Source organism: Carcharhinus amblyrhynchos, unplaced genomic scaffold (genome assembly GCF_965287045.1).
Source record: "Carcharhinus amblyrhynchos unplaced genomic scaffold, sCarAmb.v2.hapA scaffold_611, whole genome shotgun sequence".
Taxonomy (NCBI): Eukaryota; Metazoa; Chordata; class Chondrichthyes; order Carcharhiniformes; family Carcharhinidae; genus Carcharhinus; species Carcharhinus amblyrhynchos.
In genome coordinates, this window is record NW_027650351.1 from 1 (window position 1) to 101,160 (window position 101,160).

General features: G+C 47.3%; 3 protein-coding genes across 5 annotated transcripts; 1 reads left to right on the forward strand and 2 right to left on the reverse strand.

Annotated features, from left to right (window-relative positions):
- Positions 1–19,173: 19,173 nt before the first annotated feature.
- Positions 19,174–38,303, forward strand: LOC145339695 (diacylglycerol kinase epsilon-like; the record flags this gene model as incomplete). The annotated part of the gene is given in 8 exon segments (XM_080184212.1): positions 19,174–19,222; positions 22,754–22,867; positions 24,075–24,087; positions 24,090–24,145; positions 25,000–25,069; positions 25,072–25,126; positions 36,444–36,555; positions 36,922–38,303. Coding segments are annotated over 8 exon segments (649 nt in total), but the record flags the coding sequence as incomplete, so codon positions are not given.
- Positions 38,304–39,147: 844 nt separating this feature from the next.
- On the reverse strand, positions 39,148–68,286 carry trim25 (tripartite motif containing 25). Of its 3 annotated transcripts, XM_080184207.1 has the most exons (10): positions 67,649–68,286; positions 63,130–63,225; positions 62,223–62,450; positions 61,543–61,717; positions 58,871–58,939; positions 58,109–58,177; positions 57,604–57,672; positions 42,853–42,915; positions 40,687–40,740; positions 39,148–40,436 (listed from the first exon to the last, which is right to left on the reverse strand). In XM_080184207.1, exons 1-10 carry the CDS (start codon positions 68,240–68,242, stop codon positions 39,913–39,915), a joined length of 1,941 nt encoding a protein of 646 aa, XP_080040333.1. In that variant the 5' UTR covers positions 68,243–68,286; the 3' UTR covers positions 39,148–39,912. The 3 variants fall into 3 exon arrangements, with proteins under 3 accessions (XP_080040333.1, XP_080040335.1, XP_080040334.1); XM_080184209.1 differs by lacking the exon at positions 58,109–58,177; XM_080184208.1 differs by lacking the exon at positions 57,604–57,672.
- Positions 68,287–70,152: 1,866 nt separating this feature from the next.
- Positions 70,153–96,300, reverse strand: scpep1 (serine carboxypeptidase 1). Its single transcript, XM_080184211.1, has 8 exons — positions 96,201–96,300; positions 95,937–95,974; positions 95,732–95,860; positions 95,443–95,536; positions 84,275–84,388; positions 83,748–83,885; positions 77,783–77,946; positions 70,153–70,314 (listed from the first exon to the last, which is right to left on the reverse strand). The coding sequence occupies exons 1-8, from the start codon at positions 96,298–96,300 to the stop codon at positions 70,252–70,254; spliced, it is 840 nt and encodes a 279-aa protein (XP_080040337.1). The 3' UTR covers positions 70,153–70,251.
- Between the last annotated feature and the right edge of the window lie 4,860 nt (positions 96,301–101,160).

Genomic DNA, 101,160 nt, shown 5'->3' on the forward strand with positions numbered 1-101,160 from the left:
CGCCCTCCTTCCTCCTCCTCCCCCCCCCCGCCCTCCTTCCTCCTCCTCCTCCCCCCGCCCTCCTTCCTCCTCCTCCTCCCCCCGCCCTCCTTCCTCCTCCTCCTCCCCCCGCCCTCCTTCCTCCTCCTCCTCCCCCCGCCCTCCTTCCTCCTCCTCCCCCCCCCGCCCTCCTTCCTCCTCCTCCCCCCCCCCGCCCTCCCTCCTCCTCCTCCCCCCCGCCCTCCTTCCTCCTCCTCCTCCCCCCCCGCCCTCCTTCCTCCTCCTCCCCCCCCGCCCTCCTTCCTCCTCCTCCTCCCCCCCCGCCCTCCTTCCTCCTCCTCTCCCCCCCGCCCTCCTTCCTCCTCCTCCTCCCCCCCGCCCTCCTTCCTCCTCCTCCTCCCCCCCCGCCCTCCTTCCTCCTCCTCCTCCCCCCCCGCCCTCCTTCCTCCTCCTCCCCCCCCCGCCCTCCTTCCTCCTCCTCCTCCCCCCCCGCCCTCCTTCCTCCCTCCTCCTCCCCCCCGCCCTCCTTCCTCCTCCTCCTCCCCCCCCGCCCTCCTTCCTCCTCCTCCCCCCCGCCCTCCTTCCTCCTCCTCCTCCCCCCCCGCCCTCCTTCCTCCTCCTCCTCCCCCCCCGCCCTCCTTCCTCCTCCTCCTCCCCCCCCGCCCTCCTTCCTCCTCCTCCTCCCCCCCGCCCTCCTTCCTCCTCCTCCTCCCCCCCCGCCCTCCTTCCTCCTCCTCCTCCCCCCCGCCCTCCTTCCTCCTCCTCCTCCCCCCCGCCCCTCCTTCCTCCTCCTCCTCCCCCCCCGCCCTCCTTCCTCCTCCTCCTCCCCCCCCGCCCTCCTTCCTCCTCCTCCCCCCCCCGCCCTCCTTCCTCCTCCTCCTCCCCCCCCGCCCTCCTTCCTCCTCCTCCTCCCCCCCGCCCTCCTTCCTCCTCCTCCTCCCCCCCGCCCTCCTTCCTCCTCCTCCTCCCCCCCCGCCCTCCTTCTTCCTCCTCCTCCCCCCCGCCCTCCTTCCTCCTCCTCCCCCCCCGCCCTCCTTCTTCCTCCTCCTCCCCCCCGCCCTCCTTCCTCCTCCTCCTCCCCCCCGCCCTCCTTCCTCCTCCTCCTCCCCCCCCCGCCCTCCTTCCTCCTCCTCCTCCCCCCCCGCCCTCCTTCCTCCTCCTCCTCCCCCCCCGCCCTCCTTCCTCCTCCTCCTCCCCCCCCGCCCTCCTTCCTCCTCCTCCTCCCCCCCCGCCCTCCTTCCTCCTCCTCCTCCCCCCCGCCCTCCTTCCTCCTCCTCCTCCCCCCCCCGCCCTCCTTCCTCCTCCTCCTCCCCCCCCGCCCTCCTTCCTCCTCCTCCTCCCCCCCGCCCTCCTTCCTCCTCCTCCTCCCCCCCCGCCCTCCTTCCTCCTCCTCCTCCCCCCCCCGCCCTCCTTCCTCCTCCTCCTCCCCCCCCGCCCTCCTTCCTCCTCCTCCTCCCCCCCCCGCCCTCCTTCCTCCTCCTCCCCCCCCCCGCCCTCCTTCCTCCTCCTCCCCCCCCCGCCCTCCTTCCTCCTCCTCCTCCCCCCCCGCCCTCCTTCCTCCTCCTCCTCCCCCCCCCGCCCTCCTTCCTCCTCCTCCTCCCCCCCCCCGCCCTCCTTCCTCCTCCTCCTCCCCCCCCCGCCCTCCTTCCTCCTCCTCCTCCCCCCCCCCGCCCTCCTTCCTCCTCCTCCTGACCCTTAGAGTTAGCCAGTCTAGGGGGGTGGATGTCACTTGCACCCCATTGACAATGGCACCCTCTCTCCCCTTTATGAGCCTCAGCGTCCGTAGCTCAGGGGCCAGCTCATTTACCCTGAGCTGGAGCTCCTCCAGCAACCTGCACTTACTGCAGACATGGTCACTGGGAAGGACCCTGGGGTCCACCAGTTCCCACGTCATACAGAAGGATACAGAGATGATTCAGTGTGATTTGGACAGGCTGAGTGTGTGGGTATCTGCATGGCAGGTGCAGTATAACGTGAATAAATGTGAGATCATCCACTTTGGTAACAATAATAGGAAGACATTATTATTTGAATGGGTGTAAATTGAGAGATGGGGATATTCAGCGAGACCTTGGAGTCCTCGTGTATCAGTCACTGAAAGTAAGCGTGCAGACACAGCAGGCAGTAAAGAAGGCAAATGGCTACAGACACTGAGGCTCATCAGGGGGAGAGAGGGTGCCCCTAGACTGGCTAAATCTAAGGGTCAGGGACAAAAGGGGGCTGCTGGGAGGAGGAGGAAGGGGGGTGAGGAGCGGAGGCCTCAGCCTCTTAATCTGCATAACAGGTTTGAGGTTCTTGCTTCCACTCTGGAAGAGGACGAGGCAGGTGAGGTTGGTGAGCAAACTGCACACGGTACAGTGATGCAGCAGGACATAGGCAAAGAGAAGGGGAAAAGGAACGTAGTAGTGATTGGAGATAGTGGGGTGAAGAGTATTGACACTGTCCTTTGTCACAATGACAAAGTGCACAGAAGGGTGTGTTGTCTGCCTGGTGCTCGGGTACAGGATGTCACAGCTGGGCTGCAGAGGAACCTGGAGTGGGAGGGTGAGAACCCGGTCGTTGTAGCACATGTGGGTGCCGGCGACGTAGGCAAAGTGCGGACTGAGGATCTGCGGAGGGAGTATGAGAAGCTGGGAATGGAATTAAAAAGTAGAACCGACAAGGTGGTCGTCTCTGGGCTACTGCCTGAACTGAGTGCAGACGGGCGTAGGGTTGACAGGATAAAGGAAGTGAATGGGTGGCTCAGGGATTGGTGTGGGAGGAATGGGTTCGAATTTATGGGGCATTGGCACCAGTATTGGGGTAGGTGGGACTTGTTCGGGCGGGATGGGGTTGGTCTGAATCGTGCTGGGACCAGAGTGTTGGCGAATCGAGTAAAGAGGACTGTAGACAGGGCTTTAAACTAATTGGGGGGGGGGAGGGTGCGAGGGTAGGTGACGCTACGAGGTCTAAAGTTAAGGATAGGGTACAGGTAAGGGAAGAGGCCGAGGATGTCCCAATTGGTGGCGTTACGGCAAATAGGGTCCAGGTGAAGGCTGGGATGAAAGCGCTTTATCTGAATGCACGAAGCATTCGGAATAAAGTGGATGAGCTGGTGGCGCAGATCGACACAAATGGATACGATCTGGTGGCCATTACAGAGACGTGGCTGCAAGGTGACAGGGACTGGGAGATGAATGTACAGGGCTATCAAGTGTTTAGGAAGGACAGGCAGGAGGAAAGAGGGGGTGGCGTAGCTCTGCTGATTAAGGATAGTATCAAGGTGGTAGCAAGGGATGATATCGGAGCCAAAGAGCAGAACGTGGAATCGTTGTGGGTGGAGATTAGGAACAGCAAAGGGAGGAAGACGCTGGTGGGTGTCGTCTATAGGCCCCCGAATAATGATCTGGAGGTGGGGCGGGCTGTTAACACGCAAATAAGTGCGGCGTGCAGGAATGGGACGGCAGTAGTTATGGGAGATTTCAATCTACATATTGATTGGTCGACCCATGTTGGACGAGGTGGGCTCGAGGAGGAGTTCTTGGAATGCTGCCGGGATAATTTCCTTGAACAGTGTGTGTTGGAGCCGACGAGGGAGCAAGCTATCTTGGATCTGGTGCTATGTAATGAGGCGGGTAGAATTAGGGACCTTGCAGTGAAGGATCCTCTTGGAGAGAGTGATCATTGTATGGTGGAGTTTCTGGTGCAGATGGAGGAGGAGAAAGTGGGTTCCCGGACGCGCGTCCTTTGTTTGAATAGAGGGGAGTATGGTAGGATGAGAGAAGAATTAGCGAATGTGGACTGGGGGAATGTGTTGGAAGGTAGGTCTGCTGAGGAGCAGTGGAGGATCTTTAAGGAGATCTTTCTTGGTGCTCAGCAGAAATTTATTCCGATGGTTAAAAAGGACAGTAGGAAGAGAGGTAATAAGCCGTGGATAACGAAGGAGGTGAAGGAAAGTGTTAAACTAAAAGCAGAGGAATTTAGAGTAGCTAAGAGCAGTGGGCGAGAAGAGGATTGGGAAAGGTTTAAATGTCAACAAAGATTGACAAAGAAGTTGATAAAGGAGGGTAGGAGAAGCTATGAGGCTGGGCTAGCACTTAATATAAAAAAGGATAGCAAGAGTTTTTATAAATATATAAAAAGGAAGAGGCTGGCTAGGGTGAACGTTGGTCCTTTAGAGGATGAGAAAGGGGAGCTAGTGGTAGGGGATGGGGATATGGCGAAGGTCTTGAATAACTTTTTTGTTTCTGTCTTCACGGAGGAGGACGTGAATAATTTGCCGGGTGTTAGCGATGGAAAGGTGGTAGGAATGGAGGGTCTTAATGACATTACTGTTACTAGAGAGGTGGTGCTCGACAGACTGGAGGGGCTGATTGTGGACAAGTCCCCAGGACCGGATGGAATGCATCCGAGGGTTCTGAAAGAAATGGCGGAGGTGATAGTGGATGCCTTGGTGGTTATTTTCCAGACGTCGCTGGATTCTGGGGAAGTGCCGGAAGATTGGAAAACGGCTAATGTTACGCCGTTGTTTAAGAAGGGTGCCAGGCAAAAGGCGGGGAATTATAGGCCGGTTAGTTTAACGTCTGTGGTAGGTAAAATGTTAGAATCTGTCATTAAGCAGGAAATTGCGAGGCATCTTGAAGGGAATTGCTTGATAGGGCGGACGCAACACGGTTTCATTAAAGGGAAGTCGTGTCTGACAAATTTACTGGAGTTCTATGAGGATGTGTCTAGGGCAGTGGATAGAGGAGAGCCGGTGGATGTGGTCTTTCTGGATTTTCAGAAGGCGTTTGACAAGGTACCTCACAAGAGGTTATTGCAGAAGGTCAGGGGACATGGAGTTGGGGGTAGGGTGTTAGCGTGGATAGAGGATTGGTTGTCAAATAGGAGGCAGAGAGTGGGGGTCAATGGGTGCTATTCGGATTGGCGGATGGTGACTAGTGGGGTGCCCCAGGGGTCAGTGCTGGGGCCTCAGCTATTTACCATTTATATAGATGATCTGGAGGAGGGAACCGAGTGCAGGGTGTCGAAATTTGCTGATGACACCAAGATTGGGGGAAGGGCAAATTGTGCGGAGGGTGTGGAGAGTCTGCAGAAGGATCTAGATAGGCTGGGCGAATGGGCCAGGAAATGGCAAATGGAATTTAATGTTGGCAAGTGTGAGGTGGTCCACTTTGGTAGGAAGAATGGTAGGAAGGACTATTACTTACGTGGCGAAAAACTGCAGCAGGCGACGGTGCAGAGGGACCTCGGGGTCCTTGTGCATGAGTCGCAAAAACCCAGCTTGCAGGTGCAGCAGGTGGTCAGGAAGGCGAATGGGATGCTGGCCTTCATAGCGAGGGGGATTGAATATAAAAGTAGGGAGGTCTTGCTGCAGCTGTATAGGGCATTGGTGAGGCCGCAGCTGGAGTACTGTGTGCAGTTTTGGGCGCCGCACCTGCGCAAGGATATTTTGGCCCTGGAGGGAGTGCAGAGGAGGTTTACTAGGCTGATACCGGAGTTGAGGGGATTGAGCTGTGAGGAGAGGCTGAATAAACTAGGCTTGTACTCGTTAGAGTTTAGAAGAATGAGGGGAGATCTCATTGAGACGTATAAGATGATGAATGGGATGGATAGGATAGAGGTGGAGAGACTCTTCCCGCTCAAAAAAGACAGTAGGACTAGGGGGCACAGCCTCAAGATAAAGGGGAGGCGGTTTAGAACGGAGTTGAGGAGGAACTTCTTCACTCAAAGGGTGGTGAATCTCTGGAATTCTCTGCCCGTTGAAGTGGTGGAGGCTGCCTCGCTAAATATTTTTAAGAAGCGGGTTGATGGGTTTTTGATAAGAGAGGGGATTAAGGGTTATGGGGAGAGGGCGGGAAAGTGGAACTGAGCCACAACAGATCAGCCATGATCTTATTGAATGGCGGGGCAGGCTCGAAGGGCTAGATGGCCTACTCCTGCTCCTATTTCTTATGTTCTTATGTATGTTGCCCTTCATAGCGAGAGGATTTGAGTATAGGGATAGGGATGTTTTGCTGCAATTGTACAGGGCGTTGGTGAGGCCACACCTGGAGTATTGTGTGCAGTTTTGGTCTCCTTATCTGAGGAAGGATGTCCTTGCTATAGAGGGAGTGCAGCGAGGGTTTACCAGGCTGATTCCTGGGATGGCAGGTCTGTCATATGAGGAGAGACTGAGTCGATTAGGATTATATTCACTGGAGTTTAGAAGAGTGAGAGGGATCTCATAGAATCTTATAAAATTCACACAGGATTAGACAGGGTAGATTCAGAAAGGAGGATCTTATAGAACTGAGATGAGGTGAAATTTCTTCACCCAGAGGGTGGTGAATGTGTGGAATTCACTCCCACAGAAAGTAGTTGAGGTCAAAACGTTGTCTGATTTCAAGAAGAAATTCGATATCACTCTTGGGGTTAAAGGGATTGAGGGATATAAGAGGAAGGGGGATCAGGATGTTGAATTCGATAATCAAAATGAATGGCAGAGTAGGCTTGAGGGGCCGAATGGCCTATTCCTGTTTCTAGTTTCTATGTACCTACGAGGGTGAGAAGCTGAGAGATTGCCAGCAACAAAGTGGGGGTGACCGAAAGGGAGTTGGTGCAAGATTGTGTTTGAGTGTGGCAGTTTTGGAGGATTTGGAAGAGCAGCTAGTTTAATAGTAGATGAGATGGGGCTGTGGGAGAGAGACAGTGCCCGTGATATTGTATGTGTGGCTGGCCTGTGTTTATCTACAATGGGGTGAGTGTTTCTGAGCTGCAGTACAGCTGTGTTTACAGAACTGGCATCTGTACGTGTCTGCTCGCAATTAAACTCTGAGCGCTGGAATCATTTCAGCTAGCATTTGCACTCCTCCCTAAACACATCTGAAAGGGAGTTGTAGTTGTTTGCACCCTCTCTTGTTCTGCCAAGACCACAAGGCAGCATGTGCAGCAGAGTTAAAAGGGAAAGGATAAAAAGCTGAGTTAAATCAGAACAGTTGAGGGGAAACTGAAGACAGATGAGGAGTAGATTCAGCTCTTGAGCCAAGATGGAATTGGAGTTTGTGTGAGGTGTGGCACTTGGAGGGAGGTGGTGGTTTAGGAAGCGGGGTCACTTTGCTGGTGTAAGTTACAAGGACCAGGCTGTGATTTCCACCTGTGACCTCGAGGTTGAAAGTTGATGTCTCAGCTCCTGGGGTTTGCTTTTTCCTCTGGTATTTAGAAACAGGTTATAGTGGAACTTGCAGCTTTCCAAAAATGCAAATTAATTGAAAAGAAAAATCCAAGAGAAAGGGCTTTTTGTGGGGTAAATACAATATTGATTGAATTTTCCTGATGGGACGGACACAGACTATTAGCAGAATAAGGGCACAGAATCATACAGCATAACTAGCCAGCCGGAGGGAGCACAGCTGTATTAAGTTTCAAGGGAGTAAGGTCAGATTGGATGGTTTCTACTTTAATGCCAGGAGTATTGCATGTTATATGGATGAGTTGAGGACAATGATTGACATGTGGAAGTGTCATATAGTAATCATCACAGAGACCTGTTTAAAGGAAGGACATGGTTGGCAGCTCAACATACTGGGATATAGAATCTTCAGGGGAGGAGGTAAGAGGAAGAGGAGAGTTGTCAGGGAGTTAGAAGGGCAAAAAGAGGTCATGAAATGTCCTTGGCAGACAGGACTAAGGAGAATCCCAAGGCATTTTGTTCATACATTATGAACAAGATGGTTGTCAGGGAAAAAATCGGACCTCTCAGGGACAAAGGAGGGGAATTATGCTTAGAGCCCAAGGAAGTAGGTGAGATCCTAAACGAATACTTTGCATCAGTATTCACAAAGGAGAGGGACGTGTTGACTGGGAGTCTCTGAGGGATGTGTTGACCCGTAGGAGAAAATCTCAATTACAAGAGAGGAAGGGTTTGGCTTTTTAGGGAACATTAAGACAGACAAATCCCCAGGGCCTGATGGCATCTATCCTAGACTGCTCAGGGAGACGAGATGAAATTGCTGGGCCTCTAACAGAAATCTTTGTCTCTTCACTGGACACAGGTGAGGTCCAGAGGATTGGTCCCGTTATTTAAGAAGGGTAGCAGGGATAACCCAGGTAATTATAGGCCGGTGAGCTTGATGTCCGTGGTAGGGAAATTGTTGGAGAGGATTCTTAGAGATAGGATGAATGCACATTTAGAATGGAATAATCTCATTAGCGATAGACAGCGTGGTTTTATAAGAGGAAGGTCATGCCTCACAAATTTGGTTGAGTTTTTTGAAGAGGTGACAAAAACAATTGATGAGGGAAGGGCCGTGAATGTCGTCTATATGGATTTTAGTAAAGCGTTTGACAAAGTCCCTCATGGCAGGTTGGTGCAAAAGGTTAAATCTCACAGGATAAAAGGAGAGCTAGCTAGATGGGTGGAGAACTGGCCTGGCCATAGAAGACAGAGGGTAGCAGTGGAAGGGTCTTTTTCCAGCTGGAGGCCTGTGTTCCGCAGGGCTCTGTACTGGAACCTCTGCTGTTTGTGATTTATATAAATGATTTGGAAGAAGGTGTAACTGGTCTGATCAGTAAGTTTGTGGATGACACAAAGATGGCTGGACTTGCGGATAGTGATGAACATTGTCAGAGAATACAGCAGGATATAGATAGACTGGAAAATTGGGCAGAGAAATGGCAGATGGAATTTAATCCAGATAAATGCGAAATGATGCATTTTGGTAGAACTAATATAGGGAGGAGCTGTACAATAAATGGTAGAACCATCAGGGGTATAGACACACAGAGGGACCGGGGTGTGCAAGTCCACAGATCCTTAAAAGTGGCATCACAGGTGGTGAAGAAGGCATATGGCATGCTTGCCTTTATAGGATGGGGCATAGAGTATAAAAGTTGGTGTATGATGTTGCCGTTACATAGAATGTTGGTTAGGCCACATTTGGAATACTGCGTCCAGTTCTGGTCACCACAGTACCAAAAGGATGTGGAGGCTTTGGAGAGAGTGCAGAGGAGGTTTACCAGGATGTTGCCTGGTAAACCTGGGTCTTAGCTATGAGGAGAGATTGAGTAAACTGGGGTTGTTCCCCCTGGAAAGACGGAGGATGAGGGGCGACCTAATAGAGGTATATAAAATTATGAAGGGTATAGATAGGGTGAACTGTGGGAAACTTTTTGTCAGGTCAGAGGTGACAAACACGAGGGGTCACAGGTTCAAGGTGAGGGGGGCGAGGTTTAACTCAGATGTCAGAGGGATGTATTTTACACAGAGGGTGGTGGGGGCCTGGAATGCACTGCCAAGCAAGGTGATAGAAGCGGACACACTGGGATTGTTCAAGACTTATTTGGATAGCCACATGAACAGACTGGGAATGGAGGGATACAAATGAATGGTCTAGTTGAGCACATGAGCAGTGCAGGCTTGGGGGGCTGAAGGGCCTGTTTCCTGTGCTGTATTGATCTTTGTTCTTGTTCATTTAGTTAAGGAGTCAGTTACTGCAGTAAGGAGAGATGATACTTTGGAGGGGGCATCAAATAAAGTTTTGTGGGTAGAGTTTAGGAATAAAAAAGTGCCAAGCACATTGTTAGGGGTTTATTATAGACCCTCAGAGAATCAAAGGGATGTTGAGGAGCAAATCTATGCTCAGATTGTGGAGGTGTGTAAAAACAATAACAATAGGATTATTATATTCGCTGATTTCAACTTTCCCAATGTCAGCTGGGATACACACAGTGTTAAGGGTTTGGATGGAGTAGATTTCTTGAAATGTGTACAGGAGAAATTTTTAGATCAATATGTGGAGAGTCCAACAAGGGCAGGAGCTGGGCTGGACCTGATTGTGGGGAATGAAGCTGGACAGGTGGTTGAGGTGGTGTTGGGGGAAGTTTTGGATTGGGGAGAGCTGGCTTTAGTAAAATAAGACAGGATCTAGCCGAGGTGGACTGGAAACTAGTGAAAAAATCTCCAGAAGAGCAGTGGGAGGCATTCAAAAATGAAATGGGTAGGGTGCAAGCCCAGCATGTTTCCACTTGGGTGATGGGAGTAAAAGACCAGAGAACCATGGGTGATCAGAGATATTCAAGATGCAATGAGAAGGAAAAGGAAGGCTTTTAAAAAGGGCAAAGGGAGCAAATCAGTGGAGGCATTAGCGAGATATAGAAAGTGCAGGGTGGAGCTTAAAGCAATTAGGAATGCAAAGAAGGGATATGAGAAAGGTCTGGCTGGTAAAAGTAAGGAAAATCCCAAGATATTCTATAAGTATATCAATGGGAAGAGGATAACAGGGAAAGTGTGGGGCCCATTAGGGACCAAAGGGGCAATCTGTGGGTGGAGCCAGAGGACATTAATAGAGTTTTGAATGAATACTTCACATCCGTCTTCACCCAGGAGAATGAGGATGATGAAATGGATTTCAGGGAGAGAGACTGTGAGGTTCTTGAGTAAATTGACATAGGGAAGGACAAGGTATTGGAGGTGTTGCAGCCTGAAAAGTGGATAAATCTCCAGGTCCGGATGGATAGTGTCCAAGGTTGTTGTGGGGGCAAGGGAGGAGATTGCAGGGGCTCTGACCCAAATTTTCCACTCTTTGTAGCCATGGGAGAGGTGCCAGATGACTGGAGAACAGTTAATGTGGTTCTGCTATTTAAGAAGGATTGTAGAGATAAACTGGGGAAACTATAGACCAGTGAGTCTCACGTCAGTGATAAAGAATATTAGAGAAAATTCTGAAGGAGAGCATTCCTGTCCACTTGAAGAGGCAAAGCTTAATCAGGGATAGTCAGCATGGCTTCATCAGAGGGAGGTCATGCCTAATAAATTTTATTGAATTTTTTGAGAAGGTGAGTAGATGAGGGTGGTGCAGCCAATGTAGTTGATATGGATTTCAGCAAAGCCTTTGACGAGGTCCCACATGGGAGACTTGTAAAGATGGTAAATTAGAGTTACAGTGGTTTAAGCATGGAAACAGGCCCTTTGGCCCAACTTGTCCATGCTGCCCTTATTTTGAATCACTAAGCTAGTCCCAATTGCCTACATTTGGCCCATATCCCTTAATACCCACCTTACCCATGTAACTACCTCAATGCTTTTTAAAAGACAGAATTGTACTTGCCCCTACTACTGCCTCTGGCAGCTTATTCCAGACACTCTCCACCCTCCGTGTGGAAAATATTGCCCTTGGCCCTTTTGGGGGGTAAATTTGTGAAGGTTATGCGGAGTGGTTTAAACTGATTCAGAGGGGGGGTGGGATCCTGAGTAGAGGGGGTGAAAGTGAGGGGGGCATAGATGGGGACTGCAATGCACGGCATTGTGGGGGTGGGGCGGAGCAGGGTTTGAAATGCGTATACTTTAATGCGAGGAGTATTCGCAATAAAGTGGATGAACTTGCAGCGTGGACCAGTACCTGGGACTTTGATGTTGTGGCCATTTCAGAGACTTGGATAGAGCAGGGTCAGGAATGGATGTTGCAGGTCCCGGGGTACAAATGCTTTAGTCGGAGTAGAGAAGGAGGTAGAAGGGGGGGTGGGGTAGCATTATTGGTCAAGGACTGTATCACAGTGTCAGAGAGGAACTTTGATGAGGACTTGTCTGTTGAGGTAGTATGGGCGGAGATTAGAAATAGGAGAGGAGAGGTCACCCTGTTGGGAGTCTTTTATAGACCTCCAAAAAGTTCTAGAGAGGTTGAGGAAAGGATTGCGGAGACGATCCTTGTTAGGAGTGAAAGTAATAGGGTAATTGTTATGGGGGACTTTAACTTTACTTATGTTGATTGGAATTGCTATAGCTCTAGCTCGTTAGAGGGGTCAGTTTTTGTTCAAAGTGTGCAGGAAGGTTTTTTGACTCAGTATGTAGATAGGCCGACTAGAGGTGAGGCTATATTGGATTTGGTGCTGGGTAATGAGCCAGACCAGGTGCTAGACTTGGAAATTGGTGTGCATTTTGGTGATAGTGACCACAATTCGGTTACGTTCACCTTAGTGATGGAAAGGGATAGGCATGAACCTCGGGTCAGTAGTTTCAGCTGGGGGAAGGGTAATTATGAGGCTATTAGGAGAGAATTAGGAAGCATTGGTTGGACTAGGAGATTACAGGGACTGGGAACGTCCGAGATGTGGAGATTTTTCAAGGAGCAGCTACTGCGGGTCTGTGATAGGTATATCCCTGTCAGGCAAGGAGGATTTGGTAGGCCCAGGGAACCGTGGTGCACTAAAAAAGTTGATTCGTTGGTTAGGAAGAAAAAGGAGGCTTATGTTTGGATGAGGCTTGAGGGCTCAGATAGTGCATTAGAAAGTTTTAGATTGGCTAGGAGGGAGTTGAAGAGGGAGTTAAGAAGGGCTAAAAGAGGACATGAGATGACTTTGGCTGATAGGATTAAGGAGAACCCTAAGGCGTTTTACAGGTATGTCAAGAACAGAAGGTTGGTTAGGGCAAGATTAGGGCCAGTTACAGACAGTAGAGGGAAGTTGTGTGTGGAACCGGAGGAGATTGGAGAGGCGTTGAACCAATATTTCTCTTCGGTGTTCACGCAAGGGGACATGAATGTAGCTGAGGAGGACACTGGGGTGCAGGGGTGTAAAATAGATAGTATTGCAGTTGATACGGGGGATGTGCTGGATATTTTAGAGGGTTTGAAAATAGATAAGTCCCCTGGTCCGGATGGGATTTACCCTAGGATTCTCTGGGAGGCAAGAGAGGTGATTGCGGAGCCTCTGGCTCTGATCTTCAGGTCGTCGTTGGTCTCTGGTATAGTACCGGAAGATTGGAGGACAGCAAATGTTGTCCCATTGTTTAAGAAGGGGAGAAGAGACTTCCCTGGGAATTATAGACCGGTGAGTCTTACTTCTGTGGTGGGTAAGGTTTTGGAAAGGATTATTAGAGACAGGATTTATAGTTACTTGGAGAGTAATGAATTGATTAGAGACAGTCAGCATGGTTTTGTAGCGGGTAGGTCGGGCCTTACTAACCTTATCGAGTTCTTTGAGAAAGTGACCAAAGAGGTGGATAGGGGTAAGGCAGTTGACGTGGTGTATATGGATTTTAGTAAGGCGTTTGATAAGGTTCACCATGGTAGGCTTCTGCAGAAAATGCAGATGTATGGGATTGGGGGTGATCTAAGTAATTGGATCAGGAATTGGCTAGCAGATAGGAGACAGAGGGTGGTGGTTGATGGTAAATATTCGTCATGGAGTTCGGTTACGAGTGGTGTGCCTCAGGGATCTGTTTTGGGGCCACTGCTGTTTGTAATTTTTATTAATGATCTGGATGAGGGTATAGTTGGGTGGATTAGTAAGTTTGCTGATGACACCAAAGTCGGAGGTGTGGTAGATTGTGAGGAAGAGTGTCATAGTTTGCAGGGTGACTTAGAAAGGTTGCAGAGCTGGGCCGCGAGGTGGCGGATGGAGTTTAATGTGGAGAAGTGTGAGGTAATTCATTTCGGTAGGAATAACAGATGTGTTGAGTATAGGGCTAACGGGAGGACTTTGAATAGTGTGGAGGAGCAGAGGGATCTAGGTGTATGTGTACATAGATCCCTGAAAGTTGGGAATCAAGTAGATAAGGTTGTTAAGAAGGCATACAGTGTCTTGGCGTTTATTGGTAGGGGGATTGAATTTAGGAGTCGCAGCGTCATGATGCAACTGTACACAACTCTGGTGCGGCCGCACTTGGAGTATTGTGTGCAGTTCTGGTCCCCACATTACAGGAAGGATGTAGAGGCTTTGGAGAGGGTACAGAGGAGGTTTACCAGGATGTTGCCTGGTATGGAGGGGAGATCCTATGAGGAGAGACTGAGAGATTTGGGGTTGTTTTTGCTGGAAAGAAGGCGGCTAAGAGGGGACCTTATTGAAACATATAAGATGATTAGAGGTTTAGACAGGGTAGATAGTGATAGCCTTTTTCCTAGGATGGAGAAAGCTAGCACGAGGGGGCATGACTTTAAATTAAGGGGGGGTAGTTATAGGACTGATGTCAGGGGTAGGTTCTTTACCCAGAGGGTGGTGAGGGACTGGAATGCCCTGCCAGCTGCAGTTGTAAATGCGCCTAGTTTGGGGGCGTTTAAGAGATCTGTGGATAGGTTTATGGACGAAATGGGATTGGTTTAGATTAGTGGGTTAGTGTTTTTTTTTTGAAAGCTGGTCGGCGCAACATCGTGGGCCGAAGGGCCTGTTCTGCGCTGTAATGTTCTATGTATCTCTCCCCTCTCGCCTTAAACCTATGCCCTCTAGTTTTAGACTCCCCTACCTTTGTGAAAAGGTATTGACTATCTCGCTGATCTGTGTCTCATTATTTTGTAGACCTCTATAAGATCACCCCCAAGCCCCCTACGCTCCAGCCTATCCAGCCTCTCCTTATAACTCAAATCATCAAGTCCCAGTAGCATCCTAGTAAATCTTTTCCACACTCTTTCTAGTTTAATAATAGCCTTTCTATAATAGGGTGACCAGAATTGCACACAGCATTCCAAGTGTGGCCTTACCAATGTCTTGTACATCTTCAACAAGACGTCTCAACTCTTGCATTCAATGTTCTAACCAATCAAACTATGCATTCTGAATACCTTCTTCACCACCCTGCCCACTTGTGACTCCACTTTCAAGGAGTTATGAACATGTACCCCTAGCTCTGTTTGTTCTATAACTCTCCCCAACGCCCTACCATTAACTGAGTAGGTCCTATCCTGATTCAATCAACCAAAAAGCATCACCCTACATTTAATCCAAGGGAGGCAGTGGAAGCAGATATGATAGTGACTTTTAAGGGGCGTCTTGACAAATACATGAATAGGATGAGAATAGGTTCACCGGCCTGTAGTTCCCTGGCTGTTCCCTGCAGCCCTTTTTAAACAAAGGCACAACATTTGCTGCCCTCCAAACTTCAAGCACCTCACCTGTGGCTGTCAATGATTCAAATATCTCTGCTGGGGACGTGCAATATCTGCCCTAGCCTCCCACAACATCCTGGAATACATTGCACCAGGTCCAGGGGATTTATCTACCTTGATGTGCTTTAAGACTTCCAGCACCACCACCTCTGTAATATAGAACATAGAACATTACAGCGCAGAACAGGCCCTTTGGCCCACGATGTTGCGCCGACCAGCTTTTAAAAAAAACAACACTAACCCACTAATCTAAACCAATCCCATTTCGTCCATAAACCTATCCACAGATCTCTTAAACGCCCCCAAACTAGGCGCATTTACAACTGCAGCTGGCAGGGCATTCCAGTCCCTCACCACCCTCTGGGTAAAGAACCTACCCCTGACATCAGTCCTATAACTACCCCCCCTTAATTTAAAGTCATGCCCCCTCGTGCTAGCTTTCTCCATCCTAGGAAAAAGGCTATCACTATCTACCCTGTCTAAACCTCTAATCATCTTATATGTTTCAATAAGGTCCCCTCTTAGCCGCCTTCTTTCCAGCGAAAACAACCCCAAATCTCTCAGTCTCTCCTCATAGGATCTCCCCTCCATACCAGGCAACATCCTGGTAAACCTCCTCTGCACCCTCTCCAAAGCCTCTGCATCCTTCCTGTAATGTGGGGACCAGAACTGCACACAATACTCCAAGTGCGGCCGCACCAGAGTTGTGTACAGTTGCATCATGACGCTGCGACTCCTAAATTCAATCCCCCTGCCAAGACACCGTATGCCTTCTTAACAACCTTATCTACTTGATTCCCAACTTTCAGGGATCTATGTACACATACACCTAGATCCCTCTGCTCCTCCACACTATTCAAAGTCCTCCCGTTAGCCCTATACTCAACACATCTGTTATTCCTACCGAAATGAATTACCTCACACTTCTCCACATTAAATTCCATCCGCCACCTCGCGGCCCAGCTCTGCAACCTTTCTAGAACAAAGAAAATGTAGAACAAAGAAAATTACAGCACAGGAACAGACCCTTTGGCCTTTCAAGCCTGCACCGACCATGTTGCCCGACTTAACTAAAGCCTCCTACCCTTCTGGAGATCAGGTCCCTCCATTCCCATCCTATTCACATCCTATTCATGTACTTGTCAAGACGCCCCTTAAAAGTCACTACCGTATCCGCTTCCACTACCTCCCCGGCAGTGAATTCCAGGCACCCGCTACTCTCTGTGTGAAAATAAAAATCTGCTTCATACGTCTCTTTTAAACCTTGCCCCTGACACCTTAAACCTACGTCCCCTCGTAATTGACTCTTCCACCCTGGGAAAAAGCTCCAGACTATCCCCTCTGTCCATGCCCCTCATAATCTTCTATCAGTTCTCCCCCAATCTCCGTTGCTCCTCTCCTCATAGCTAATGCCCCCCATACCAGGCAACATCCTGGTAAATCTTTTCTGTACACTCTCCAAAGCTTCCACATCCTTCTGGTAGTGTGGGTGACCAGAATTGAACACTATATTCCAAGTGCGGCCCAACTAAGGTTCTATAAAGCGTCAACATGACTTGCCAATTTTTAAACTCAGTGCCCTGGCCGATGAAGGCAAGCATGCCGTATGCCTTCTTGACTACCTTCTCCAGCTGCATTGCCACTTTCAGTGACCTATGTACCTGTACACCCAGAATCTTTTGCCCATCAATACTCTTAAGGGTTCTGCCATTTACTGTATATTTCCTATCTGTATTAAACCTTCCAAAATGCATTACCTCACATTTGTCCGGATTAAACTCCATCTCTCTGCCCAAGTCTCCAACTGATCTATATCCCGTTGTATCCTCTAATGGTCCTCATGACTATCTGCAAATCCACCAATCTTTGTGTCATCCGCGAATTTACTAATCAATTCAGTTACATTTTCTCCAAATCGTTTATATATATATATTACAAACAGCAAAGGTCCCAGCACTGATCCCTGAGGAACACCACTTGTCACAGCCCTCCATTCAGAAACACACCCTTCCACTGCTACTCTCTGTCTTCTTTGACCGAGCCAGTTTTGTATCCACCTTGCCAGCTCACCTCTGATCCCATGCGACTTCACCTTAGAACATAGAACACTACAGCACAAACAGGCCCTTCAGCCCACAAGTTGCGCTGATCATATCCCTACCTACCAGGCCTATCTATAACTTTCAATCCCATTAAATCCCCTGTACTCATCCAGAAGTCTCTTAAAAGACTTCAACGAGTTTGCCTCTACCACCACCGAAGGCAGCCGATTCCACTCACTCACCATCCTCTGGGGGAAAAACTTACCCCAGACATCTCTGTACCTACTCCCCACCACCTTAAACCTGTGTCCTCTCGTAGCAACCATTTCAGCCCTGGGAAATGCCTCTGAGAATCCACCCTACCTTTATCTCTTAACATCTTATAAACCTCTACCAGGTCGCCTCTCATCCTTCGTCTCTCCAGGGAGAAAAGACCTAGCTTCCTCAACCTATCCTTATAAGGCATGCCACCCAATCCAGGCAACATCCTTGTAAATCTCCTCTGTACCCTTTCAATAGCTTCCACATCCTCCTTGTTGTGAGGCAACCAGAACTGCGCACAGTACTCCAAGTGGGGTCTGACAAGGGTCTTCACTAGTCTGCCGTGAGGGACCTTGTCAAAGGCCTTACTGAAGTCCATGTAGACAACATCCACTGCCCTACCCTCATCAATCATCTTTGTCACTTCCTCAAAAAACTTGATCAAGTTCATGAGACATGACCTCCCCTTTACAAAACCATGTTGCCTCTCACTAATACATCCAGTTAATTCCAAGTGGGAGTAAATCCTGTCTCGAAGAATCCTCTCCAATAATTTCCCTACCACTGATGTCAGGCTCACTGGTCTGTAATTACCTGGATTATTCTTGCTACCCTTAAACAAAGAAACAGCATTGGCTATTTGCCAATTGTCTGGTACCTCCCCTGTAGCCAGTGAGGGTACAAAGATTTCAAGGCCCCAGCAATTTCCTCCCTTGCCTCTCTCAGTATTCTGGGGTATATCCCATCAGGCCCTGGGGAATTTTCTAAATTAATGTTTCTCGAGAACCCCAATACCACCACCTTTTTGATCTCAACATGGCTCAAACTATCTACACATCCTTTCCCAGACTCATCATCGACCAAGTCCTTCTCTTTGGTGAATACTGACACACAGTACTCATTTAATACCTTGCCCATTTCCTCTGGCTCCATACAGATTCCCTCCCTTGTCCTTGAGTGGGCCAACCCTCTCCCTGGCTACCCTGTTTCTTTTTATATATGTATAAAAAGCCTTGGGATTTTCCTTAATCCTGCTGGCCAATGCTTTTTCATGATTCCTTTTAGTCATTCTTACTCCTTGCTTAAGTTTCTTTCTACTTTCCTTGTGTTCCACGCTTGTTTTATTTCTCTCAGCCTTACTGGACCCATTCACCGAGTTCTCCACAGTCTCTGTACTCTGTTGATTTTTGTCTTTGGTTTCTTTGCCTTCCACTTTCCCCCTTACTGCCTTTTGTTTCTGCCCCCACTTCCTGCATTGGTTCCTAACACTTCCCCTAGGACATTGATTCTAATCCTACTGAGGTGCCGACTATCTGATTTGTATTGGTCCTACCTCCCCCAGAACCAATTCCAATGTCCCAGGAATTTGAATCCCTCCCTCTTGCATCATCCCTCAAGCCACGTATTCATCTTGGCTACCCTGGCATTCTTACTCTGACGAGCATGTGGCTCTGGGAGCAATCCTGAGATTACTACCCTTGAGTCCTACTTTTTAGTTTAACTCTTAACTCCTTAAATTCAACTGGTAAGACCTCACCCTGTTTTTCACCTATATCATTGGTACTTATATGTTCACTGTCTCCCTCCAGAACTACTTCACACAAAGGGTTGTGAATCTGTGGAATTCCCTGCCCAGTGAAGCAGTTGAGGCTACTTCACTGAATGTTTTAAGGCAAGGATAGATACATTTTTGAACAGTAAAGGAATTAAGGGTTATGGTGAGCGGGCGGGTAAGTGGAGCTCAGTCCACAAAAAGATCAGCCAAGGTCTTATTGAATAGCAGAGCAGGCTCGAGGGGCCAGATGGCCTACTCCTGCTGCTAGTTCTTATGCCCTGTAGCTGCTGAGACATCCTTGACCCTTGCACCAGGGACGGGATACAGAGTAATTTGATAAAGTGGTTTCAGAATTGGCTCAACTAGGAGACAGAGGGTGATGACAGAGGCTGCTTTAGTGACTGGAATGATGTGGAGAATGTGGCGTTGGACTGGGGTAAGCACAGTAAGAAATTGGTAGCAGAAGCCAGTGGTGCTGTATGATTCTATGATATTTCCACAGGTGGAGCGTCCGAGTGACAAAAGGATTTTACAGTTTCCACAGGCCCAAGGTAATGATTGTCAATGTAAACTCATTGTTACACACTGTACATAAACCTCCAGTGTACAGGAAAACCCTAGCATTCACCTCGCGGTCCCCAACCAAACTCCCAATTATAACTCATAGAAACATAAGAACTGGGAGCAGGAGTCGGCCATCTCGCCCTTCGAGCCTGCCCCGCCATTCAATAAGATCATGGCCGATCTGAAGTGGACCAGTTCCACTTTCCTGCTTTCTCCCAATAACCCTTAATTCCCCTGTCTACCAGAAACCTATCTACCCGTGACTTAAATATATTTAGCGAGGTAGCCTCCACCACTTCAATGAGCAGAGAATTCCAGAGACTCACCACCCTTTGAGTGAAGAAGTTCCTCCTCAACTCTGATCTAAACTGTACCACCCCCCCCCCCCCCCCCCCGCCCCTTATCTTGAAGCTGTGTCCTCTAGTCCTGCTACCCTTTCTAAGCGGGAAGAATCTCTCTACCTCTACCCTATCTATCCCCTTCATTATCTTATATGTCTCTATAAGATTCCCCCTCGGCCTTCTAAACTCCAACGAGTACAGACCCAGCCTATTTAACCTCTCTTCATAGGCTAACCCCGTCACCTCCAGTATCAGCTGAGTGAACCTTCTCTGCACTCCCTCCAAGGCCAATATATCCTTCCGCAAGTGCAGCAACCAAAACTGCACACAGTACTCCAGCTGCGGCCTCACCAGTGCCCTGTACAGTTGTAGCAAGACCTCCCTGCTTTTATATTCAATCCCCCTCTCTATAAAAGCCAACATCCCATTCGCCTTCTTGATCACCTGCTGCACCTGCAGACTGGGTTTTTGCGACTCATGCACAAGGACCCCCAGGTCCCTCTGCACCGTAGCATGCTGCAGCTTTTCGCCTTTTAAATAATAATCCCTTCTACTATTATTCCTGCCAATGTGGATAACCTCACACTTGCTAACATTATACTCCATCTGCCAGGTCCTTGCCCACTCGCTCAGCCTATCCAGATCCCTCTACAGACTTTCCACACCCTCCACGCAATTTGCTTTCCCACTCATCTTTGTGTCATCAGCAAATTTCATCACCCTACACCCAGCCCCCTCCTCCAGATCATCTATATAAATGGTAAATAGTTGAGGCCCCAGCATCGATCCCTGCGGCACTCCACTAGTCACCAACTGCCAACCAGAATAGCACCCATTGATACCAACTCTCTGCTTCCTATTAGACAGCCAATCCTCTATCCACGCTAACACCTTACCCCCAACTCCGTGCACCCTAACCTTCTGTAGCAACCTTTTATGAGGCACCTTATCACACATCTTTTGGAAATCTAAAAACACCACATCCACCGGTTCCCCTCTGTCTACCGCACTAGTCACATCCTCATAGAAATCCAATAAATTCATCAAACACAACGTCCCCTTAACGAATCCGTGCTGCGTCTGCTCGATCAAACCATTCTTCTCTAGGTGCCTCGCTATTTCTTCTTTGATGACGGATTCTAGCATTTTTCCAACTACAGGTGTTAAACTAACTGGCCTATAATTCCCTGCCTTTTGTCTGCTACCTTTTTTAAACAGCGGCGTAACATTAGCCGTTTTCCAATCTTCCGGCACTTCCCCGGAGTCCAGCGAATTTTGATAAATAATTACTAAGGCATCCGCTATCACCTCTGCCATTTCTTTCAGAATCCTGGGGTGCATTCCATCCGGTCCCGGGGACTTGTCCACCTTCAGTCCTGTTAGTCTATCAAGCACTACCTGTCTAGTGATAGTAATCGCATTTAGGCCCTCATCTCCTCCCATCCTTCTGTCTTTAATAACTGGCAAACTATTTGCATCCTCCTCCGTGAAGACCGAGGCAAAAAACTTCTTTAAAGCCTCAGCCATTTCCTCATCTCCCACCACTAAATCCCCCCTCTCATCCTCCAAGGGTCCAATGTTCACTCTAGCCAGCCTCCTCCTCTTTATATATTTGTAAAAACTTTTACTGTCATTTTTGATATTTAGAGCTAGTTTAGCTTCATAGTCTATCTTTTCTTTCTTTACCACCTTCTTAGTCATTCTTTGTTGATTTTTAAATCTTTCCCAATCTTCTAATCGCCCACTATTTTTAGCCACTCTGAACGCATCAGCTTTTAATTTAATATTCTCCTTTTATTTCCTTTGATAACCACGGCTGGTTATCCCTTCTCCTACAATCCTTCTTTACCATTGGAATATATTTCTGCTGAGTACCGAAAAAGATCTCCTTAAAAATCCTCCACTGTTCCTCAGCCGTCCTACCAACCAATCTACATTCGCCAATTCCGCTCTCATCCTATCGTACTCCCCTCTGTTCAGAGGACACAGGTTCGGGACCCTGCTTTCTTGTCCTCCACCTGCATCAAAAATTCGATCATACTATGATCACTCACCCCAAGAGGATCCCTCACAATAAGATCCCTAATTCTACCTGCCTTGTTACACAGTACCAAATCTAAGATAGCTCGCTCCCTTGTAGGCTCTGTTACATACTGTTCAAGGAAACTATCCCAACAGCGTTCTAAGAACTCTTCCTCAAGCCCACTGTGTCCAACTTGGGTCATCCAATCAATATGCAGATTAAAATTCTCCATAATTATCGCCAGTCGAACAGTACAGCACAGTACAGGCCCTTCGGCCCTCAATGTTGTGCCGAGCTTTGTCCAAATCTAAGATCAAGCTATCCCGCTCCCTATCATTCCGGTGTGCTCCATGTGCCTTTCCAATAACCACTTGAAAGTTCCTAAAGTGTCCGACTCCACTATCACAGCAGGCAGTGCATTCCACACCCAAACCACTCTGAGGGAAGAATCTACCTTGGACATCCCTCCTATATCTCCCACCATGAACCTTATAGTTATGCCCCCTAGAGGCAGCTACATCCACCTGAGGAATTAGTCTCTGAACATCCACTCTATCAATCCCTCTCATCATCTTATAAACCTCTATTAAGTCGCGTCTCATCATCCTCCACTCTAAAGAGAAAAGCCCCAGCTCCCTCAACCTTTCCTCATAAGACCTACCCTCCAAACCAGGCAGCATCCTGGTAAATCTCCTCTGCACTCTCTCCAATGCTTCCACATCCTTCTTACAGTGAGGTGACCAGAACTGAACACAATATTCCAAATGTAGTCTCACCAACGTCCGGTATAGTTGCAGTATAACCCCATGGCTCTTAAACTCAAACCCCCTGTTATTAAATGCTAACTCCTGCCCGCTTGCCTCCTCACCCTTCCCTAGAGCTGCTGACTCTCTGTCTCTACAAACGTCAATTCTCCCCTCTCCTTTGGTACAGATGGGGGCATGGGGTGGGGTCAGCGCCCCGTTGTTTGGGTTGGGCGGGGTGGTGGGTGTTGGGGCCACGTCATGGGGGGGATGGGTTCAGGCTGTATCAGGATGGGGGGTGGTGGTCGGGTGGGGGGTAAAGAGTATCGTGCTGGGGTAAGAGTGCATTGCGCTATCTGTGATTATATTCCTGTTCCATGTTTCCAATCTGTTTCCTTTCTGCCTCCCCAGATTTTCTCCATGAATAATTATTTCTCAGTTGGGCCGGATGCACTCATGGCTTTAAATTTCCATGAATGCCGGCAGCAAAGTCCTTTTCTGTTCTCCAATCGGATTATTAACAAGGTGAGTGTAAACCTTCAGTGGTGAGAGTCAGGACTTGCAACCATTGTGAAGCTGAGGTTGATTCCCTCTCTGAGTGCTAACACTGAACCCTCAGAGGAGTTCCTCGCCTCATGATCTGTTAGTGTGTGTGAGAAATAGTATGATCAACTCTTCAGCAACATTTTGTGGTTAAATCAATATAAGTCTGAGACACTCTTTGTAAAAGCAACAAGTAATACTTTATTAATCTAACTCAACTGTTAACATCCCCAATAAATTACCATTCTAATGGAAAACTGTTTAGATAAACACAATTTCCACTTATTAACAAAAAAAAATGGAATTTTGTAGTCACTCTCCAAATTACAGCCTGGTTTTATCTTCCAGAATCTTCTACGCCTTTGCTGATTTTTACTGTCTGGAATCTCTGGCTTCTTTTGGTACCCTTTTCTATTCCGATGAGGCTTTGAGCTAAAACCTACTCACTGTGGCAAAGATAGTTGCTATGTCTCTCTCGAGATAAGAGCTGGCTCTTATACCCCTGATGAAATACCAGCATTCCCACAATAGGGAAGATGCTGAAAAATCTCAGCCGGTCTGGAAGCATCTGTAAGGAGAGAAAAGAGCTGACGTTTTGAGTCCAGACGACCCATTGTCTATTGCTTTCATCCCCACAGTAGGATTGGTTTTCAAGTTACCAATACATCAAATTTAAATCTGATAGGCTGCTGTTGTTCAAATGCCTAGTTTAAATTGATTGGTTAAAACTCAGAAACAGCCTGTTATCTTGGCAACACTACTGCCTGGCCTCGCAATACAATGTTGTAAACACCAACTTCACAGTCCAAGCCTCTTCGTTGCTGCTAAGGCTCACGTTAAGTGTGTTGATGCTTTCCCAAAACCGGCAGTGTTCCACGCTGCTGCACCTGTACAGTGTAGAGGGAGCTTTACTCTGTATCTAACCCCGTGCTGTACCTGTCCAGGGGGTGTTTGATGGGGACAGTGTAGAGGGAGCTTTACTCTGTCCTGGGAACAGATGTCTAACAGCAGAGTATTGGGAAAGGGCAGTGTGTGCTGCCAGCTGTGTGATCTGATCATTGTCTTTAGGCAGTGGTGTGGGGAAGGAACATGAGACTCTCGACTCTCCAGTTGTCAGAAGGCTGTGGATATATTTTCCTGCACTGGAATTAATTCTGGAATTCTCATGTTGCTTTTCTCTGTTTAAAAGGCAGTTTATTTCTTCTAGGGACCAGAGACTGTTTAGTTCAAGCCTGCAAGGACCTGGATCAGAAGATTGAGGTGAGTCCCTCATTGGATGGCACTGTGGTACAGTGATTTAGCACTGCTGCCTCAATGCTAGGGACCTGGGTTTGATTCCCAGCTTGGGCCACTGTCTGTGCGGAATCTGCACGTTCTCCCCGTGTCTGCATGTGTTTCCTCTGGGTGCTCCGGTTTCCTCCCACAGTCCAAAGATGTCTAGATTGGTGGATTGACCATGCTAAATTGCCCCTAAATGTCCCAGGTTGTGGGGATAGGGCTGAAGTTGGCCTAGGTAGAGTGCTCTGTGAGTCAGTGCAGACTTGATGGGCTGAATGGCCTTCTCCTGTACTGCAGGGAGTGTATGGATTTTACTGTCTGCTGGGTCCTCTTGTCATGCAGCTCCTCATTGCAAAGCTGCCATTAATCATGAGGATGGGTTTGTGTCAGGTTCAATGATGTCGTGGGATTTGGTGTTGACAGAAGTGCGGGGGTATTAAACCAAGGCCTTGCTTGCTTCAGGTGAACGTGAACGATTCCCCAGCATTTCCAGCTGTTTCCGTGAATGACCCTGATCAAACAGCTGGTCTGCCCTTCGCAAGCTGTTTGTGGTATCTTGCTATGTACACTCTGGCTGCTGTGTTTCCAACAACAGTTTTGCTCCTCAAGTAAATACTTCATTGGCTGGATTGAATTTTTGACAGTGTAAATGGATGTGTAGAAATGTGAACGGATGTTTTTATTGTCAGGACGAGGACAGCATTGCTGAATTTTTTGCTCATTCACTTCCTGCAATCCCACTGGCCTGAGGAAGTTCCCCTTCGCCTCAGTGTGTGCTTCACATTGCTTCCTGCTGTCACTCTTCATCTTTCATTCTTTGCTCTTCCCCTTCACAGTTGGAGCTGGATGGGGAAAGAATCTCCTTGCCGAAGCTGGAGGGGATTATCGTTCTCAACATTGCTTACTGGGAGGGGGCTGCCGGCTGTGGGAAGGCACAGGGGACAAACCTTACCCCCCCGCCAGGTAAGATCCACACCAACCGGCTGAGGCACATATTACAAGCAGGACATTGCTATAAATCCATCCGTCACAGGCCTGGGGTCCAGTTGGGGCATGGAAGGAAGAGGCCCCTTTGAAATTGTACCCTGAGTGTATATGTAACAGTCGTGAGAGTATTATACCTCCAGGGGAGGGAGAGAGAGAGAGGGAGTCAGCACCTTTTGAGTGGGGGGGAGAGAGAGAGGGAGTCAGCACCTTTTGAGTGGGGGGAGAGAGAGAGGGAGTCAGCACCTTTTGAGTGGGGGGAGAAGAAGGGGAGTCAGCACCTTTAGGGGAGAGAGAGGGAGTCAGCACCTTTAGGGGAGAGAGAGGGAGTCAGCACCTTTAGGGGAGAGAGGAGGGAGTCAGCACCTTTAGGGGAGAGAGAGGGAGTCAGCACCTTTTAGGGGGAGAGAGGGAGTCAGCACCTTTAGGGGAGAGAGAGGGAGTCAGCACCTTTAGGGGAGAGAGAGGGAGTCAGCACCTTTAGGGGAGAGAGAGGGAGTCAGCACCTTTAGGGGAGAGAGAGAGAGGGAGTCAGCACCTTTAGGAGAGAGAGAGGGAGTCAGCACCTTTAGGAGAGAGAGAGAGAGGGAGTCAGCACCTTTAGGAGAGAGAGAGAGGGAGTCAGCACCTTTAGGAGAGAGAGAGAGAGGGAGTCAGCACCTTTAGGAGAGAGAGAGAGAGGGAGTCAGCACCTTTAGGAGAGAGAGAGAGAGGGAGTCAGCACCTTTAGGAGAGAGAGAGAGAGGGAGTCAGCACCTTTAGGAGAGAGAGAGAGAGAGGGAGTCAGCACCTTTGAGGGGGAGCGAGGGAGGTTCTTTTACCCTGAGTCTGTTCTGACTGTGGGTGGTGGACGATGTTGATTGCCTTTGTTTGAACAAAGCTGGGAGTTATTGGTTATTAGATAAACAGCTGGATGGAAAGAGCAAATCTGGGCATTGAATTGGTAATTTTAATATCACTGATAGAAACTGCTACAAATAGTGCAGTATTGCAGTGTGTGTAACAGGAAGGAGAAAGAGGTCAGAGAAGTTCAGTTTATGTATTAGTGTCACAAGCAGGTTTACATTAACACTGCAGTGAAGTTACTGTGAAAATCCCCTAATCGTCACACTCTGCCTGTTTGGGTACACTGAGGGAGAACTTAGCACTGCATCTAACCAGCACGCCCTTCAGACTGGGAGGGAACCGGAGCACCCGGAGGAAACCCACACAGACACGGGGAGAAAATGCAAACTCCACACAGACAGCAACCCAAGCCTGGAATTGAACCCAGGTCCCTGGAGCTGTGAGGCAGCAGTGCTAACTGCTGTGCTGTCCTGATGCACAATAAAAGATTGAGTATGTGGATATTAAGGAGGAGGATGTGTTAGAACTTCTGAATTCTATCAAGATAGATAAGTCGCCGGGACCAGATGGGATGTACCCCAGGATACTGTGGGAGGCAAGGGAAGTGATTGCAGAGCCCCTGGCAATGATCTTTGCGTCGTCAATGGAGACGGGAGAGGTTCCAGAAGATTGGAGGATTGCGGATGTAGTTCCTATTTTCAAGAAAGGGAACAGAGATAGCCCGGGAAATTACCGACCGGTGAGTCTGACCTCAGTGGTTGGTAAGCTGATGGAGAGGCTTCTGAGGGACAAGATTTACGAGCATTTGGAGAGGTTTGACATGATCAGGAATAGTCAGCATGGATTTGTCAAGGGCAGGTCGTGCCTTACGAGCCTAGTTGAGTTCTTCGATAATGTGACTGAACACATTGACGAAGGAAGTGCCGTGGACGTGGTGTACATGGACTTCAGCAAGGCGTTTGATAAGGTCCCCCATGCAAGACTTCTTGAGAAGGTGAGAGGGCATGGGAACAAGGGCCTTTGGCCTTGTGGATCCAGAACTGGCTTGCCTGCAGAAGGCAGAGAGTGGTTGTGGATGGGTCTTTTTCTGAATGGAGGTCAGTCACCAGTGGAGTGCCCCAGGGATCTGTTCTAGGACCCTTGCTGTTTGTCATTTTCATAAATGACCTGGATGAGGAAGTGGAGGGATGGGTAAGTAAGTTCGCTGATGACACGAAGGTCGGTGGTGTTGTGGATGGTCTGGAAGGATGGCAAAAGTTGCAGCAGGACATAAATAGGATGCAGGACTAGGCGGAGAAGTGGCAGATGGACTTCAACGCGGATAAATGTGTAGTCGTCCATTTTGGCAGAACCAACGGGATGAACGAGTACACTATCAAGGGCAGGACTCTTAGTAGTGTTGAAGAGCAGAAGGATCTTGGGGTCCGGGTCCACAGGACTCTTAAATCGGCCTCGCAGGTGGAGGATGTGGTCAAGAAGGCGTATGGTGTACTGGCCTTCATTAATCGAGGGATTGAGTTTAGGAGTCGGGAGGTAATGCTGCAACTTTATAAGACCCTTGTCAGGCCTCATTTGGAGTACTGGGCGCAGTTCTGGTCGCCTCACTATAGGAAAGACGTAGAAGCTATTGAAAGGGTACAGAGGAGATTTACAAGGATGTTGCCTGGACTGGGAGGCATGCCTTATGAAGATAGGTTGAGGGAGCTGGGACTCTTTTCCCTGGAGAGACGAAGGTTGAGAGGCGACCTGACAGAGGTTTATAAAATGTTGAGAGGAATAGATAGGGTGGATTCTCAGAGGCTATTTCCCCGGGTTGTAATGGTCGCTACGAGAGGACACAGATTTAAGGTGCGGGGAGGAAAGTACAGAAGTGATGTTAGGGGTAAGTTTTTCACTGAGGGTGGTGAGTGAATGGAATCGGCTGCCGTCAGTGGTGGTGGAGGCGAACTCGCTGGGGTCTTTTAAAAGACTTCTGGATGAGTATATGGGGTTTAATGGGATTGAGGGTTATAGGTAGGTCTATAGATTGGTAGGTGTTGATGTGATTGGCGCAACTCGTGGGCCGAAGGGCCTGTTTGTGCTGCAGTGTTCTATGTTCTAAATGGGTTGAGGCAGTGTGTTTACAGATCACGGTTGTGATCTCAGCAGCCTTTGCACTAAAGTCTTCCTGATCCATCAGAGGGAAATGAGAGAATGACCTCTCAACCGAACGAGTCTGTCAAAATGAGAAAATGATGCTTCTTCGAGACTAATAGAACATAGAACACTACAGCACAAACAGGCCCTTCGGCCCACGAGTTGCGCCGATCACATCAACACCTACCAATCCATAGACCTATCTATAACCCCCAATCCCATTAAACCCCATATACTCATCCAGAAGTCTTTTAAAAGACCCCAGCGAGTTCGCCTCCACCACCACTGACGGCAGCCGATTCCATTCACTCACCACCCTCAGTGAAAAACTTACCCCTAACATCACTTCTGTACTTGCCTCCCCGCACCTTAAATCTGTGTCCTCTCGTAGCGACCATTTCAACCCGGGGAAATAGCCTCTGAGAATCCACCCTATCTATTCCTCTCAACATTTTATAAACCTCTATCAGGTCGCCTCTCAACCTTCGTCTCTCCAGGGAGAAGAGTCCCAGCTCCCTCAACCTATCTTCATAAGGCATGCCTCCCAGTCCAGGCAACATCCTTGTAAATCTCCTCTGTACCCTTTCAATAGCTTCTACATCTTTCCTATAGTGAGGCGACCAGAACCAGACTAATCCAACCCCGTTCCCAGCTGACGATGCCACAGGCAAAGCGGCAAATACATAGGTGCTGGAATGTGAAATACTGGATCAGGGATGAAGGGGATTGGAATGTGTAAACTGTAGCGGTGCTGGATGTGATAGTAATCTAAATGCGATTACTGTCACTAGAGAGGTAGTGCTTGATAGACTAATGGGACTGAAGGTGGACAAGTCCCCAGGACCGGATGGAATGCATCCCAGCGTTCTGAAAGAAATGGCAGAGGTGACAGTGGATGCCTTAGTAATTATTTATCAAAATTCGCTGGACTCCGGGGAAGTGCCGGAAGATTGGAAAACGGCTAATGTTACGCCACTGTTTAAAAAAGGTAGCAGACAAAAGGCAGGGAATTATAGGCCGGTTAGTTTAACATCTGTAGTTGGAAAAATGCTACAATCTGTCATCAAAGAAGAAATAGCAAGGCACCTAGAAAAGAATGAACATAAGAAATAGGAGCAGGAGTAGGCCATCTAGCCCCTCGAGCCTCCCCCACCATTCAATAAGATCATGGCTGATCCGTCGTAGCTCAGTTCCACATTCCCGCCCTCTCCCCATAACCCTTAATCCCCTCGCCTATCAAAAACCCATCAACCCGCGTCTTAAAAATATTGAGCGAGGCAGCCTCCACCACCTCAACGGGCAGAGAATTCCAGAGATTCACCACCCTTTGAGTGAGGAAGTACCACCTCAACTCCTTCCTAAACCACCCCCCCTTTATCTTGAGACTGTGCCCCCTAGTCCTACTGTCCTTTCTGAGCGGGAAGAGCCTCTCCACCTCTATCCTATCCATCCCATTCAACATCTTATACGTCTCAATGAGATCACCCCTCATTCTTCTAAACTCTAACGAGTACAAGACTAGTTTATTCAGCCCCTCCTCATAGCTCAACCCCCTCAACTCCGGCATCAGCCTAGTAAACCTCCTCTGCACTCCCTCCAAGGCCAAAATATCCTTGCGTAAGTGCGGCGACCAAAACTGCACACACTACTCCCAGCTGCGGCCTCACCAGTGCCCTATACAGCCGCAGCAAGACCTCCCTACTTTTATATTCAATCCCCCTCGCTATGAAATAGATGGTGAGTGCCTTTCACACTTAGACACGTTTTATGTCCCGAAACATGGATATCCTGTCCCCAGCTTCATTAGTCACACACGGACAGGGAACCACAGCCACAAGCATAGGGCTACAATCACAAGTCTGTATCAAAGGATTACATAATAAACTCCAAAAATATTAAAACATAATACTCTCTTCACAGCAGGTACAGTAAATAATTAAGAAGGCTAATGGAATGCTATATTTTACAATGAGAGGAATTAAACATAAAAGTAAGGATGTTATGTTTCAGCTATATAGGACATCGATGAGACCACATCTTGAATAGTGTGCAGTTTTTGCCTCAAGTAAGGATGTAAATGCATTGGAGGCAATTTAGAGGAAGTTTACTAGATTGATACCTGTTCTCGTCTCTTTATTTAAGGAAGGATGTAAACACATAGGAGGTGGCTCAAAGGAGGTTTACGAGTTTGATACTTGGAATGATTATCTTGTGAAGAAAGGTTGGACAGACTGGGCTTGTTTCCATTGGGATTTAGAAGAGTGAGGGGTGACTTTAAAAGAATGAAATTTAAAAGCTTCTGGACAGTCTAGACAAACTGGATATGCAAAGTATGTTTCCTTCTTGTGAGCAAGTACAGAACAGGAGGCACTGTTTTAAAATTAGGGGTCACCCTTTTAAGACAGAAATGGGGAGAACATCTTTCTCTCAGACAGTTGTGCAACTTTGAAACCTTCTGCCTCAGAAGATGGTGGAGGTGGAGTCTTGTTAAGACAGAGGTAGATTCTTATTGGGCAAGGAAATCAAAGGAATGTGGAGTTCAAAACACCAAACCGATCAGCCATCAGTCTTATCGAATGGCTTCCAAGTGATCTACTCTAAAATCAATGACAAGACTTTTGCACTTATTTCTTGATTCAACAAGATGGTTTAGTGTTGTCCTTATTAATTCTCTTAGCTTACACACACCACATGTTACTATTAAGTTAGGATGTTTTACGTGGGTTATGGTAGTGTACACAAATTCAACTTCCGCCACGACTGTTACTGAAACAATTTAAATTTAATTTACAAGCATTCATAGAACTACAACTGGTTCATTAATACCTTTCAGGAAAGAGAATCTATCATTTTCATGTTCTGGCCAAAAACTAATTGCAATCTCCCACTACGTGTGACTCAACATCTTCTGAATCAAGACTAGAAAGGAAATCGGTTGTAGAACTAATCACGATTGGACAAAATCTGCCAGAATGATTAGGATTGACAATAAATGCAGCATTGCCAACACTGCTCAAAACCTGCACACTTAAAAAGACTGCTTAGTTATCTACTCTCACGCCTATGCTGCTCCAATCAACCTCTAGGAAGTACACAGCTTCCCAAAATGACCTCTGCACCCCACCCTGCTTCCTTATGTGTAAAATCAAAGTTAATTTTGTGAATTCCTTGGATGCAGTAACAATCATCCATTTTCCTTCATTGATCCCAAGGCACAAATATTTGTCCTGCCAACACAGCAGACAACCACACCCACTTGTCTTTCTGGAGGACTAAAGGCTTTGAAATGTCCTTATAAGTGCTCTTTTGTTTGCGCTTCCTTTCCAATATGGCTATTGACAGAAACTTTGGTATGAAGCGAAAGCAATCTTAATCCAGTTTTCTGTTTACAGGAAATACAACATCTTAATTTTTACAAAATAAAACTTCTGGCAGGTTCAATTCACCGGATGTAGTTCAAGGATTTCATAGAACACTACAGCACAAACAGGCCCTTCGGCCCACTAGTTGCGCCAATCCCTTCTATACCTACTAAGCCATAGACCCCTCTATAACCCCCAGTACCATTAGATCCCATATACTCATCCAGAAGTCTTTTAAAAGACCCCAGCGAGTTCGCCTCCACCACCACCAACGGCAGCCGATTCCATTCACTCACCACCCTCTGAGTGAAAAACTTACCCCTAACATCTCCTCTGTAGTTGCTTCCCCGCACCTTAAATCTGTGTCCTCTCGTAGCGACCATTTCAGCCCTGGGAAATAGCCTCTAAGAATCCACCCTATCTATTCCTGTCAACATCTTATAAACCTCTATCAGGTAGCCTCTCAACCTTCGTTTCTCCAGAGAGAAGAGACCAAGCTCCCTCAACCTATCTTCATAAGGCATGCCTCCCAATCCAGGCAACATCCTTGTAAATCTCCTCTGTACCCTTTCAATAGCTTCCACGTCCTTCCTATAGTGAGGCAACCAGAACTGCGCACAGTACTCCAAGTGGGGTCTGACAAGGGTCTTATAAAGCTGCAGCATTACCTCCCGACTCCTAAACTCAATCCCTCGATTAATGAAGGCCAGTACACCATACGCCTTCTTGACCACATCCTCCACCTGCGAGGCCAATTTAAGAGTCCTGTGGACCTGGACCCCAGCATTTTTCATCGTTGAAAAAGACTCCTGAGCCCCCAGTATTGTTTGAAATAAGTAATGAGGGACAATTTTATTGAACACTGTTAAACCCATTGTTTCAATGCCAGAAGCTGGAATGCTGGAAGCTTCTACTAGCAACTGGAATGTATTCTGTACAGATTGACAGGCTTCAAGCTCTGTTCTGTTGAACACCATCAAGTTTTCTTTAAGGTGGTCATAGAAATTTCCATCCAGAGCCATCATCATGTTTATGGATGGTTTGATCAAGCAGACGCAGCATGGATTCGTTAAGGGGAAGTTGTGTTTAACGAATTTATTGGATTTCTGAGGATGTGACTAGTGCGGTAGACAGAGGGGAACCGGTGGATATGGTATTTTTAGATTTCCAAAAGGCGTTTGATAAGGTGCCTCATAAAAGGTTGCTACAGAAGGTTAGGGTGCACAGAGTTGGGGGTAAGGTGTTAGCGTGGATAGAGGATTGGCTGTCTAATAGGAAGCAGAGAGTTGGTATCAATGGGTGCTATTCTGGTTGGCAGTTGGTGACTAGTGGAGTGCCCCAGGGATCGGTGCTGGGGCCTCAACTATTTACCATTTATATAGATGATCTGGAGGAGGGGGCTGGGTGTAGGGTGACGAAGTTTGCTGATGACACGAAGATGAGTGGAAAAGCAAATTGCGTGGAGGGTGTGGAAAGTCTGCAGAGGGATCTGGATAGGCTGAGCAAGTGGGCGAGGACCTGGCAGCTGGAATACAATGTTAGCAAGTGTGAGGTTATCCACTTTGGCAGAAATAATAATAGAAGGGATTATTATTTAAAAGGTAAAAAGCTGCAGCATGCTACGGTACAGAGGGACCTGGGGGTCCTTGTGCACGAGCCACAAAAACCCAGTCTGCAGGTGCAGCAGGTGATCAGGAACGCAAATGGAATGTTGGCCTTTATAGCGAGGGGGATAGAATATAAAAGTAGGGAGGTCTTGCTGCAACTGTACAGGGTAATGGTGAGGCCGCAGCTGGAGTACTGTGTGCAGTTTTGGTCGCTGCACTTGCACAAGGATATATTGGCCTTGGAGGGAGTGCAGAGGAGGTTCACTAGGCTGATACCAGAGATGAGGGGGTTGGCCTATGAAGAGAGACTAAATAGACTAGGTCTGTACTCGTTGGAGTTTAGAGGGATGAGGGGGGATCTTATAGAGACGTAGAAGATAATGAAGGGGATGGATAGGGTAGAGAGATTCTCCCTGCTTAGAAAGGACAGCAGGACTAGAGGGCACTGCCTCAAAATAAGGGGGGGAGCAGTTTAGATCGGAGTTGAGGAAGAACTTTGTCACTCAAAGGGTGATGAATCTCTGGAATTCTCTGCTCATTGAAGTGGTGGAGGCTACCTTGCTGAATATATTTAAGTCATGGGTAGATAGGTTTTTGATAGACAGGGGATTAAGGGTTATGGGGAGAAAGCGGGAAAGTGGAACTGATCCACTTCAGATCAGCCATGATCTTGTTGAATGGCAGGGCAGGCTCGAAGGGCTAGATGGCCGACTCCTGCTCCTATTTCTTATGTTTTTATGTTCTTAAGTGAATCAGCATTTTAACTGGCCATAAGCAAGAAATATACCCAGAGCTTAATCCAATAGCATCAATGAACAGTGGGTGAGAATGTTGGGTCTAGTGGCCATAATATAATGAGTTTAAGATCTAATTCAAAGCAAGAGCGCACGCAGATTGTAGTTGAGGCATTTTTGTAAAGCTGAAAATTGAACTAACACAGAGATGGACAAAGACTGATCAATGACAGATTTTAACAGATTGTAAAATTGCAGAATAAACACTATAAAAGAGACAACTTGAAATTTCAATCATGGGTAAATATAGGAGATAAATCAAAATCAGCAGGTGCTGCAAGAGGAACAATACAGATATCAAAAGAAAGTAAATATCATTGTTAGAGGAGCAATAGAGATAGCAAGAAGGGAGCACAAAGAATTATTGTTAACCAATATTCTCTAGTACAGAGAGCTGGAATTTGGGGATGAGGGGAGTGAGTTAGCACCAAATTGGTTTAAAAAAAAATCCTAATAATTGATTTGGAGTCTGGTTAACAATGTGTGCTGTGGCAGAGTTTAGCTCTGACTGGTACCACACCCTCAATCTCCATACAGCCTGACTCTCATTGAAACTTTTTCAGTTGTAAATTGTTGGTTTAATGACATGACAGATATGAATTCCTTCACCCTCAAAGCCCAGCAGTGAACTTTACCCATTACCATGGCAACCAGCTCCTGTTAACCCTGTCAATTCTGCTCATGCATTTCCTCCAGTTTCCCATTTATGACCTGGTGTTGTGGGGGGGAATGTGGGCTGTAATGGGGGGGAGGGGGGGAGAAGTGGGCTGTAATGAGCTGGGGGCGGGGTGGTGTCCTGGTCAGGATGAGGGGTGTTCCTGTCTCTGGGACACTCCTGGATTATGGCACACTCTGGGTCACATGACTGGGGTTTTGTTTCCTGAATTGTTCCGGCTGAGAATGTAAATGTTTTACTTCCTGCAGACTCCCCGGTGAAACACTGTACTGCGTATACACAGCTCCCCCCCCACCCCCCCAGTCTGTGCAGACTCCCCGGTGAAACACTGCACTGCGTATACACAGCTCCCCCCCCAGTCTGTGCAGACTCCCCGGTGAAACACTGCACTGCGTATACACAGCTCCCCCCCCCAGTCTGTGCAGACTCCCCGGTGAAACACTGCACTGCGTATACACAGCTCCCCCCCCAGTCTGTGCAGACTCCCCGGTGAAACACTGCACTGCGTATACACAGCTCCCCCCCCCAGTCTGTGCAGACTCCCTGGTGAAACACTGCACTGCGTATACACAGCTCCCCCCCCAGTCTGTGCAGACTCCCCGGTGAAACACTGCACTGCGTATACACAGCTCCCCCCCCCAGTCTGTGCAGACTCCCCGGTGAAACACTGCACTGCGTATACACAGCTCCCCCCCCCCGCAGTCTGTGCAGACTCCCCGGTGAAACACTGCACTGCGTATACACAGCTCTCCCCCAGTCTGTGCAGACTCCCCGGTGAAACACTGTACTGCGTATACACAGCTCTCCCCCAGTCTGTGCAGACTCCCCGGTGAAACACTGCACTGCGTATACACAGCTCCCCCCCCCAGTCTGTGCAGACTCCCCGGTGAAACACTGCACTGCGTATACACAGCTCTCCCCCAGTCTGTGCAGACTCCCCGGTGAAACACTGCACTGCGTATACACAGCTCTCCCCCAGTCTGTGCAGACTCCCCGGTGAAACACTGTACTGCGTATACGCAGCTCGCTCCCAGTCTGTGCAGACTTCCCGGTGAAACACTGCACTGCGTATACACAGCTCGCTCCCAGTCTGTGCAGACTTCCTGGTGAAACACTGCACTGCGTATACACAGCTCACTCCCTGTCTGTGCAGACTCTCTGGTGAAACGCTGTACTGCGTATACACAGCTCACTCCCTGTCTGTGCAGACTCTCTGGTGAAACGCTGTACTGCATATATACAGCTCGCTCCCAGTCTTTGCAGACTTCCTGGTGAAACACTGTACTGCATATACGCAGCTCACTCCCGGTCTGCGCAGACTGCCTGGTGAAAGGCTGTACGGAGTATCTGCATCCCAGTCTGAGCAGACACTGACAAAATGCTTCCCGGTTTGTACAGACAGATTAAGCGTTGTCCTGTGTAACAGAGACGGTGGTGTGTTTGGGAGTGTGGACAGTGATGTGTAATGGATAGTGATGGAAATACTCAGCAGGTCAGGCAAGAAGTGTGGAGAGAGAAACAGACTTAATGTTTCAGATCAAAGACCTTTCATCAGAACCAACCTGTCCTTATACCTTGATTTTGATCAAATAGTTTATAATTGAACAGCAAGATCTGGGATACTTGGAGAAACAGGCTGGTTGCTGGTTTTGGGGATTTGGCTGACTGGGGCAGTGTCAGTGACAACATTAGAAAAATGACATTGTGATTTCCAAACCAAAGCATTGACGTTCAATTTTGTCAATGGTATTGACGTACAATTCTTTGAAATGTCGATGTTCAGGAGGATGTTGCCTTGATTCCGTATATTTTGAGTTTTCAGTGTTCTGCGTCAGTTTACTCTCGGATGCATAAAGTGAATGTTTTACATTGCAGCCACAACGATGGTCTGCTGGAGGTGGTTGGTGTTTATGGCTCATTCCATTGTGCTCAAATCCATGTGAAACTGGCCAATCCGGTACGTCTGGGCCAGGCACACACAGTCAGAGTAAGTACCTGCCCCTCAGAGCGGGGCAAAATAACCCAAAATCCCTCCACCTGAGAACTGACTCCGAACCCGGAATCATAGGGTATGGGGAGAGATTGGTGGGAGGGGGGGTGGTGTCCAGCTGGTGTGGGGAGAGATAGGGGTTTCACTGTCTGGGCGATCCAAGATGCAGGGAGATTGGGGGGCCAGGGTGTCTCTGTTTCGGCGATTTGTGTGTCTTTGGGTGTTTGTGATGTTTGGCTTGGCACAAATTTCTGAGGGGATTGAAGGGGAGGTGGGGCAGGGCATTGGGGGTGAGGCAGGTTTTTGGGGGCTGTGTTTTGGGTGTCTCTGCAGTTGATTCCCTGTTTTCCCTCTTTCCTGCAGATTATCCTGAAGAACGCTGTGATGCCGATGCAGGTGGATGGAGAGCCCTGGATTCAGGGTCCCTGTGCTGTTGTGATCACACAAAAAACCCAAGCACTGATGATATCTGCACCCAACGAGCAGCTGGAGGAGGATGTCCCACCAGTGACTGAGCCTGAGGAGGATAGAGAGGGAAGTTAAGGATGGTGTGGGTGGGCTGTATATCCTTACAAGCTGCTTTGCTGGTAAGGTCTCTGTTGGAACTGAAGAAGGTGCGCTTCCCCAGAATGCGTTGCCCTTCATTCCTTCAGAGCTGGATCCCGATTCCTGTGTGTCTGACATTGGAGATTGGGATGGGGAGGATGCTGGAGTCATCGCAGAGCGATTTGCTCAGCTCTTTCAGTAACTGATTCAATACTCCCCCAGTCCCAATGCGTTTCACTGATAGGATACTCCCTGTGTAATTATTGAGAAGAGGGACCAATAGGCTCAGAGTCACAGACAGACTGCCTCGTCCGTGAGCCACTTTCTAGAATCTGTGCTCTTGGTTTGCCCGTATAGAAGGTGTGACATCACCATTCCAGCTCTAACAATCCAAATTCTGAGTCTCTCCCCACTCCTGATCAACATCTGATTCAGATATGAACCCCAACTCACCCCAGTAACCAGACACTGTCTGGCAGTAAGACAAGGTGACACAGAAAAGAGGATCTGGACATTCAGTAGGAATGAGAAATCAGCATGGGTTGGGGCTGTGGCACCTTGTTGGAGCACTATAGAGGGAGCTTTACTCTGTATCTAACCCCGTGCTGTACCTGTCCTGGGAGTGTTTGATGGGGATGGTGTCAACAGAGCTTTACTCTGTATCTGTTCTGTCCTATCATTGTTTTTATTGGGTGCTGGTGCTGTCAGTATGAGGTATATTATCTCAGAATACACCATTTACCCAAAGCAGAGTGCAGTTCCTCTGCTGCCTCCTAGGCTCCTCTTGCACCTTGCCCTGGTTATTCTCTGGGGAGCTGTGCAGTTGGCTGCTCTGATGTTCAGATTCCCCGACTCTCATTCTGATTTTGAAGTCTTAGTTTGGGCCTTTTTGTTGGTGTGTATTTTTTTGTTTATTTCTGGTCTTGCTGTATTTGCACTGGTTTTGGACCTTGTCGAGTCTTTACACTGTGGCAGTTTTACTGTGGCTGTTATTATTGGAATCTGTGTTGCACTGCTAATTGCTGAGGGCCTCAGAGTTGCAGGTCAACACTGACTGGCTGAAGAAGGGGTACCAAGGACAACAATTTACATGAATGTAGCACCTTGAATGTGTAGTACAAGGTCCCAAGCTGCTTTACAGGAGCGTTTAGTATGTGACCCCCGTGAGGAGATGAACAGGAGCTTGTCGGGAACATTGTGACTGGCTTGTCGGGAACATTGTGACTGGGTAGAATCTGTATAGGAGCTTTCATAGAAAAACACAACTGAGAGGTGGGCTCCAGCTGATAGCCTGTCTACCCCAGAAGGGAGACAGATTGGGATTACATCCCATGCTCAATTATCCCCAGTCCCTGACGCACTGAGCTTCCCTCAGAATCAGAAACTGGTGTTGCTCCCTACCCAAATCCTGTCTCACTCCGAGTGGGAAAATTGTTTACATGTGTCACACTGTTAACTTCCCTGCTCCTGGGAAATCTGACACTGAGTTTTCTCATTGTGTGTGGTCTAATTTAACATTGCTTATTTGTGGTCAAACTTTGTGACATAATAATGTGAAATAAATTTAGGGAAGGTCTTTGGAGTGTTTATGTGTCCTGGATAAATAAAATGCTTACTGTGTATGAGAAGTACCACAAACAATGGGTGGGTACCAAAGTAACACAGGCACAGCGTATCAGCAGACTTGATGGGCTGAACGGCCTAATTCTGCTTCTATAATCAACCTGAATCTTTAATATCATGTACTCTTCCCCCCTGTACCGCCCCAACCAAGTCCTGCAACAAGAGTCAATCCTTCACTATATGGTTTCCTTTGACAGAATTCACTAACCATTTCAAGAAATCCTTTGTTTCAGTCAAACCCAATATTTGGGTTGAGGGGAAGTAGTTTTTAAGGACAGCGCAGTGGTTAGCACTACTGCCTCAAGTGCCAAGCTTGACATGACCACAAATGTGAGGTAATGCATTTTGCAAGGTCAAATACAGACTGGAAATATACAGGAAATAATGGAAGTGTTGCAATGAGAACAAAAAAACAGGAAATAAGATTAAGTGGATTATATTTTTAAAAATTACAAGTTCAGAATTGAGTGCCCATGTTACTGACAGTAATCTGATCAAGGTGCTGGTGTGACTCTGCCCAGGAACAACTGTACCCACAGTGAGCATGGTCAACAACACCAGCAAGCAGAGCATTCAGAGACTGACAGAGTAAAACTCCAGAGTGTCAAACTGCTGTAGGCAGTTTAACTAGTGGCAACTGTCATCAGGCACTATAGTTACAAATAAACTGCAGAAAAAGCCCATTTAGCATAACTAATCCATGTTGGTGTTTATACCACATTTGATCCTCTTGCATTTTTTGCTAAATTTACCATCATAATCCTCAATTCCCCTCTTCATTCTCACCTAGTTTAAATATTTCAAAACCAATCACTTCAGCCAATCCCCATGGCAGTGAGTCCCACATTCTCCCCACTCTGAAATTTCTCCTAAATTCCCCATTGGATTTCTTGGTGACTATGTCTCTATGGTGACTTGGTCTCTAGTTCTGCTTTTCCCCACAGGAGGAAACATTCTCCCCATATCCACTTTATCCAGGCCTCCATTTTAAATCTATTTGGTCCATAACAAGGCAGCAGAATCAATTTTTTAAATCCTATTAAAGATAATTCATACATTAACCTTGAATTTAGAACAAAGAACAAAAACAGCCTGGGAAACAGGCCCTTTGGCCCAACTGGAAGATTTCCCTGAATATGTTTTTAAAGCCAAATCCAGAACTTGATTGGGTAAAATTCATCTGGATTACTGGACCAGAGTTAGTTTGGCATCTTTGGAACTCAGCCAGAAAGCTGGGAACACTCTGCTCTGAAACTCTGTTTTGTAGCTAATTAGCAGCATTGGGACATTAGAAACCGAATAAAAGGACACAAGTCCCACAGCAAAGTCCAGGAAAACCCCCACCACCTTGGGCAGCTGCACATTCAGAACCAGCTCCCGGTCTTCATGCCAGGCTGAGAGCTTCCGGCCAAAACCCTCCACACACCAGCTGAGCGCATTCCTGCCAAGACGGCTCCGAGATCCCTTCCTATCCACTCCAACACAGGCAATCCCAATTGCCCAGAAACTGCCACCATCATTGCTCACTTCCCAATAATGGCGACCATTAGTGAAACTCTGCAGGGCCAGCACTTGGGAACAGTTGAAAAATCTCTCGGGTTGATCAGGGTAGGACTGCGGCTGCTCTGCCAAACTCAGGACAGTGAAGCGATCATTTATAAGCAGCTTCTTGTGGGCTGTCCGAAGGTCATAAGTAATCTTGGAGTTATCTGCACAACACAGAAAAAATTGTTACTCAACAGCAGAGGCACAAAACAGCCGCAGCAGCACACGCCCCAGCACCCACAGGCCACGCCGTGCGCATCCACCACACTGACATCACAAACACTTCATAACTCTTCCATTGACCAGAATCTGAATGTTAAGTTGGCAACGGCAAGGCTGTTAACAAAGTGGTTGAAGTAGGCTGGGCCAGGGGTGGGGAAGAAGAGAGGAGGTGATGTTCCTCGTTATACTCACACTGCATTAACTCGGCTCTACTTGGCACGAGGGACTGGGCGGACGGAGGCAGTCCTGTGAGACAAACACACAAATTAAACTCGTTACAACTCTGGGAAGTGGATTGATTAATATGTTCCTCAAACTTTAAAACCGGGCAATTGGACATTAATTCACTGGAATAAAAGCAAATTACTGCGAATGCTAGAATCTGAAACCAAAAGAGAAAATGCTGGAAAATGTCAGATGATCTTTCGCAATGGACAAAGGGTCATCTGGGCTCAAAACATCAGCTCTTTTCTCTCCTCACAGATACTGCCAGACCTGCTGAGATTTTCCAGCATTTTCAACTTTTGGACATTAATTCATTTGTTGTTAGTGCTTTTCCCAAACACCCCAATCAGCTCCTAGGCAGTCTGTAAGCTGTCAATAATCACAGCAATGTTTGGAATCGTGAGCTAAATTGCAAATTAATCCACTCTTGGCAGTGGCACACCACTGGGGGGGGGGGGGGCGGGGGGGGCATGCGAGCGTGGAAGGAGCAGTGCACTACCGGGGGTGGGGGGGGGGAGGGGGAAGGGAGTGCTGCACTGCCAGAGGTACTATACTGCTGATGCCTGGACCAGTATTTATCTCTAACTTCACTCCGTTTTTGAGATGTTATCTCATTAACACATGATGAGGGCGGCACAGTAGCACTGTGTTTAGCACCACTGCTTCACAGCTCCAGGGACTTGGGGTTTGATTGCCAGCTTGGGTCACTGTCTGTGTGGAGTTTGCACATCCTTCTCATGTCTGCGTGGGTTTCCTCCCACAGTCCAAAGATGTGCAGGTTAGGTTGTTTGGCCATGTTAAAAATTGCCCCTTAGTGTCCCGTGATGTGTAGGTTAGAGGGATTAGTGGGCGGATATTGGGTTAGGGCCTGGGTGGGATTGTGGTCGGTACAGACTCGATGGGCTGAACTGCCTCTTTCTGCATTGTAGGGTTTCTATGACATCACTGACTGAAGCCTACTTAAATTCCACATTGACAACATTTCAAAAATGCTTTACATTCTGGCAGATGTGAGAAGTAAACAAATGCAGTTGTCTTCATTCGGAGAGCAGCCCTGACAGAACTTACACTTCAACAGGCACAGGAACTTCAAACCCATTAACGATCGGGCTGTAGCCTGCCTCATCTGATAGATGCCCCCACAGTGCCACCGACCCTCTGACGGCGCGGCGCTCCCTCGCCACCGACCCTCTGACGGCGCGGCGCCCCCACAGTGCCACCGACCCTCTGACAGCATGGCGCTCCCTCGCCACTGACCCTCTGACGGCGCGGCGCTCCCTCGCCACCGACCCTCTGACGGCGCGGCGCTCCCTCGCCACCGACCCTCTGACGGCGCGGCGCTCCCTCAGCATCATACTGTCATCCAAATTATTTTCTCTGCATTCTGAAGTTTAATTTGAACTTTATGGAAGTGAATCTGGAGAGATCGTTAACTGTCAGGTGATCCATGTTCTTTATTCAAGCTTGGTGAAAGAAGAACGGGAGATCAGAGGGGTGTGGGGGCTACATCACAGTGTTACAGTGAGGGGTGTGGGGGCTACATCACAGTGTTACAGTGAGGGGGTGTGGGGGCTACATCACAGTGTTACAGTGAGGGGGTGTGGGGGCTACATCACAGTGTTACAGTGAGGGGTGTGGGGCTACATCACAGTGTTACAGTGAGGGGGTGTGGGGGCTACATCACAGTGTTACAGTGAGGGGTGTGGGTTATATCACAGTGTTACAGTGAGGGGTGTGGGGTATATCAGTGTTACAGTGAGGGGTGTGGGGTATATCACAGTTACAGTGAGGGGGTGTGGGGTATATCACTGTTACAGTGAGGGGTGTGGGGGCTACATCACAGTGTTACAGTGAGGGGTGTGGGGTATATCACAGTGTTACAGTGAGGGGTGTGGGGTATATCAGAGTGTTACAGTGAGGGGTGTGGGATATATCACAGTGTTACAGTGAGGGGTGTGGGGTATATCAGAGTGTTACAGTGAGGGGTGTGGGGTATATCACAGTGTTACAGTGAGGGGTGTGGGGTATATCACAGTGTTACAGTGAGGGGTGTGGGGTATATCACAGTGTTACAGTGAGGGGTGTGGGGTATATCACAGTGTTACAGTGAGGGGTGTGGGGTATATCACTTACTTGGACCTCCATATGGAGATGGCAGTTGGTTTTGACTGGGTGATGGTTTAGGCTTGGCTTTCTCTGTAAAGGGAGGAGAAAGTATTGATATTAATAGAGATATCATGTCAAAACTTTTCACCTTGTATTTACACGAGAATGCCAAATTTGAAATACTAACAGCAATTTATCTTCCAGAAGAGTCCGACTGATTTCTCTATGGCAACGCCTTGGCCAAACAGTAGGAAGAATAGGCTTCCCGAACCCCTGGGTACCCGTACAAAAGGCTGAAGGTTTCAACATATTCCTTCTATTTTCAGAAGGCAGGACTGTGTGTATGAATTGTGTCACTTTTAGGAAATATAAATTATCCACATTACTGCCTTGACAATTATCTGAAATTGGCTGCTGGTGTTGCAGTTGGTGCATTCAGGATTGTTCAACAAGTGGTGCCCAATAATGGAATCACCATTAACAACAGACACTCAGTTTTAGTTTCTGTAATGCAGCTGGTTGCGCGCAGTCTGTACCCTGCCGATTAGAAACAACCAAAGAAACATTCTGTTTGATTTGACCAGTCAACTGTTGGGCATTTAGACTATACAAATCTGGCATTGCCCCAAAGTAGAGGCATTGGTGGGCTTTCTTAACTATAACATTGGCATGGGGGGACCAGGACAGGTCGTTGGTGATCTGGACACATAGAAACTTGAAGCTCTCGACCCTTTCTACTTTGTCCCCATTGGTGTAGACAGGGACATGTTCTCTTTTACGTTTCCTGAAGTTGATGACAGTCTCCTTCATTTTGTTGGCATTGAGGACGAGATTATTGTTGCTGCGCCAGATTCTCTATCTCATTCCTGAACTGTGTCATCATTGTTTGAGATTTGACCCACTACAGTGGTGTTGTCAGCAAACCTGAAAATCAGGTTGAAGTGGAATTTGGCCACAGTCATAGATGTACAAGGAGTATAGTGGGGCACCGGTGCTGAGAATGATTGTGGAGGCGTTTTCTTTATCCATTCGTGGGACGTGGGAATCGCTGGCTGGCCAGCATTTATTGCCTATCCCTAGTTGCACCTGAACCGAGTGTCTTGCCAAGTCATGTTAGAGAGCAGTTGAAAGTCAACCACGTTGCTGTGGGTCTGGAGTTACATGTAGGCTAGACTGGGTAAGGACGGCAGATTTTCTTGCCTAAAGAACGTTAGTGAACCAGATGGGTTTTTCTGACAATTGACAATGGTTTCATGGTCAAAGAACAAAAACAGCCCGGGAAACAGGCCCTTCGGCCCAACAAGCCCGCACTGCCATCTCAACACCACCAGTCCACCTCTCTACCCATGACCCCTATCTAATGTTTTATGGCCATCCAGATTGAGGGAAACTGATTTAGGGACAATTTATTCCTGCCAATCAGCCTAACAGCACATCTTTGGGGTGTGGGAGGAAACCGGAGCACCCGGAGAAAACCCACGCAAGCACGGGGAGAATGCGCAAACTCCCACAGACACCGGCCCAAATCCATGTGTCTGCACAGCAATCAGCGACAGTCAGAGCTGTCGTCTTGCCCAGTATCTGGTCCAGTTTAGGCACACACTAACGACATGAAGCACTAGGCCAATCTCAAACAACCAAGAGCAGCCCCAGTACGACCCATCGCGTGTATGCCCCTCGTTGGACACGAGGTGGACCGACTTAAAACCTGTGAATGAAAAGAGAAAAACGTTATTATCATACTATACCCATTTACATTACCAGGGACGCCCCGATGCTAATGACCCTTATTTAAAAGGATCTCCTATATCCACCCATCTCTAACCCAGTCATGTGCCTGTCTAAGTTACTCTTAAAGGACTCTAGCGTGTTTGCCTCCACCACCTTACTTGGCAGAGCATTCCATACCCCTACTACCCTCTGTGTGAAAAACCTCCCTCTAATATCTGTGTTGTACCTCTCCCCCCTCACCTTAAAGTCCATGGCCCCTTGTCCTACGTGTCTCTATTATAGGAAATAGCTTACCTCTGTTTACTCTATCTATACCCTTCATAATCTTATATACCTCTATTAGATCCCCCCTCAGTCGGCGTCTTTCAAGGGAAAAGAGCCCCAATTTCTTCAATCTTTCCTCATACCCCAGTCCTTCCATACCAGGCAATATCCTGGTAAACCTCCTCTGCACTCTGTCCAGAGTCTCCACGTCCTTCCGGTAGTAAGGTGACCAGAACTGGACGCAGTACTCTAAATGCAGCCTAACCAACGTTCTGTACAACTGCAACATTAGACTCCAGCTCTTATACTCTATACCCCTTCCTATAAAGGCTAACATATCATAGGCTTTCTTCACCACACTCTCCACTTGCACTGCCACCTTCAAAGACTTGTGCACTTGCAGCCCCAGGTCTCGCTGCAACTCTATACTCCTTACGGGCTTACCCTTTATCATATAACTTCCCCCTACATTATTCCGGCCAAAATGCATCACCTCACATTTATCCGGATTAAACTCCATTTGCCACGTATCTGCCCAATCAACCAGCCTATCAATATCCCGTTGTATTGCCAGACACTGCTCCTCACTGCCTGCCAATCCAGCCATCTTGGTGTCATCAGCAAATTTGCTGGTCACACCACCTACTCCCTCTTCCAAATCATTTATATACACTACAAAGAGAAGAGGTCCCAGTACCGAGCCCTGCGGCACACCACTAGTGACAGACCTCCAGCTAGAAAAGGACCCCTCCACTACTACTCTGACTCCTCTTTGCAAGCCAGTTCTCTACCCATCTAGATACCTGACCACATATCCCATGGTCATCTGTAGATTAATTCCAGATTTTTTCTTACTGAATTCAAATTCCACCATCTGCTGCAGCAGGATTTGAACCTGCGTCCCCAGAACATTAGCTGAGTTTCTGGATTACCAGTCTAGCGATAATATCGCTAGGCCAGAGTCCCAGCAACCCCTGACTGCAGTACTGAGAGTCAGGAATACTCAGGTCCAGTCACAGAGGAAGGAGTGAGCCCCTGGCCGTGGAGTTTGGAGATGAGTTTTGTGGGAATACTGGTGTTGAAGGCTGAGCTGTAGTCAATAAATAGGAGTCTGACATAGGTGTCTTTGTTATCTAGGTGTCCTAGGGTTGAGTGCAGGGCCAGGGAGATGCTAATTTCAATCGCTTAAGCAAATTCAATCTCCTTATCCAGGGATATTTTGGTTCTTGCCAGCAACTTTTTCTGAACATTCAAAATTCATATCACTTTCACCAAGTGAAGATGGGTAAAGGCAATAAGAGTGCAAAAAGGAGAAAACACAACAGAAACACAATGCTGCGAGACATGGCACAATACAAAATGTATGAGAGACAAGGGCAGAATACAGCTTAGCTAATTAGTAACATGACCATGGAGAAGAACCATTAGTACGGTCTACATAGCTTCAGACAAACTGCATAGTGGCCTACGTAACAGGTTAGGCAGATGAAAACCAGACACAGAAGCCTCAGAATATCACAGAAACTCGATAAAGACAACGTGCTGGCACAGCGGTTAGCACTGCTGCCTCTAGCACCAGGAACCTGGGTTTGATTCCCGGCTTGGGTCATTCATTGTGCGGGATCTGCACGTTCTCTCTGTACCTGTGTGGGTTTCCTCCCACAATCCAAAAGATGTGGTGATTAGGTGTATGGCCATACTAAATTCTCCCTCAGTGTACGCGAACAGGCGGCGGAGTGAGGCGACTAGGTGATTTTCACAGTAACTTTATTGCAGTGTTAATGTAAGCTTACTTGTGACTAATAAATAAACTTCAAACAGACATTCTGATAAAATCACAGTAATAGGGTAAATAGAAAGGGTCGAGAGCTTCAAGTTTTTAGGTGTCCAGATCACCAACAACCTTCCTGGTCCCCCCACGCCGACACTATAGTTAAGAAAGCCCCACCATGCCTCTACTTTCTCAAAGGACTAAGGAAATTTAGCATGTCCACTACGACTCTCACCAATTTTTACAGATGCCCCATAGAAGACTATAAGGCATAGGAGCAGAATTAGGCCAGTCGGCCCATCAGCTTTGTTCCGCCATTCAATCATGGCTGATATTTTCCTCATCCCCATTCTCTTGCCTTTTCCCCATAATCCCTGATCCCCTTACTAATCAAGAACCTATCTATTTCTGTCTTAAAGACACTCAATGACCTGGCCTCCACAGCCTTCTGCAGCAAAGAGTTCCACAGATCACTACTCTCTGGCTGAAGAAATTCCTCATCTCTGGTTTAAAGAATTGTCCCCTCAGCTTGAGGTTGTGCCTCTGGTTCTCGTTTTTCCTACTAGTGGAAACATCCTCTCCATATCCACTCTTTCCAGGGCCTCACAGTATCCTGTAAGTTTCAATAAGATCCCCCCCCCTCATCCTTCTAAACTCCTTTTTGGTTCTTTCTGGTTGTATCACAGCTTGGTATGGGCTCCTGCTCTGACCAAGATCGCAAGAAACCACAAAAGGAATGAACGTAGCCCAGTCCATCACGCAAACCAGCCTCCTATCCATTGACACTATCTACACTATCCACTGCCTCGGCAAAGCAGCCGGCATAATTAAGGACCCCACGCACCCCGGACATTTTCTCTTCCACCTTCTTCCATCAGGAAAAAGGTACAAAAGTCTAAGGTCACGTACCAACTGAGTCAAGAACAGCTTCTTCCCTGCTGCTGTCAGACTTTTGAATGGACCTATCTCACATTAAGTTGATATTTCTACACACCCTAGCTATGTCTGTAACACTACATTCTGCACGCTCTCGTGTCCTTCTCTATGAAAGGTATGCTTTGTTTGTATAGCGCTCAAGAAACAATACTTTACACTGTATGTTAATATATGTGACAATAATAAATCAAAAAACCACTAAGAGAAGAGATCCACGACCTGAATTTGTAATAGGGAAAAGGGGGAAGACTGACATTTGACTGATTAAAATAAAAGCAAATTACTGCGGATGCTGGAATTTGAAACCAAAAGAGAAAATGCTGGAAAATCTCAGCAGGTCTGGCAGCATCTGTAAGGAGAAAAGCTGATGTTTGGAGTCCAGATGATCTTTTGCCTGATGCTTAGTATATTCTGACATCAGCACTGCATTAACTCAGTGTACGGTGAATTATATATTGGATGGAATTCACCCAAAAAATTCAAAGTGCTGAATTTGCATAAAAACGGTTTTTCTGAGCAGGATTTTCAAAATGACTCTCGTGCCGTGCACTGCAGAGTGCCCCAGCGGAATCATGCTGAAAATCTGAGGACAGGGGGCTAATGCTGAGCGCCGCCTCATCAATTATAGAACCATAGAAAATTACAGCTCAGAAACAGGCCTTTTGGCCCTTCTTGTCTGTGCCGAACCATTTTTTGCCTAGTCCCACTGACCTGCACTTGGACCATATCCCTCCACACCCCCCTCATCCATGTACCTGTCCAAGTTTTTCTTAAATGTTAAAAGTGACCCCGCATTTACCGCTTTATCCGGCAGCTCATTCCACACTCCCACCACTCTCTGCGTGAAGAAGCCCCCCCTAATATTCCCTTTAAACTTTTCTCCTTTCACCCTTAACCCATGCCCTCTGGTTTTTTTCTCCCCTAGCCTCAGTGGAAAAAGCCTGCTTGTATTCACTCTATCTATACCCATCAAAATCTTATACACCTCTATCAAATCTCCCCTCATTCCTCTACGCTCCAGGGAATAAAGTGCTAACCTGTTCAATCTCTCTGTAACTCAGCTTCTCAAGTCCCAGCAACATCCTTGTGAACTTTCTCTGCACTCTTTCAACCTTATTTACATCCTTCCTGTAACTAGGTGACCAAAACTGTACACAATACTCTAAATTCAGCCTCACCAATGCCTTATATAACCTCACCATAACACTCCAACTTTTATACTCAATACTCCGATTTATAAAGGCCAATGTACCAAAACCACTCTTTACGACCCTATCCACCTGTGACGTCACTTTTAGGGAATTCTGTACCTGTATTCCCAGATCCGTCTGTTCAACTGCACTCTTCAGAGTCCTACCATTTAGCCTGTATGTTCTACTTTGGTTTGTCCTTCCAAAGTGCAATACCTCACACTTGTCTGCATTAAATTCCATTTGCCATTTTTCAGCCCATTTTTCTAGTTGGTCCAAATCCCTCTGCAAACTTTGAAAACCTTCCTCACTGTCCACTACACCTCCAATCTTTGTATCATCAGCAAATTTGCTGATCCAATTTACCACATTATCATCCAGATCATTGATATAGATGACAAACAAAATGGACCCAACACCGATCCCTGAGGCACTCCACTAGTCACAGGCCTCCACTCAGAGAAGCAATCCTCCACAACCACACTCTGGCTTCTTCCATTGAGCCAATGTCTAATCCAATTTACCATCTCCCCATGTATACCTAGTGACTGAACCTTCCTAACTAATCTCCCATGAGGGACCTTATCAAAGGCCTTGCTGAAATCCAGGTAGACAACATCCACCACCTTCCCTTCATCCACTTTCCTGGTAACCTCCTCGAAAAACTCTAATAGATTGGTCAAACATGACCTACCACGCACAAAGCCATGTTGACTCTCCCTAATAAGTCCCTGTCTATCCAAATATTTGTAGATCCTATCCCTTACCACACCTTCCAATAACTTGCCAGCCACCGTCAAACTTACTGGCCTGTGATTTCCCGGATTTCTTTTGGAACCTTTTTTAAGCAACGGAACAAAATGAGCCACCCTCCAATCATCCAGCACCTCCCCCGTGAATACTGACATTTTAAATATGTCTGCCAGGGCCCCTGCAAGTTCAACACTAGCCTCCCTCAAGGTCTGTGGGAATACCCTGTCCGGTCCTGGGGATTTATCTACTCTGATTTGCCTCAAGACAGCCAGCACCTCCTCCCCTTTAATCTGTAAAGGTTCCATGACCTCCCTACCTGTTTGCCCAATTTCCGTAGACTCCATGCCCGTTTCTTAGTAGTGCTGATCAGCAGAGAGATCTCGGGGTACATGTGCATAGCTCCCTGAAAATTGGCACCCAGGTTAATAAGGTTGTTAGCTTTTATTGGTAGAGGGATTGAATTTCGGAGCCGTGAGGTCATGTTACAACTGTACAAAACTCTGGTGCGGCCGCACTTAGAGTATTGCGTACAGTTCTGGTCGCCGCATTATAAGAAAGATGTGGAGGCATTGGAAAGGGTGCAGAGGAGGTTTACCAGGATGTTGCCTGGTATGGTGGGAAGGTCTTATGAGGAAAGGCTGAGGGACTTGGTTGTTTTCATTGGAGAGAAGAAGGTTACGAGGTGACCTAATTGAGGCATACAAGATGATCAAAGGATTGGATAGGGTGGACAGTGAGAGCCTTTTAGGCTCTCACTGGCTCAAGAAAAAAAAACTACAACTACCGGTAAGCGTCCCTAGTGACGACTTCCGGTTTCTAACTAATTTAAAAAAAACCGCCGAAAAACTCGCGACTTAAACTAGAAATAAACAGTTAAACAAAATTAACAGAAAAATGCACCTTTTTTGCTGCCTCTTCACACGCCCAAAAATCGCTGCCTCTGGATACTGCTCCTCAGGAACAATGAGGTAAAAGGCTCCTATAAATTAGCGCAGAGAGGATACCCGATCCCCTACACTGGTAGAGAATCCCACCCTCCCACCTCCTCTAACCTAAATTATAAGTGTGGGAAAGTTTTTTTTCTGCTGGTAATTGTTTCAGGGATGGCAGTTCAGGCAGTGTGCTGCATCTCCTGTGGGATGTATGTGGTGAGGGACTCCAGTAGTGTTTCAGGGGATTTTACTTGTAAGAAGTGTGTTAGATTGAAGCTTCTGGAGGAGCGTGTAAAGGAGCTGGAGGTGGAATTAGAGGAACTCCGCATAATTCGGGAGGCAGAGGTGGACATTGATAGGAGTTATAAGGAGATAGTCACTCCTAGAAATCAGTCTTGGGTCACTGCCAAGAGGAGGGGAAAGAAGCAAGTGGGGGGACAATCCCCTGGGGCTGTTCCCCTCCAAAATAGGTTTTCGGTCCTGGAGGCTACAGTTGAGGAGGAATCAACTGGGGATAGCCAAAGGGAGCAGGTCTCTGGGGGTGAGCCTAGTGTGAAAGCTCAGGTGGTTAGGGGATGCAAAAGATTGGGCCTCGTGATTGGGGACTCCACAGTTAAGGGGACGGATAGGAGAGTCGGTAGTAATGGTAGGGACTCAGGGCTGGTGTGTTGCCTACCAGGGGCTGGGGTCCGGGATGTATCAGAGAGGATATTCAAGACTCTTAGGGGAGAGGGAGATCAACCCCAAGTTATAATTCATGTGGGGACACATGACATAGGGAGGCTAAGGGAAGGGGATATTAAGCAGAGATTCATGGAGTTGGGGTGGAAACTAAAGGCCAAGTCAGACAGAGTGGTTATCTCTGGACTCTTGCCTGTGCCACAGGATAGTTTAGAGAGGAATAGAGAGAGGGAAAGTTTGAACTTGTGGCTGAGGGGATGGTGCAGGAGGGAGGGGTTCAAGTACTTGAGCAATTGGGGCTCATTCTGGGGAAGGTGGGACCTCTATAAGAGTGATGGTTTACACCTGAACCAGAGGGGAACAAATATCCTGGGGGGTAAATTTGTGAAGGCTATGCGGGGTGGTTTAAACTGATTCAGAGGGGGGGTGGGATCCTGAGTAGAGGGGGTGAAAGTGAGGGGGGCATAGATGGGGACTGCAATGCACGGCATTGTGGGGGTGGGGCGGAGCAGGGTTTGAAATGCGTATACTTTAATGCGAGGAGTATTCGCAATAAAGTGGATGAACTTGCAGCGTGGATCAGTACCTGGGACTTTGATGTTGTGGCCATTTCAGAGACATGGATAGAGCAGGGTCAGGAATGGATGTTGCAGGTCCCGGGGTACAAATGCTTTAGTCGGAGTAGAGAAGGAGGTAGAAGGGGGAGTGGGGTAGCATTATTGGTCAAGGACTGTATCACAGTGTCAGAGAGGAAGTTTGATGAGGACTTGTCTGTTGAGGTAGTATGGGCAGAGATTAGAAATAGAAGAGGAGAGGTCACCCTGCTGGGAGTCTTTTATAGACCACCAAAAAGTTCTAGAGAGGTTGAGGAAAGGATTGCGGAGACGATCCTGGTTAGGAGTGAAAGTAATAGGGTAATTGTTATGGGGGACTTTAACTTTACTAATATTGATTGGAATTGCTATAGCTCTAGCGCGTTAGAGGGATCAGTTTTTGTTCAAAGTGTGCAGGAAGGTTTTTTGACTCAGTATGTAGATAGGCCAACTAGAGGTGAGGCTATATTGGATTTGGTGCTGGGTAATGAGCCAGACCAGGTGCTAGACTTGGAAGTTGGTGTGCATTTTGGTGATAGTGACCACAATTCGGTTACGTTCACCTTAGTGATGGAAAGGGATAGGCATGAACCTCGGGTCAGTAGTTTTAGCTGGGGGAAGGGTAATTATGAGGCTATTAGGAGAGAATTAGGAAGCATAGGTTGGACTAGGAGATTACAGGGACTGGGAACGTCCGAAATGTGGAGTTTTTTCAAGGAGCAGCTACTGCGGGTCTGTGATAGGTATGTCCCTGTCAGGCAAGGAGGATTTGGTAGGGCTAGGGAACCGTGGTGCACTAAAAAAGTTGATTCGTTGGTTAGGAAGAAAAAGGAGGCTTATGTTCGGATGAGGCTTGAAGGCTCAGGTAGTGCATTAGAAAGCTTTAGATTGGCTAGGAGGGAGTTGAAGAGGGAGTTAAGAAGGGCTAAAAGAGGACATGAGATGACTTTGGCTGATAGGATTAAGGAGAATCCTAAGGCGTTCTATAGGTATGTCAAGAACAGAAGGTTGGTTAGGGCAAGATTAGGGCCAGTTACAGACAGTAGAGGGAAGTTGTGTGTGGAACCGGAAGAGATTGGAGAGGCATTGAACCAATATTTCTCTTCGGTGTTCACGCAGGGGGACATGAATGTAGCTGAGGAGGACACTGGGGTGCAGGGGTGTAAAATAGAAAGTATTGCAGTTGATACCGGGGATGTGCTGGATATTCTAGAGGGCTTGAAAATAGATAAGTCCCCTGGTCCGGATGGGATTTACCCTAGGATTCTCTGGGAGGCTAGAGAGGTGATTGCAGAGCCTCTGGCTCTGATCTTCAGGTCATCGTTGGTCTCTGGTATAGTACCGGAAGATTGGAGGACAGCGAATGTTGTCCCATTGTTTAAGAAGGGGAACAGAGACTTCCCCGGGAATTATAGACTGGTGAGTCTTACTTCTGTTGTGGGCAAGGTTTTAGAAAGAATTATTAGGGATAGGATTTATAGTTATTTGGAGAGTAATGAATTGATTAGAGACAGTCAGCATGGTTTTGTAGCAGGTAGGTCGTGCCTTACTAACCTTATTGAGTTCTTTGAGAAAGTGACCAAAGAGGTGGATAGGGGTAAGGCAGTTGACATGGTATATATGGATTTTAGTAAGGCGTTTGATAAGGTTCACCATGGTAGGCTTCTGCAGAAAATGCAGATGTATGGGATTGGGGGTAATCTAGGTACTTGGATCAGGAATTGGCTAGCAGATAGGAGACAGAGGGTGGTGGTTGATGGTAAATATTCGTCATGGAGTTCGGTTACGAGTGGTGTGCCTCAGGGATCTGTTTTGGGGCCACTGCTGTTTGTAATTTTTATTAATGATCTGGATGAGGGTATAGTTGGGTGGATTAGTAAGTTTGCTGATGACACCAAAGTCGGAGGTGTGGTAGATTGTGAGGAAGGGTGTCATAGTTTGCAGGGTGACTTAGACAGGTTGCAGAGCTGGGCCGCGAGGTGGTGGATGGAGTTTAATGCGGAGAAGTGTGAGGTAATTCATTTCGGTAGGAGTAACAGATGTGTTGAGTATAGGGCTAACGGGAGGACTTTGAATAGTGTGGAGGAGCAGAGGGATCTAGGTGTATGTGTACATTGATCCCTGAAAGTTGGGAATCAAGTAGATAAGGTTGTTAAGAAGGCATATGGTGTCTTGGCGTTTATTGGTAGGGGGATTGAATTTAGGAGTCGCAGCGTTATGTTGCAACTGTACACAACTCTGGTGCGGTCGCACTTGGAGTACTGTGTGCAGTTCTGGTCCCCACATTACAGGAAGGACGTCGAGGCTTTGGAGAGGGTGCAGAGGAGGTTTACCAGGATGTTGCCTGGTATGGAGGGGAGGTCCTATGAGGAGAGACTGAGGGATTTGGGGTTGTTTTCGCTGGAAAGAAGGAGGCTAAGAGGGGATCTTATTGAAACGTATAAGATGATTAGAGGTTTAGATAGGGTGGATAGTGATAGCCTTTTTCCTCAGATGGAGAAAGCTAGCACGAGGGGGCATGGCTTTAAATTAAGGGGGGGTAGTTATAGGATGGATGTCAGGGGTAGGTTCTTTACCCAGAGGGTGGTGAGGGATTGGAATGCCCTGCCTGCTGCAGTTGTAAATGCACCTAGTTTGGGGGCATTTAAGAGATCTGTGGATAGGTTTATGGACGAAAAGGGATTGGTTTAGATTAGTGGGTCAGTGTTTTTTTTTAAAAAACTGGTCGGTGCAACATCGTGGGCCGAAGGGCCTGTTCTGCGCTGTAATGTTCTATGTTCTATGGTGATGGCTAACACAAGGGGACATAGCTTTAAATTAAGGGGTGGTAATTATAGGACGGATGTCAGAGGTAGGTTCTTTACTCAGAGGGTAGTAAGGGCGTGGAATGCCCTGCCTGCAGCAGTTGCGGACTCACCAACTTTAAGGGCGTTCAAATGGTCAGTGGATAGGCATATGGATAACATTGGAATAGTTTAGGTTAGAGGGTCATTAGATTGGTTCCACTGGTCGGCGCAACATCGAGGGCCGAAGTGCCTGTACTGCGCTGTAATGTTCTATATTTCCTCAGTAAACATGGATGCAAAAAACCCATTTAGAATCTCCCCCATCTCTTTTGGTTCCATACACAGTCTACCACTCTGGTCTTCAAGAGGACCAATTTTATCCCTCACTATCCTTTTGCTCCTAACATTCCCACAGAAGCTCTTTGGATTTTCCTTCACTGTGTCTGCCAAAGTAACCTCATGCTTTCTTTTAGCCCTCCTGATTTCCATCTTAAGTAGCTTCTTGCATTTTTTATACTCGAGCATCTGAGCTGTTCCTTGCTGGTTGTGCATTTCATACAATTCTCTCTTCCTCTTAACTAGCGTTACAATCTCCCTCGAGAACCAAGATTCCTCATTCCTACTTACTTTGTCTTTAATCCTGACAGGAACATACAAACTCTGCACTCTCAAAATTTCTTCTTTGAAGGCCTCCCACTTTCCATTTATATCCTTACCAGAGAACCAGGCCTTCATTCTAGGAGGCCTTGCCCCCGATAGGCTTCACCCCTTTGGCACTGCCCAATAGCTGATGGGCAGTGCCAAAGGGCCAGGTTGGCACTGCCTAGAGGGCAATCCCCTTACCCACGACCTCCTGGGGGGGATCTCCATGGCCTCCCTTAAGTTAGTAAGATATCTAATAGTGACTCTTGCATTGAATCGGACTCGAGTCAGTCTGCTGATTTCTGTTGGTGCAGACTCGATGGGCCAACAGCTTCCTTCTGCACCGTAAGATTCTATGAACAGTTGGGGTCCCTGCCGAACCCCACTAGTCACTGACTGCTAATCAGGAAAAGATCCAATGGTTCCAACTCTTTGCTTCCTATCTGCTAACCAGCTTTCTATCCATCTCAAGACATTACCTGCAATCCCATGTGCTTTAACTTTACACAGTAGTCTGTGAGAACAAAGAATAATACAGGAACAGGCCCTTCGGCCCTCCAAGCCTGCACCAATCATCTGTTCGTATCCCTTTATTTCCAGTCTGTTCATGTGGCTATTTAGATAAGTATTAAATGATCCCAGCAGGTCTGCCTCAGCCACCTTGCTTGGTCGTGCATGCCAGACCCCCACCGCCCTCTGTGTAAAATACATCCCCGCATATCTGTATTGAACCTTGCCCCCGCCTCACCTTGAACTTGTGACCCTTGTGTTTATCATTTCTGACCTGGGAAAAAGTTTCCCACTGTTCACCCCATCAATGCCCGTCATAATTTTATAAACTTCTATTAGGTCGCCCCTCAACCTCAGTCTTTCCAAGGAGACCAACCCTAATTTACTCAATCTCTCCTCATAGCTAAGACCCTCCATACCAGGCAACATCCTGGTAAACCTTTCCTGTACTCTCTTCAAAGCCTCCACATCCTTCTGGTAGTGTGGCGACCAGAACTGGACACAGTACTCCAAATGTAGCCTAACCAATGTTCTATAAAACTGCAACATCGTACGCCAACTTTTATACTCTATGCCCCATCCTATAAAGGCAAGCATGCCATATGCCTTCTTCACCACCTTCTCCACCTGTGCTGCCATCTTCAAGGATCTGTGGACCTGCACACCCAGGTCCCTCTGTGTGTCTATACTCCTGATGGTTCTGCCATTTATTGTATAGCTCCCCACTACATTAGATCTATGAAAATGCATCACTTTGCATTTATCTGGATTAAATTCCATCTGCCATTTTTCCGCTCAATTTTCCAGCCTATTTATATCCTGCTGTATTCTCTGAATGCTCATCACCATCCGCAACTGCAGCAATCTCTGTGTCGTCCACAAACTTACTGATCAGACCAGCTACATCATCTTCCAAATCATTTATATAAATCACAAACAGCAGACGTTCCAGAACAGAGCCCTGCGGAACACAGACCTCCAGCCGGAAAAAGACCCCTCCACTGCTACCCTCTATGGCCAAGCCAGTTCTCCACCCATCTAGCTAGCTCACCTTTTATCCCGTGAGATTTAGCCTTTTGCACCAGCCTGCCATGAGGGACCTTATCAAATGTTTTACTAAAATCCATATAGATGACATCCACGGCCCTTACTGCGTCAAACGTTTCTGTCACCACCTCAAAAAACTCAACCAAATTTGTGAGACATGACCTCCCTCTTACAAAACCATGCTATCGCTAATCAGACTATTTTGTTCTAAATGTGTATAGATCCTATCTCTAAGAATCTTCTCCAACAATTTCCCTTCCATGGAAGTCAAGCTCACCGACCTATAATTACTTGGGTTATCCTTGCTACCCTTCTTAAATAACGGGACCACATTCACTATCCTCCAATCCTCTGGGAGCTCACCTGTGTCCAGTGAAGAAACAAAGAATTTCTGTTAGAGACCTGTTCAAAGCCTTCTAAAAGTCTAAATAAACCACATCCACTGGTTCTCCTTGATGAGCTCTACTAGTTACATCCTCAAAGAATTCCAATAGATTCATCAAGTATGATTTCCCTTTTGTAAATCCATGCTGACTTTGATTATCCCACTGCCTTCCAAACGCTGAGTTATGAAATCCTTGATAATGGACTCGAGCAACTTCCCCAGTACCAACGTTAGGCTCACTGCTCTATAGTTCCCTGTTTTCTACCTCCCTGTTTGAATAACCGCCTACATTAGCTACCCTCCAATCTGTAGGAACCAGTCCAGAGTCAAAAGAACGGCCACCAACGCATCTACCATTTTCAGGGCCAGAGTGTCACAGCGAGGGGCGTGGGGTACGTCACAGCGAGGGGCGTGGGGTACGTCACAGCGAGGGGCGTGGGGTACGTCACAGCGAGGGGCGTGGGGTACGTCACAGCGAGGGGCGTGGGGTACGTCACAGCGAGGGGCGTGGGGTATATCAGAGTGTTACAGTGAGGGGTGCGGGGTGCGTCACTTACTTGGATCCTGCTGATCATCTGTGGCTGTTTTTTGTGTTGGATTGGGTGACGGTTTAGATTTGTTTCTGTCTGTGGAGAAAAGGAGAAAGTATTAAAGTTGGGAACGGACAGGGATGGATCACGCTGCATCAGTTCCTCAGCCAGCCCTCACTCACCCAGGCTGCCTCTCCTTCCTTCCCATTCTCTCATGATGCATCCCTCTCTAAGGGGTTAGCGGACAGCGATCAGGAGCTGGAACCCTCTGATTTCCCCTCTCCCTAACCCAGGGATCACTGGGCAGTGATCAGGGGCAGGAACTCTGGCTGATTTCCCCCCTCTTACCAACCTAGGGGTCACTGAGGCTTACTGACCACTGACTGAGCTGGACACTGTCAGGTTTCAGAACCTTTGGTGCTGGATGTTTACATCAACATGGGGTAGGGGCTAGACCACAACAACCCTGAGCAGGGGGAAACTAAGGCACATGCTGTCCCTGTCCCAGTGAACCTTCGCTCCACTCACTCACTCTTTTGAGCTCGCTTTCCTTCAGGACAGTCAGCTGTTTGCGGTGGCTCCGTCTGATCTGGGGTGCAGCCTGTGGAATATATCAGAATAAGCACAATCATGTTACAGACGTTATCATCACTGAATCTCCCACCAACATCATCCTGAAGGCTCTCATTCGCCAGGAACCGAAGCGGACAAGCCATATTAATACTGCAGCGGCAAGGGCAGCTCAAAACCAGAGAATTCGGTGAGAAATGACTCTCCTCCCGACTCCCCAAAACCTGCCCACCATCTACAAGACACAAGTCAGCAGTGTGATGGAATTACCCCCCACTTCCTGGATGGGCGCAGCTTCAACAACACTCAACACCAACCAGGACAAAGTAGCCCGTTGATTGCTACAATTCACAAACATTCACTCCCACCACCATCATATTAGAGTGTGGCAGCGAGGGGCCGCGGGGTACGGCACGGCGAGGGGCCGCGCCACAGCGAGGGGTGTGGGGTACGTCACAGCGTCACAGTGAGGGGTGTGGGGTACGTCACAGCATCACAGCGAGGGGTGTGGGGTATATCAGAGTGTTACAGCGAGGGGTGTGGGGTACGTCACAGCATCACAGCGAGGGGTGTGGGGTACGTCACAGCATCACAGCGAGGGGTGTGGGGTACGTCACAGCGTCACAGTGAGGGGTGTGGGGTACGTCACAGCATCACAGCAAGGGGTGTGGGGTATATCAGAGTGTTACAGTGAGGGGTGTGGGGTGCGGGGTGCGTCACTTACTTGGATCCTGCTGATCATCTGTGGCTGTTTTTTGTGTTGGATTGGGTGACGGTTTAGATTTGTTTCTGTCTGTGGAGAAAAGGAGAAAGTATTAAAGTTGGGAACGGACAGGGATGGATCACGCTGCATCAGTTCCTCAGCCAGCCCTCACTCACCCAGGCTGCCTCTCCTTCCTTCCCATTCTCTCGCCATCCTCAGTCCCAGGCAGGAACACAGAGCAGTGATGAGCAGGATTCCTGGCTGATTTCCTCTCTCTTTGTAATAGGCTATAAACGTAATGGTGTGCCTCAGGGATCTGTGTTGGGACCGCAATTGTTTACGATTTACACAGATGATTTGGAGTTGGGGATCAAGTGTAGTGTGTCAAAATTCACAGATGACACTAAGATGGGTGGAAGAGCAAAGTGTGCAGGGGATGCTGAAAGTCTGTAAAGGGATATAGATAGTCTAAGTGAGTGGGCGAGGGTCTGGCAGATGGGGTACAATGTTGGTAAATGTGAGGTCATCCATTTTGGTAGGAAAACAGCAAAATGGACAATTATTTCAATGGTAAAAAATCGCAGCATGCTGCTGTGCAGAGGGACCTGGGTGTCCTTGTGCAGGAATCTCAAGGAGTTGGTTTGCAGCGGGTAATTAAGAAGGCAAATCGAATTTTGTCCTTCATTGCTAGAGGGATGGAGTTTAAAAACAGCGAGGTTATGTTGTAGCTGTGTAAGGTGCTGGTGAGGCCACACCTGGAGTACTGTGTACAGTTTTGGTCTCCTTACTTGAGAAAGGATATACTGGCACTGGAGGGGGTACAGAGGAGATTCACTAGGTTGATTCTGGAGTTGAGAGGATTGGCTTATGAGGAGAGACTGAGTAGACTGGGGCTATACTCATTGGAATTCAGAAGAATGAGGGGAGATTTTATGGAAAAGTATAAGATTACGAAGGGAAGTTGTTTCCACTGGTGGGTGAAACTAGAACTAGGGGGCATGGCCTCAGAATAAGGGGGAGCAGATTTAGGACTGAGTTGAGGAGGAACTTCTTCACACAAAGGGTTGTGAATCTGTGGAATTCCCTGCCCAGTGAAGCAGTTGAGGCTCCCTCATTGAATGTTTTTAAGGCAAGGATAGATACATTTTTGAACAGTAAAGAAATTAAGGGTTATGGTGAGCGGGTGGGTAAGTGGAGCTGAGTCCACAAAAAGATCAGCCATGATCTTATTGAATGGTGGAGCAGGCTTGAGGGGCCAAATGGCCGACTCCTGCTCCTAGTTCTTATGTTTTCATGGTCACTGTATCACAGTTCTTACCCACCCAAACACCATCGCATACAGAGTGATGTGCTATTGTCAGGATCAGAGTGAAGGTACTTAAACACTCGAACTCAGAGCAGGTGGTGGCCATTCAGCCCCTCGAGCCTACTCTGCCATTTAATACCATCATGGCTGATCTCATCTCAGTCTCAACTTTACTTTCCTGCCCGTTCACACAGCGTTTCAAACCCCATTATCAGTCTGTCCACCGCACCCTTAAATTTATTCAAAGTCCGGCATGCACCCTGCGCTGGGGTAGTGAATTCACAGACTCACCACCCTTTGAGAGAAGTATTCGAGTCCCTACAGTGCAGGGGGCCATTCAGACTCTCCAAAAGAGCATCCCACCCAGGCCCTATTGCCACAACCTTGCGTATTTTCATCACTAATCCACCTAACCTATACATCTTGAGACACTAAGGGGCAATTTAGTATGGCCAATCCACCTAACCTGCACATCTTTGGACAGTGGGAGGAAACCCGTGTAGGGAATGTGCAAACTCCACACAGTCACCCAAGGCCAGAATTCAACCTGGATCCCTGGCGCTGTGAAGTAGTGCTAACCACTGTGCCACCATGAATAATTTCTTATCTCTTTTAAATCTGCCACCCTTTATCCTAAAACTATGATGTCTTGTTCTAGATTGTCCACAAAGGAAACATTCTCTCCATGTCTACTTTGTCAATCCCCCTTATCATTTTGTAAACCTCAATTAGATCTCCTCTCATCCTTCTAAACTCTAGGGAGTGTAGACCTAAACTGCCCAATCTTTCATAAGACAAACTCTCATCTCTGAAATCAGTCTCAATTCCTATGAACCATCTCCAATGCAAATACATCCTCCTCAAGTAAAGGTAACAAAACTGTGTACAATATTCTAAGTGCGGTTTCACTAGCACCTGTACCAGCTTTGTACAGGAGCAGCAACACTTCACTGCTTTTATAATCTATTTCTTTAGCGATAAATGCCAAGATTCCATTTGCCTTCCTTATTACCTGCTGTACCAACATACTGGTTTTCTGCAATTCACACACAAGAACACCCAGATCCCTCTGCACCAAAGCACTCCGACGTTTCTGTCCATTTCAATAATTTGCCTTTGTATTTTTCCTACCAAAATGGATAACCTCACACTCATCCTCGTTAAACTCCATCTGGAAAGTTTTGTCCTATTCACTGAATCTATGCTGTATCAGAATCTGGATTTCACTGGCTAAGGCAGAAGCAGGGAGTTGGAAAAGCATTTACACAGCAAAGGGCAAAGGCCAGGGAGAAGCTGAGGCAAGAACACAACAGGCCAAAGCATCCTCCTCCAGTTCTCAAACTCTGATATGATTCTATCTAATTGGGGAGGGGGTGTTTCTGCTCACCGGCCTGCTCCAGTTGCCGCACTCTCTGCTGCAGTGAACACTTCACCAGCTGCACCAGCGCCTGTTTTAGAGAAACCACCTCTTTCTCAACCAGCTCCACCTTCCTGCCATTGACCTCTATTGGTTTAGGGGGCCTGTTTGTGTTCAATGAGATTACAGGAAGCTCAGAAATGTTCTGAAAACAAAACAGCAGTGTCAGTTTGGAAATCAGGAAGACCCTCCCCCCCACCCCCCACAGACAACTCCCCTCTCCCAGCCAGCCCCAGAACCCCTCCCCCAACACAGACTGGCCCCTTTCCAGCCATTTCCCACACCCTCCCAGCATCTCCCCTGTGCGTAGACAGGGCCTCACACCCACCACACGCACGCAGGGCCCCCCGCTCCCCCCCCGCCACTCCTGCACGCAGACAGCTCCCCCCCCACCCCCTGACATGCAGACAGGGCCCCTCCCCTCCACCCCCCACAGGCAAACAGGGCCCCACACCCCCCACAGACTTACAGCTCACATTTAGACAACCAAGCTGATTGGGAATCAGTTTGAAAAATTTGTAGAAGATGCTACTTCATCAAGGCAGCCAGACTGTTACTTAAAGCCAATGTTTCAGCTCCTTTAGATGAAGCTAGTGTTGTCCTCAAATTGGCAGCAGCATCAGCACAATCCCAGCCTGAGACAAACATACCTTCCAGAACACCATACTTCCAGTGTTGGCCAGCGCAGAGTCCACCTGCTCTTTGTATTGCTTCAGCTGTGTGAGCTGGGTGCCAAGCCTCTCCAGTACCCCGGCAATCTGACCAGTTGCTTTGCTCTCTTCCTCTTCAATCATCTTGACTGCAATTTTCTCCTCTGCCTCAATCAGGGATTTCATCTCAGCAAATTCACTGGACAGTTTCTGTTTCACCGAGGAGTCCTGGGTAACGGATATCCATCTTTAGTGTTTCATCACCAGTTTCACTTGGAATCAGCAAAACAACTCAGACCCAAAACCACAACACTCCCTGCCACCCACCCCGATCTGGGCTGGGAACCAACACACATACTCCACCAAGCCTCTAAAACTGACTCTGACCCCCAGTGCCAGTCCCTCTCCTCTCCCTCGGTGTACCCCCGACCCCCAGTGCCACCCCTCCTCCATCCCCCTTTCCCCAGAACCCCCAGTGTTCCCCCAACACTGACCCTGACCCCCAGTGCCATCCCCCTTTCCCCAGAACCCCCAGTGTTCTCCCAACACTGACCCTGACCCCCAGTGCCATTCCCCCTTAACCCAGAACCCCCAGTGTGCCCCCAACGCTGACCCTGACCCCCAGTGCCATTTCCCCTTAACCCAGAACCCCCGGTGTGCTCCCAACACTGACCCTGACCCCCAGTGCTGTACCCCCTCAACCCCTCCCCCAGTCCCCGGTGCCTTTCCCCATTCCAGCCCCCCTCAAGAACTCTGGACTCCAACCCCTAGTGCATTCCCTCCCCTCCCCCTGAACCCCGGTGTGCCCCCAACACTGACTTCGACCCCCAGTATTGTCATGTCCACATCCGACACTGACCCCAGTGTTGGCCTGACCGCATTATCTGGTGCACAGTGGAACCCTCACCATAAGGTGCTGTTTCTGATACTCAACCAGTTCCAGGTGATGCTGCATCTGGATCATTTGGAACTGCACGTTCTTCTGCTGCGTCTTCAGTTCTTCCTGGAGAAGATTATTTCTGATCAGAACTATTGCTTTGTTTCAAAGTTACTCTTACAATACAGGCACCAGAAGTTCTCTCCAGTCAGGGAGAAGCCTTACCAGAATGATGCAGAGGTTATATTAGGAGAAGTGGTTGCATCAACAGGCTTTGTATCACCTGGAATGTGGAAAAGTCAGATGGACAGAAAAGTGACAAATGGAATTCAATAGTGAGGTGTGAGAAATGTTTCTGGGGAGGACAAACCACACAAAGGATTATATTACAAATAGAAAGATAGTGAAAACATTGAGGGGAATAAACAATGTGAGCTGTTTGTGTGTATCTAATCCCAAAAGGTAGCAGGACTGGACAGAAGATGATTTAACATTAGTTAGGTTGTGAGTTTACTATCAAATAAATTGGTTGGACTTAAACCTGGTGTTGTCAGACATCTTACAGTGTTTACCCCAGTCCAATGCCGGCATCGCCACATCAGGACATGGAAACCAGCAGACGTATAAATGGTCAGCCATGGTCTGGGATAGGGTCGAAGGGCTGAATGGCTTCCTCCTGTTCCAATGAATCATGCAGCTAATTGCTGACTCTGACATTCTGCCAAATAACCTTTTCTGAGCAACGGGTCATCCTGAACTCACCAATAATCGACCTTTAGAGATTGAAAATGAGGCTCTAGTAGATGTTAAATTTAGGTTGAGTTATTGAATGAGATATGGAAAGTCTGGAGAATAAAGTTGCGTGCGAGAATTGACTGGTACAGCCTGATAATAACACATTGATCAAACACAGCTTATCAAAGGGTAGATATTCACAACTTTGTCCAATTGCAGCAATTAGAACCATTGAACATTGGCAACAGTTAAAGAGACCACCCAGTCCATCAGATCTATATGCTTTCACAAAGAGCCCCTTAGCCTAACCTGACCCTGCAGGTTACACCACATCAGGGTGAGACGTCACTGCTCCAGTCTCTCCCAACCAGTAAACCAATGAGCTCAGGTTCCTACCACACTGGCCAAAAAACACTTAATTTCCCTGATTATTCTGCCTGATATTGTGGCTCCAGCTCTGGTTTTTAGTATTAGTCCTTCCTATCCACGCTCTCTTTGTCCGTCGGTTAAATCCTCCCACACATCCTCGGCTTCTTCTGCGCCAAAGAAACAAACATAGCCTATCCAACCTTTCTTTATTGGAAAAATTCTCCATTCCAGGAAACACCTTTATATCCTCTCCTGGTGCAGTGACAGGACGCAATGGTGTAGTGATATTGTCACTAGGCTAGTATTCCAGAGACACAAGGTAATACTCTGGGGACCTGGGTTCAAATCCCACCATGACAGATGGTGAAATTAGAATTTGATAAAAATCTGGAATTAAGAACCTACTAATGACCATGAAACCATTGTCAATTTGTGGAAAAACCCATCTGGTTCACTAATGTCCTTTAGGGAAGGAAATCTGCCATTCTTATGTGACAATGTGGAGATGCCAGCATTAGACTGGGATAAAACAGAAAGAAATCCCACAACACCAGCTTAACGCCCAGCTGGTGTTGTGAGATTTTGTTCTTACGTGACTCCAAAGCCACAGCAACGTGGTTGACTCTGAGTTGCCCTCAGATGGGTAATCAAGTGCTAGCCCAGCCAGTGACACCCACATCCCAAGAATGAATAATAAAAATCATTCATATAACGTGGCCAGAACTGAATACAGCACTCCAGCTGTGATCTAACTGGGGGTTTATACAGTTCCAATATGACCTCCCACAAGGGTAGGAGCTAAGGAATTAGCAGGAATAGTGGGAAAACAATTTTTAAAAAGCTGTCATGATGGGCTAAAAAGCATTCCTCCAGTGCCAATCTGTAATTCTCATTCCTCTCAGTGTTTCCATGCTGTAAACCTCTATGACTCACCAGAATGATTGGGAGTGGGATGGTTTGATCTTGGGTTCGGACATAGTTCGGCACAGCATCAACAGCTAAAGGGCCTGTACTGTGCTATGTTCTATGATTCTAAAGGTAGCTGTTTTTATACTGGTTCCAGTCATCACATCGAACAGAGTATCCCATCACATGGTGGACAGGATTTGGGGACTTAAGATTCCAAACCTCTGACCTGCTTGGTAGCGTGTTCATATGGCTGGCCCAGTTCAGTCAATGGTATCCCCCAGGCTTTTAATAGAAGGGGATTCAGTGATGGTAATGTCACTGAAGGTCAAGGTAAGTGATGGTTCGACTCATTGCCTGACATTCTGTGAATACATAGAATCCTTACAGTGCAGAAGGAGGCCATTCAGCCCATCAATTCTGCACCAACACTCCCACCCAGGCCCAATCCTTGTAACTCCAAGTTATCTCCCTGACACTAAGGGGAAATCCCACCCAAACGTGTTCCCCATAATGCCAAGTATTTACCCTGCTAACCCCCTAATCTACACATCTTGGAACACTAAGGAGCAATTTATCATGGCCAACCAACCTAACCCACACATCTTTGAAGTGTGGGAGGAAACCGAAGCACCCGGAGGAAACCCACACAGAGAACATGCAAACTCCACACAGGCAGTGACCTGAAACAGGAATCGAACCCAGGTCCCTGGTGATGTGAGGCAGCAGTGCTAACCGCTGTGCCACCCATGGCGTGAATGTTACTTGCCAATCCAAGCTGGATATTCTCCAAGTCTTGCTGCATTTGGACGTAGGTTCAGTATACGAAAACGGTGCAATCATCAGCGAACATCCCCACATCTGACTTTGTGAAGCAGCAGCTGCCACGAGACTTCATGGGGTCCAGAGTCAATGTTGAGGACTCCCAGGCAACTTCCACCTGACTATATCCCAGTGTGTCTCCCACCACCTCTGCGAGGGGGAAAGGGGCGAAGAGGACAAGAGGCAAGGGGAATGGAGATGGTGATAGTCATAGGAAGTCAGATGTTTACAGCATCAGCCCAACTTGTCCATGCCGCCATGGTATGTGGGACACTACCTGTAAGGAATGATTTTAATGTGTCCAGTTTCATTCCTTTTGTAATTATTGAATACAACCGAATATTTCACTTGGCATTTCAGAGAGCATTTAAAAGTTAATCACATTGCTGTGAGCTGTAGGCCAGGTAAGACTGCAGATTTTTTTCCCTAAAAGACATTTGTTTGATTTTTTAATAACAATTGACAATTGTTTCATGGCAATCATTAAACTTTTTTAATTCCAGGGATTGAGTTTAATTTACGCAATTTTACATTTGAACTTGGGTCCCAGAGAATTACCCTGGGTCTCTGGAACACTACGATACCACCCTGCCACCTCTTGCAGGGACAGCACCCCTGAATTGGGGGGCATTCCTCTGCACAGTGGTTAAATTAGAAACTTCTCCATAATATCACTGTTAACGTGTCCCATAAAATTAACACTGACCCACTGTCCCTTATCAAACAGTACAGCTGCGGCTAGTTTCGTTTCCTGTGCTTTAGAAACTCAGGCGAATGTTTATCTGGTTGACAGCAGCCGCCCAGAACAGCAGCAGGAAGCAGGCAGTGTGCCAGCAGTATTCCTCCAAACAGCAAATCACGGACTTCCCTGTCACCATGTTAACCAGAGTCAAAGAATACAGCACAGGAACAGGCCCTTCAGCCCTGCACCGATCATGTGTTCCTAACTAGACCATCCGTTTGTATTCTTCTATTCCCAGTCTGTTCATGTGGCTATCTAGATAAGTCTCAAATGATCCTGGAGTTTCTGCTTCAACCACCTTGCTTGGTAGTGCATTCCAGGCCCCCACCACCCTCTATGTAAAATACATTCCCGCGTATCTGTATTGAACCTTGCCCTACCCACCTCCCCGCCACCTTACCTTGAACCTGTGACCACTCACGTTTGTCATTTCTGACCTGGAAAAAAGTTTCCCCACTGTTCACCTTACCTATACCCTTCATAATTTTATAGATTTCTATTAGATCACCTTTCAACCTCCATCTTTCCAGGGGGAACAACCCCAGTTTACTCAATCTCACCTCATAGCTAATATCCTCCATACCAGGCAATATCCTGGTAAACCTTTTCTGCGCTCTCGCTAAAGCCTCCACATCCTTCTGGTAATGTGGTGACCAGAACTGGACACAGTATTCCAAATACGGCCTAACCAACGTTCTATATAACCACAACATCATACACCAACTTTTATACGCTATGCCCCATCCTATAAAGGCAAGCATGCCATAATGCCTTCTTCACCACCTGCGTTGCCACCTTTAAGGACCCTGTGTGTGTCTATACTCCTGACGGTTCTGCCATTTATTGTATAGCTCCCCCCTACATTAGATCCACCAAAATGCATCACTTCGCAGTCAACCCAACCTCAGCCCCACACACTGACTCACACAGCAACGGGGGCGGGGTGCCAACCCTGAGCCCCCCCTCCTCTCTTACCTCCTCCCGGGCCCGGGCCTCCTCCAGGCTCTGGGTGTTGCAGCCTCGGTGCTCCAGTAGGCAGGCGGCGCAAATGCAGGCTCGGTGAGGGCGGCAGTAAAAGTCGAGCAGGCCGCCGTGCTGCGGGCAGCGGCGCTGGGCCAGGTCAGGCAGCGGGGGGCTGAGGCTGTGCGAGCGGAAGGCCGGGCTCTCCAGGTGCGGCTCCAAGTGCCGCGGGCAGAAGGAGGCCAGGCAGGTGAGGCAAGTGCGGGAGGCCGAGGCCCCGGCCCCGGGCGGACAGGCATCGCAGGGCACGGAGAGCGGGGCGGCAGGCGACTCCGGGGAGGGCGGCTTGGCCAGGCCGCGCTCCAGCTCCTCCACCACGGCGCACAGCACCCGGTTAGGCTGCAACTCGGGCCGCTCCGGGAAATGGGTCCGGCATTGCGGGCAGCTGAAGCCCAGGAGGCGGCGCCGATCCCCGGCCCAGGCCTCCGTCAGGCAGTCCCGGCAGAAATTGTGTCCGCACGGCGCCGTCACCGGCTCCCGGAACAGCTCCAGGCAAATGGCACAGGTCAGCTCGGCCTCCAAACGCGTCGCCTCCACCGCGCCCGCCATCGGAACTGAGGGGAAAGGGAGAGGCAGCCCAGTCCCCGGAAGGAGAGCCCCGCCCCCGGGGAGAGGCAGCCCAGTCCCCGGAAGAGAGCCCCGCCCCCGGGGGAGAGGCAGCCCAGTCCCCGGAAGAGAGCCCCGCCCCCGGGGGAGAGGCAGCCCCGCCCCCGGGGAGAGGCAGCCCAGTCCCCGGAAGAGAGCCCCGCCCCCGGGGGAGAGGCAGCCCAGTCCCCGGAAGAGAGCCCCGCCCCCGGGGGAGAGGCAGCCCCGCCCCCGGGGAGAGGCAGCCCAGTCCCCGGAAGAGAGCCCCGCCCCCGGGAGAGAGGCAGCCCAGTCCCCGGAAGGAGAGCCCCGCCCCCGGGGGAGAGGCAGCCCCGCCCCCGGGGGAGAGGCAGCCCAGCCCCCGGGAGAGGCAGCCCAGTCCCCGGAAGAGAGCCCCGCCCCCGGGGGAGAGGCCGCCCAGCCCCCGGGAGAGCCAGCCCCGCCCCCGGGAGAGCCAGCCCCGCCCCCGGAAGGAGAGAGCCCCGCCCCCGGGGGAGAGGCAGCCCCGCCCCCGGGTGGATAGAGCCCCGCCCCCGGGGGAGAGGCAGCCCAGTCCCCGGAAGGAGAGAACCCCGCCCCCGGAAGGAGAGAACCCCGCCCCGCGGGGAGAGGCAGCCCCAGTCCGTGGGGGAGAGCCCCGCCCCCGCCAGGGAGTTCCCCGAGCATGCGCAGTGTGGAAAGGTAGGAACCTCCCCTCCGGAGGCATTTCTAACGGGGAGGGGAGGGTGTAATTCAGTGGGGGGGGAAACTGAGGAAACACTAACTCCCCCAACTTACCCCCATTCCTCCTCCCCACTCTCCCCTCATATCCCCCCCCCACCAGCACTGTGAGTATGGGGGCTGTATGTTAGTGAGTGGGGTTATTTAGCCTGCAGTGTTTGACACAGTAATGAATGCACTGCAGCCCCCTCCTCCCTGGATAAACTCCAGCCAGGCCCGCAGTGATGCCAGTGCTTCCCTGGATCCATCTCCAAGACCGTGCCAGACTGAGGTGACTTCTTGCAAGCTGCACCCCACAAACCTTCCGATTCTACCTTCAACTCTTGTTCTGTGCAAACCTTCTCTCGTTTCCTTCTCTATGAATGGTATGCTTTGTTTGTATAGTGTGCAAAAAACAATACTTTTCACTGTATGTAGAAAAAGCATTACAGCTGCAGGTAGACAAGAAACTGGGTTGCAGAACTCAGACCTTTTAAGAATTAACTTGGGACCACAGGGAATATTTGATTTGGAAACGCAGGAGTATTCCTGAACGCTGAATGGTGGCTCATTCATACCACAACCATGGATAAAACAAGTCATGTGGACATGCCAGTGTTGGACTGGTGTAAACACAGTAAGAAGTCTCACAACACCAGCTTAAAATCCAACAAGTTTATTTGATAGTAAACTCACAAGCTTTCGGGGTTTGCCCCTTTGTCAGGTGAGTGGAGAGTTCTGGTCACAAACAGAGCATAAAAAGGCACACACAGTTCACAGAATACTGATTAGAATGTGAATTTTTACAGCTAAAACAGATACAGAGATAAATCAGAGTGAATTTTAATAGTGAAAGGAAAATTCTGACACTTGATTATTGTCCATGTTCTTTGCACTGCACTGCAGCAACAGAAGCTGGTTTTAATACAGTGCAGTTCTTGATCATTCCGCAGTCTGAGTGGTCTATCCCTGAGTAACCCCAGCTCCAATCTGCATGTGGAGATGCCTGGGGTAGGCATAGTGAGAAGTCTCATAACACCAGGTTAAAGTCCAACAGGTTTACTTGGAGTCACGAGCTTTTGGAGCACTGCTCCATCATCAGGTGAGTCACTCAATCATTCATTCACTCATCTGATAAAGGAGTAGAGCTCTGAAAGCTCATGATTCAACATATACTTGTTGGACTCTAATCTGGTGCTGTGAGACTGCTTACTGAGCTCCAATCTTGAAGAGTGATTTCACAAACCAATTCCAACATGGACAGCATTCATACGTTACACCTGACTGGTCACCTTCTGTAACAGTTTCAGTGCCATCTCTCCCTGGTCAGATGGAATCTGGAAGCAAAGATACAACAATCATTCAACAGAATCCCTACAACCCAGATGGCCTTTTGGTTTTTTGAGTCTGCATAGACAACAATCCCATCCAGACCCTATCCCTGTAACCCCATATATTTAGCCTGTAAATCCTCCTGACAGGAAAGGGCAATTTAGCATGGCCAATCCTCCTAACCCGCATATCTTTGTGTGGAGAAATTGCAAACACCAACAATCAGCCAAGGCTGGAATCAAACACAGGTTCCTGGCGCGCCAACCAAAGAGTTAATCCTCAGCACAACTTTTATACCATGCAAATATATAGAGCCCCTAATAATAGCTACACTATAAGACAACATGTACAGAAGAAATAACAGGGGCTTGCAAAAATCATGGTTGATTTTCCCAACTGACACAGGCAATTCAGTACAATGTTTAAGAACAGTGTATTCTCAGGCCAATTAGGGAGTAGGCTATTGTGATGATACTGTGCCTTTAAGAAATGTATTTTAATCATGTTTCTTTGCAGGATGTTTTAGCAGTCCCTGACATCTTTATTGGAGCCATTTTGTCTGCAGCTGGTGCCCTCACTGAAGCAATGTAATTGATACAACATTTGTTTTAATCTGAACTAATGCAGTGTTCTGTTGTCTTAGCGTTCCCTGGGGATGCAGAGAACAGTTTGATTGTGATGATTGACAGGTCAAGTCATATGACTGGGGACAGCCAATGGTGGTACGGTGATTAGCTCTGCTGCTTCACAGCATCAGGGACCCAGGTTCGATTCCCAAATTGAGTCACTGTCTGTGTGGAGTTTACACATTCTCCCTGTGTCTGCGTGGGTTTCCTCTGGGTGCTCTGGTTTCTTCCACATTCTGAAAAACATGCTGATTAGGTGCATTGACCCAAACAGGTGCAGACTGGGGCGACTAAGGGAATTTCACAGTAGCTTCAATGTAATGTTAATGTAAGCCTTAATTGTGACTAAAAAAATTAAACTTAGGTTTAGGCTAATTTCACAAAACACCTTGGAGTTTCTGTCTGGGCCTTAACATGATTCCAAACCTGGTAATGTACACTGATGACCTTATAGAAATGACAGAAGCAGGAGGAGGCCATTTGGCCCCTTCAGCCTGCTCTGCCATTCATTATGATCATAGCTGATCGTCCAACTCAATCACCTAATCCGCTTTCTCCCCATAACCTTTGACCCTTTAATTGTAAAGGAACCTCCAAGCAACAGTGATCACAACTTCATAGAAGTTACTTTAGTTCCCTCATCCAAATCACTATAATGAATCCTTGCTGTACCCCACTAGTCACTGCCTGCCACTTGAAAACAGACCAATTTTATCCTACTTATTGTTTCCTGTCAGCTGTCCCATCCCCAATTCCATACACTTTAATTTTACACACTAATCTCTCATGTAGGACTTTGTCAGGAGCCTTCTAAAAGTCACCCTAAACCACATCCACTAGTTGACATCAGGCTTAGTGGTCTATAGTTCCCCGTTTTATCTCTACCTCTCTTTTTAATTCTACTAGTTATATCCTCGAAGAATTCCAGCAGATTTGTCAAGCTTGATTTCCCTTTCATAAATCCACGCTGACTCTGTCTGATCCTGCCACTGCTTTCTAAATGCTCCGCTATAAAGTCCTTGATAATAAATTCGAGAATTTTCCTCACTACCAACATCAGGCTTAGTGGTCTATAGTTCCCCGTTTTATTGCTACCTCCTTTTTTAAATAATGCAGTTACATTAGCTACCCTCCAATCTGTAGGAAATGTTCCACGGTCTGTAGAATCTTGGATGACGACCACCAATACATCCACTATTTCTTGGGCCATTTTTTTAAGTACTCTTGGGACGTAGATTATAAGGCCCTGGGGATCAGTTGGCAGTCTCGTTGAGAAAGAACCACTGGGGATGAGTGACCCAGTTAGGTGCTGTGGCTATGCTAAATTCTCCCTCAGTGTACCCGAACAGGTGCCAGAGCGTGGCAACGAGGGGATTTTCACAGTACTTCATTGCAGTGTTAATGTAAGCCTACTTGTGACTAATAAACAAACTTTACAGAACGTGATAGAATTCTTTGACAAGATGGATAGTGACGTAGTTGATTCTGAGACCAGCGTCCTGAATCACAGTAAAGGTAACTATGATGATATGAGGCATGAATTGACCATTATGGGACTGGGAAACATTACTGAACTGAAAGACAGTGGACAGGCAATGGTAGGCATTTAAAGAACGAAAAGGTGAACTTCAGAAGTTGTTTATTCCTGTTTGGCGCAAGAGTGGAAAGGGAATTGTGGCCAAACCATGGATTACATGGGAAAATAGAGATAGTATCAGATTCAAGGAAGAAACATACAAAATGGCAAGAAAAAGCAATAGGCCTGAGGATTGGGAGCAGTTTAAAATCCAGCAAAGACGGAATTGATTACAAGGAGGAATATAGAGTATGAAAGTAAGCTTGCAGAGAACGTAAAAGCTATAAAAATTTTTAGTCAGTTATGTAAAAAGAAAAAGATTGACAAAAACAAATGTCGGCCCCTTACAATCAGAAATGGGAGAATTTATAACGGGGAATAAAGAAACGGCTGAGGAATTAAATCTGTCCTTTGCTTCAGGCTTCACAAAGACATGAATTATGTACCAGGAGTGCTGAGAGAAAGATGTTTTAGTGAGGAGCTGAGGGAAATCAGCATTAGGAGAGAAATGGTTTTGGGGAAATTGATGGGATTGAAGGTGGATAAATCTCCAGGTCCGGATAATCTTCATCCCAGAGAACTGAAGGAAGTGACCCTGGAAATAGTAGATCCATTGGTGGTTATTTTCCAAAATCGTCTGGACTCTAGACTGGTTCCTATAGATTGAAGGTAGCCAATCAGAATCATAGAACCCTACAGTGCAGAAAGAGGCCCTTCGGCCCATCGAGTCTGCACCGAACACAATCCCACCCAGGCCCTATCCCCACATCCCTACATATTATACCCACTAATCCCTCTAACCTACACATCCCTAGACACTAAGGGGCAGTTTCTTAGCATGGCCAATCAACCTAACCCGCACATCTTTGGATGGTGGGAGGAAACTGGAGTGCCCGGAAGAAACCCATGCAGACACGAGGAGAATGTGCAAACTCCACACAAACAGCGACCCATGCCAGGGATCGAACCCAGGACCCTGGAGCTGTGAAGCAACAGTGCTAACCGCTGTGCTACTGTGCTCCCTGCCATCAAAGAAGGGAGGTAGAGAGAAGACAGGGAACTATAGAGCAGTGAGCCTAAAGTCAGGACTGGGGAAGTTGCTAGAGTCCATTATCAAGGATTTCATAACTCGGCATTTGGAAGGTGGTGGGATAATCAGCCACAGTCAGCACAGATTTACACAAGGGAAATCATGTTTGACAAATCTATTGGAATTCTTTGAGCATATAACTATTGGAGTTGATCTGATTTATTGTTGTCACATGAATTAGTATACAGTGAAAAGTATTGTTTCTTTTGCGCTACACAGAAAGTATACCATACATTGAGAAGGAAAAGAGAGGGTACAGAATGTGGTGTTACAGTCATAGCTGTAGTATAGAGAAAGATTAATTTATTACGAGGTAGGTCCATTCAAATGTCAGTACTGCAGAAGTCCATTATTAAGGATTTCATAACTCAGCATTTGGAAGGCACTGGTATAATCAAAGTCAACACGGATTTACAAAAGTGAAATTATGCTTGACAAATCTATTGGATTTCTTTGAAGATGTAATTAGTGGAGTTGACCAAAGAGAACTGATGGATGTGGTTTATTTAGACTTTCAGAAGGCTTCTGATAAGGTCTCAGATATGTAAAGTTAAAATGCATGGGGTTGTGAGCAGTGTCTCGAGATGGATAGAAAGCAAACAGTTAGTATTAATGGGTCTTTTTCTGACTGGGGTAATGTGTGAGCTAATGCAGTTTGGTAGGAAGAATAGAGATGTAGATTATTTTCTAAATGGGGAGAGAATTCAGAAATCAGAAGCACAAAGAGACTTGGGGGCCTAGTTTAGGATTCTCTTAAGGTTAACGTGCAGATTCAGTTGGTAGTTAGGAAAGCAAATGCAATGTTAGCATTCATTTCGAGAGGGCTAGAATACAAGAGCAAGGACGTACTGCTGATGCTTTATAAGACTCTGGTCAGACCACATTTGGAGTATTGTGAGCAATTTTCGGCCCCTATCTTAGAAAGGATGTGCTGGTCTTGGAGAGGGTCCAGATGAGGTTCACGAAAACAATCATGGGAATGAAAGGCTTGACGTATGAGGAGTATTTGAGGATCTGGGTCTGTACTCGATGGAGTTTAAGGAGGAGGGGGGAATCTCAATGAAACTTAGAATACTGAAAGGCCTGGAAAGAGTGGCACAGTAAGAAGTCTCACAACACCTGGTTAAAGTCCAACAGGTTTATTTGGTAACACGAGCTTTCGGAGTGCTGCTCCTTCATCAGGTGAGTCCACATCATGGACAAACTGGAAGTGGGGAAGATGTTTCCATTAACAGGAGAGACCAGGATTTGAAGGCACAGCCTCAGAGTAAAGGGACGACCCTTTAGAACCGAGATGAGGAGGAATTTTTCAGCCAGAAGTGAATCTGTGGAATTCATAGCCAAGGAAGGCTGGAGAGGCCAGGTCGTTCAGTGTATTTAAGATAGAGATAGTTAGGTTCTTGATTGGTAAGGAGATCAAAGGTTTGGGGGGAGGGAAAAGGCAGGAGAAAGGAATTGAAGAACTTATCAGCCATGATTGAATGGTGGAGCAGACCTGATGGACGAACGGCTTAATTCTGCTCCTATATCTTATGGTACCACAGACATCCCAACTGTTCATATTATATATTCAATGATTTGGAAGAGGGAACTGAATGTATTATCTCCAAATTTGCAGATGATACAAAGTTGGGTGGGAGGGCGAGCTGTGAGGATACAGAGATGCTTCAGTGTGATTTGGACAGGCTACAATATAATGTAGATAAATGAGAGGTTATCCACTTTGGTAGCAATAATTGGCAGATTATTATCTGAATGGGTGTAAATTGATATTGTGTACAGTTTTGATGTCCTTATCTGAGGAAGGATGTCCTTGCTATAGAGGGAGCACAGCGAAGGTTTACCAGGCTGATTCCTGGGATGGCAGGTCTGTCATATGAGGAGAGACTGAGTCGATCAGGATTATATTCACTGGAGTTTAGAAGAGTGAGAGGGAATCTCATAAAAATGTATAAAGTTCTCACAGATTAGACAGGATGCGGTGTATACGGATTTTAGCAAAGCGTTTGATAAGGTTCCCCATGGTAGGCTAATGCAGAAAATGCAGATGCATGAGATTGAGGGTGATTTAGCAGTTTGGATCAGGAATTGGCTAGCTGATAGAAGACAGAGGGTGGTGGTTGATAGGAAATATTCAACCTGGAGTTCAGTTACAAGTGGTGTACCTCAAGGATCTGTTTTGGGGCCACTGCTGTTTGTCATTTTTATAAATGACCTGGATGAGGGTGTAGAAGGATGGATTAGTAAATTTGCTGACGACACCAAAGTTGGAGGAGTTGTAGACAGTGAGGATGGATGTTACAGTTTGCAGAGGGACATAGATAAGCTGCAGAGCTGGGCTGAGAGGTGGCAGATGGAGTTTAATACGGAAAAGTGTGAGGTGATTCACTTTGGTAAGAGTAACAGGAGTAAGAATATAGGGCTAATGGAAGGACTCTTAGTAGTGTTGACGAGCAGAGGGATCTCAGGGTACATGTGCATAGCTCCCTGAAAGTTGGCACCCAGGTCGATAAGGTTGTTAAGAAGGCGTATGGTGTGTTAGCTTTTATTGGTAGAGGGATTGAATTTCGGAGCCACGAGGTCATGTTACAACTGTACAAAACTCTGGTGCAGCCGCACTTGGAGTATTGCGTACAGTTCTGGTCGCCGCATTATAGGAAAGGTGTGGAGGCATTGGAAAGGGTGCAGAGGAGGTTTACCAGGATGTTGCCTGGTATGGTGGGAAGGTCTTATGAGGAAAGGCTGAGGGATGTGAGGTTATTTTCATTAGCGAGAAGAAGGTTACGAGGTGACCTAATTGAGGCATACAAGATGATCAAAGGATTGGATAGGGTGGACAGTGAGAGCCTTTTACCTCGGATGGTGATGGCTAACACAAGGGGACATAGCTTTAAATTAAGGGGTGGTAGTTATAGGACGGATGTCAGAGGTAGGTTCTTTACTCAGAGGGTAGTAAGGGCGTGGAATGCCCTGCCTGCAGCAGTTGTGGACTTGCCAACTTTAAGGGCGTTCAAATGGTCAGTGGATAGGCATATGGATAACATTGGAATAGTTTAGGTTAGAGGGTCATTAGATTGGTTCCACTGGTCAGCGCAACATCGAGGGCCGAAGGGCCTGTACTGCGCTGGAATGTTCTATGTTCTAATTCAGAAAGAATGTTCCCAATCGTGGGAGAGTCCAGAACTAGGGGTCAGAGTTTGAGGATAAAGGGGTAATCCTTTTAGAACTGAGGTGAGGAGAAATTTCTTCACCCAGAGGGTGGTAAATGTGTGGAATTCACTCCCACAGAAAGTAGTTGAGGCCAAAACGTTGTCTAATTGGGGCTAAAGAGTTCAGGGGATATGGGGGATGTGTGGGGGGGAGTCAGGATATTGAATTCGATGATCAGTTATGAATAGCGTAGCAGGCTGGAATGGCCAAATGGCCTCCTCCTATTTCTAGTTTCTATGTTTCCATATGTTAATTAATATTTCAAAGTTGGAGAGTTTAAAAATTCAGTGCATTAAAGTATATTTTAAAATTCAGCACTGTAAAGGGGGCTTTTCCAGAATGTATGATACACAGGGTACTTGAGAGAAGGCAGGTTTGCACAGAAATTAGAATAGAGGCACAGGCCATTGACACAGTGTTAGCGTTTATCCTCTACCAGAGGATCCCATTCCCATGACCCCCTATGGCAGTCATGCCTTAGTTGGAACCTGAGTCACAAGGTTGTGGGTTCAAGTCCCAATCCAGGACTTGAGCACAAACATCTAGGCAGACGCCTCAATGCAGTACTGAGGAGTGCCACACTGCTGAAGGTGCTGCCTTTCAGATGGGAATTTAAAGCAAGATTCTCTCTGCCCCCGCAGATGGATGTAAAGGATCCCCAGGCAACATTCGGGGTGTTCTCTCCATTGTCATGACCAACATTACTAAAACAGATAAGCTGGTGAGCTGCACATTGCTGTTAGTGGGAGCTTGCTACGCACAAGCTGGTAAACAATGTTTCCTACATTACAATAGAGACAGCACTTTATATTTCATTACCTGTAAAACACTGGAACATCCTGTGGTCAGGAAATGTGCTATATAATGAAAATCCTCCTCCTTTCTGTTCCTGAATCCTTTACCTCCGAGCTACTGGATCTGGGATGCTTACCCTGCCTCTGAGACTATCAGGAAGTTGAGAAATGACTCACCATATGCCCAGCCTTCAGGATCCAATAGAATGCAAAGTTCTGGTAGTGTTTGTAGAAGGCAGCAGTGACTGTGGGTTTGGATGGGGTATACACCGGTGTCCATCGCAGACTGAAGAATGCAGACAGTCCTTGCCATTTCAGCTTCTTAACCCACATTTCTTGTCCTAGATTACGGAATGAGAGAAAACAGGTTATAAAAACTTTGATCAAATGATCTTTTTGCCTTTTCTCTTCCAGTGGAAACAGTCCCAGTTTCTCTCCATCATGATCTAAGTGCAGTTTCCATCCTGGTGAATTCACACTTTCCTTTCTACAATGGGTCCATGCAGCCACTAACCACTGTTAGTCTTGAACCTCACAATTCAATTGACCTTTCCAGGATTCATCTCCCTGCACATCTGCAGGTAATCCTGCATTTTGTCTCCCAAATTTCTCTCTCTCCATTACACACTCACTCCTCCCCATTTAGAACATAGAACATAGAACACTACAGCACAAACAGGCCCTTCGGCCCACGAGTTTCTGTAACCAGTTCCAGTTCTGCAACTGTGAAAACTCTGCACTGCTCCAATTCTAGCCTCTTACAAAAGAGCCTTAGAAAGAGGAGGAGGAGGAGACCATTCAGCCCAACGAGCCTGCTTTCCCATTCAATACCGTACAGTGCTGGCTTCCCAAACATTCACAAGGACCTGCAACAAACAATACTTTATTCCATGCTTGTGCTCCACCCACATTCAAAGGAACTGCCCCACTTCCCTCACATGAACCATTTTGTAGCCACGTCACCACTCGGTCTACATCATCCCGGTTTAAGTTGGGAAAACTGATGGTCCGTGATGTAATAGTGTGCAAAACATTAACTGTGTAACATATAACATACTGATTGGACAGGCTAATAATCCCCAACTATTTATATATGGTGTGAGACACATTAAAGATGCTGCAGCTGGTGCAGAGCCCATCACGTCTCCTTTACTCTTTTATCCTGTTGTGCAAAGATGAGATTTGAAGGTCAGTTGCAGACCAAGTGATGATGTGACCTTGGAACCCAGTGTTCAGTTTGATCATACGCCCTGATCATAAGGTTATGCCAAGTGGTCGTGCAGTTTTCTCAGGCTGGTGTCCTTGGTGCGGATGATCTGGAGTGTTCCCGTGTACTCAGCGGGTGCAGGACTCACTGCAGAGGCCCCTGGAGGAAGTTGTATGCCCACTGGTGTAGGTGGCCTGTGTTATAGTCCAGCTGACTGGAGTGAATCTGTTGGTACCAGTTCCAATACCTGTAGGAGATGACAGTGATTGTGTACAGTGGGCACTGTGAGGCTACCATGTAACTGTTCAGCTGTAGGGCATGGCTGTGTACCACCATTAACTTGTCATGGTTGCATACAGTCTGGACTCTGACCATTTGATCAGTGTTAGAGAGCCAGGTCTACAGGCATTTTGAGGTAGGGAATCCTCGATGGCTTGGAATTTTGAGGCCCTGGTCAAGGAGGAGGCACATGACATGCATAAGCAGCTGGGAACAAATGGATTCCTTGAAGAGTATCGAGGATGTCAGAGTAGAGTTAAGAGAAAAATCAGGAAGGCAAAAAGGGGACATGAGATTGTTTCAGCAGATAAGGCAAAGGAGAATCCAAAGAGCTTCCACAAATACATAAAGAGCAAAACAGTAACAAGGGAGAGTAGAACCTCTGAAGGATCAACAAGTCATCTATGTGTGGTCCACGACAGGTGAGATCCTAAATGAATATTTCTTATCAGTATTTACTGTTGAGAAAAGCATGGATGTTAGGGAACTTGGGGAAATAAATGTCTTGAGGAGTGTACATATAACAGAGGGGGGGGTGCTGGAAGTCTTAAAGCACATCAAGGTAGATAAATCCCTGGGACCTGATGAAGTGTATCCCAGGAATTTGTGGGAGGCTAGGGAGGAAATTGCGGGTCCCCTAGCCGAGATATTTGAACCATCGATAGTCACGGGTGAGGTGCCTGAAGAATGGAGGGCAGGAAATGTTGTGCCTTTGTTTAAAAAGGGCTGCCGGGAAAAGCCTGGGAACTACAGGCCAGTGAGCCTCACATCTGAAGTAGGTAAGCTGTTAGAAGCTATTCTGAGAGACAGGGTCTACAGGCATTTAGAGATACAAGGAGAACTGATTAGGGACAGTCAGCCTGGCTTTGTGAATGGAAAATCATGTCTCATGAATCTGACTGAGTTTTTTGAAGGGGTGACCGAGAAGGTAGATGAGGACAGTACAGGTGATGTTGTTTACATGGACTTTAGCAAGGCCTTTGACAAGGTACCGCACGATAGGTCGTTGCATAAGGTTAAATCTCACGGGATCCAGGGTGAGGTATCTAAATGGATATTAAATTGGCTTCTTGACAGAAGACCGAGGGTGGTTGTAGAGGGTTGTTTTTCAAACTGGAGGCCTGTGACCAGCGGTGTGCCTCAGGGATCAGTGCTGGGTCCACTGTTATTTGTCATTTGCGTTAACAATTTGAATGAGGATTTAAGAGGCACGATTAGTAAGTTTGCAGATGACACCACAATTGGTGGCATAGTGCATAATGAAGAACGTTATCTCGGATTGCAAAGGGATCTTGATCAATTGGGCCAGTGAGCTGATGAATGGAAGATGGAGTTTAATTTAGACAAATGTGAGGTGATGCATTCTGGTTGATCAAACCAGGGCAGGACTTACTCAGTTAATGGTGGGGCAGTAGGGTGACTTATACAACAAAGAGATCTCGGGGACAGGTTCATAGCTTCTTGAAAGTGGAGTCACAGGTGGACAGAGTGGTGAAGTAGGCATTCGGCATGTTTGGTTTCATTGGTCAGAACATTGAATACAGGAGTTGGGACGTCTTGTTGAAGTTGGTCAAGACATTGGTAAGGCCACACTTGGAATACTGCGTACAGTTCCGGTCGCCCCATTTTAGAGAGGATATTATTAAACTAGAAAGAGTGCAGAAAAGATTTACTAGGATGCTACCGGGATTTGATGGATTGAGTTATGAGGAGAGGCTGGATAGACTGGGACTTTTTTCTCTGGAGCATAAGAGGCTGAGGGATGATCTTATAGAGGTCTATAAAATAATGAGGGGCACAGATCAGCTAAATAGTCAATAATTTTCCCAATGGTAGGGGAGCCTAAAACTAGAGGGCATAGGTTTAAAGTGAGAGGCGACAGATACAAAAAGGTCCAGAAGGACAATTCTTTCACACAGAGGGTGGTGAGTGTCTGGAACAAGCTGCCAGAGGTGGGTACAATTTTATCTTTTAAAAAGCATTTAGATAGTTACATGGGGATGATGGGTATAGAGGGATATGGGCCAAATGCGGACAATTGGGATTAGCACGGGGGTTAAAAAAGGGCAGCAGGGATAAGTTGGGCTGAAGGGCCTGTTTCTATTCTGAAAACCTCTATGACTACCTTTGGACTGGGAGCCAGGGAAAGTGAGCTGATCTGAAGATACCCAAGATGGTGCACATTGTTGTGTTGAGCTGGGTAGGATATAAGACTGGTATGGGATGGGTTGTACTGTGCTGTGTGTACAGCACTCTACAGCCAGACAATGGCAAGAGCTGAGATCCTTAAAGTTTCAGCATCTGCACCACATGACAAGCTGCAGGTTTGCTGAAGAGGTGGTTTGAAATTTTGATCTTTGCTCCTGTTGTGCTCAGACATTTTCAGTCAGTCAGCATTCAATCAAGGGTAACAGCAAGATGAACTGTGTTGTTTGAACATAAGAACATAAGAAATAGGAGGAGTAGGCCATCTAGCCCTTCGAGCCTGCCCCGCCATTCAATAAGATCATGGCTGATCTGTCGTGGCTCAGTTCCACATTCCCGCCCTCTCCCCATAACCCTTAATCCCCTCTCTTATCAAAAACCCATCAACCCGCGTCTTAAATATATTTAGCGAGGCAGCCTCCACCACTTCAACGGGCAGAGAATTCCAGAGATTCACCACCCTTTGAGTGAAGAAGTTCCTCTTCAACTCCGTTCTAAACCGCCCCCCCCTTTATCCTGAGGCTGTGCCCCCTAGTCCTACTGTCCTTTCTGAGCGGGAAGAGTCTCTCCACCTCTACCCTATCCATCCCATTCATCATCTTATACGTCTCAATGAGATCTCCCCTCATTCTTCTAAACTCTAACGAGTACAAGCCTAGTTTATTCAGCCTCTCCTCATAGTTCAACCCCCTCAACTCCGGTATCAGCCTAGTAAACCTCCTCTGCACTCCCTCCAAGGCCAAAATATCCTTGTGTAAGTGCGGCAACCAAAACTGCACACAGTACTCCAGCTGCGGCCTCACCAATGCCCTATTCAGCTGCAGCAAGACCTCCCTACTTTTATATTCAATCCCCCTCACTATGAAGGCCAGCATCCCATTCGCCTTCCTGACCACCTGCTGCACCTGCAGGCTGGGTTTTTGCAACTCATGCACAAGGACCCCGAGGTCCCTCTGCACCGTCGCCTGCTGCAGTTTTTTGCCACGTAAGTAATAATCCTTCCTACCAAAGTGGACAACTTCACTCTTGCCAACATTAAGTTCCATTTGCCAGTTCCTGGCCCATTCGCCCAGCCTATCTAGATTCAGTCTCTTGCCATTCGCAGAGAAGGTGAGTTCATTCTTGGCTCTGGTATTGTGGAGGTGGATTATACTGCAGTCTGTTGCTGCTGGACTAAAGGTGACATGTCTTGTGGTAATCAGCCAGCTTTACAATGTCATTGCTGATATCATCTGCTGGACACTAAACATAGATGAACTTACTAATCAGATCACTGGAGATAGATGATTGTGTGATGGACATGTACGGTTGGTGTAAGGTGTATTTTGTGTGTGTTGGGGAGTAGGGGGATAATGTTTGGAATTTCGGATTTGTCCTTTGGGTGGCCAGTATGTCTGAAAGGCATTTTGCTGAAGGGGCAGGTTGGTGACGGATTTTCACCTGGGAGTTTGTTGCTTGAATGGAGCTGTTGGATTTTTTTCATGCGGAAGAGTTCCTGGGAATTCTGATTGAGGTTGATTGGTGGGACCATGTCATGGAGTGGATCTATGGCAGAGGTAGAGGAGCTTTTTCAGTTTTAGGGGTGCAGACTAGTTGGGAGCCTGGGAGGTCTGCATGGTGCTCTCAAACTCTTTTTACTCTGAAAGCTGTAAGACTTAAAACAATTTATATCAGGTGTATTTATGGGTGCCAACTGTATTTAAAGTCTGCAAGAGGAATATAGCTTATTTGGAACTGAAACAGTGATAAGCTAGAAAGTAGCTTCTTTTCAATTTTAAATATTGTTTTAACTGTTAACAGTTAAGCTGCTTCTAGTTATATTAAAGTCATGTTATTAAATAAACTTTATTATAAAAATCCCTAATTTGTCAGTGGAATCATTCCTGGAAGGAAATATCCTTCCTTCACATAGATCCCAAAATAGAAACATTAACTGTTTCCTTCAGGTATTTGCCTGACCACCCATCTGTGCTCTGAACTGTCTACCTCGAGAGTAAAGGTTCGATAGCTTTAGTGACGTTTGCAGGGAGGAAGAGACCAGAATGCCACAATGTGTCTCATGCTGCATTTAAAGGCCCTTTACTGAACTTTCTCCCAGAACATGTTCTTTACCATGAACCATTAACCGCAAAGCTCACATGTGCAACTTAACACATCACCTTCCACCTCGGAACAGGAAGTATTCAGTGACCTAGAGCTCTCACGTTTATAGAAACTGCAAGTCTGCTCTCAGACTGGATGATGAAACTGGTAGAGCAATAAAAACCACTTTTAAATAAGTGTGTAGCAGAAAACACAAAAGCCACACAAAGTGTCACGAGAGTCAAAGCCATACGATGTGAAGATCCATCTGAGATCCCGCAGTCATCACAGCAGCACTGTACTGAGGCAGCCTGCTGACCTGTGGATGGTACCAAGCACAATGTGTCCAACATTATTGGAAACTCTTACCCAAGGTGTCCACAATCAGGTCCAGCTGTCCATTATAAACTGTTACGTTCACACCAGCAATCAGCAGCTTGTCAATAATGTCAACCACTGGTTTCATGAAGTCACCCTCCATATTGGAGAACACAGCAGCAGACTGACCTGGGTGGTTTCAGATTAAAAACAGATCAAACATAGCTCGTTCCAACTGTACAGAATCAAGTTCAGCAGCATTAATAGACCACAGAAAAGCTATAAGACACTCAACTGAACCTAAAGAGGCATGGCGGTATAGTAAGGGACAAATTAGCGAACACAGAGCTTGGGGGGGGGATGGATGGAAATGAGGCAGAACATAGATATGGACAAGGGATAGGAGGCCTCTGGGAAGGGACGGTCAAGTGCAGGCAACTGGAGGAGGGGGGAAGGTAGAAACAGGAGAAAGGACAATGGTTTGGAAGGGTTGGAGAACAGGACATCAGGGCAGGGACGCCTTAGTTATTAATGAGTTCTCATACTCAAATCCTCTCCGGGTACCCCTCGGACATTACCTCCCCATTTGACAAAGTCGGGGATGATTTTCAGCTTCTTTCTGATGGGTCCATTCATCAGGCGCTCCAGGCTGGTACGCTGCAATGGGGCAACATGACGCTGATAAAGACTGACTGGAAGACAGAAAAACAGTGTGAGTAACTGAGGGCTCAACAGTATCCAAAATGCAGTAACTAGGAAAGAGAGACAGAGAGACAAAGAGTACTCGGAATAGAGTAACTGCAAGGGATAGAGAGGGCAGGGGATTCGGAATGGAGTAACTGCAACAAACAGAAAGGGAGGCTGCTCAGAATGGAGTAATTGTGAGGACGAGAGAATCAGAATACTCAGAGGACAGTGTTACAATCCCAATTGGGGTTATAACTGGCTGAAGAGATCCCAGAATCGAACCTGGGCTCAAAAGATAGTAACTTTCATTTTTTAAAAATCAAACGTTGTGGAAGAATCACAAAACTGTTAAATAGTTTTAACAACACTGTGGCACAGTGGTTAGCACTGCTGCCTCCCAGAGCCAGGGATCCAGGTTCAATTCAGGCCTCAGGTCACTGACTGTACGGAGCTTACACGTTCTCCCTGGGTTTGCGTGGGTTTCCTTGGGGTGCTCCGGTTTCCTCCCACAATCCAAAGATGTGAGCGGATTAGCAGGGTAAATATGTTGGGTTACGGGGGGTGGGATTATCGGTGCAGGCTTGATGGGCTGAATGGCCTCCTTCTGCACTGTAGGGATTCTATGATTCTATGAACAAAAAATAAAACAATTAAACATGGAAAAAAGTGGATAATATATTACTCCGTTATTCCCCCTTTGGCTTAAGAGTTTTACATTTTATACGGAATGCTTGATATGGTTGACAAAGTACATTTGAATCTATAATGGACTCATTAGCACAATGTTAGTGCTTGCAATTTGCATTCCAAAATCCACTTCACATTTTCAAATATTTCAGTTTCCACTGAGTATTTTATCAACTTCACTTCCAATTTCCACCCCTCTATCACCTTCACATGCTCCATCTCTGACACTTCCCTTCCCATCCTTGGCCTCTCTGTCTCCATTTCTGGTGATAGACTGTTCACCAGTTTCCATTACAAACCCATCAAATCCCGCAATTACCTCGATTACAGCTCTTCACACCCCACTTTCTGTAAGGATTCCATCCCATTCCCTCAGTTCCTTCACCTCTGCCGCATCTGTTCTGATGAAGTCACTCTCTCGGATAGCACGGCTGAAATGTCTGCCTTCTTCCTCAATTGTGCTTTTCCACCCAGTGTAGATAACAGGGCTCACAACCACATCCAACCCATCCCCAGGGCCACTACTCTCACCCCCTCCGCTCCCTCTCTCCATCGGGATAGGGGCCCCTTGTCCCTCACCTTTCATTCCACCAGTCTCCACATTCAGAGGATCAGCCTCCTCCATTTCCTCCAACTCCAGATGCTACTACCCAACACCCCCGCTACTCCCTGCCAGCATTCCCCAGGGACCGTTCTCTCCAGGATATTCTAGTCCGCACCTCCATCACACCCAACACCTCAGCACCACCCCCGCCCATGGCATCTTCCCATGCAATCGCAAAAGGTGCAACACCTGCCCCTTCACCTCCTCCCTGATCACCATCCTAAAACCCCTTGCAGGTGAAGCAGTGCTTCACACGTGCCTCCTTCAATCTGGTTTATTGCATTCGCTGTTGCCAGTGCAGTCTATTCTAAATCAGAGACCAAACGCAGACTGGGTGATCGCTTTGCTGAACACCTTCGGTCTGTCCGCAAGCAGGACCCAGACCTTGCTGCCGCTGCCACTTCAACACCACCCTGCTCTCCTGTCCACCTGTCCATCCTGAGCCTTTTGCAATGTTCCAGCAAATCCCAATGCAAACTGGAGGAACAGCACCTCACCTTCCGGACTGAACACTGAGTCCTACAACTTCAGAGCCTGAACTCTCCCCTCCACCTTCACCCAACTTCCATTTACTTTATTTCATTTCTTCTTTTCATCTCATTCATCCACTTTTACCACTTTATATTCTTATTTCTGTTTTTCCACTTATGAAATCTTGCTGTCCACCCAGTCTCCGCTACAACAACGGATGAATGAACACCGCCCGACAATCACCAGGCAAGACTGTTCCCTCCTGTTGGCGAACACTTCAGTGGTCACGGGCATTCGGCCTCTGATCTTCGGGTAAGCATTCTCCAAGGCGGCCTTCACGACACACGACAGCGCAGAGTCGCTGAACAGAGACTGATTGCCAAGTTCCGCACACATGAGGACGGTCTCAACAGGGATCTTGGGTTCATGTCGCACTATCTGTAACCCCCATGACTTGCCTGGGCTTGTAAAATCTCACTTACTATCCTGTCTGGAGACAATACACATCTCTTTAACCTGTGCTTAATGCTGTCTCCGCTCACATTGTCTGTACCTTTAAGACTTGATCAGTATTCTGTAAACTGAGTGTGTGTCTTTACATCCCCTGTTTGTGATCAGAACTCTCCACTCACCTGATGAAGGGGCAGAGGCCCAAATTTTGCTACCAAATAAACCTGTTGGACTCTAACCTGGTGTTGTGAGACTTCTTACTGTGTTTACCCCAGTCCAACGCCAGCATCTCCACATCTATTCTCTCTCCACCAGCACTGTCAGACCTGCTGAGATTTCCAGAATTTTCTGTTTTTGTTTCAGATTCCAGCATCTGCATTATTTTGCCTTTATACCACTGAAGGTCTGCTCCCCACTTTAAATCTTGTTAAATGCAATTGTCTGTCTTGTTTTTTAGGAGGCCTCAATCTTTGCAATTCCTTTCCTTTCCAGTTAGTCCTGGCTGAGTTGAGAGAGTCGTTCACTGCTCTGTGACCCATCTCCAACTGCCTCTAGCTTCCAGCATCTTTAACAGGCCTCCAGTTGCTAAGCAACTATATTTATTCTTTATTCCCTAGCGCTCTCTATCACAACAGAATCCCAGTTGGAATTGAAATCAAACTGCTACACATACAAATATCTTTGTCCAGCCTGAAATGTAATTATTGGTTTCTTTCAGGTACAAGAACATTAAAGTAAACTCTTCAAAAACTAAGGCCCAGAATCTATCACCTTGCTCGCCATGGAATCGGAGCGGACAAGGGTCTGACAACGGAAATCGCTGCTGACTTCAGGCGGGAATTTCAGATCTCGCCCGAGTGAGGCTGTAAAATCTCACCCACAATCCTATTTCTAATGTTTGCCAATACAAGTCTAAATCCCTTAAAACTGTGCTCTCCAACTGGTCAGTCCAGATCAACAGCCTGCCACACTGTGCCAAAAATGCACGAGACTCAAGATTTTTGTAACAACCCCAGCTCATTACCTGCTGAACCACACCAAAAATCCACATAACATGGGCAACAAGATTCTTGCCAGCACCAAAAATTAAAATAAGCTGGGTGACGAGCAAGGAGCCAGGGATCTCCAAGGGGGCAAAAACCTGCCACTCCCACCAGGAATTTGAAAGTGAAATTCTCATTATGAATGTCAAGGATAAGACCATTTGTCAGAGTGTACCCCTGAATAAAAGAGGTCAATTGGAATGGCATCACAAAACAATGCATGCAAAATTTCAAGAAAATGTCCCTTTAAACAGGATGATTTGGATGGAGAACATTGAGGAGTTAAAGGGAATTTTGAAAGCTCAATAGTCTCTCTGTAAGACTAACAAAGAATCATCTTTATGCATTAATTATTAGAAACCATTCATCGATGGTGAAATTATCAAGGAGGCTGTGATGGCTCCTTTCAGCAACTTGCTCAAAGACTTTAAAAGGTGAAATTATGGCAGCCATCAAGAGCATGTCCTTTAGGGGAGGAAATCTGCTGTCCTTATCCAGTCTGGCCTACATGTAAATCTCTTAAAACTCGTCAAACCACCTGGCATCAACCTGGACACCAGAAACAACAACTGCAAACCCAACCCTGTTGCCCTTACGATGTTCTCCCCACTAACATCTGGAAATTTGTGCCAAAATTGGGAAAGCTTTCTCAGACTAGTCAAAATAAAATCAAATTACTGTGAATGCTGGAATCTGAAACAAAAAGAGAAAATGCTGGAAAATCTCAGCAGGTCTGGCAGCATCTGTAAAGAGAGAAAAGAGCTGATGTTTGGAGTCCAGATGACCCTTTGTCAAAGCCCAAAAGGATCCTGCAAAGTCGATGTATATCCTCTGCCAAAGCTGTTTTGGCCAATCCCATTGGTGAAGTATTCTGTATTCCAGCCCATGACTGGCATCGCTCCACTTTTTCTTCCATTTGTGGGAGTCAAGTCCCAGCCACCAAAAATGGCCGTGTGTGAGCTCTTTCATCCATCCTGCCCCTGGGTGACCTTTGTGCTGTTAATCGAGGATTAACAGCTTCGTAAGCATGGCAGGATCGATCACCCGATGCCCCGTAGCAATACTCCATTCTGGACAGTTAATTCACGTTCCCTCATTGTCTAAAGTCTGAATTCAAGATTCTTTTGTTTCTCCAATGATGTTCTTCTCAAAACCATGTCCATGACCCTACCCATTACCAGGTCATTCCTCATGTGTCTTTGCACCTGAAATGTTATTGGGATATTCTCCGCCTGGATGAAGTATAATATGTTGGTGTAGTTGTTTTGTAATTTGATTTTGTCCTGAAGTGGCAATCTCATTAAGGCATTTGTGCTGTCACGCTGCTCTGATCGCCAGTATTTGATTTCACAATTATGCACTGATGGTATCAATGCCCATCTTCGTAGACAGTGTGAGGCTAACGATGGAATTCCCTGCTCTGGATCAAAACTGATTGTCATCCACAGGCCTGTGATTGGTCAAAGTAAATCATCTGCCCTACAGAAATTGATGAAATTGTTTAATGCCAAAGTGTTAAACAAGAGATTGAGGAACAGAAATGTAGGCAGATTTTGGCAAAGTGTAAAAGTAACAGGGTTGTTGTGGTGGGAGATTTTAACTTCCTCTATATTGACTGGGAGTCACTTAGTGCTCGGGGCGTGGATGGGACAGAGTTTGTAAGGAGCATCCAGGAGGGCTTCCTGAAACAGTATGTAGATAGTCCAACTAGGGAAGGGGGCTATACTGGACCTGGTATTGGGGAATGAGCCTGGCCAGGTGGTCGATGTTTCGGCAGGGGAGCAGTTTGGGAACAGTGACCATAATTCAGTAAGTTTTAAGGTACTGATGGATAAAGATAAGTGTAGTCCTCATGTTAAGGTGCTAAACTGGGGGAAGGCTAATTACAACAATATTAGGCAGGAACTGAAGAATGTAGATTGGGGGCAGATGTTTGAGGGCAAATCAACATCTGGCCTGTGGGAGGCTTTCAAGTGTAAGTTGACAGGGATTCAGGACCAGCACATTCCTGTAAGGATGAAGGGTAAGTGTGGCAAGTTTTGGGAACCTTGGATAACGAGAGATATTGTGAACCAGTCAAAGAGAAGGAAGCATTTGTCAAAGCTAGGAGGCTGGGAACACACGAAGCAAGTGTGGAATACAAGGAAAGTAGAAAGAAGTGTAAGCAAGGAGTAAGAAGGGCTATGATGGGTCATGAAGAAGCATTGGCCAGCAGGATTAAGGAAAATCCCAAGGCTTTCTATACATATGTAAAGAGCAAGAGGGTAGCCAGGGAGAGGGTTGGCCCACTCAAGGACAAGGGAGGGAATCCATTTGTGGAGTCAGAGGAAATGGGCGAGGTATTAAATGAGTACTTTGTGTCAGTATTCACCAAAGAGAAGGATTTGGTGGATGATGAGTCTGGGAAAGGATGTGTACAATCCACATCTACAAGGTACACGTCAGGAGAATGATGGAACACTCTCCACTTACTTGGATGAGTGCAACTCCAACAACACTCCAGAAGCTTGACACCATCCAGGACAGGGCAGTCCCACTTGATTATTATCCCTTCCACAAACATTCAATCCCTCGACCAAAAAGTTAATATTCTAAATTGGGGCAAGGCCAATTTTGATGGTCCCAGGCAGGAACTTTCAAAAGTTAATTGGGGGAGTCTGTGGGAAGGCAAAGGGACGTCTGGTAAATGGCAAGGTTTCAAAAGTGTATTAACCAGGGTTCAGGGTAAACACATTCCTCTTAAATTGAAGGGCAAGGCTGGCAGAAGTCAGGAACCCTGGATGACTTTGGATATTGAGGCCCTGGTCAAGAAGAAGGAAGAGGCACATGTCATGCATAGTCAGCTGGAATCAAGTGAATCTTTTGAAGAGTATAGGGGGTCTAGGAGTAGAATTAACATAGAACACTACAGCACAAACAGGCCCTTCGGCCCATAAGTTGCGCCGATCACATCTATACCTACCAGGCCATAGAACTATCTGTAACTCCCAATCCCATTAAATCCCATATACTCATCCAGAAGTCTTTTAAAAGACCCCAGCGAGTTCGCCTCCACCACCACCGACGGCAGCCGATTCCACTCACTCACCACCCTCTGAGTGAAAAACTTACCCCTAACATCACTTCTGTACTTGCCTCCCCGCACCTTAAACCTGTGTCCTCTCGTAGCGACCATTTCAGCCCTGGGAAATAGCCTCTGAGAATCCACCCTATCTATTCCTCTCAACATTTTATAAACCTCTATCAGGTCGCCTCTCAACCTTCATCTCTCCAGGGAGAAGAGTCCCAGCTCCCTCAACCTAAGGCATGCCTCCCAATCCAGGCAACATCCTTGTAAATCTCCTCTGTACCCTTTCAATAGCTTCTACGTCCTTCCTATAGTGAGGTGACCAGAACTGCGCACAGTACTCCAAGTGGGGCCTGACAAGGGTCTTATAAAGTTGCAGCATTACCTCCCGACTCCTAAACTCAATTCCTCGATTAATGAAGGCCAGTACACCATACGCCTTCTTGACCACATCCTCCACCTGCGAGGCCGATTTAAGAGTCCTGTGGACCCAGATCCCAAGATCCCTCTGCTCTTCAACACAGCTAAGACTCCTACCCTTGATATTGTATTCCTTCATCCCATTGGTCCTGCCAAAATGGACCACTACACATTTATCCGTGTTGAAGTCCATCTGCCACTTCTCCGCCCAGTCTTGCATCCTATCTATGTCACGCTGCAACTTCTGACATCCCTCCAGACCATCCACAACACCACCAACGTTCGTGTCATCAGCGAACTTACTTACCCATCCCTCCACTTCCTCATCCAGGTCATTTATGAAAATGACAAACAGCAAGGGTCCTAGAACAGATCCCTGGGGCACTCCACTGGTGACTGACCTCCATTCAGAAAAAGACCCATCCACAACCACCCTCTGCCTTCTGCAGGCAAGCCAGTTCTGGATCCACAAGGCCAAAGGCCCTCGGATCCCATGCCCTCTCACTTTCTCAAGAAGTCTTGCATGGGGGACCTTATCAAGTGCCTTGCTGAAGTCCATGTAAACCACATCCACCGCTCTTCCTTCGTCAATGTGCTCAGTCACATTCTCAAAGAACTCAACTAGGCTCATAAGGCACGACCTGCCCTTGACAAAACCATGTTGACTATTTCTGATCATTCTAAACTTCTCTAAATGCTCATAAATCTTGTCCCTCAGAAGCCTCTCCATCAACTCACCAACCACTGAGGTCAGACTCACCGGTCGGTAATTTCCCGGGCTATCCCTGTTCCCTTTCTTGAAAATAGGAACCACATCCGCAATCCTCCAATCTTCCGGAACCTCTCCCGTCTCCATCGACAACGCAAAGATCATCGCCAGGGGCTCTGCAATCACTTCCCTCACCTCCCACAGTAACCTGGGGTACATCCCATCTGGTCCCGGCGACTTGTCTATCTTGATAGAGTTTAAAAGTTCTAACACATTCTCTTTCTTAACGTCCACACACTCAATCTTTTCAGTCTGCCGCAAACCTGTAGTACAACCACCCAGATCACTTTCCACCGTGAATACCGAGGCAAAGTACTCATTAAACATCTCTGCCATTTCTTCCGGTTCCACACAGACCTTACCCCCTTCACCTTTTATAGGTCCTATCCCTTCTCTTCTCATCCTTTTACTTTTCACATATTTGTAGAAGGCCTTGGGATTCTCCTTAATCTTACCCGCCAAGGCCTTCTCATGACCCCTTCTGGCTCTCCTAATTTCCTTTTTAAGCTCCTTTCTACAATCCTTATACTCCTCTAGATCCTTAACATTTCCTAGCTCTCTGAACCTTTTGTACACCTTCCTTTTCTTCCTGACTAGGTTCACCACAACCTTCGTGCACCACGGTTCCTGGGCCCTTCCAAAACCTCCTTGTCTCATCGGAACGTTATCGTGCAGAGCTCCAGTCAAACATTCCTTGAAAATCTGCCACCTTCCTTCTGTACTTTTCCCCAAGAATACCTCCTTCCAGTTTACTCGTCCAATTATCTGCCTGATGTCTTCATATTTCCCCTTACTCCAGACAAACACCTTCCTAGCCTGCCTGATCCTATCTCTTTCCAATGCTATCGTGAAGGAGATAGAATTATGATCTCCATCCCCGAGATGCTCTCCCACCGAGAGATCCGACACCTGTCCTGGTTCATTAGCCAGCGCCAGGTCATGTACAGCCCCTCCTCTCGTAGGCTTATCCACGTACTGTGTCAGGAAACCCTCCAGAACACACCTAACAAACTCCTCCCCATCCAAACCCCTTACCCTAGGGATGTTCCAGTCGATGGTTAAGAGAGAAATCGGGAGGGCAAAAAGAGGACACGAGATTGTTTTGGCAGATAAGACAAAGGAGAATCCAAAAAGCTTCTACAAATACATAAAGGGCAAAAGAGTAACGAGGGAGAGAGTAGGGCCTCTTAAGGATCAACAAGATCATCTGTGTGCAGATCCACAAGAGATGGGAGAGATCCTAAATGAATATTTCTCATCAGTATTTACTGTTGAGAAAAGCATGGATGTTAGGGAACTTGGGGAAATAAATAGTGATGTCTTGAGGAGTGTACATATTACAGAGTAGTTGCTTCTGGAAGCCTTAAAGCGCATCAAGGTAGATAAATCCCCAGGACCTGATGAAGTTTATCCCAGGACATTGTGGGAGGCTAGGGAGGAAATTGCGGGTCCCCTAGCCGAGATATTTGAATCATCGATGGTCACAGGTGAGGAGCCTGAAGATTGGACGGCGGCAAATGTTGTGCCTTTGTTTAAAAAGGGCTGCCGGGAAAAGCCTGGGAACTACAGGCCAGTGAGCCTCACATCTGTGGTGGGTAAATTGTTGGAAGGTATTTTGAGAGACAGGGTCTACAGACATTTAGAGATGCAAGGAATGACTAGGGACAGTCAGCATGGCTTTGTGAGTGGAAAATCATGTCTCACAAATTTAATTGAGTTTTTTGAAAGGGTAACCAAGAAGGTAGATGAGGGCAGTGCAGTTGATGTTGTCTACATGGACTTTAGCAAGGCCTTTGACAAGGTACTGCATGGTAGGTTGTTGCATAAAGCTAAATATCACAGGATCCAGGGTGAGGGATCTAAATGGAGACAAAATTGGCTTCTTGACAGAAGACCGAGGGTGGTTGTAGAGGGTTGTTTTTCAAACTGGAGGCCTGTGACTAGTGGTGTGCCTCAGGGATCAGTGCTGGGCCCACTGTTATTTGTCATTTATATTAATGATTTGGATGAGAATATAGGGGGCATGGTTAGTCAGTTTGCAGATGACACCAAGATTAGTGGCACAGTGGACAGTGAAGAAAGTTATCTCCAATTGCAACGGGATCCTGATCAATTGGGCCAGTGGGCTGACGAATGGCAGATGGAATTTAATTTAGATAAATGTGAGGTGATGCATTTTGGTAGATTGAACCAGGGCAGGATTTACTCAGTTAATGGTAGGGTGTTGGGGAGAGTTACAGAACAAAGAGATCTCGGGGTACAGGTTCATAGCTTCTTGAAAGTGGAGTCACAGGTGGACAGAGTGGTGAAGAAAGCATTCAGCATGCTTGGTTTCATCAGTCATTGAAAACATTGAATACAGGAGTTGGGACGTCTTGTTGAAGTTGTACAAGACATTGGTAAGGCCACACTTGGAATACTGTGTACAGTTCTGGTCACCATATTATAGAAAGGATATTATTAAACTAGAAAGAGTGCAGAAAAGATTTACTCGGATGCTACCGGGATTTGATGGTTTGAGTTATAAGGAGAGGCTGGATAGACTGGGACTTTTTTCTCTGGAGTGTAGGAGGCTGAGGGGTGATCTTATAGAGGTCTGTAAAATAATGAGGGGCACAGATCAGCTAGATAGTCAATATCTTTTCCCAAAGGTCGGGGAGTCTAAAACTAGAGGGTATAGGTTTAAGATGAGAGGGGAGAGATACAAAAGCATCCAGAGGAGCAATTTTTTCACAAGTGTGGTGAGTATCTGGAACAAGCTGCCAGAGGTAGTAGTAGAGGCAGATACAATTTTATTTTTTAAAAAGCACTTCGATAGTTACATGGGTATGATGGGTCTAGAGGGATATGGGCCAAATGTGGGCAATTGTGATTAGCTTAGGGTTTTCAGAAAGAAAGGCAGCATGGACAAGTTGGGCCAAAGGGCCTGTTTCCCTGCTGTAAACCTCTATGATTCTACTGTCGACAAACAGTGCCAGCCGAGCATACCACCTACAAGATGCACTGTAGGAATTCAGCAAGGTTTCTTAGGCAGCACCTTCCAAATTCACTACTATCTAGAAAGATAAGGGCAGCAGACACATGGGAACTCCATCACCTGGAGGTTCCCCTCCAAGTCACTGCATCCTGCTTTGGAAATACATCACCGTTCCTTCACTGTCTCTGGGTCAAAATCCTGGAACTCCCTCCCTAACAGCACTGTGGGTTTACCTACCTTGGGACTGCTGTGGTTCAAGAAGTTGAATACTCACCATCACCTTCTCAAGCACCACTTGGGACGGGTAATAAATGCTTGTCTCGCTAGCGATGCCCACATCCCATAAATTACTTTCTTAAAGTTCACCCAAGATTGTGTTCTAGTCCTGGAGTGGGGTTTGACCCCACATTACCCGGCACAGAAAGCTTTCTGCTAACATTGAGCCATTGCTGACACTCATTTTTCCTCGCATTCAAACCCAACTCCCCCTCCCATCAGGCAGTTCCTCAATTCCTGTTCCCAAAGACTTTGGATTCATTCCACACAAAACACCATCCTACAAGACACTCACCTAGCTGGTCATTTCTCATTGCAGGAGTGAGTTGTGGGGACACTGAGTCTGCCTGTTCGGTCATTATGTTGTAAAAGTTCACTCCGTTTGTATTCTGTAACAGAACCAGCAAGATGTTACACAGTCCAATTACCCCCGCTGTCCCCCTATTTCAGCTATACATTCCAATCAACCCCCTCCCCTCTCCCCAGTCCCAGCTATCCACTCCAGTTTCCCAGGTCTGTGTTAGCAATGCTGTTCACCTCGGAGTCCCTGTTACATACACCGAATCTGACATTCCAATACTCACTTTCTTAACAACTTGCTCGGTTTCAGCCCACAGCTCAGTTGCCTGTTGGTAATGGCCAGTCTCAATTGCTGCCTGCACTTTTTTAGCGTAAGAATTAACCTCAGCCAATCCCTGGCCATCCAGCAGTGACTGGAAAACAACACACACACTTAGTTTAAATACGACACACAATGAAAACTACCCTGGGGCAAAGGTATGTACTTACCACACTGTACAGGTATGGGCCCCAGGTCAAGACAGAATCTGTACAAAAAGAGATGGTCACATCAGTTGTTTTTCAGGTGACGAATACCCCTTCCCACTCACCCCCACTCCCCGACCCATACACCCCCCTCTCACATCACTACATACAGCTTCACCATCCATGCCACCGGCACGCCAACCCTCAGCCACACCACCTTGCACACAACACACCATTCCTCAATAGTGCAGCACCTCTCATTGAACTGAAGGGTACATTAAATCTTACCCAGAGGTGAGATCCAGGAATCACCTAAAGCCACACCAGCAAAATGACACTTTATTTCCTTGAGCTGGACCGCCTGGGAATGAGACAAAGGATCATACATCAACAGGAATAGAATTACAGGGAACTCTCACCACAATCGGGAGATTTAGCTCAACAGGTTAATACTTGGCTATCCTCCCAGCCCTGTCAACTCAGACTGCCAACGTATCCCATTCCTTTCTCCCTCGTGTTTATGCAGCTTCCCCTTAAATAAACCTACACAGTTCACCTCAACCCACTCCTGTTCCAAGAGTTTGCATTGTACCCACTCTGGGTGTAGTCGGGGTACCCGAGGTGACCAGTACAATACAAGACCCATGAAGCCAGTGTTTCTGAACCAAAGACATAACTTTATTTAACCACTAATTTAGTTAGCTACTAAATCGATCAGAGGGTCGACTCAGCTCTTGGGTGGAGCAGCCGGACCCCTCCAAATAGATCTGACTGTTACTATTCTAAACAAATCAATTATACGTTTTCTTATCAATCATTGCCGTCTTACATTAACTTCAAATCAATCACCTTTAATATACACATCAATAATAATCCCTGTCATGCACATCAGCCAACTGCATCTCACCATCCAGCAGAATGATCTCTCTTTCATTCACTAAATCCAGACAGGCGCTAACTCAAATCTTGGCTAAAATCATTTCTCTGTTGCTTGATCACTATGGACATCAAAGTGACTGTTCCCACCAGATCATTACCAAACTGGATAGACACCTGATCCCGCTTCTGGGCACATTTCCATCCCAAGTCTACATTCATTTAGAATATCTGCATATATGTTTTAAAATTATAATTAATTATTTTACTGCATTCACATACGTGTAAACTATTCTCTTGTTGCCTTATAATCTTGTTTTAAAAATCATTGAACTTTTTGCTAGCAATTTTGTCTGTGTCTAAACGTCGACTGTCTAAAAACTCTTTCGATTTGATTTATTGTCACGTGTATTAGCATACTGTGAAAAGTATTGGTTCTTACGCGCTATACAGACAAAACATATCATTCATAGGGAAGGAAAGGAGACAGTGCAGAACGTAATGCTACAGTCACAGCTCGGGTGCAGAGAAGGATCAGCTTCATATCAGGTAGGTCCATTCAAAAGTCTGATACCAGCAGGGAAGAAGCTGTTCTCGAATCGGTCGGTACGTGACCTCAGACTTTTGTATCTTTTTCCCGACGGATGAAGGTGGAAGAGAGAATGTCCGGGGTGTGTGGGGTCCTTGATTATGCCGGCTGCTTTGCTGAGGCAGTGGGAAGTGTAGGCAGAGTCAATGGATGACTTTCCATTTAAGCCTATCAGCTGGTTAGAAATTTTCCATATCACTGGATAAATACATTTCTGCTGAATTCTGTACTGGATATATAGTGACTAGCTTATATTTACAGCTCTTGGTCTCCTCGACAGATGGAAACTTCTTTGGTACATCTACGCCATAAAACGCTTCTAGAACCTTGCAGGTCTCAGACAGGTAATCCCTCGAATTTCTCTTTTGCAGAAAGAGCCCCATCCAGTTTAACATTCCCTGGTGTCATTCCTGTGAATCCCATGTTTTTCTACTGTGTCAGTAGAGACCAGGATTACTCACAATATTCCAAGTGTAGTCTAACCAAGATTCTAAATAAATTTAAAGTAAGTTTTCAGCTTTTTGATGCATCCTTCTAGGAATGAACCTTGTACTATGTTTGTTTTTTACTAATAGCTTTATTAATCTGTTTGCCTCTTAGTCTTGTATATCTCTATTCCAAAATACTTCTTTCTTTATTTTGCCTTTCATTTGCCAAAAAAGGATATGGCCCCTTTATCCTTTTGGAGGTCTTATGAGGAAAGGCTGAGGGACTTGAGGTTATTTTCATTGGAGAGAAGAAGGTTACGAGGTGACCTGATTGAGGCATACAAGATGATCAGAGGGTTAGATAGGGTGGACAGTGAGAGCCTTTTTCCTCGGATGGTGACGGCTAACACAAGGGGACATAGCTTTAAATTAAGGGGTGGTAATTATAGGACGGATGTCAGAGGTAGGTTCTTTACTCAGAGGGTAGTAAGGGCGTGGAATGCCCTGCCTGCAGCAGTTGTGGACTCGCCAACTTTCAGGGCGTTCAAATGGTCAGTGGATAGGCATACGGATAACATTGGAATAGTTTAGGTTAGAGGGTCATTAGATTGGTTCCACTGGTCGGCGCAACATCAAGGGTCGAAGGGCCTGTACAGCGCTGTAATGTTCTATCCCTCCCACCAAAATGAACCCGGTCGTTGTGGTACATGTGGGTGCCAACGACGTAGGCAAAATGCGAACTGAGGATCTGGGGAGGGAGTATGAAAAGCTGGGAACGGAATTAAAAAGTAGAACCAACAAGGTGGTTATCTCTGGGCTACTGCCTGAACCGAGTGCAGACGGGCGTAAGGTTGATAAGATTAAGGAAGTGAATGGGTGGCTCAGGGATTGGTGTGGGAGGAATGGGTTTGAATTCATGGGGCATTGGCACCAGTATTGGGGTAGGTGGGATCTGTTCGGGCGGGATGGGGTTGGTCTGAACCGTGCTGGGACCAGAGTCCTGGCGAATCGTGTAGACAGGACTGTAGACAGGGCTTTACACTAATTGGGGGGGGGGGGTGCGAGGGTAGGTGAAATTACAGGGTCGAAAGTAAAGGAGAGGGTACAGGTACGAGGAGAGGGTACAGGTAAGGGAAGAGGCCGAGGATGTCCCAATAATAGAGGGAGTAGGGGGCGTGAGCATGGTTGGTGGCGTTGCGGCAAATAGGGTCCAGGTGAAGGCTGGGATGAAAGCACTTTATCTGAATGCTTGAAGCATTCGGAATAAAGTGGATGAGCTGGTGGCGCAGATCGACACAAATGGATACGATCTGGTGGCCATTACAGAGACGTGGCTGCAGGGTGACAGGGACTGGGAGCTGAATGTACAGGGTTATCAAGTGTTTAGGAAGGATAGGCAGGAGGGAAAAGGGGGGGGCGTAGCTCTGCTGATTAAGGATAGCATCAGGGTGGTAGCAAGGGATGATATAGGAACCAAAGAGCAGAAAGTGGAATCGTTGTGGGTGGAGATTAGGAACAGCAAAGGGAGGAAGACGCTGGTGGGTGTCGTCTATAGGCCCCCGAATAATGATCTGGAGGTGGGGCGGGCTGTTAACGTGCAAATAAGTGCGGCGTGCAGGAATGGGACGGCCGTAGTTATGGGGGATTTCAATCTGCATATTGATTGGTCGACCCATGTTGGACGCGGGGGGCTCGAGGAGGAGTTCTTGGAATGCTGCCGGGATAGTTTCCTCGAACGGTGTGTGTTGGAGCCGACGAGGGAGCGAGCTATCTTGGATCTGGTGCTATGTAATGAGGCGGGTAGAATTAGGGACCTTGTGGTGAAGGATCCTCTTGGGGAGAGTGATCATTGTATGGTGGAGTTTCTGGTGCAGATGGAGGAGGAGAAAGTGGGTTCCCGGACACGCGTCCTTTGTTTGAACAGAGGGGAGTACGGTAGGATGAGAGAAGAATTGGCAAATGTGGACTGGGGGAGCGCGTTGGAAGGTAGGTCTGCTGAGGAACAGTGGAGGGTCTTTAAGGAGATCTTTCTTGGTGCTCAGCAGAAATTTATTCCGATGGTCAAAAAGGACAGTAGGAGGAGAGGTAATAAGCTGTGGATAACGAAGGAGGTGAAGGAAAGTGTTAAATTAAAAGTGGAGGCGTTTAGAGTAGCTAAGAGTAGTGGGCGAGAAGAGGATTGGGAGAGGTTTAAATGTCAAGAAAGAATGACGAAGAAGTTGATAAAGAAGGGTAGGATAAACTATGAAGCTGGGCTAGCGCTTAATATAAAAAAGGATAGCAAGAGTTTTTATAAATATATAAAAAGGAGAAGGCTGGCTAGGGTGAATGTTGGACCCTTAGAGGATGGGAGGGGGGACTTAGTGGTAGGGGATGGGGAAATGGCTGAGGCCTTGAATAACATTTTTGTTTTGGTCTTCACGGAGGAGGACGTGAATAATTTGCCGGGTGTTAGCGATGGAAAGATGGTAGGACTGGAGGGTCTTAATGACATTACTGTTACTAGAGAGGCAGTGCTCGACAGACTGGAGGGGCTGATTGTGGACAAGTCCCCAGGACCGGATGGAATGCATCCAAGGGTTCTGAAAGTAATGGCGGAGGTGATAGTGGATGCCTTGGTGGTTATTTTCCAAACGTCGCTGGATTCCGGGGAAGTGCCGGAAGATTGGAAAACGGCTAATGTTACGCCGTTGTTTAAGAAGGGTGCCAGGCAAAAGGCAGGGAATTATAGGCCGGTTAGTTTAACATCTGTTGTAGGTAAAATGTTAGAATCCATGATCAAGGAGAAAATAGCGAGGCATCTTGAGGAGAATTGTTTGATAGAGCAGACGCAGCACGGTTTCGTTAAGGAGAAGTCGTGTCTGACGAATTTATTGGAGTTCTATGAGGATGTGTCTAGGGCGGTGGATAGAGGAGAGCCGGTGGATGTGGTGTTTCTTGATTTTCAGAAGGCGTTTGATAAGGTGCCTCACAAGAGGTTATTACAGAAGGTCAGGGGGCATGGAGTTGGGAGTTGGGAGTTAGTGTGGATAGGGGATTGGCTGTCAAATAGGAGGCAGAGAGTGGGGGTCAACGGGTGCTATTCGGATTGGCGGATGGTGACTAGTGGAGTGCCCCAGGGATCGGTGCTGGGGCCTCAGCTTTTTACCATTTATATAGATGATCTGGAGGAGGGAACCGAGTGTAGGGTGTCGAAATTTGCTGATGACACCAAGATTGGTGGAACGGCAAATTGTGCGGAGGGTATGGAAAGTCTGCAGAAGGATCTAGATAGGCTGGGCGAATGGGCCAGGAAATGGCAAATGGAATTTAATGTTGGCAAGTGTGAAGTTGTCCACTTTGGTAGGAATAATGG

Excerpts from the sequence above, each read along its gene's own strand:
- trim25 (XM_080184207.1), bottom strand. The coding sequence starts at position 68,242 with ATGGCGGGCGCGGTGGAGGCGACGCGTTTGGAGGCCGAGCTGACCTGT. Across the intron at positions 58,940-61,542 it reads GCGGCAACTGGAGCAGGCCG|ACAGAAACAAATCTAAACCG; the intron begins GTGAGCAGAAAC and ends TTTTCTCCACAG. Across the intron at positions 40,741-42,852 it reads ATCTCCATATGGAGGTCCAA|GACTGCCTCCGTCCGCCCAG; the intron begins GTAAGTGATATA and ends TTTGTCTCACAG.
- scpep1 (XM_080184211.1), bottom strand. The coding sequence starts at position 96,300 with ATGTATGATCCTTTGTCTCATTCCCAGGCGGTCCAGCTCAAGGAAATA. Across the intron at positions 95,861-95,936 it reads GCCCATACCTGTACAGTGTG|TCACTGCTGGATGGCCAGGG; the intron begins GTAAGTACATAC and ends GTTGTTTTCCAG. Across the intron at positions 84,389-95,442 it reads AATGAGAAATGACCAGCTAG|TCAGTCTTTATCAGCGTCAT; the intron begins GTGAGTGTCTTG and ends TCTGTCTTCCAG.